Raw genomic sequence first — 144,179 nt, 5'->3', positions numbered from 1 at the left:
AGAGTGTTCTTCAATGGAAGCTTCTCTAACATCAGATATGAACGTGCGGTATTCCTCAGGGCAGTTGCCTTGGGCTGTTACCCTTCTCTATTTTTACAAATGATTTGCCTTGTCTTACAAGAAGCTAAAATGGCTATGTATGCTGATGATTGCACACTCTACACATCAGCACCTACAGCCAGTGACCTCACTGAGATGCTTAGTTACAGTCAGTGTCAGAATGGGCAATTGACACAAAACTGGTCTTCAATGCATCTAAAACCAAAAGCATGGTATTTGGTTCAAAGTATTCTCTTAGACCTAAACCTGAGAGTGTGACCATTGAACAAGTTGAAGAAGCTGAACTCCTAGGAGTAACATTGGATGGTCAGTTATCATGGTCAAGTCATATTGACAAAGTTGTTGTGAAGATGGGGAGCACACATAAAATGATAGTCTGTTATAACATTTACATTTACGTCATTTAGCAGACGCTCTTATTAAGAGCGACATACAGTTAGTGAGTTCATACATTATTTTTTTTAATATATTTTTTTCATACTGGCCCCCTGTGGGAATCGAACCCACAACCCTGGCGTTGCAAACGCAATGCTCTACCAACTGAGCCGGCCATTCCCTCCCCTACCCTGGACGACGCTGGGCCAATTGTGCGCCGTCACATGGGTCTCCCGGTCGCGGCCGGCTACGACAGAGTTCTGCATTTTTGACACAAAGATCAACTTTGATCTTGTCCCATCTTGACTACTGTCCGGTAAAATGGTCAGGTGCAGCAAAGAAAGACCTAGCAAAGCTGCAGCTGGCTCAAAACAAAGCAGCACGTTTTGCCCTTAACTGCTCACACATAAATAACATTAACAACATGCATGATATTCTTTCATGGTTGAGGAGAAATTGACTACTTCTCTTCTAGACCTTTTAAGAAATATTTGTGTGTTGAAAATGCCTAACCACTTGTATAATCTACTTGCATACACTTCAAATAGACATACAGTGGGGGGAAAAAGTATTTAGTCAGCCACCAATTGTGCAAGTTCTCCCACTTAAAAAGATGAGAGAGGCCTGTAATTTTCATCATAGGTACACGTCAACTATGACAGACAAATTTAGAAAAAAAATCCAGAAAATTACATTGTAGGATTTTTTATGAATTTATTTGCAAATTATGGTGGAAAATAAGTATTTGGTCACCTACAAACAAGCAAGATTTCTGGCTCTCACAGACCTGTAACTTCTTCTTTAAGAGGCTCCTCTGTCCTCCACTCGTTACCTGTATTAATGGCACCTGTTTGAACTTGTTATCAGTATAAAAGTCACCTGTCCACAACCTCAAACAGTCACACTCCAAACTCCACTATGGCCAAGACCAAAGAGCTGTCAAAGGACACCAGAAACAACATTGTAGACCTGCACCAGGCTGGGAAGACTGAATCTGCAATAGGTAAGCAGCTTGGTTTGAAGAAATCAACTGTGGGAGCAATTATTAGGAAATGGAAGACATACAATACCACTGATAATCTCCCTCGATCTGGGGCTCCACGCAAGATCTCACCCCGTGGGGTCAAAATGATCACAAGAGCGGTGAGCAAAAATCCTAGAACCACACAGGGGGACCTAGTGAATGACCTGCAGAGAGCTGGGACCAAAGTAACAAAGCCTACCATCAGTAACACACTACGCCGCCAGGGACTCAAATCCTGCATTGCCAGACATGTCCCCCTGCTTAAGCCAGTACATGTCCAGGCCCATCTGTAGTTTGCTAGAGTGCATTTGGATGATCCAGAAGAGGATTGGGAGAATGTCATATGGTCAGATGAAACCAAAACTCAACTCGTCGTGTTTGGAGGACAAAGAATGCTGAGTTGCATCCAAAGAACACCATACATACTGTGAAGCATGGGGGTGGAAACATCATGCTTTGGGGCTGTTTTTCTGCAAAGGGACCAGGTCGACTGATCCGTGTAAAGGAAAGAATGAATGGGGCCATGTATCGTGAGATTTTGAGTGAAAACCTCCTTCCATCAGCAAGGGCATTGAAGATGAAACGTGGCTGGGTCTTTCAGCATGACAATGATCCCAAACACACCGCCCGGGCAACGAAGAAGTGGCTTCGTAAGAAGCATTTCAAGGTCCTGGAGTAGCCTAGCCAGTCTCCAGATCTCAACCCCATAGAAACTCTTTGGAGGGAGTTGAAAGTCTGTGTTGCCCAGCGACAGCCCCAAAACATCACTGCTCTAGAGGAGATCTGCATGGAGGAATGGGCCAAAATACCAGCAACAGTGTGTGAAAACCTTGTGAAGACTTACAGAAAACGTTTGACCTGTGTCATTGCCAACAAAGGGTATAGAACAAAGTATTGAGAAACTTTTGTTATTGACCAAATACTTATTTTCCACCATAATTTGCAAATAAATTCATTAAAAATCCTACAATGTGATTTTCTGGATTTTTTTTTCTCATTTTGTCTGTCATAGTTGACGTGTTCCTATGATGAAAATTACAGGCCTCTCTCATCTTTTTAAGTGGGAGAACTTGCACAATTGGTGGCTGACTAAATACTTTTTTCCCCCACTGTACATACCCCACAAGACACCCCACTATGGGTTTCTTCACAGTACCCAAACAAAAAAAAGATTTCATGCGTCACTCAGTTATGTATAGAGCAACGTCATCATGGAATGCTCTGCCACCCGAGGTTACTCAGGCAAAAAGCATGTTTAGCTTTAGAAAACAGATTTTAAAAAACAGATTTGTATCACATCGCCTCTCTTCTTTCTAAAGATCTCATTTAACTGTACTGTATATGAATATGTACGTTACCAGTCAAAAGTTTGGACACACCTACTCATTCAAAGGATTTTCTTTATTTTTTTACTATTTTCTACATTGTAGTATAATAGTGAAGACATCAAAACTATGAAATAACACATATGGAATCATGTAGTAACCAAAAAAGTGTTAAACAAATCAAAATATATTATATATTTTAGATTAATTAAATAGCCACCCTTTGCCTTGATGACAGCTTTGCACACTCTTGGCATTATCTCAACCAGCTCATGAGGTAGTCACCTGGAATGCATTTCAATTAACAGGTGTGCCTTCTTAAAAGTTAATTTGTGGAATGTCTTTCCTTCTTAATGCGTTTGAGCCAATCAGTTGTGTTGTGACAAAGTAGGGGGGGTATACAGAAGATAGCCCTATTTGGTAAAAGTCCATATTATGGCAAGAACAGCTCAAATAAGCAAAGAGAAACGACAGTCCATCATTACTTTAAGACATGAAGGTCAGTCAATACGGAAAATGTAAAGAACTTTGAATGTTTCTTCAAGTGCAGTCGCAAAAACCATCAAGCGCTATGATGAAACTGGCTCTCAAGAGGACCGCCATAGGAATGGAAGACCCAGAGTTACCTCTGCTGCAGAGGATATGTTCATTAGAGTTACCAGCCCAAATAAAAGCAGTTCAAATAAATGCTTCACAGAGATCAAGTAACAAACACATCTCAACATCAACTGTTCAGAGGAGACTGTGTGAATCAGGCCTTCATGGTCGAATTGCTGCAAAGAAACCACTACTAAAGGACACCAATAATAAGAAGAGACTTGCTTGGGCCAAGAAACACGAGCAATGGACATTAGACCGGTGGAAATGTGTCCTTTGGTCTGGAGTCCAAATTTGAGATTTTTGGTTCCAACCGCCGTGTCTTTGTGAGACGCGGTGTGGGTGAATGGCTGATCTCCGCATGTGTATTTCCCACCGTAAAGCATGGAGGAGGAGGTGTTATGGTGTGGGGGTGCTTTACTGGTGATACTGTCTGTAATTTACAGTGGGGGAAAAAAGTATTTAGTCAACCACCAATTGTGCAAGTTCTCCCACTTAAAAAGATGAGAGAAGCCTGTAATTTTCATCATAGGTACACGTCAACTATGACAGACAAAATGAGGAAAAAAAATCCAGAAAATCACATTGTAGGATTTGTAATGAATTTATTTGCAAATTATGGTGGAAAATAAGTATTTGGTCAATAACAAAAGTTTCTCAATACTTTGTTATATACCCTTTGTTGGCAATGACACAGGTCAAACGTTTTCTGTAAGTCTTCACAAGGTTTTCACACACTGTTGCTGGTATTTTGGCCCATTCCTCCATGCAGATCTCCTCTAGAGCAGTGATGTTTTGGGTCTGTCGCTGGGCAACACGGACTTTCAACTCCCTCCAAAGATTTTCTATGGGGTTGAGATCTGGAGACTGGCTAGGCCACTCCAGGACCTTGAAATGCTTCTTACGAAGCCACTCCTTCGTTGCCCGGGCGGTGTGTTTGGGATCATTGTCATGCTGAAAGACCCAGCCACGTTTCATCTTCAATGCCCTTGCTGATGGAAGGAGGTTTTCACTCAAAATCTCACGATACATGGCCCCATTCATTCTTTCCTTTACACAGATCAGTCGTCCTGGTCCCTTTGCATAAAAACAGCCCCAAAGCATGATGTTTCCACCCCCATGCTTCACAGTAGGTATGGTGTTCTTTGGATGCAACTCAGTATTCTTTGTCCTCCAAACACGACGAGTTGAGTTTTTACCAAAAAGTTATATTTTGGTTTCATCTGACCATATGACATTCTCCCAATCCTCTTCTGGATCATCCAAATGCACTCTAGCAAACTTCAGACGGGCCTGGACATGTACTGGCTTAAGCAGGGGGACACGTCTAGCACTGCAGGATTTGAGTCCCTGGCGGCGTAGTGTGTTACTGATGGTAGGCTTTGTTACTTTGGTCCCAGCTCTCTGCAGGTCATTCACTAGGTCCCCCCGTGTGGTTCTGGGATTCTTGTGATCATTTTGACCCCACGGGGTGAGATCTTGCGTGGAGCCCCAGATCGAGGGAGATTATCAGTGGTCTTGTATGTCTTCCATTTCCTAATAATTGCTCCCACAGTTGATTTCTTCAAACCAAGCTGCTTACCTAATGCAGATTCAGTCTTCCCAGCCTGGTGCAGGTCTACAATTTTGTTTCTGGTGTCCTTTGACAGCTCTTTGGTCTTGGCCATAGTGGAGTTTGGAGTGTGACTGTTTGAGGTTGTGGACAGGTGTCTTTTATACTGATAACAAGTTCAAACAGGTGCCATTAATACAGGTAACGAGTGGAGGACAGAGGAGCCTCCTTAAAGAAGAAGTTACAGGTCTGTGAGAGCCAGAAATCTTGCTTGTTTGTAGGTGACCAAATACTTATTTTCCACCATAATTTGCAAATAAATTCATGAAAAATCCTACAATGTGATTTTCTGGATTTTTTTTCCTCCGTTTGTCTGTCATAGTTGACGTGTACCTATGATGAAAATTACAGGCCTCTCTCATCTTTTTAAGTGGGAGAACTTGCATAATTGGTGGCTGACTAAATACTTTTTTTCCCCACTGTATTTAGAATTACACTTAATCAACATGGCTACCACAGCATTCTGCAGCGATACACCATCCCATCTGGTTTGGGCTTAGTGGGACTATCATTTGTTTTTCAACAGGACAATGACCCAGCACACCTCCAGGCTGTGTAAGGGCTATTTTACCAAGGAGAGTGATGGAGTGCTGCATCAGATGACCTGGCCTCCACAATCCCCTGACTTCAACACAATTGAGATGATTTGGGATGAGTCGGACCACAGAGTGAAGGAAAAGCAGCCAACAAGTGCTCAGCATATGTGGGAACTCCTTCAAGACTGTTGGAAAAGCATTCTAGGTGAAGAAGGTTGAGAAAATGGCAAGAGTGTGCAAAGCTGTCATCAAGGCAAAGGGTGGCTACTTTGAAGAATCTCAAATATAAAATATATTTGGATTTGTTTAACACTTTTTTAGTTACTACATGATTCCATATCTGTTATTTTATAGTTTTGATGTCTTCACTATTATTGTACAATGTAGAAAATAGTAAAAATAACAAACAGGATATATCAAACAGGAATATATATTCAATTAAATGAATACAGCATTGTATTATTATTGATGCCTTTCTCTCTCCTTGCAGGGGATTAAACAGATGAACTGCAGTCACTAACACCTAATTCAACTAATTGTGGTCTAAATTGGATGGCATACCAGTCGAAGTATACCAAACCTTTTTTGATATACTAAGAGGACCGCTATTAGCATGTTTTAACCACTCATATGTAAATGGTAGATTATCTGACACTCAAGAAGAAGGTCTGATCTCATTATTACTGAAACAGGATACAAGTGGAAAATATAAAGATCCAGTCCATGTTGTGATGCAAAAATTCTAGCAAAATGTATAGCGCATTGAATTAAAAAGGTATTGTCGGATATTATTCATTCTAATCAGACAGGTTTTTTACAAAGAAGATACATTGTAGATAATATAATGCAAGTATTGGAAACAATAGAACATTATGGAAAATCGGAGAAACCAGGCCTGCTATTCATAGCAGACTTCGAAATGCATTTGATAAAGTACGACTGGGGTTTATATATAAATGCCTGGAGCATTTCAATTTTGGTGAATCTCTTATAAAATGGGTCAAAATCATGTATAGTAACCCTAGGTGTAAAATAGTAAATAATGGCTATTTCTCAGAAAGTTTTAAACTGTCAAGAGGAGTGAAACAAGGTTGTCCACTATCGGCATATCTATTTATTGTGGCCATCAAGATGTTAGCTATTAAAATCAGATCCAACTATAATATCAGGGGATTAGAAATCCAGGGCTTAAAAACAAAGGTGTCATTGTACGCTGATGATTCATGTTTTCTTTTAAATCCACAACTAGAATCACTCCACAGCCTCATAGAGAATCTAGATACATTTTCTAACCTCTCTGGATTACAACCAAATTATGACAAATGTACTATATTACGTATTGGATCACTAAAAAATACAATTTTTACATTGCCATGTAGTTTACCAATAAAATGGTCAGATGGTGATGTGGATATACTCGGAATACATATCCCAAAGGAAATAAATGATCTCACTTCAATAAATTATAATAGAAAGTTAGCAAAAATAGATAAGATCTTGCTACCATGGAAAGGTGGGTGCCTGTCAATTTGTGGAAAAATCACCCTGATTAACTCTTTAGTATTATCCCAGTTTACCTATTTGCTTATGGTCTTGCCTACGCCTAGCGAACAGGTTTTTAAATTATATGAGAAAAAAATATTCCATTTTATTTGGAACGGCAAGCCAGACAAAATTAAACGGGCCTATTTATATAATGAATATGAATTCGGAGGACAGAAATTATTAAATATTAAAGCATTAGACCTATCACTAAAAGCTTCAGTCATACAAAAGTCATACTTAAATCCGAACTGGTTCTCTAGCAAATTAGTAAGATTGCCTCACCCAATGTTCAAGAATGGCCTTTTTCCCTTTATTCAGATTACAACCACTCACTTTCAGTTATTTGAAAAGGAAATCATCTCCCAGATATCACTATTTCTAAAACAAGCCATAGAAAGATGGTTGCAATTTCAATTTAATCCTCCAGAAACGACAGAACAAATAATGAAACAAATATTGTGGTTAAACTCAAATATACTAATTGACAAAAAAACTTGTCAGAAAAAAACGCATGTCAAAAATGTTATAAATTGATTTGCATTTTAATGAGGGAAATAAGTATTTGACCCCTCTGCAAAACATGACTTAGTACTTGTGTTATGTGGGCAGCTTGTCTCTCCCTTTTCTGTTTCCCTTCCTCCTTGTTTTGTCCCCTCTTTTTCTGTTGTATCTGTATGTGTGTTTGTCCCCTTTATGTGGGTGTGTCTGGAGTGGAGCAGGGGGCGTGCTCAGGATCTGCCTCTCCTGTGCAGCTGCGGGTTGTTTCCAGTGATTCCTGCCTACGCAGCTGCATCCTATTCTCTCATCAACCTGCACTACTTATTCCTGGGCATGGCTCTCCACCGGCGCCAGATCGTTGTTCTTACCAGAGCGTTTCGGACATACCTCCCAACCTGCCTGCCTTCCTGCCTGTCGGTCTGCCTGCCTGCCTGCCTGCCTGCCTGCCTCAGCCTCTCCTTCCTCCGGAGCCGACTAGCCCACTCTGTTCCTTTACTTCAGTTGTTTTTGGACTAAGACAATTTTAACTTTTATTAAATATTTTTGTTTCTTCCACTCCTTTTGTCGTGTTTGTTTCTCTGAGTGCTGGGTTGAACCATAGCCTAACAACTTGGTGGCAAAACCCTTGTTGGCAATCACAGAGGTCAGACGTTTCTTGTAGTTGGCCACCAGGTTTGCACACATCTCAGGAGGGATTTTGTTCCACTCCTCTTTGCAGATCTTCTCCAAGTCATTAAGGTTTCGAGGCTGACGTTTGGCAGCTCGAACCTTCAGCTCCCTCCACAGATTTTCTATGGGATTAAGGTCTGGAGACTGGTTAGGCCACTCCAGGACCTTAATGTGCTTCTTCTTGAGCCACTCCTTTGTTGCCTTGGCCGTGTGTTTTGGGTCATTGTCATGCTGGAATACCCATCCACGACCCATTTTCAATGTCCTGGCTGAGGGAAGGAGGTTCTCACCCAAGATTTGATTGTACATGGCCCCGTCCATCGTCCCTTTGATGCAGTGAAGTTGTCCTGTCCCCTTAGCAGAAAAACACCCTCAAAGCATAATGTTTCCACCTCCATGTTTGACAGTGAGGATGGTGTTCTTGGGGTCATAAGCAGCATTCCTCCTCCTCCAAATACGGCGAGTTGAGTTGATGCCAAAGAGCTCGATTTTGGTCTCATCTGACCACAACACTTTCACCCAGTTCTCCTCTGAATCATTCAGATGTTCATTGGCAAACTTCAGACGGCCCTGTATATGTGCTTTCTTGAGCAGGGGGACCTTGCGGGCGTTGCAGGATTTCAGTCCTTCACGGCGTAATGAGCTACCAATTGTTTTCTTGGTGACTATGGTCCCAGCTGCCTTGAGATCCTCCTGTGTAGTTCTGGGCTGATTCCTCACTGTTCTCATGATCATTGCAACTCCACGAGGTGAGATCTTGCATGGAGCCCCAGGCTGAGGGAGATTGACAGTTCTTTTGTGTTTCTTCCATTTGCGAATAATCGCACCAACTGTTGTCACCTTCTCACCAAGCTGCTTGGCGATGGTCTTGTAGCCCATTCCAGCCTTGTGTAGGTCTACAATCTTGTCCCTGACATCCTTGGAGAGCTCTTTGGTCTTGGCCATGGTGGAGAGTTTGGAATCTGATTGATTGATTGCTTCTGTGGACAGGTGTCATTTATGCAGGTAACAAGCTGAGATTAGGAGCACTCCCTTTAAGAGTGTGCTCCTAATCTCAGCTCGTTACCTGTATAAAAGACACCTGGGAGCCAGAAATCTTTCTGATTGAGAGGGGGTCAAATACTTATTTCCCTCATTAAAATGCAAATCAATTTATAACATTTTTGACATGCGTTTTTCTGGATTTTTTTGTTGTTATTCTGTCTCTCACTGTTCAAATAAACCTACCATTCAAATTATAGACTGATCATTTCTTTGTCAGTGGGCAAACGTACAAAATCAGCAGGGGATCAAATACTTTTTTCCCTCACTGTATATATATATAAAACATGGGGGATAGGAAGCGATGCAGACAATTACATTGATGGAAGTTACAATCTATCTGCAATATTAAGCTGATCTAACTCCCCCCCCTCCCCCAAAAAAATAAATAAAAGAAAAAATAAATGGTGGTCTAAATTGAAGACTTGCTCACAGTTCAATCCCCTGGGACAGAAATCACGTAGGCATTTTAGAATGAGCTTTATAAATTATGTCCTGACAAAACTGCATGATAAACAATAACATCGGTAAATCTATATCTATCTAAATTGTGATGCTGCACACGCCTGAATAATATCCTGCGATATGGTGATTATCCTGGTAGCTGGGAGGTTCACAACAATCTATTTACATCTGCAGGGTGTTAGGGTGGCATGTCCTTCAACCTGGAACAAGCAGACGTGGCTAAAACTTTTGATACGGTAGACCATTCCATTCTTGTGGGTCGGCTAAGGAGTATTGGTGTCTCTGAGGGGTCTTTGGCCTGGTTTGCTAACTACATCTCTCAAAGAGTGCAATGTGTAAAGTCAGAACATCTGCTGTCTCAGCCACATTCTGTCACCAAGGGAGTACCCCAAGTCTCGATCCTAGGCCCCACACTCTTCTCAATTTACATCAACAACATAGCTCAGGCAGTAGGAAGCTCTCATCCATTTCTATGCAGATGATAGTCTTATACTAAGCCGTCCCTCTCCGGATTTTGTGTTAAACACTCTATAACAAAGCTTTCTTAGTGTCCAGCAAGCTTTCTCTACCCTTAGCCTTGTTCTGAACAGCTCCAAAACAAAGGTCATGTGGTTCGGTAAAAAGAAGAGAAAGAGAACTGCTAATTTTCAGCCACTCACCAAGCTCATTTGAATTTCCTGATGCATAAGGAACATTTTCACGACAACAGAGTAATCAAGTTAAGATCTGACATCTATATAATGTTCATTTTTAGGCTTTAGAACCATGAGGAAACCTGCAGAAAACGTAATGCTGAAGTACTGAAATTCCCACAGAAGAGCGTTGTTTCTTAATGTTCTCTGAACGCTCTGAGAACATGACTTTAAATACACTGAACAAAAATATAAACGCAACATGCAACAATTTCTAAAATGTTACTGAGTTACAGTTCTTATAAGGAAAGTAGTCAATTTAAATAAATAAATTAGGCCCTAATCACATGATTGGGAATACAGATATGCATCTGTTGATCTCAGTGGCCTGTGGAATGTTGTCCCACTCCTCTTCAATGGCTGTGCGAAGTTGCTGGATATTACCTAGAACTGGAACGCGCTGTCGTACACATCAATCCAGAGCATCCCAAACATGCTCAATGGGTGACATGTCTGGTGAGTATGCAGGCCATTGAAGAACTGGGACATTTTCAGCTTCCAGGAATTGTGTACAGATCATTGCGACATGGGGCTGTGCATTATCCTGCGTTAACATGAGGTAATGGGGTGAGATGAATTGCACGACAATGGGCCTCAGGATATCGCCACGGTATCTCTGTGCATTCAAATTGCAATTGTGTTCGTTGTCCGTAGTTTATGCCTGCCAATACCATAATCCCACCGCCACCATGGGGCACTCTGTTCACAACGCTGACATCAGCAAACCACTCGCCCACACGATGCCATACACATTGTCTGCCTTCTGCCCGGTACAGTTGAAACTGGGATTCATCCGTGAAGAGCACCCTTCTCCAGCGTTCCAGTGGCCATCGAAGGTGAGCATTTGCCCACTGAAGTCAGTTACGACGCCGAATTGCAGTCAGGTCAACATCCTGGTGAGGATGACGAGCGCGCATATGAGCTTCCCTGAGACAGTTTCTGACAGTTTGTGCAGAAATTATTTGGTTGTGTATACCCACAGTTTCATCAGCTGCCTGGGTGGCTGGTCTCAGATGATCCCGCAGGTGAAGAAGCCGGATGTGGATGTTCTGGGCTGGAGTGGTTACACGTGGTCTGCGGTTGTGAGGCCGGTTGGACGTACTGCCAAATTCTCTAAAACAACGTTGGAGGCGGCTTATGGTAGTGAAATTAACATTCAATTATCTGGCAACAGCTCTGGTGGACATTCCTGCAGTCAGCATGCCAATTGCACACTCCCTCAAAACTTGAGACATCTGTGGCATTGTGTTGTGTGACAAAACTGCACATTCTAGAGTGGCCTTTTATTGTCCCCAGCAAAAGGTGCACCTGTGTAATTATCATACTGTTTAATCAGCTTCTTGATATGCCACACCTGTCAGGTGGATGGATTATCTTGGCAAAGGAGAAACGCTCACTAACAGGGATGTAAACAAATTTGTGCACAACATTTGAGAGAAATAAGCTTTTTTTCTGGGATCTTTTATTTCAGCTCATGACACATGGGACCAACACTTTAGATTTTACACTTTTATATTTTTGTTCAGTATAAAACCATGAGGAAATCTGTAGAAAACAATACGCTGAAGTACTGAAATTCCCACAGAAGAAAGCTGTTTAATTTTTTTGTGACCAAATCTTTATTATATAAAAAGAAAATGGGGGGGGGGGGGGGGGGGCTACCGTACCCTGGTTGTTAAAACTCTGCTGTATGTGTGTACGGCTGAGGTCATCCACGTGCTGCCATTTAGAATTAGAATGATGGGGTCCGGACGCACATGCCCAGCTGGCCATACGTTTCCTGACATGCACAATACATCAATTCATATAATTTAATAGTTAGCTCGCTTCCACTCAAAAATAAGATATCTTTTTTTTAAAGGTACACAAATACAAAGCATTGATCACCATGATCAGAACACAGAGACAAAAAGTAACAATAAATGTAGTATGTAAAAATAGAAGAAAGAAAAAATGCAGACAACTACACCGAGCCAGAGAAGGTTTAACAGGTTTATTTACAAAGTTCAATTTGTCCAGGTTCCAATAATAGGGGAAGAGCAAGTCCAGGTTTACAGGGAGGGTAACAGATCCAGGTTCAGAGCAGATGTGGTACCGTAATGTCCTAGTGTCCGTGGTGAGTCCAAAAGGGAGGTCCGGTAGTGGAAAGCAGGATGGTGGTGGCAGGAGTGAAGCGGCAGGAGTGAAGCGGAGGCAGGAGTCAGGTTCCAATAATCTGTGGCACAGGAGAAAAGTAACTAGAACAGGCCAAAAACACAAAGGGCGAAAACAAGCAGGTTGAGTCAACAGCGAAACTAACATGGTCGTCTTGACTATGATCTGACGATGAGTGGCAAGTTTGACCGGGTCTTAAAGGCTGAGGTGATTATGGTGAATGAGCTGCAGCTGGAACCCTGACTCCTGCACACCAGACGTCACTCCTGCAATCAAGGACAGACAGAGGGGAGGGGGAGAGCAGAGAGAGAGCTACCTAGCAGCAGTAGGCCTAACAAAGTGAGCCTCCACCCCCAACCTCCCACCCCATTCCCCCAACCCATCCAACATGTCTCCCTCCCTTGTTTCTTAACGTTCTGGGAACTATTTGAGAACATTACTTTCTATAGAACCATGAGGAAACCTGTAGGAAACGTTATGCTGAAGTACTGAAATTCCCACCTAAGAAACATATAGTTCTCAGAACGGTATGTGCTAGCTGGATATCCTGCACCATTCCCAGAACGTTGTTGGAAGGTTGTATGCAAAATAAACATAGGACAACCCCGCTCTCACCAAGCTCTAAGAAACATATGGTTCTCAGAACGGTATGTGCTAGCTGGGTGGACAGAAGCAAAACACAAAGAGGGAGCGGGGATAGAGGAGGAGAGAGAGAGAGAGAGAGGCAGAGGGGAGAGGGAGGTAGGGAGGGGGGAGAAGGGAATGGAGGGAGGAAGGGAAAGAGGGAGAGAGCGGGATCGAGAGAGAGTGCTAGCAGCTAATTAAGTGTAAACTATATATTTTCTCACTAAAAAGAGGCTATCATTAGGTTTGTCGGTTATATAGGGGATTTGGTAATGCAGAAAATATGTGGGACCTTCTTAAATAGAGATAGTTAAAAACCTGTCCAAACCTAAATCATAGACCACCCTGGTGGTTGAGCCATAGGTGAGAGGTATGAGTGAGGAGGGGTTGGTGTTATACACCGGATCTATGCCTTTTTATAGTGGCACAATAGTGAGAGAATCCAAATAATCCAAATCCTAGTAAACCCACTCTTTCTTAATGAGAGAGAGGGGAGAGAGAGAGATGTGAAACTAAAGCAGCCACAGAAGGAAGAGGGTGAGTGGAAAAAAGTAGATGAGGTTAAATTATGTTAAAAAGGGAGCAACAGAGAGAGAAAGAAAGGCTCATGGGAGTTTTACTTACTCGTGGGAGTTTTACTTACTGAAACATATTCTCAGAGCAGAAAAGATTATGATTGGTTGCATCAGGCAACCAATGAAAATGGAGAGGAGGCGGAAGGAGGCAACCAAGAAGGCAGAGGGCATAAAGGTGTCACTTGATGGGTTTCAAGAATATTTGAGGGGAAACGTTAGGGAAGAAGAGGAAGAACAAAGGTATGTTGAATATAGCTAGCAAGTTCTTCATTTTGCACATTAATGTCCTGTTTCCAGCTAGTCTAAATAATTGATTAAATACTAAATGTGATCCAAGCTAAAGTTAGTTAGCTAAAAATGTGTTTTTCTAGCTAATGTTAGCTAGTCAAGTGTTGTGCTAGCTAGCTAGCAAGCTAATGGTTTTAGCCTTAGGTTACCAAGTTAGCTTGCTAGTAAACAATGGAAGCCTGCAGGCTAACTAGCTAGCCAGCTAAATATGTTGTTTTTCTAGTAGTAGCATGAATGAACAGTGATCGCTGCTGCTCTTGGAACAGAACTGTGTCAAGAAAAGTAGATATTGCTGCTCTGAGACCAGTTTGAGTCAACGGGGTCTTCTGCTGCTCAAAGAACAGAACTGTAATGTGTTATCTTATGTTACTGCTCTAGGAGCAGCTCAGGTAAACGACCAGTGCTGCTGCTCAACTAGACCTAGATTTTGTTTCTCTAAGAGCAGAACTGATGTTGCTGTTCTAGGTGGGTCATTTTTCACGTAATTTCCTCTTGAATCACTGAGGATCTGTACTTACCTATTTAATTATTATTATTGTTTTTTATATCAGATATTATGCATTTTACCAACATTTTCACAAAATTCTCATTACATTTACATCATTTAGCAGACGCTCTTATCCAGAGTGACTTACAAATTGGTGCATTCAACTTATGATAGATAGGGGGGGGGGGGGGGGTAGAAGGATTACTTTATACTATTCCAGGTATTCCTTAAAGAGGTAGGGTTTCAAGTGTCTCCGGAAGGTGGTCAGTGACTCCGCTGTCCTGGCGTCGTGGGGGAGCTTGTTCCACCATTAGGGTGCCAGAGCAGCAAATAGCTTTGACTGGGCTGAGCGGGAACTGTGCTTCCGTAGAGGTAGGGGAGCTAGCAGGCCAGAGATGGATGAACGTAGTGCCCTCGTTTGGGTGTAGGGTCTGATCAGAGCCTGAAGGTAAGGAGGTGCCGTTCCCCTCACAGCTCCGTAGGCAAGCACCATGGTCTTGTAGTAGATGCGAGCCTCAACTGGAAGCCAGTGGAGTGTGCGGAGGAGCGGGGTGACATGAGAGAACTTGGGAAGGTTGAACACCAGACGGGCTGCAGCGTTCTGGATAAGTTGTAGGGGTTTAATGGCACAGGCAGGGAGCCCAGCCAACAGCGAGTTGCAGTAATCCAGACGGGAGATGACAAGTGCCTGGATTAGGACCTGTGCCGCTTTCTGTGTAAGGTAGGGTCGTACTCTGCGAATGTTGTAGAGCATGAACCTGCAGGATCGGGTCACCGCTTTGATGTTAGCGGAGAACGACAGGGTGTTGTCCAGGGTCACGCCAAGGTTCTTTGCACTCTGGGAGGAGGACACAATGGAGTTGTCAACCGTGATGGCGAGATCATGGAGCGGGCAGTCCTTCCCCGGGAGGAAGAGCAGCTCCGTCTTGCCGAGGTTCAGCTTGAGTTGGTGATCCGACATCCACACTGATATGTCTGTAACAGTTTTGAGATTTAATGACATAAATATTAATTTTCACAAAGTCTGCTGGCTCAGTGTTTATGATGGCAATTTGCATATACTCCAGAATGTTATGAAGAGTGATCAGATGAATTGCAATTGATTGCAAAGTCCCTCTTTAACATGAAAATTAACTTAATCCACTCCATTTCAGCCCTGCCACAAAAGGACCAGCTGACATCATGTCAGTGATTCTCTCGTTAACACAGGTGAGAGTGTTGACGAGGACAAGGCTGGAGATCACTCTGTCATGCTGATTGAGTTAGAATAACAGACTGGAAGCTTTAAAAGAAGGGTGGTGCTTGAAATCATTGTTCTTCCTCTGTTAACCATGGTTACCTGCAAGGAAAAACGTGCCATCGTCATTGCTTTGCATAAAAAGGGCTTCACAGGCAGGGATATTGCTGCTAGTAAGATTGCACCTAAATCAACCATTTATTGGATCATCAAGAACTTCAAGGAGAGAGATTCAATTGTTGTGAAGAAGGCATGAGGGCGCCCAAGCAAGTCCAGCAAGCACCAGGACCGTCTCCTAAAGTTGATTCAGCTGCGGGATCGGGGCACCACCAGTGCAGAGCTTGCTCAGGAATGGCAGCAGGCAGGTGTGAGTGCATCTGCACGCACAGTGAGGCGAAGACTTTTGGAGGATGGCCTGGTGTTAAGAAGGGCAGCGAGGAAGCCACTTCTCTCCAGGAAAAACATCAGGGACAGACTGATATTCTGCAAAAGGTACAGGGATTGGACTCCTGAGGACTGGGGTAAAGTCATTTTCTCTGATGAATCCCCTTTCCGATTGTTTGGGGCATCCGGAAAAAAGCTTGTCCGGAGAAGACAAGGTGAGCGCTACCATCAGTCCTGTGTCATGCCAACAGTAAAGCATCCTGAGACCATTCATGTGTGGGGTTGCTTCTCAGCCAAGGGAGTGGGCTCACTCACAGTTTTGCCTAAGAACACAGCCATGAATAAAGAATGGTACCAACACATGCTCCGAGTGCAACTTCTCCCAACCATCCAAGAACAGTTTGGTGACGAACAATGCCTTTTCCAGCATAATGGAGCACCTTGCCATAAGGCAAAAGTGATAACTAAGTGGCTCGGGGAACAAAACATCGACATTTTGGGTCCATGGCCAGGAAACTCCCCAGGCCTTAATCCCATTGAGAACTTGTGGTCGATCCTCAAGAGGCGGGTGGACAAACAAAAACCCACAAATTCTGACAAACTCCTATTATTGATTATGCAAGAATTAGCTGCCATCAGTCAGGATGTTGCTCAGAAGTTAATTGACAGCATGCCAGGGCGGATTGCAGAGGTCTTGAAAAAGAAGGGTCAACACTGCAAATATTGACTCTTTGCATAAACTTAATGTAATTGTCAATATAAGCCTTTGACACTTATGAAATGCTTGTAATTATACTTCAGTATACCATAGTAACATCTGACAAAAATATCTCAACTTTTGACCACGACTGTACTAATCTCCTTGTCCCTGTGGCAGTGCACTCCTCCCCTGGTGGTGGCGGCCAACATCAATAAGAAGACCCTGAAGAGGGAGGGGTGTGTGCTGCCAGCCTACCTACTACCACGGGTGTGGTGGCAGGGATCCTGGTCCAAAATGTCTTCAAGTAAGATCTGAATTACGTTAGTTTGGATCTGAGCCCTGGGTTATATTCATTAGGCACCAAACTGAAGAACATTGACTAAAACAGGGAGACACTACCTGAACATGTCCAATAAGAAACACTTGTTTTTGTTTTTTGTTGAGAAATGTTTTGCTCTGGTTTGCTCTAATGAATACGACCCTGACCATAGCCCACCATTCACAAATACCAATAACAGGGTTTCCTATGAATTTATCCTACACTCTAAGAAAAAAAGGTGTTATCTAGAACCTAAAAGGGTTCTTCGGCTGTCCCCATAGGAGAACCCTTTGAATAACCCTTTTTGGTTCCAGGTAGAACCCATTTGATTCCAGGTAGAACCTTTTTGGGTTCCATGTAGAACCCTTTCCGCAGAGGGTTCTACATGGAACCCAAAAGGGTTCTAGCAGGAACCAAAATGTTCTCCTATGGGGACAGCCGAAGAACCCTTTTTTCTAAGAGTTGAAGTTTGGCACAGTCAGCCACTACCTGGGCTACAACGCTATGCAGGACTTCTTCCCCACTATGGCCAGGAAGGCCATCACCACGTGATGAGCACCACTGCAGGGAACAGCAGGACGACTATAAGGTAACCAAGGCTTTTTCATTCTCTCTCCTCTCTCTCTCTCTCTCTCTCTCTCTCTCTCTCTCTCTCTCTCTCTCTCTCTCTCTCTCTCTCTCTCTCTCTCTCTCTCTCTCTCTCTCTCTCTCTCTCTCTCTCTCTCTCTCTCTCTCTCTCTCCTCTCTCTCTCTCTCTCTCTCTCTCTCTCTCTCTCTCTGTCCTCTCTCTCTCTCTCTCTCTCTCTCTCTCTCTCTCTCCCTCCCTCCCTCCCGCTGGTGTACAGCAATCTTTAAGTCATACCACAGATTCTCAATTGGATTGAGGTCTGGCCTTTGACTAGGCCATTCCAAGACATTTAAATGTTTCCCCTTAAACCACTCGAGTGTTGCTTTAACAGTATGCTTAGGGTCATTGTCCTGCTGGAAGGTGAACCTCCGTCCCAGTCTCAAATGTCTGGAAGACTGAAACAGGTTTCCCTCAAGTATTTCCCTGTATTTAGCGCCATTCATCATTCCTTCAATTCTGACCAGTTTCCCAGTCCCTGCCGATGAAAAACATCCCCACAACAGTATTCCCCAAGGGTAGGAATTTACTAAGGGTAAGAGTTTGCTAGTGTAAGCTTGTTTAGTAGGATAGCGTATAGCTGTCGAAAGCTATAAATTAGAATTTCAGCATCAGAGCGCATAAAATGGAAACACCCTAATGTTAGCCTACTACCTAACCCTAAATCGTATGTAATTCTCTTAAATTAACTTAAACTTGATGTAATGGACCAGGTACATACAGATGTTAGCTGTATAATTCATATGATGCTTATGTGTCACATGTTGACCGAGAGGAAAGATTGTTGTAATACTCAGAATAGAATAAGTAATCAATCATTGCAGTTATGGATGCAGCCTCTGACCAATTACCACTACTATATAGATTGCTAATTTAAACTGGATTGTTAATGCTTTTTCCCCTTACTTCTAAAACATTTTGAATGATGGGGAATGAGCCCAACATAGCTTGAAGGCTCAAGCCGCACGGAGCGCCCTGGACCAGAGCTGCTTCATGTCATACTCTCAGCTGTTTAAACTGATATACCTGTAACTGAAACTTCCTCTGCTGAAACTGTACCGACTGACTCTGTACACACTTTGTTTCAATAAAGTATTTATTTGCCAGAATACAGAATACGTTTGATTATAGTTTATGGTATTCCCTTTTTACACTATGACATGAGAACACAGTATGACAATGCACTTGGAATATGATATGTTTGACACGTATAAAATCGCAGGGTTTTGGTGTGTTCCTTTTGGCTTCATGTAGATTCAAACAGACAATGAAGACTCAACCAGGATCATATTCATTAGTGCACATTGTAGCAAAATGTTTTGTGACGTAAAACTGTTTGCACCAAACAAAAGTTTCTATTTGGACAATTACAGGTAGTTCCTCCCTGTTTCGGTCGGTTTTCTTCTATCTTGTGTCTAGTGAATACACCCCAGTAAAATCATGTGGTGAGAGATCCAACGCTCAGTTCTGGTGAAAAACTGACAGCATGGGTTTGAACACCATTCTTTTACTTGCATAAATACTGTACGTGAGGTAAATACATTTGAAACACTGCTCAGTGATAAAAAATGGTTGATATGCACCATGGCATGAGATTGAGGTTCCATCTTGAAACAGGCATACGTCATAGTTTACATGAATGAAATACAATATGCATTCATATCTATTCCTGTACTGCATGGAGACTTGGGACTGATTGTATAATTGACACAGTAAAGTACCTGAGCTCAGTATTCTCTAACAATGCAGCTCCAATTCATTGTATTATATGAGCATGCATCCAATAGTTATGGATCCCTATAGGTGTTGAAATTCAATTTGAAATGCAAATTACAACGACATTGGTAATTTAGCAGACACTCTTATCCAGAGCGACTTACAAGTCGATGGTGATATTGGTGAGGTAGAATTATCATTATCCAATTAAAATTGAATTTTGACAGCTATAGGCTTCTATAGATAGTAACAGAGAGCCATGTTAATTTGGAAACGGTTGTGAATATGGAATAAAAAAAGTCATAACCTGAGTTTCAGGCCCTGACAATGGTGGTGTTGACGTTATTTCATAATAACACATGATTACATTAATAACATTTTTTTTACAAACAAAAAAACAATACAGCCATTGAACAGACATTATTAAATAAAGCATACTTCATATTTCCATGTAGACAGTTAGCTACAGTACACTTGACAGGCGACACCACTACAAGCAGTGTAGTGAACCAATCGCACTCCACACTGCCCTTTCCCACCTGGACAAAAGGAACACCTATGTGAGATTGCTGTTCATTGACTACAGCTCAGTGTTCAACACCATAGTGCCCACAAAGCTCATCACTAAGCTAAGGACCCTGGGACTAAACACCTCCCTCTGCAACTGGATCCTGGACTTCCTGACAGGCTGCCCCCAGGTGGTAAGGGTAGGCAAAAAAACACATCTGCCACGCTGATCCTCAACACGGGGGCCCCTCAGGGGATGAGACAGCCTATAGGGAGGAGGTCAGAGACCTGGCAGTGTGGTGCCAGGACAACAACCTCTACCTCAACGTGATCAAGACAAAGGAGCTGATCGTGGACTACAGGAAAAGGAGGGCCGAACACGCCCCCATTCACATCGACAGGGCTGTAGTGGAGCGGGGTAGAGAGCATCCTGACCGGTTGCATCACCGCCTGGTATGGCAACTGCTCGGCATCCGACCGTAAGGCGCTACAGAGGGTTGTGCGTACGGCCCAGTACATCACTTGGGCCAAGCTTCCTGCCATCCAGTACCTACATACTAGGCGGTGTCAGAGGAAGGCCCACATTTTTTTTTTAAACTCCAGTCACCCAAGTCATAGACTGTTCTCTCTGCTACCAGACGGAAAGCGGTACAGGAGCGCCAGGTCTAGGTCCAAAAGGCTCCTTAACAGCTTCTACTCCCAAGCCACAAAACTGCTGAACAATTAATCAAATGGCCACCCGGACTGTTTACATTGACCCCCCCCCCCCCCCCCCCATAGTCACTTTACCCCTACATACATGTACAAATTACCTTGACTAACCTGTTCCCCCCCACATTGACTCGGTACCGGTACCCCCTGTATATAGCCTCGTTATTGTTATTGTGTTACTTTTTATTTTATTTATTTAGTAAATATTTATTGAGCTGCATTGTTGGTTAAGGGCTTGTAAGTAAGCCTTTCACGGTAAGGTCTACACCTGTTGTATTCGGCGCATGTGACAAATAAAATTGATTTGATTTGAATGGACGTTGTTCTTCTCGGAAATACAATGGCTCAATTGTAATTCCTTGATTGTAATTCCTTGGTTCCTCATGTCCTCTCTCCTTTCCCCCTTCTCAAAATGGATCCAAGGTCCCTACCCTCAAACCTTCTCCACAAATGCATTTCTAGAAGGAGACAAGGAAATGGACACACAGGATCAAGGAAAGACAAAATGAGATCCACCACCTGTGTTCTTGGGATGGGTGATAGAGGGAGGGGTCACCTGGGGGCATGTGGGAGAGGGGTGGGCCCTCGTAGGCTAAACGTGTCCCTACTGGACGAATGTCGCCTCTTTGATCTCCATGGCTCGCTTGTAGCTGGGGAAAAGAGAGGGAGGAGGGAGGAGAAGAAGATTAACAGAGAAGAGAGAAAACAAGGTTCATAAAGATATATAGGGTTGATGACAATGATGATAAAACAAGTCGTTCAGCTCATAGTTTGTATTTATAATAACAATAAGATGGTGTGTGTGTGTCTGCCACTGTGTGGGTTCAATTTTAAACTGATTTTAGATGATGCACAGTACCTCCATGAAAGAGGCAATAAGCAGTTGAAACAATAACAAAGCGTATTCCCCGCCAATGTTTCGGTAAAAAGCTGAGGGATGGGGCTGGAGAAATGTAACCACTCAAATTCATAGGCAGAGATATGGATGCAAGGACTGACCATCATATCAAAATGAGTTTTACACATGATTTGAGGCTATACAGTGTTTGTTTATATTTACTTTGTTTACAAACATTGGAGTAAAACAAGCTTCTATTTTGGGTTCTTATCGGGTATGAAAGCTGAACTAAGTTCATGAGGCATTTATAAGATATATTCTTCAAGACAAAATGGGTAGGCCTACAGTCGTGGTGACACAAGTATTGGTCTTCACAAAGTTTGCTGCTTCAGTGTTTTTAGATATTTTTGTCAGATGCTACTATGGTATACTGAAGTATAATTACAAGCATTCCATAAGTGTCAAAGGCTTTTACTGACAATTACATTACATTTATGCAAAGAGTCAATATTTGCAGTGTTGACCCTTCTTTTTCAAGACCTCTGCAATCCGCCCTGGCATGCTGTCAATTAACTTCTGGGCCACATCCTGACTGATGGCAGCCCATTCTTGCATAATCAATGCTTGGAGTTTGTCCGAATTTGTGGGGTTTTGTTTGTCGACCCGCCTCTTGAGGATTGACCCAAAATGTCGATGTTTTGTTCCCCGAGCCACTTAGTTATCACTTTTGTCTTATGGCAAGGTGCTCCATCATGTTGGAAAAGGCATTGTTCGTCACCAAACTGTTCTTGGATGGTTGGGAGAAGTTGCTCTCGGAGCATGTGTTGGTACCATTCTTTATTCATGGCTGTGTTCTTAGGCAAAACTGTGAGTGAGCCCACTCCCTTGGCTGAGAAGCAACACCACACATGAATGGTCTCAGGATGCTTTACTGTTGGCATGACACAGGACTGATGGTAGCGCTCACCTTGTCTTCTCCGGACAAGCTTTTTTCCGGATGCCCCAAACAATCGGAAAGGGGATTCATCAGAGAAAATGACTTTACCCCAGTCCTCAGTAGTCCAATCCCTGTACCTTTTGCAGAATTATCAGTCTGTCACTGATGTTTTTCCTGGAGAGAAGTGGCTTCCTCGCTGCCCTTCTTGACACCATCCTCCAAAAGTATTTGCCTCACTGTGCATGCAGATGCACTCACACCTGCCTGCTCCCCTTCCTGAGCAAGCTCTGCACTGGTGGTGCCCCGATCCCGCAGCTGAATCAACTTTAGGAGACGGTCCTGGCGCTTGCTGGACTTGCTTGGGCGCCCTGACGCCTTCTTCACAACAATTGAATCTCTCTCCTTGAAGTTCTTGATGATCTGATAAATGGTTGATTTAGGTGCAATCTTACTAGCAGCAATATCCTTGCCTGTGAAGCCCTTTTTGTGCAAAGCAATGATGACGGCACGTTTTTCTTGCAGGTAACCATGGTTAACAGAGGAAGAACAATAATTTCAAGCACCACCCTCCCTTTAAAGCTTCCAGTCTGTTATTCTAACTCAATCAGCATGACAAAGTGATCTCCAGCCTTGTCCTCGTCAACACTCTCACCTGTGTTAACGAGAGAATCACTGACATGATGTCAGCTGGTCCTTTTATGGCAGGACTGAAATGCAGTGGATTAAGTTAATTTTCATGGCAAAGAGGGACTTTGCAATTACTTGCAATTAATCTGATCACTCTTCATAACATTCTGGAGTATATGCAAATTGCCATCATAAACACTGAGGCAGCAGACTTTGTGAAAATTAATATTTATGTCATTCTCAAAACTTTTGACCACGACTGTAGACCTCATAAGGTAAAGGGATCGCTACCTGGCCAATTTCAAAAGGACAAATCTTCAACAAGATTATGATGGTTATATTGACTGTAGAAACCAGGCAAGATAAAAAATGGATAAGGCCAAATCCCCAAAATACATTGATGCTATTAATGACAACTTACATCAGCCTCGTAAACTGTGGAACATTTTTTAAGGGCATTGGCTTAACAACTGCCCATAAGGTAAAACCCTGTAGTATTGGCCTAGAAATTGATTATGTTTTATGCTATGACCAGGCAAAGGTTGCAAATTACTTTAACACATTTTTTTTTACCACTATAGCCTCATCTCTGGTTATGAAGTTACCAACCTGCTCTGGACACTATGGCCAGTCATTCATTGAAAACTTTTACCATAGAAAAGGTAACACAAATGACTTGTTTGAGCTGTGCATGGTAATAGAGTACAACGTTTCCAATCTACTATGCTTAATGAGCACAAACAAAGCAACTGGGTTGGATAACCTTCCTGCAAGATTCATAAAGGATAGTGCTTGTGTCACTGCTAAAATGATAACGCATATTGTAAATCTTTCTATTAGTAGTGGTAAATTCCCCAATGATCTCAAAACAGCCCGGGTGGTTCCACTCCACAAGAAGAGCAGTAAAACAGATGTAGGAAACTACAGGCCTGTGTCGATCCTCAGCACCTTATCCAAAGTTGTTGAGAGATTAGTTTTTAATCAACTTGAGGGAAACCTTCTCAAGCACAAACTTTTTTATGAACTCCAATCCGTCTTTAGAACAGCTCATTCTACTGAAACTTGCCTTATCCACCTTTCTGACCACATCAAGCAGGAAAGTGAGAGAGGGAACTATACAGGTATGGTCATGTTAGACTTGCAGAACGCTTTTGACACTGTGGAACATGATATTCTCCTGATGAAACTGAAATGCATGGGTCTAAATGATGTAGCAGTGAATTGGTTTAGGTCTTATCTGACCAACAGAACACAAGTTTGTAATGTTGGTGATGTTCTGTCAGAGGCCAAAGAAATATCCTGTGGAGTACCGCAGGGATCCATTTTAGGGCCTCTCTTATTTCTTATATATGTCAATGATATGCTGGATACAGTAAAGTGCAAATTCCTGCTTCATGCTGATGACTCAGCCATACTGGTATCAGAGAAAGATTCCTTGATTAAGGAATTGCATTCAGATTGGTTGACTGACAACAAATTGTCGCTACATTTGGGAAAAACTGAATACATTTTATTTGGAACAAAACGTAGATTACTTAGGGCTAGAAAGATAAAGATAAACTGTGAAGGCAAGGAGATTGAATCTAAGACAAGTGTAACTTATCTTGGTGTGTCCCTAGATCAATCCCTTTCTGGAGAACAGATAGCTGCAAAATCCTTTCTAAAATGGCAAACAAACTGACATTTCTATATTGTAACACCAGATACTTTATCAAAGAAACTGCTTGTTTCAACCTTGATTCAGTGTCACTTTGATTACGCCTGCTCTGCCTGGTATAGTGGGCTATCAAAAAAGCTGAAAAGGAGAATGTAGGTCATGCAAAATAATGTTATCAGGTACATGCTGAATGTTCCCCTTAGGACCCACATAGGGGTACAGGAGTTCCGGGAGGTGGGCTTGTTGCCTTTGGAGTCCAGAGTGGACCAACTTAAACTCAATCATATGTTTGATATCTTTTTTTTTTTTTTATATACTTTGTTTATTGAATTTTCAGTACCAGCATTTAGTAAATAATTGCACTTGAAAGTTATTTGGTATGAATATGGAACAACAATTTGAAGACAACGATACAGCAAAACATGGAGAGACAGACATGAAAGAAAAAATAGACATTAAGTACATAAATAAGATAAAACACACAAAAAAAAAAAAAGGAAGAATATCTGTTTTGATCCAGTTGTTATAGGTCAGCTAGCACAGTTATTACCGTCCTTAACATCCGAGATGTCGTATATGCACATACCAGGCTTCTTACATCACCAATATATAAATATACATCACTCTGGAACTGCAGGGAAATGTATTCTTTTGACATAAGAAAAGAAGGGAGCCCACTTTGCATAAAATTTGTCTACAGACCCATTGAGTGTCTGTTTTATTTTCTCCAACTTTATGCAATTCAAAATAGATTTAATCCAAAGAGCATGAGAAGGGGCTGCAGAGGATTTCCATCTAAGTAAAATTAATCGTCTCGCTAACAACGTGACAAAGGCAATTACATCTTTATTCATTTTGGTCAATTGTATTGTGGGTAAGGAAACTCCAAATAATGCAATGAGAGGGTCTGGCTCGATCTGTGTGCCGCTTAATTCTGAGAGTGTGTTAAAGATGTCTTTCCAGAAACCAACAAGAGATGGGCAGCACCAAAACATGTGCACATGATTAGCAGGGGACTGGTTACATCGAACACAATTAGGGTTCACATCCTTGTAAATTTTTGATAGTCTTGCTTTGGTCCAGTGGGCCCTATGAATGAGTTTGCATTGGATGAGGCCGTGTCGAGCGCAAATAGAAGAGCTATGTACCCTTTTGAGTGCCCCTTCCCATAGTTCATCAGATATTTCCTCACCCAGTTCCTCCTCCCAAGAGGATTTGATATTGTTTAATGAGATGGCTTGTAGTGAGCAAATTTGACTATAGATTATTGACATTGTGCCTTTCTGATTAGGAAGTGGGGTGAGAAATGTGTCGAACTGTGTTCCACTAGAAAGGTTGGGGAATCCTGGATCTATGCTGCGGATGTAACTCCGGACTTGTAAGAATCTAAAAAAATGATGTCTGGGGAGACCAAATTTAGCTGATAGTTGTTGAAACGTACTAAATGTATTGTTAGTATACAGATCTCTGAATCTTTTAATACCGAGATTAGACCATGTTGAGAAAGCACCATCAATCATAGATGGGGGAAAAGCTGGGTTTGAGGCTACCGGAGCCAAGGAAGAGGTTGTTTGAAACCCAAAGTGGCGCCTAAATTGATTCCAGATCTTCAATGTTGTTTTGACACATGTATTATTGGTGAAGGAGGAGTAAGGGCCTGTAATAGAGGAGTGAGCGAGGGAAGACAGTGATGCCGGTGTAGACGAGGCAGCCTCCATCTCCAGCCAAGTTGGGGGTGGGAATATTACTCTGCTCTGCAACCAGTACTGAATGATCCTAAGGTTAGCGGCCCAATAATAGAATCTGAAATCTGGTAGAGCTAGACCGCCGTCTGGTTTGGGCCTCTGCAAGAGCTGTTTTCGCATCCTAGGAGGCTTTTTGTCCCATATAAAGGGTAGAATTAGGCCGTCGATCTTTTTGAAAAATGTATTGGGTAGAAATATTGGAAGGCACTGAGTGTTGTGATACCTTCAGATGAGTTTCTTGGAGAAAGATGATGTGAGCTTTCAAATGATGAAGATGGTGTAGCACCTTACTACGTTTAACTGGGTTATTTATGCCCCTGCAGTTCCAAGTAAGAAAATTAAAGCCATTCCCTCCAGCAGTATGGGCTACACTAGGCTGAGTCATATCTTAAGAGAGAGAGAGGATGTGTAAAGGACAAGGTACAATGTAAACTGAAGATCTTAGTTGAACCTAAAAGCGCAAATGTAAAAAACAAAGACAAACGAAGAGGCACAAAAAACATATACAAACTATATACAAATAGAGAGTGAACAAACCCTTCCCTCACACCCGCCCTTGCCGAAGCATCTCCCCAAATGAGATGCAAGCAAAACCCTAAATACGAAGAAAGTTTAGAGCTAAGCATGATAACTCTTACTCTGTGCTACCTAAGATTAGTGACCATTTAACTAGAGTAAGCCAAACATGAATAGAATGGTCCCCAATAGAGTCTAAGGAAAACTATCCTCGATTAAGAGAGGTTTAACCTCGACGCAGATGGTAAATGATCAGACTGAAACAGCCATGCAGACCCCCAGATATTGGCATTAGAGGCGGCAAACCTGGGCTGGAAATAAAGAGATAAAGAAGAGAATGACATTCATATGTCGATGAACCCAGCAGAGATGGCTTCGTTAGTCACCCATTCGGCCTGCTAACTAGCCTGCTAGGAAGACCAGCTAGCCAACCATTTGTTACAAACCATGCGGTACAACAGCCGCTTTCACGTTCTTGTTGATGAAATCTGCCGCTATAGCCGGGTCCTCGAATCTGTGCATGGAGCCGTCCGGTAAAGTCAGTCTCAAAACCGCAGGGTAGATGAGGCCGAACTTCACGCCCGGGCAGGTGTGTAGTTGGCGTTTCACAGCTCCAAAGCTAGCCCGCCTCTTAGCCACAGCTGTTGTGTAGTCCGCAAATATCGAGACTCTTTTACCCTTATGTAGAAGAGGGGATGCTTCTCCCGATCTTCTCAGTATGTCGTTGCGGACGTGAAAGAAATGCACCCTGATGACAAATGGTCGTGGGGGTTCTCCATCCCTGGGTCGGCTACGCAGAGTGCGGTGAGCCCGGTCTAGCAATGGCTTCTCCTCTAGCCCGAGCAGCTCCTGAAGTAGCTGGGCCATGTACTCCGTGGGTCTTGGGCCCTCCACTCCCTCCGGTATTCCCAGTAGACGAATGTTGTTCCTCCGCATTCTACTTTCCATATCTTCGCATCTATTATCGAGGAATGCCACCCTAGTTGTCAATGAGCCGACGTTAGCCTCTAGCTCGCTAATGCGAGTGCTGTGGTCTGTAGCCCCTCGCTCCAAATCCGATAAAGTCACCCCATGTGCGTCGAGCTTATTCTGTATACTCTCGATAGATTTTTTAAGCTCGTCTTTGATCGTTGATATCTCTGACCTGAGGTTGGTAGAGAGACAGTCAATTTTTCCGAAAATGTCGGCTTTGAGGGTGCCTATCACGGATTGTAGCATCTCCACAGTCAGTGTTTCCGTGGGGCCGGCATTGGTAGCGTTCGGTGGCGGGGGTGAGTCGGGAGAAGTTGCAGGCTTGTTGCGGCCTGCTCTTGCAGACTCTGTTTTTGGTCGGGTTGATGTCATTACGAATTTAAATTTATTAAACTTGAACTGAGTTGTTTATGGGTCTCTTCAGACGCCTGGGCAAACAGAAATGTATGCAGTTTTGCAAAGTTAAATATATAAATTTGGTCACTAACTCAGGAGCGATAGGGAGACGCGTGCTACATCCTTGGCTTCCAACAGCGCCCCCATATGTTTGATATCTTAAATGATCGTGCCCCAGGTTATGAAAAAAAAACACATTGATATGGTCTATAACCAGCACAGTTACAACACCAGAGCTAATGTTATTTCTTGTAAAATCCAAAGAGTATTTTTCTATGGAATAGTCTCCCCTTGGAGATCAAGCAAAGAAAAAGTAGAAATAGTTTTAAAAAGCAGGCAAAGGTTTTCATTTGGACAAGGTTGTCTAAGAAAAACTACTGCCTCCTCGTGCCCTCTACTGCTGGTCAGGTGTATTTATTTGAAAGATAGGGATTATGTGCAATAAATATATATTTTTCTAGGTTGGGATAATGTGCAATAAATAGGTTGTTTTTTAAGGTTAGGTAAATTTGCAATTAATGGGTTGTTTAAGGTTAGGGAAAAGTGTCAATATAAATGAATGTATTTATGGTTGTTTGTAATTTTGTCTTGCCTTTTAATCATTTTATGTGTTATTGTTTTTACCATCGAGGACCACTTTGGAAACAAGTGTTTTAATGAATAATTTAAAGTGCTATCCTCTGGATCCACATTGTACATTTGTTGTATATGTCTCTTACCTAAATAAATTCAATTCAATGAATGTACTGTGGTTAAAACAGTTCTGTTCCAAGAGCAGCAGTGCTCCCTGTTCATTCCTGCTACTACTAGAACAGCAACATACAGGGCCTTGCAAAAGTATTCATCCCCCTTGGCATGTTTCCTATTTTGTAGCATTACAACCTGTAATTTAAATTGATTTTTATTTGGATTTCATGTAATGGACATACACAAAATAGTCAAAATTGGTGAAGTGGAATGAAAAAAATAACTTGTTTCAAAAATTTCAAAAAAGGAAATAATGGAAAAGTTGTGCGTGCATATGTATTCACCCCCTTTGCTATTAAGTCCCTAAATAAGAGCTGGTGCAACCAATTACCTTCAGAAGTTACATAATTAGTTAAATAAAGTCCACCTGTGAGCTATCTAAGTGTCACATGATCTCAGTATATATACACCTGTTCTGAAAGGCCCCAGAGTCTGCAACATCACTAAGCAAGGGGCACCACCAAGCAAGCGGCACCATGAAGACCAAGGAGCTCTCCAAACAGGTCAGGCACAAAGTTGTGGAGAAGTACAGATCAGGTTTGGTTATAAAAAAATATCAGAAACTTTGAACATCCCACGGAGCACCATTAAATCCATTATAAAACAATTTAAAGAATATGACACCACAACAAAACTCACGGACCAGGCAAGGAGGGCATTAATCAGAGAGGCAACAAAGAGACCAAAGATAACCCTGAAGGAGCTGCAAAGCTCCACAGCGGAGATTGGACTATCTGTCCATAGGACCACTTTAAGCCGTACACTCCACAAGGCTGGGCTTTACGGAAGAGTGGGCAGAAAAAAGCCATTGCTTAAAGAAAAAAATAACGTTTGGTGTTTGCCAAAAGGCATGTGGGAGACTCCCCAAACATATGGAAGAAGGTACTCTGGTCAGATTAGACTAAAATTGAGCTTTTTGGCCATCAAGGAAAATGTCTGCCGCAAACCCAACACCTCTCATCACCCCGAGAACACCATTCCCACAGTGAAGCATGGTGGCGGCAGCGTCATGCTGTGGGGATATTTTTAATCGGCAGGGACTGGGAAACTGGTCAGAATTGAAGAAATGATGGATGGCGCTAAATACAGGGAAATTCTTGAGGGAAACCTGTTTCAGTCTTCCAGAGATTTGAGACTGGGACGGAGGTTCACCTTCCAGCAGGACAATGACCCTAAGCATACTGCTAAGGCAACACTCAAGTGGTTTAAGGGGAAACATTTAAATGTCTTGGAATGGCCTAGTCAAAGGACAGATCTCAATCCAATTGAGAATCTGTGGTATGACTTAAAGATTGCTGTACACCAGCGGAACCCATCCAACTTGAAGGAGCTGGAGCAGTTTTGCCTTGAAGAATGGGAAAAAATCCCAGTGGCTAGATGTGCCAAGCTTATAGAGACATACCCCAAGAGACTTGCAGCTGTAATTGCTGCAAAAGGTGGCTCTACAAAGTATTGACTTTGGGGGGGGGGGTGAATAGTTATGCACGCTCAAGTCTGTTTTTTTGTCTTATTTCTTGTTTGTTTCACAATAAAACATATTTTGCATCTGCAAAGTGGTAGGCATGTTGTGTAAATCAAATGATACAAACCCCCCAAAAATCTATTTTAATTCCAGGTTGTAAGGCAACAAAATAGGAAAAATGCCAAGGGTGGTGAATATTTTCGCAAGCCACTGTATTTAGCTGACTAGCTAGCCTGCAGGCTTAAATTGTTTACTAGCTAGCTAGCTTGGTAACTAAGGCTAAACTGTAACAGCTAACAGTTGGCTAGCTAACATTAGCTAGAAAAACACATTTTAGCTAACTTACACAGCTTGCATCACATTTAGTATTTAATCAATTATTTAAAACTAGCTGAAAACTGGACATTAATGTGCAAAATGAAAAACTTGTTAGCTATATTGAACTTATCTTGTTTTGCTTTCTTGTTGCTCACTCCTGCAGAACTTTGTTCTTCCTCCCTCACTTTTGTCTCTGAAATGTTTTCTAATCCCTGTTTGGTATTCCCGCCTCCTCTCCATTTTCATTGGTTGCCTAACCCAACCAATCATAATCCTTTCTGCTCTGAGAAAACGTTTGAGTAAGTAAAACTTCTATGAGCGAAAGAAAGTGGATGAGTGACAGAGAGAGCAATAGAGTGATAGAGGGGGGAAAGAGAGTGGGAGGAATGCTTTGAGGGTTTATTTTTAAAGGTTCTTCACCCCACTAAGCATCTGGATCTGGATACAATATGGCTACGGAGAAACAGCTAACTTCCTACAATTTTACACATTTTGCCATGAGGCTGAGAGAAAATGTTGCTGTTTTTAAAGGAAAATTGGGAGGGGGAGGGGTGACCATAGTTTGAATGGAATGTTGCCATATTAATTAAATAATATGAATTAAAAAAGATTCATGGAATCATTCCTCTAACACTGGCTGGCTAGCTAGCTAACAAACATACAGTGCAGATAATGAATTTCTAGAATTTATTTTACACAATATCTTATCATAGCACCGGAAAACCATGGCTGACCTTTAACCCATCATAAGAAGGCTCATGTCCATTCTAGTATTCAAATTCCTAATTCTATTGGGGCGATCTCCAGGGGGTGTGTGATACCCCAGTGGCTCCAATGCATTTTGCCTCGGAGGGGATTCCCCTTCTGTACCCAAGGAAAAAAATGTCTGCTGGTCTGGCCTGGTCAAAACACAGCCAGGTTTCCATACTGTATAATGTAAAAGTAAAGAGCAAATAGCGCAGAAAGAGCAAAACGTTTTGGCAGGTGATTCAGAGACTCTCGTTCCAACATCACAGATGCCCTTGCTGATCCAAACACCATTTGACTCAAACGAAGTACAAACCATTATGATTATCATTAGCGGTAATGGCGGTTGTTTTTCTCACCTGTTTTCTCCCTTTGGTGATGTCACAACGGAATGTGTTGCTATTCGGCCTCATCATAGTACTGGGCCGCTTCCAAGTTTCAGTGGCATGAGGTTCTTCCAGAGGTTCGATCTCTACCATTCACCATCACAGCTTTGAGTTTGACTGTTCCATCCATTGGCTGTTTGGTGCTGCCATGCTTGGTGTGATTGGTTGCTTTGTGGCGACTGTGGTTTGGTCTGGACTATTGGCGAGGAGAACATGGAAGCCCTCTGAAGAAGCTCTTCAATCCCGGGTCAGCATGGGTGAGAGGGAAGCCATTGTTCTTTTCCTTTCCCTCTTGCTTTATTCTCTCAATTTGAGTCAGTGCCCAGAGATCTCACGTTTGCTCATTCTTATCAGGTCAGTGTGTGTGTGTGTTTGATTCAGAGGCAAAACACTGTCAGAGCAGGCACTTTTCATTGAATCAGTCAGATCTGGCTTGTTTTATTTGTTTTCGATCTTCAGTTCAGTAAAACTTTTATTTTATGGACGCTGGGGGTCTCCTCTGACCATCGAAGGAGAGGATAAAGGAGTCAAGATCGACCTCGTTTAACTTTCTCCTCCTGTCTTTCAACCGCAGGGTAGAGGGCCAGGGGGCCTTCAGCCAAACAGGCACCTCAGTGGATAACTATTGAGTAGATGGAGGGGGAAACAATAGCATTTTAACACTTGATGATGTTTCATGTTGTGAGACAGGGATGGTTCACTTGCAGACAGGTTTAGGTTTTTAAAAACACACCAAAAAATATATATTCACCTAGAATGATTAATATATCATACAAGTGAACAGCTCTCAACTACCCAAGCTGTGCTTTTCACTCTGAATATGAGATAAGAGATTACTTGATTGCCTATAAAATAAAAGCCTCCCAAAAGTAGGTTATCGTCAAGAGTCCACTTTCTATTCAGTGCCATACCATCCTGCCCAGACTATAGGTGATGCATGGATGGATCCTCCTGACAAAGAATTGCTTACTCAGACAGGAAGTACAGTCCTCTCCATTTTTTCCTCCCCAAACAGTTCTCCCCCTTACATCCTGAGGTACGGGCCAGGGAGGATCTGCTGACTCTCGCCAAAGGGCCAGAGAAGGCAGCCAAATCCTGCTTGAAAAACCTCCTTTATCCTCTTGATTAAATCCAAGGGGATTATTTCTCAAGATCCAACAGGCTAAATTGCCAAAATGAATAATACAGAGAGAGGGGGGAGGGCTGCACCAGAGAGGAGGGCCAGGAAAGCGAGGAGTAGAGAGAGGGAGTGAAAGAGAGAAAAATAAACTCTGTCTCTTCTTCCTTGCAACAGATCTCTCTTTCACCTTGAGTGTTCAGGGATCTGACATCACACGCTGACCTTTCACTTCACAAGTAATAATCATTTTACCACTGATTTACACACCAGCACAATGTAAACTGATACAGAACCAATGTTTTATGTATGATTATAATCATAATACATTTATTTAATGGACAGAAGGATCCATGCAATACATGTCCTAACTAGAGTTGTTGGCACTGACGATTTGTATTTAATTTTTCTTCTTCTTTCCTTTCGATTATTTTTAAGGCTGACAAGGGAAAGAGGAGCCATTTGGACACAGGGGCATCAATTGGGTATGGCAGTCACCATACCCTAGTTCCACACCAACAATTTAAAATAGGCTACTAAAATCATTCCGATCCCAATTAAAAGGCAAATGCAGTTTAGTGGAATTAATTGGCCGACTTTAGGACCATGCGGACGCCTGGGAGCAGGAAGGAAGGCTGTTTGTTTGGCTGGCTAGCTTTATGGAGAGCACATCAACACAGCTGCAGGGAACTTCTCAAAACAGTGCAGAGGTAAAGATGGCTATAGTAGATGGCTTTGGCTAGGTAACTGCTATTTGACTTGACATGAAACTAAACTAGAGTTTTAATCCAGGTGCTGAGCTAGTGCTAGCAGCTAATTCTTGTATGACATGTCCCAGCTAGCACATAACGTTCAGAGAACCATATGTTGTTTAGAGCTTGGTGAGAGCGTGGTTGTCCTATGGTTATTTTGCATACAACCTTCCCACAACGTTCTAGGAATTGTGCAGGATAGTTGCTTGGCTTTAGAACATTCTCAGAACATTTAAGGAACTTGACAAAAAAAACAGTAGGGGACATTCTACAAACACCCCAGTAGTGCTATCTGCAGGGTTAGCTCCAGGTAAATATTGCAATCCTTTAGCCATTCCTGGACCTGTGTCCAAAAACAAGCTACAAATGAAAAAAGTATGAAAATGTATGTAAGTCGCTCTGGATAAGGGCGTCTGCTAAATGACGTAAATGTAAATGGACAGTACCAAAACAAATGATCTAATGATTCTGTCTCTTCGCAGCAAAATCTGCAGAGCTGGGAAGATTGTATCCCCCATATAAATAACATTATATTGGTAGCAGGAATTTTGTATAAATTCTAAGTTTTGAATCTGGCGTTGTTTTGCGTATCAGTTCATAAACACTATGCCATGGAATCGGTACGTCAAAAATCTCTTCCCAACTATTTTGCAATCTATATGGGATGGCTGTCAATCCTTTGGTCCTTAAATGAAACTGGTATACTTTTTATTTATCACAATTTTCTTTAACCAATTATGTTCTTTAATGCAGGGCCGACAGACAAGTTCCTTACTTTTTCCCCCTTCCACTTTCCTCATCCATTTTTGCGGTAATGCTGCAATTATTTGGTTGTAATTTTGGGTAGAGCAGACATTTCCATATGTTTTTGTTAGCTGCATGTGCAACATAACTCCACCAGTCCTACCTATGATATATTTTATGAAGGTTATACCTTTTTTAAAACATTTCTTCAAAAAATAATGTTTTTTTAATCAATTAGTATATTTGAGTTTAACCACAATATTTGTTGCATTATTTGTTCTGTTGTTTCTGGAGGATTAAATTGAAATTGCAACCAACATTCTATGGCTTGTTTTGGAAATAGTGATATTTGGGAGATTATTTCCTTTTCAAATAACTGAAAGTGAGAGGTTGTAATCTGAATAAAGGGAAAAAGGCCATTCTTGAACATTGGGTGAGACAATCTTACTAATTTGCTAGAGAACCAGTTCGGATTGAAGTATAACTTTTGTATGACAGAAGCTTTCAGTGATAGGTCTAATGCTTTAATATTTAATCATTTCTGTCCTCCGAATTCATATTCATTATATAAATAGGCCCGTTTAATTTTGTCTGGCTTGCCGTTCCACATAAAATGGAATCTTTTTTTCTCACATCATTTAAAAAACTGTTCGCTAGGCGTAGGCAAGACCATAAGCAAATAGGTAAACTGGGATAATACTAAAGAGTTAATCAGGGTGATTTTTCCACAAATTGACAGGTATTTACCTTTCCATGGTAGCAAGATCTTATCTATTTTTGCTAACTTTCTATTAAAATGAATTGGAGTGAGATCATTTTGTATTCCGAGTATATCCACATCACCATCAGACCATTTTATTGGTAAACTACATGGTAATGTATAAAATTTTATTTTTTAGTGATCCAATACGTGATATAGTACATTTATCATAATTTGGTTGTAATCCAGAGAGGTTAGAAAATGTATCTAGATCCTCTATGAGGCTGTGGAGGGATCCAAGTTGTGGATTTTAAAGAAAGCATGAATCATCAGCGTACAATGACACCTTTGTTTTTAATCCCTGGATTTCTAATCCCTTGATATTATTGTTGGATCTGATTTTAATAGCTAACATTTCGATGGCCATAATAAATATATATGCAAATAGTGGACAACCTTGTTTCACTCCTCTTGACAGTTTAAAACTTTTGGAGAAATAGCCATTATTTACTATTTTACACCTAGGGTTACTATACATGATTTTCCTGGGAGGTTTTATTAACTTTCTACGAACGGAAATTATAGGTTATTTCTAGGTTTTTCAATAACTTCCTTAAAACTTTAACTGAATGTTTCAAGACTTTTAATAACACTTTTAGTTTAGGTTAACTGTTTTGAACTCCAAGCATATATAGGACGCATGGAAATTAATTTGCTTAGGCATTAATCAAGCAAACACTTATTTTTTATTGTGGCACGCATCAGTGAGATTCGAAACTATGATCTTCGGTTCTCTATCCATGGAATTGGTTCACTGCACCACCAGGATGAAGCTAGCATGTCATGTTATTTTTTTTTACTCATACAAAGCTTTTAATTTTTGTCTATTCAAACAGACCCCATTTCAAAGGAAACAAGCTCTCATTAAGATCAGGTGTGGTCAATTAGTGGGCGTGGCCAACACACCTTAACAAGAGGGGATAGAGAGAGTTTTGTTGATGCTGAGAACGGAATGTATATGTTTTTCAATAACATTCTTAGAACATTCTTTGAACGTTACTAATGTTTTCTTAATGTTCTGAGAACATGACTTTAAATAGAACCATGAGGAAACCTGCAGAAAACGTTATGCTGAAGTATTGAAATTCCTACAGCAATGTTTCTTAAAGTTCTCTGAACTATTTGAAAACATTCTCAAGGTCAAACCAGTTGGAGAACGTTCCTAGAACATTACCAAAAATGATATTAAATGTAACCCTGTTTGAACTTTTATTAAACATTCTGTTAAAGTAATGAAATACCACGAAAATAACGTTATTAAGTTCCTTAAATGTGCTGAGAATGTTCCAAAGCCAAGCAACTATCACGCACCATTCCCAAAATGTTGTGGGAAGGTTCTATGCTAAATAACCATAGGAAAAACATGCTCTCGCCAAGCTCTAAAAAACATATGCACCATTCCCAGAAAATTGTGGGAAGGTTGTATGAAAAATAACTATAGGACAACCACTCTCACCAAGCTCTAAGAAACATATGTTTTTTAACGTTTTACAAACGTTCCTTGGAAGGGGGTGGGGTGTGGCTGAAATTACCCCTGTGTTTGGACACACCATTCAGGCTATTTCGAGTCATTGATTTCGGTGTGGATTTGTCAAGCTTGGACAGAACCCATGTAAACCCAAACGACCTCTGGGTTGCAGCAATTCATTATATTTCACTGCTGAAATGTCCACGATCATTACTATATAGGTTCTCTTTCAATTATTAGTTTCGATCTCATGTTGGGATGTGGCCAACTCCCGTATCGCAAAACATGCTCTCCTGAAATCAGGGTAGTCACAACATCAGCAACCCTCAGAGGTCCAAAAACTAAGGGAGTATGCACCGACAAGGCACATACAATCTAATTTTCATTAGATATGTCCCAAAAACAGTGCCCAAGAGGTAAACTCCTCTCTAGGAGAGGCCCCTCAGAAGGCAATCACCTTGCCATTATAAATCAATATAATAGCCCAATGATCCTGCAGGATATCATCGTAGAGATAAGAGGGTGGTAGCCCAATAAGCGAAGAGCTTGGCACCCTTGCCTCAGCTCTACTACAATCAAAGTACATGCACACTGCACATACTGGACAACGACACCCTTCTGGGGAAGGCGACAGGCAAAAAGCCAAAGGCTCCTAGGTGTGACAATGGGGAAAAAGTAGACCCGGGCCAAAGATGGAGATAGGTACATTAACCTGAAAATACTACATCTCCACGCTTTTCAACGTTTTTTTGTAGCTGCTGTGAAAAGACCTTAAGGACAATAGACCTGTCCAAGGACGAGCTGAAGGCTTAGAGACTGAGCGTAAACGACGTGCTCCCCTTAGAGACGACACAACAGTTATGGATAAACTACATCACTACCAGAGCCTTCGCAGGCCGATAAAGTGGCTGAAGGACCTTAAAGTGAAGGTTGCATGATATATTTACACAAATCTTACAACGCAGATTGATGATATTTCATCTAAAAAACGGTCTTTGTGCAAAAGCTTATTAGAAAAATAATAATTATACACTTTTGTTTCCGCAATTTGAACTAGAGTACATTTATTTTAAAAAGTATACCAACAATACACTGCGGCTTTGACGTCAAGAGAAGAACAGCCTTTTGGTGGCGGCAGTGCACCGTTTATCGGTAGGCATGTTTGGTTTGTTTCAGGGGAACCCTTGGCGCTTCAGTCTCACTTTGTCCCAAAGGATTATGATGGCTACCAACAATGGAAGAGTGGATTCACCATGAACCAGTCAATGTAGGCTCCAAGTCCATTGACACCACGACGGCAGGTGGCTTCGGTGACGGAGGCGAATCGGGTAAGTAGGTACAGTTATGTTGCTAGAAGATTATATAAATTAAGATAGCCAGCTACCTAAGTGCATCGGGCCATGCAAAACGAACTAGCCCACTTGGATCTAGCATGGTGTTTGGGGATGGAAGCAAGCAGAAATAAATAGTCAAATACCAATCGGATTAATGTCATTGTTTATTTCAAGGTATGTCTTTATTTTTGCTTAACTGCCTGATCTTTATTGGCCGATATCTTGCAGGATATCATGGTAGCCAATGTTTGTGTTAGCCATAATACCTGGATTTACTGTTACTTCTGCTGCTAGTAACGTTAGCACTCTGGTTAGCATGTGCTACCATCGGCCAACAACAAAGTTTTAGCAAGTTTGTTTATAGACGTTCAATGTCTACTATGATGGTAAAGATTTCTTGATTTTGTGTAACAGTACGAGAAATACAGATGTGCTGAACTGCTAATAAGTGATGTGATTCAAGGCTGTTAGTGGTTAGCTTGTAGGGGTAAACCTACAGGGTATAAAAGGGGCTATGCTAAAAGCCTGCGCGCTGTATATGTGATAAAAAATGTTTTAACTGATACAGAATAAAGAAATCACAGGATATGGTCAGATAAGTTGGCTTCATTCAGAGTGCAAAAATACATATTTTTAAACAAAGAGGACTCTGTATGATGTGGGTCTTTACCGTCTTAAATGTTATGTGGATAGTGGCTACACTCCTGTACTGTGTTCACTCATGTCAAAACCCATCCAGGGATTCGAATCTCACCTGATGCCTTGTCGCAATAAAAAATAAAATGTGTTTGCATGGTTAATGCCTGAGGAAAATAATTTCCATGTGTCCTATATGTGCTTCGAGTTCAATAAATGTACCCACAATAAGCTAGCAGTGTTTTTAAATGTCTTAATGAAACATTCAGTTACAGTTTAAATACGTTTTTCAAAAACCTCCAAATAACCTATAATTTTCATTCTCAGAGCATTAATAAAACCTCCCAGGAAAACTTTCAAGGAACCAGAGGAAAATGTTCTCAGAACCTCCCTGCAACCTAAAAAGTAACTTTCCCAGAACAGGCTCAATTTTCACTTCTGTTCTCAGAACGTTAAAAAAATAATTAGGTTTTACCGGTCAAGAAACGTATGGCTTCGTTCCCACAACCAATGTGAAACCAAAAACATACATTCCCACAACTTCCAAGGAACCAAATGTGCTGGCTGGGTAGTCACCTTGTCTGTCTTTCATTTATATGAACTTGACAATGACATAGTCAACCATTCTCCATGGAGAGGAAGGCATCTGTCTGGCCATGGTTTTACTTCGGTGGTCAGAGCCGAGGGAGGCTGGGATGGGTAGCCTAAGAGAAAATGGCATATAGGCAACTATAATATTACTTCTCACATTTGGTGCCTGTTGGATAGAACAGAATGTTACTCTGCTAAACACAGAAGTGCAAAATTGAGGGATGAACCAATTTCACTAGCATACATTACACACTGACACCCATCTCTCAACTTTGAAAGCAAGCTAGCTAAGTATAACATATGTTTTGTCCTTACAACTTTACCTGGACTGTAGTTTGCACGTTTTGATATTACTTTTGCACCATTTTGTATCACATTGGCCAGCAAGCACATTCCCTTTGACTTCTAGCTATGTTTATTACTGTAGAGAGCTAGTTAGTGACACATAGGCCTACTCTTTCTGCTGTACTGTAGTGCCACGATGCATTATAACATGTCTCCAGAAGCTGTGTTGACATTTCACCTTTCCACTTTTGAAATTCGCTACATCACTAGTTATCCAGCAAATGTTAGCTAGGTAACTATTAGCCCCTGACAAGTAGGCAAACATCAGTAGCTATGTTAGCCTGGCCAGGCTGGTTACTTCACACATTGGCTATCATGGCTATTTGGCTAAGTGAACGTCAGTAGCTCATCACAATGCTTGCTAGAATAGCATTTTAGTTTTTTTACCATTTCATTGTCAGCACAACAAGACCGGTCGAAGTGCATTGCAGACAGCAGTAAGCCAGTATCAACAGGTTGTAAACAGGAAGTAATGAGTCCACATGTGAAACATTGTAGGTGGTTTCAAATGAACTAAACCCAGCCCTGAAAAGAACAGTATGTGGACGTCATTTTATCCGGGAAACTCATGGCATTGACACAAATATCTGAAGTTCCCACGTCAAGCCCAAATGTATCATACTTTCACTAAAATGATAACTTATTCCCTTAAATTGTTTTTACTCACAGGCATTTGTAGGTCTCACCTCATTTGCCACTCTACCATCTGTCTCCAACAGACGCTTTTGATAGGTACTTCCGAGAGTAGGCGATCCTTAACGAATCTCCACGAGGTAACAAAATTAATAATTGAAATAACAGCCTGTTACATAACTAAGAAGAAGCGGTTTGCAGGCTTCTTTCTCTCTCTCTCTCTCCCTCATGCACACACATGCTTACTGAAGCTGGTTTTCCAGGTGTGAATATTGTCCATGGGGATCCAACAATAACACAACCACTAAAGACCAGACTTGGCTGTTAACAAGTGTGTCCTTTCCCCTCAGATCTCTGTGGACCTTCTCCTGTACTTACAGTTCTCAAAGGCCATGATAAATGAAACAACCCTCTTGGGCTAAGCAGCAAGAAGAGGCAGCTAGCCAGTCACCTAAGCCCAGCAGCAATCAAGCAGAAGCCCAACACCACCCTCAATACAATTCCCACTGTTCTCCCTGGTCCTTGGCTCGCCATACTAGGTTCCATACCCAGACAGGGAGCTCCATCTCTGGGCACTCAGTGCCAGGTGCGTGGCCCAAGCGGGTGCCCTGTCTTCAGCTCCACCCGACCACCCCTCTCCATGCCAGGAACACTGGAACTGCAGAGCTGGAAAGTCTTACCCTCCTCTTGTTGACAATCCAGTTTTAAAGGTGTTCCACTCAATCAGAGCTGATGGCAGCTTGTAGAGGACATGGTGAATGGGCACTCCATCTTTGGGACAAAGCTCAGGTCAGTAATGTGCTGACAAAGACAACACCATGGAAAGTATATGAGGGGTGTGTGTGTGTGATATATATACATACATACGTGTGCCAAGCTTGTAGCGTCATGCCAAAGGTTCTTCAACAAATTACTGAGTAAAGGGTCTCAATACTTATGTAAATGTGATCTTTTTTAAAATTTTTATTAATAAATGTGCAAACATTTCTAAAAACCAGTTTTTGCTTTGTCATTATAGGGTATGGTGTGTAGATTGATGAGAAAAAAACAACAATGTAATACATTTTAGAATAAGGTTGTAATATAACAACATTTTGAAAAAGTCAAGGTCTGAATACTTTCCGAATGCACTGTACTTTTGTGTGTGTGAGTACACACATCGTCCTACAGACGGTGAGTCACGTGGCTATATAAAGCAGGCAGATGGGTATTGAGGCATTCAGTTACTGTTCGATTTAACATTAGAATGGGCAAAATTAGTGACCTAAGAGACTTTGAGCGTGGTATGATCGTCGGTGCCAGGCGCTCCGGATCCAGTATCTCAGAAACGGCCATCCTCCTGGGCTTTTCACACATGACAGTTTACCGAGAATGGTGCAACAAACAAAAAACATCCAGTCAGGGCAGTCCTGTGGGCGAAAACAGCTCGTTGATGAGAGAAGTCGAAGGAGGAATTACATTTACATTTTAGTCATTTAGCAGACGCTCTTATCCAGAGCGACTTACAGTTAGTGAGTGCATAAATTTTTCATACTGGCCCCCCGTGGGAAACGAACCCACAACCCTGGCGTTGCAAGCGCCATGCTCTACCAACTGAGCTACAGGAGGCTTCTGCAAGAAACAAGAAATGGCAAGAATCGTGCAAGCTAACACACAAACACTGAATGTACAAAACATTAGGAACACCTTCCTAATATTGAGTTGCACACCCTTTTGCCCTCAGAACAGCTTCAATTCGGCGGGGCATTGACTCTACAAAGTGTCTCATTCCACAGGGATGCTGGCCCATGTTGACTCCAATGCTTCCCACAGTTGTCAAGTTGGCTGGATGTCCTTTGGGTGGTGGGCCATTCTTGATACACACAGGAAACTGTTGAGTGTGAAAAACCCAGCAGCTTTGCAGTTCTTGACACACTCAAACCGGTGCACCTAGCAACTACTACCATTCCCCGTTCAAAGGATTCACCTGGTTAGAGCCTTTGTTCCTAATGTTTTGTACAATCTGTGTGTGTGTGGTAAACTACAAGCACAAGTAAGGAAAATCCTCATCACAGATCATTGGTAACATCTTGATAATAAAACAAATGAATTATGATGAATTTAAATTATAAGTAGGCAGACACCCATACAAAAATTCATAAAAACAAGGGTTTGCTGACAATTCACAAAAACAAAGAGGTTGCTGTCCAGAGTCCCTGAATCCAACCCAACCCCAAAGAGAGAGACACTGTAAATTACACTGGTATTTCATTTCAGCAAGACTATTACCAATACCACAGGAAATTATTTTAGGGGTTGGTATGTTATTTTCCCTCTCTCAACCACCCCCAATACAACCTATCCAACCCATCTTCTTGACTCTCAACCCCACCCGTTCCATCATTAGAATGCGAAAATAATAATTGTTATGTAAAGAAAACAGTCAAACGACTGTCTACCGAATCCAAACCATAAATTGGAAACACTCTAGTACACAGCATGGGTTGGGCACGCACTACTTCGCTCATGTCTTGACAATGAAAATAACATTGTGAACCGAAGCCACGTGAGAATCACTGCACGCTGCCATGCATCCGCTTATAGCACACACCAAAAGTGGATGGATAAAGTAAAGCCTCAACAACTCCAAGACCAACAGGCTTTTCAATTCTCTTATTTTCACCGCTAGCCTAGTGGATGTCGGAAGCACCAAGCAGAGGAAAACGGATCCATCCTAATTATGATCCAATGAGAGTGAATGTTAAGATATATCACACAATCCTTCCATTACAGGGTTTACTTTGGATGAGGACGATCTAAAACAGTTACAGTACACAATTATATGAACACTTATTGGATGGTCGACTTCCATTATAATTCAGAAAAGATGCAGAGTAGAGTGATACAGGTGCAATCGAGAATAGTTAGTGGAGTGGATATGGATTTTACAACTAATAATATATATGACAGATTGTACTGTGCAGAGGAGAGCGTGTGTGTGTGTGTTTTTTGTTAGGATGAGCATGGTGGTGCCCATGGTGAGACCGTCTATCTTTTCTCTCTTGGATAAGCTCACATCCAGGTCAGATGTTCTCTCCACAAAGGCCTTTAAGTTTAAACCCCGACTCACTGAAAGAGAAAGAGAGAGCTAGCAAACTGAGACAGATGTGGGGAGGGATAGAGGTTAATGGCTGAGATACTGCATATCCCTTCTCTCCATATAGAAGTTGTAGAAACCTGTGTCTTGACTGAGTCCCGCTCTTCTTTACGAGTTGTGGTAGAAATAAACTATTTTTGGCGCACCCCAAATTTAACTGGGGGAAAAACTAGGCCACACCAAAACATGTCTGCCATCATTTTATACTGGAGAGAGACTACTGTGAAATGTTTTTTTTAAAGGATTGGATGGAAAAAACACCACACATTCATCCCCAGCTCAACGGGTCCAAGCCTGCGCTTTCCCTGAAAGAAGTGATGAGGATTGTATAGCGACAGAGAACATGTCAGAGTCTACTCTAAGTGCCTAAAATAAGTGTCCCATTGGACCTGTCAACCGTTCTCTTGTAGACAAGTTGACATGCATGTCCTATATATGACACTCACACTCAGTGGTTGATATACAGTTGAAGTTGGAAGTTCACATACACCTTAGCCAAATACATTTAAATTCAGTTTTTCACAATTCCTGACATTTAATCCTAGTAAAAATGCCCTGTTTTAGGTCAGTTAGAATCACAACTTTATTTTAAGAATGTGAAATGCCAGAATAATAGTAGGGAGAATTATTTATTTCAGCTTCAGTAATTTTTCCAACAATTGTTGACAGACAGATTATTTCACTTATAATTCACTGTATCACAATTCCAGTGGGTCAGAAGTTTACATACACTAAGTTGACTGTGCCTTTAAACAGTTTGGAAAATTCCAGAAAATGATGTCATGGCTTTAGAAGCTTCTGATAGGCTAATTGACATCATTTGAGTCAATTGGAGGTGTACCTGTGGATGTATCTCAAGGCCTACCTTCAAACTCAGTGCCTCTTTGCTTGACATCATGGGAAAATCAAAAGAAATCAGTCAAAAAATTGTAGACCTCCACAAGTCTGGTTCATCCTTGGGAGCAATTTCCAAACGCCTGAGGGTACCACGTTCATCTGTACAAACAATAATAATAATAATAATATGCCATTTAGCAGACGCTTTTATCCAAAGCGATTTACAGTCATGCGTGCATACATTTTTACGTATGGGTGGTCCCGGGGATCGAACCCACTACCCTGGCGTTACAAGCGCCATGCTCTACCAATTGAGCTACAGAGGACCACAATAGTACGCAAGTATAAACACCATGGGACCACGCAGCCGTCATACCGCTCAGGAAGGAGACGCGTTCTGTCTCCTAGAGATGAACAGACTTTGGTGCGAAAAGTGCAAATCAATCCCAGAACAACAGCAAAGGACCTTGTGAAGATGCTGGAGGAAAAAGGTACAAAAGTATCTATAGCCACAGTAAAACGAGTCCAATATCGTCATAACCTGAAAGGCCGCTAAGCAAGGAAGAAGCCACTGCTCCAAAACCGCATTAAAATGCCAGACTACGGTTTGCAACTGCACATGGGGACAAAGATCATACTTTTTGGAGAAATGTCCTCTTGTCTGATTAAACAAAAATAGAACTGTTTGGCCATAATGACCATCGTTATGTTTGGAGGAAAAAGGGGGTAGCTTGCAAGCCGAAGAACACCATCCCAACCGTGAAGCACGGGGGTGGCAGCATCATGCTGTGGGGGGTGCTTTGCTGCAGGAGGGACTGGTGCACTTCACAAAATAGATGGCATCATGAGGAAGGAAAATTGTGGATATATTGAAGCAACATCTCAAGACATCAGTCAGGAAGTTAAAGCTTGGTCGCAAAAGGGTCTTCCAAATGGACAATGACCCCAAGCATACTTCCAAAGTTGTGGCAAAATGGCTTAAGGACAACAAAGTCAAGGTATTGGAGTGGCCATCACAAAGCCCTGACCTCAACCCTATAGAAAATGCGTGGGCTGAACTGAAAAGGCGTGTGCGAGCGAGGCCTACAAACCTGACTCAGTTACACCAGCTCTGTCAGGAGGAATGGGCCAAAATTCACCCAACTTATTGTGGGAAGCTTGTGGAAGGCTACCCAAAACATTTGACCCAAGTTAAACAATTTAAAGGCAATGCTACCAAATACAAATTGAGTGTATGTAAACTTCTGACCCACTGGGAATGTGATGAAATAAATAAAAGCTGAAATAAATCATTCTCTCTACTATTATTCTGACATTTCACATTCTTAAAATAAAGTGGTGATCCTAACTGACCTAAGACAGGGCATTCTTACTAGGATTAAATGTCAGGAATTGTGAAAAACTGAGTTTAAACGTATTTGGCTAAGGTGTATGTAAACTTCCGACTTCAACTGTAGATACTTCTGTACCTGTTTCCTCCAGCATCTTCACAAGGTCCTTTGCTGTTGTTCTGGGATTGATTTGCACTTTTCGCACCAAAGTACGTTAATCTCTAGGATACAGAACCCGTCTCCTTCCTGAGCGGTATGACTGCTGCGTGGTCCCATGGTGTTTATACTTGTGTACTGTTGTTTGTACAGATCAACATGGTACCGTCAGGCGTTTGGAAATTGGATGAACCAGACTTTTTCTGAGGTCTTGGCTGATTTCTTTTGATTTTCCCATGATGTCAAGCAAAAAGGCACTGAGTTTGAAGGTAGGCCTTGAAATACATCCACAGGTACACCTCAAATTGACTCAAATTATGTCAATTAGCCTATCAGAAGCTTCTAAAGCCATGACATCATTTTCTGGAATTTTCCAAACTGTTTAAAGGCAGTCAACTTAGTGTATGTAAACTTCTGACCCACTGGAATTGTGATACAGTGAATTATAAGTGAAATAATCTGTCTGTAAACAATTGTTGGAAAAATGACTTGTCATGCACAAAGTAGATGTCCTAACCGACTTGCCAAAACTATAGTTTGTTAACAAGACATTTTTGGAGTGGTTGAAAAACAAGTTTTAATGACTCCAACCTAAGTGTATGTAAACTTCCAACTTCAACTGTATGTAAGAAAGAGCACGTGTATGAGCAGATCTGGAACTCTCCAAACTCATCATTGAGAAGGAAGCTACAGAAGCTCAAATATGTTTCACCTCAAGTATAACGTTTTATTAGTCATATGTACAGGATACCCATGGTGTCCAACGAAATGCTTACTTGCAGGTTCCTTCTTGACAATGCAACAACAATAAGAAACTAGATGGTAACTTTACAAGTAAAGTTATTGGGCTTGCTTTAGCTCTTTAAGTATTTTTGTGTTAGTGGAAGAAGTTGAAAGCGTTTTGCTCAAGCTGACGTCATGACAAACAAGTGCCCTCATGCAAAGAAGACGAGAAAGACTGTTTGTCTACACTCTGATTAAAGTGATACGAGAACTGTTTGGTTTTAATCTTGTGTAGAGTAATGATATACGGGCAACTGCTGAGGAAGAATTGAGTTACATAACCACTGTTTGTCTACAGTACATGTACTTATAGCTTCAATGCATTTTTCCGCAAAAGGTGGGTAAACTGCGTTTGCATTTACCCTCCACTATACCACTGCTCTTGATGTGTTCATATAAGAAACAGGAATTCCGGATCATTTGTTTTGAAATGTCTCTCAGGTTTATGAGAGAATGGCCAGACTGATGTTATTGATACACTAAAAAAGGTACATTTTCAAGAAAGTATATATTTCCATCTGTCTAGTAGGACTATTTCTCATCAATTTTTCACCTAATGCTGCCCACACATGTTGTTTGAAAATGGACTTTCATATCATCAAGAGCGGTCAGTAGTTGTGTGGTCAGTAATTGTGTGGTTGTGGTCAGTAGTTGTGGTCAGTTGTGTGGTTGCGGTCAGTAGTTGTGGACAGTAGTTGTGTGGTTGTGGTCAGTAGTTGTGGTCAGTTGTGTGGTTGTGGTCAGTAGTTGTGGTCCAGTAGTTGTGTGGTCAGTAGTTGTGTGGTTGTGGTTAGGGCTGTGGCGGTCACGAAATTTCATCAGCCGGTGATTGTCAAGCAAATAACTGGTCGGTCTCACGGTAATTGAACATTAATTAACACATTTAGCATCTCCTGGCTTCCACACATAGCCTACAAGCCACTGACGCAGACCTTTGGAACATCTACATGTTATTGATCCATCTGTCTAGTAGGACTATTTCTCATCAATTTTTCACCTAATGCTGCCCGCACATGTTGTTTGAAACTTTACTTTCATATCATCGAGAGTGGTCAATAGTTTTGGTCAGTAGTTGTGTGGTTGTGTTCAGTAATTGTGTGGTTGTGGTCAGGTTGTGGTCAGTAGTTGTGTGGTTGTGGTCCAGTAATTGTGTGGTTGTGGTCCAGTAGTTGTGTGGCTGTGGTCAGTAGTTGTGTGGTTGTGGTCCAGTAATTGTGTGGATGTGGTCCAGTAGTTGTGTGGTTGTGGTCCAGTAATTGTGTGGTTGTGGTCCAGTAGTTGTGTGGTTGTGGTCCAGTAGTTGTGTGGTTGTGGTCCAGTAGTTGTGGTCCAGTAGTTGTGTGGTTGTGGTCAGTAGTTGTGTGGTTGTGGTCAGTAGTTGTGTGGTTGTGGTCCAGTAGTTGTGTGGTTGTGGTCAGTAGGTTAGGTCAGTAGTTGTGTGTTCAGTAATTGTGTGGTTGTGGTCAGGTTGTGGTCACTAGTTGTGTGGTTGTGGTCAGTAGTTGTGGTCACTAGTTGTGTGGTTGTGGTCAGTAGTTGTGTGGTGACTAGTTGTGTGGTTCAGTAGTTGTGTGGTCACTAGTTGTGTGGTTGTGGTTAGGGCTGTGGCGGTCTCACAGTAATTTACCGTTAATTAACAAACACATTTAGCATCTCCTGGCTTCCACACATAGCCTCCAAGCCACTGATGCAGAACTTTGGAACATCTACATTTAAAAAAGTCTAATAAATCCATGTAATATAGCCTACACCTAAACAATAAATCCATTATTTATTTTAGACAGGTCTAAAGAAGCATGATATGAAGAAAATAATAGCATACTCTGAGTTGTCCTTATGTTACAGTGAGGGAAAAAAGTATTTGATCCCCTGCTGATTTTGTACGTTTGCCCACTGACAAAGAAATGATTAGTCTATCATTTTAATGGTAGGTTTATTTGAACAGTGAGAGAGAGAATAACAACAACAAAAATCCAGAAAGACGCATGTCAAAAATGTTATAAATTGATTTGCATTTTAATGAGGGAAATAAGTATTTGACCCCCTCTCAATCAGAAAGATTTCTGGCTCCCAGGTGTCTTTTATTTTATACAGGTAACGAGCTGAGATTAGGAGCACACTCTTAAAGGGAGCGCTCCTAATCTCAGCTTGTTACCTGTATAAAGACACCTGTCCACAGAAGCAATCAATCAATCAGATTCCAAACTCTCCACCATGGCCAAGACCAAAGAGCTCTCCAAGGATGTCAGGGACAAGATTGTAGACCTACACAAGGCTGGAATGGGCTACAAGACCATCACCAAGCAGCTTGGTGAGAAGGTGACAACAGTTGGTGCGATTATTTGCAAATGGAAGAAACACAAAATAACTGTCAATCTCCCTCGGCCTGGGGCTCCATGCAAGATCTCACCTCGTGGAGTTGCAATGATCATGAGAACGGTGAGGAATCAGCCCAGAACTACACGGGAGGATCTTGTCAATGATCTCAAGGCAGCTGGGACCATAGTCACCAAGAAAACAATTGGTAACACACTACGCCGTGAAGGACTGAAATCCTGCAGCGCCCGCAAGGTCCCCCTGCTCAAGAAAGCACATAAACAGATTCAGAGGAGAACTGGGTGAAAGTGTTGTGGTCAGATGAGACCAAACTGGAGCTCTTTGGCATCAACTCAACTCGCCGTGTTTGGAGGAGGAGGAATGCTGCCTATGACCCCAAGAACACCATCCCCACCGTCAAACATGGAGGTGGAAACATTATGCTTTGGGGGTGTTTTTCTGCTAAGGGGACAGAACAACTTCACTGCATCAAAGGTATACTGTGAACCATCAGATCCTCCTCTCCACCCTCTCCGAGTTGGGCATCTCCGGCGCGGCTCACTCTTGGATTTCGTCCTACCTCACAGGTCGCTCCTACCAGGTGGCGTGGCGAGAATCTGTCTCCGCACCACGTGCTCTCACCACTGGTGTCCCCCAAGGCTCAGTTCTAGGCCCTCTCCTATTCTCTCTATACACCAAGTCACTTGGCTCTGTCATATCCTCACATGGTCTCTCCTATCATTGCTATGCAGACGACACACAATTAATCTTCTCCTTTCCCCCTTCTGATAACCAGGTGGCGAATCGCATCTCTGCATGTCTGGCAGACATATCAGTGTTGATGACGGATCACCACCTCAAGCTGAACCTCGGCAAGACGGAGCTGCTCTTCCTCCCGGGGAAGGACTGCCCGCTCCATGATCTTGCCATCAATGTTGACAACTCCGTTGTGTCCTCCTCCCAGAGTGCAAAGAACATTGGCGTGACCCTGGAAAACACCCTGTCGTTCTCCGCTAACATCAAAGCGGTGACCCGATCCTGTAGGTTCATGCTCTACAACATTCGCAGAGTACGACCCTACCTTACACAGGAAGCGGCACAGGTCCTAATCCAGGCACTTGTCATCTCCCTGGACAACACCCTGTCGTTCTCCGCTAACATCAAAGCGGTGACCCGATCCTGTAGGTTCATGCTCTACAACATTCGCAGAGTACGACCCTACCTTATACAGGAAGCGGCACAGGTCCTAATCCAGGCACTTGTCATCTCCCATCTTGATTACTGCAACTCGCTGTTGGCTGGGCTCCCTGCCTGTGCCATTAAACCCCTACAACTCATCTAGAATGCTGCAGCCTGTCTGGTGTTCAACCTTCCCAAGTTCTCTCACGTCACCCTGCTCCTCCGCACACTCCACTGGCTTCCAGTTGAAGCCCGCATCTGCTACAAGACCTACGGAGCTGTGAGGGGAACGGCACCTCCGTACCTTCAGGCTCTGATCAGTCCCTACACCCAAACGAGGGCATTGCGTTCATCCACCTCTGGCCTGCTGGCCCCCCTACCTCTGCGGAAGCACAGTTCCCGCTCAGCCCAGTCAAAACTGTTCGCTGCTCTGGCACCCCAATGGTGGAACAAGCTCCCTCACGACGCCAGGACAGCGGAGTCACTCACCACCTTCCAGAGACACTTGAAACCCCACCTCTTTAAGGAATACCTGGGATAGGATAAAAGTAATCCTTCTACCCTCCCCCTACCCCACCCAAAGATTATATTGTAAAGTGGTTGTCCCACTGGCTATCATAAGGTGAATGCACCAATTTGTAAGTCACTATGGACAAGAGCGTCTGCTAAATGACAAAAATGTAAATGTAAAGGGACAATGGACGGCGCCATGTACCGTCAAATCTTGGGTGAGAACCTCCTTCCCTCAGCCAGGGCATTGAAAATGGGTCGTGGATGGGTATTCCAGCATGACAATGACCCAAAACACACAGCCAAGGCAACAAAGGAGTGGCTCAAGAAGAAGCACATTAAGGTCCTGGAGTGGCCTAGCCAGTCTCCAGACCTTAATCCCATAGAAAATCTGTGGAGGGAGCTGAGGGTTCGAGTTGCCAAACGTCAGCCTTGAAACCGTCTGACCTCTGTGATTGCCAACAAGGGTTTTGCCACCAAGTACTAAGTCATGTTTTGCAGAGGGGTCAAATACTTATTTCCCTCATTAAAATGCAAATCAATTTATAACATTTTTGACATGTGTTTTTCTGGATTTTTTTGTTGTTATTCTGTCTCTCACTGTTCAAATAAACCTACCATTAAAAATATAGACTGATCATGTCTTTGTCAGTGGTCAAACGTACAAAATCAGCAGGGGATCAAATACTGTTTTCCCTCACTGTAGGTCCTGATGTAGCTATGCCAAATGGCTGTGGGCTACACTAGTTCATTTAGCAGACAAGATTTGCTTAGAATTCCATAGCATTATTTTATAGTATGAAGAATACAACTGAACAAAGCTGAATAAAATAAATATTTTCTCCAAACGATTTGAGGGAGTGCGCACATGTGGCTATTCTGTGTTGAGCAGTTAACAAAGAAATAGCTACTCCTATATGCTTAATTTAGAGTTATTAATGTAACTTTAGTTGTTCTACAAACGTTGGGCTTTATGTTTAGATTTTTTATACATTGTAAGGCTGTGTGATGTGACTAATGATTTGAAAAAAGTTGCTTGAAAGGCATGAGCTCTGCTTTGTTTTTTGTACAAGGCTGTACACACTTCATTAGCCTCTCATTCACAATTTGACAAGCACTTGATAATGCCTCAAACTTCACGGCGGCATCCACTTTGTGGCCGCAACGCACCCTAAAAAAATCCATGCCTTTTGCGGCCAGTGGTCATTGCGCAATCTGAAGTGCCTCTCACTCATAAGGCTATCCATCACATGATCGGGTCTTTCTCACAGGCTACAAGTGAAGCCAGACACATCGGGATGTGGTGCAATTCCGAGGTGCATATTGAAGATATTGGAAGAACTGTCCAAATGTACTTTTCGTCAGCCAACAAGATGAGTAGGCCTAACGAACAGCAAACGCACTAGCCTATGTCAATCTATTATCCCCCATAGTACAAAGGTCGACCTATTCTATTCTGTGAGATAAATAAATATTCCAAACATAGTCTGGGACAGTTGTGGGGTGCAATAGATCCCAAATTAATACAACTACTAGCATTTTAAAAAACTTTTTTACGCAATGTGGCTGACGAAACAGATCAGAACATTTAGCTTAAAATGTTGATAAACTATTAGGCTATAAGCGCGAATGTTCCATTAGCGGAAAACACCATTATCAAAAGTGACCGGAAATGCGATTATGCATGTTTGCTTTTATCATAAAGGTGCATTTTTATGGTGAAGATTATCTTCCCCAAAATTGAAACTCACGCGCTGCTTATGTATGCCAGTTAGGCTCTAAACCCCTTGTAAAGCGGATTATTGTGCTTCATTTGAAGTTATTTGGCCACTTTAGTTGTGATACAAACCTTATCAAAACATATAGGCCTATGTGCTAGGCTACATGAGGTGTGTGACTATGAATAGAAAAGTCAAGAAAAGAAAAGGCAGTTTCTTATGCTGGGCATCATTCACAAGTGATAATATGTAATTCACAAGTTATAGGCTAATATTGTCACCCATCAGACTATTCTTGATTTAATCTTGTCTTTACATACTAAATATGTGTGAAATTTGTTTAGAATGGACCATTATCATGCACCAGTCACGAAACAGGGGCAGTGGGAACAAATGCATGTCATCTCTGCACTTAAATAGCGAATGGAGAACACTTTTCCTGTGGATCATTTTCATGCCAGCCTATACTCCTGTTGTAAAGAAACAATGTGCTTAATATTAGGAAAGTTGAGAAATAAATATAGTAGACCTAGCCTATAGAAAGCTGATGGGATCCTCTTCTTTTTAGTAGAGGCCATCACTCTGTTTTCACGCACAATTGCATAGCCTATAGAAATGTTGTGCAACATGAGCTCATGGGCTCTCATGAAGTGTTTGATTAGATTTCCAATGACATTTGCATTGATGTCAGAGTGATTAGAGGGACAATAGAGTGCTGAGTACCAGGCAGTTAGCAAGTTTGGTAGGCTACTAATGACTATCAGCAGCATCAGAGCTTGGAGAAGCCTAATTACCGTGACTAAATTTGACTGCCTTCATGACTCGTGACCGCAGGTGTGGCGGTAATACGGTCACTGCAACAGCCCTAGTTGTGGTCAGTAGTTGTGTGGTTGTGGTCAGTAGTTGTGTGGTTGTGCGGTCAGTAGTTGTATGGTTGTTGTCCGTAGTTGTGTGGTTGTGGTCAGCAGTTGAGGTCAGTAGTTGTGTGGTTCAGTAGTTGTGGTCACTAGTTGTGGTCACTAGTTGTGTGGTTGTGGTCAGTAATTGTGGGGTTCAGTAGTTGTGGTCAGTGATTGTGTGGTTCAGTGATTGTGGTCACTAGTTGTGTTGTGTGGTTCAGTAATTGTGTGGTTGTGGTCAGTAGCTGTGGTCAGTAGTTGTGGTGTTGTGGTCCGTAGTTGTGGTGTTGTGGTCCGTAGGTGTGTGGTTGTGGTCCGTAGTTGTGTGGTTGTGGTCAGCAGTTGAGGTCAGTAGTTGTGTGGTTCAGTAGTTGTGGTCACTAGTTGTGTGGTTGTGGTCAGTAGTTGTCGTCCTTAGTTGTGTGGTTGTGGTCCATAGTTGTGGTCAGCAGTTGAGGTCAGGAGTTGTGTGGTTCAGTAGTTGTGGTCACTAGTTGTGTGGTTGTGGTCAGTAGCTGTGTGGTCCGTAGTTGTGGTGTTGTGGTCCATAGTTGTGGTCAGTAGTTGTGGTGTTGTGGTCCGTAGTTGTGGTTGTGGTCCGTAGTTGTGTGGTTGTGGTCAGCAGTTGAGGTCAGTAGTTGTGTGGTTCAGTAGTTGTGGTCACTAGTTGTGTGGTTGTGGTCAGTAGCTGTGTGGTCAGTAGTTGTGGTTGTGGTCTGTGGTTGTGGTCCGTGGTTGTGGTCAGCAGTTGTGGTCCGTAGTTGTCAGCAGTAGTTGTGTGGTTCAGTAGTTGTGGTCACTAGTTGTCGTCAGTAGTTGTGTGGTTCAGTGATTGTGGTCACTAGTTGTGTGGTTCAGTGATTGTGGTCACTAGTTGTGTGGTCCGTAGTTGTGTGGTTCAGTAGTTGTGTGGTTGTGGTCCGAAGTGGTGGTCAGCAGTTGAGGTCAGTAGTTGTGTGGTTCAGTAGTTGTGTGGTCAGTAGCTGTCTGGTCAGTAGTTGTGTGGTTGTGGTCAGTGATTGTGGTCAGTAGTTGTGTGGTTTTGGTCCATAGTTGTGTGGTCAGTAGTTGTGTGGTTCAGTAGTTGTGGTCACTAGTTGTGTGGTTGTGGTCAGTGATCGTGGTCACTAGTTGTAGTCAGTAGTTGTCGTCAGTAGGTGTGTGGTTTTGGTCAGTAGGTGTGTGGTTGTGGTCAGTAGGTGTGTGGTTGTGGTTAGTGTCTAAACTACAGTTGTTGCGTGTGAAAACTGAAAGAAGTGCGATGAGAAGTGATCGGGTGAAATATGAAGCGAGTGAACGGAGACAGCGTCCAATCAGAGCAGCAGGATCAACATACAGCCCGCCCTTCTCTTTACAGACAGGCAAACAAGCCAGTTGGGTTATTTAGAGCACAGGGCACGATCCTGAGAAGGAAGACGAAGCTAGTAAGCATTAGAAATATTATATGTATTGTTCCAGGTCGTCCAGACTGGGGAAGCATTCGAAATCTTAGCACTAGCTGTTCAGTCCGAAACATTCACAAATCATGGGAATTTGTCACGCTATGAAGAGATTGTCTCACTCAGAGGCACGTGTTGCTAGGTAAAAGTTGCCTTGGCAGGCCTGGGCCCAGATTCACAAAACACTTCTTAGGCAAAAACTTAAGCATCTTAAGTTAAAGTTTAAGAAGTTAATAAGTGCAATTCCTCAACAATATCTTAAGATTTAATGATTTTCTTACGAACTTCTTAAATATCTTCTTACAAATCTTCTTAAGATGTTTGTTGCTAGGCAACCATTTTAGCTAGCTATCTAGCTAGCAATGGTGATCATGTTAGCATATTTCTTACTGAGATTGCAGTTATAAAACATGTTCTTCGGTTTAAAACAATCAATACTGAAACTTTCAGATTAAGTTTGTGTGAATTAAACATGTTCAATTGCTTTTATTAGCTTTTTCTCTCACTGCCCTGAGTTTAAGACAAGGTTTTAGCTATCTTGGAATTAAGATCATTTCCAATAACTGTATTTTCAAGAATCTAATATCTTAACGTTTTGCTTCAGGAGAAACATAAGAAATAGCGCAAGAAAATGTCCAAGAAGGAATAGCAACCTTTGAGGAATAGCAACTTTGCTTAACTTTCTTCTTAAATCTATAGTTAAGGAAAGAATGGTAGTTAAGAAGACATTTCTTATTAAGGTTTTGTGAATCTGGGCCCTGCTCCCGCCATGGCTAAAGCCAGTGTGAGAAACATGCTTACAAACGTTAGTGCTATTAAACTAAATAAATATTGCACTCTGACCCACAAAACTTATTTGCTCGATTCATGATAGTGTTGTTAGACAAAGCAAGGAAAGTGAACATCAAAACGTGATGTAGTTTTATTAGGATTTGCACCGGTTGTTGGTAAGTAATGAATCTGCTAGCTTCTGACATGACTTACTGTATCTTTAATGAAAGCAGTCGATGGATTACTAATAAAGCTCTACCTTTTGATTGGTAAGAAGTTATTCCTGTTCCACTTTCAGATTTGAAGAGAAGTAGAGGAAGATTTCATACGCTCTAGGTTTGTCTGACTTATTGGGGGAGTGGACAAAAAGGCAGTTGTTTGGATAACGTTTTGGGGGAAAATGTTAATGCAGTTACTTAAACAGCTGTATCGTTAGATCCGTAGCACATATTTGTTCTTACAACAGATTTGAATAGCAGAGAAGTAGATGATGTCATACCCTCAAACTTTGTTGTCTAACTTGTTGGGAAAGTGGTCAACATTTTAGTTGTTTATAAAAAATTTGAGGACATGACAATACCAACGAGGAAGAAGGGGCAGGGTCTCCATTGAGTGGACGGAGCTCTTGGAACTGACGTCTCTATTGGCCAGCTGGGTCCTAATCGTTATCATAGGGGAGGATTGGCTGACAGAAGTCAAAACAGCTGGGAGAAATTGTCAGACACCGTAAACTTCTCCTTAATAGATTTCTTTCCCCCCCAAATCAGAATTTATTTCCTTCTTGAATACACACGCACACTCATGCATGCATACACACCAGCTATATTACCACAGATGGATACTTTGCTAAGCTCTCCAAGAAAATATAAAAGATAGCGGTTGACATGATCAAAGCACCTTGTATATCTCACTTCAATGGAATCCACTGTGCTTTGATGGAATAAATGGTTACGGTGCAGAAGCTAGGCAAACAGGGGATTGTAAAACAAAGGCAGCTCGCCCATGCAGAAAATGGAGGAACATTGGCCCTATGTAATCTGTACAGAGATGGGAGCCACTCAAAGGGCAGCATGGAGTTTCCTACTGCACACAGTGCACTACACAGATGTCAAGAAGAGAAGCATCTTCTGGAGTCATGCTCAAGAGGCATTGTGAGAGCAATGAGAGGAAATTAAGCGTAACAGGTGTGGCCTTTAAAAAAAAGGACTTAAAAGTGAATGTGGCATCCAATTTTAGACAAGGGCTGTCTAACTAAAACTTAAATTAGAAGCAGGGTTAAAGTCAAATCAAAGCTACAGCAAAGATATGCAGCCAGCTCAGCCCAACTTCATAAATCATGACACATTTTCAAGAACCAAGCCTCTAATCTCTAATTCACTGAAAATACACTTTAGTTCTCATATTCCTTAGAAAGACAATATAAAAAGAGGAAACAGAACAAATAGTGCCACCTATTGGTGAAAATGTTAAATGACAGTGGGCATGATCGTGATCATGTATTGATCTTTTTCAGTTAGTCAAGAATGACAAGTTCAGACAAACTGTCCTTTGAAAACAAGCCAGTCCTATATGACATCTTCTAGGTCACCTTTTCAAAGTATAGCACTGACTGTACAGGTGAACTTAGCTGACTACTGTTATGGTGACAGACCAGAGAGTTATCAAATGAGGAAATTATGGATTCAATATTTTATGATTAATAAAAAGTTAAATTGTATCCATATGGCTTGGATAGGCTCTCCTTCAGTATAATATAAAAACAGTTTCAGAGCGTGCTTTCTTAAGAATTATTATAAATCACTGTGAAGGAATTTTCAGAAGACGAGTCGTTTCTCCAAACCTGCTGTGTGGATGTCGGAGTTTAAATTAAAACAATTAGCATCTCCACCACACTGACCATTAGTTATACTCTATAGCGCTCCGTATTCTTTTATAAATTGTATTCATTTGCGGCTCTTTTTTGCTTTTCTCTCTCATGCCTTTGAACCTCAGGACAGTGTAGCCATCTTGTGAAATATGTGTATGCAGACATACAAACAGCTTGGTAGAAACATTGTGTATGCTGATTAATTACGTTGCTCTTACACTCTGCATTTACATGAGTGACACTGACCTTTAACCATCAGTCTAAGCTGGCGTGTGTGGGGGGGCCCTTGATGTATCAAAAAAATATCTTTGTTTTGGCCTTACTGCTATTAGCCCATACGAAAGCAACGAAGAACAGATTCACTACATGGAACAACAGTCCCCCCAAAACAATCGAAAGGAAGTTTGTTTTGAAGTGTCTGTCCTATATGAGAGGTATAAGAAAGATCAGGAAACATTTGTTAGTTTTTTTTTTAAACATGTATTTAACCCCATATTTTTGGCATTAAACAGTCTCCATTACACTTCCATTCATTTTTTCAGCTGGTACCGGGGGACCTTCAGACGAGTACGTCTCAACTTTCCATAGAGGAGTCATAATAGTTTGTAGGCCAAACTGTTCGGACACTACAGACGATTTTGTGAGAAGACCGATTTTTGGGATGTCTCATGGTCTGACAAACACCGCTCTAGCTCTGTCACCTTTCACCGCAGATGCGGAAGTGTGACATAGGCAGATGCGGTGGATTTCGATGGGGATTTTTTATTATTATGCTTATTAGATGTCCGCGGGGCGCGGACGTCAACCTTAGGGGGTTAATTAAACAAAAACCCAAAACAACAAAGCAGATACAATTCAAATTAAATATATTTTATTATATCACAAAAACATTTGCCTCATCACATTTTCCTGATATTTGTGCATCTCTAACCAGGTTTCCATCCAACCTTTTCATGCGTGTAAAGTACATGTCGGATAAAACAATGTCATGACAGGCCTGATGGAAACAGAATATTGTTTAAAAAAACACTTGTGAGAAATGTCGGTGGAAACACTTAGGAGCAAACATTGATATAATAACAATCATATCGAAGTAAACTTTGAGTCACACGATGACGTGTGGTCATCTCACTACGACTCGTCGGGAAAGCATGCAGTTTATTAGGCTACAGATTAAATAAATTATGATGACTTCACACGGTGGTGATAGTGCAAGATGAGGAGCTTGATGCTCCTTTCCAAGAAAAATGGAGGGTCTTATTCTGGTGACATGATCATCGATGCTTGTCTGCCGTTTGACAAATAAAAATTCTCGCTCTTTTGTCCATAATAATCTCATAATGTGAGATATACGTGCGCTCACAGCGCTAGAGGACATGTGCCAATACAAGACTGGGCACACTTGGTATATAATGCACTTTTTTTGTGAGAAAACAATCATTAGAGTTAAATGCGATGGAAACCCATTTAACTTGTATTTTTTTATTCAGTACATGGGAATTTAACCGCATAAGGTATTTCTGTGTACTGTCATCACGCACAGCCTTTCATCTGCAACAAGTCGATTTGAAGGAAACATCTCTAGTGGGAAAATGCACATCGTTTTTATGCAGATTTTAGAATATTTGGATGAAAATCTGTCGACAATTGGATGGAAACCTAGCTACAGTGGATATAAAAAGTCTACACACCCCTGTTAAAATGCCAGGTTTTTGTGATGTAAAAGAATGAGACAAAGATAAATCATGTCAGAACTTTTTCCACCTTTAATGTGACCTATAACGTGAACAATTCAATTGACAAACAAACTAAAATCTTTGAGGGGGAAAAATTAAAAATAGAAAACTCAATAACCTGGTTGCATAAGTGTGCACACCCTTATTTTATTACAGCACTCAGTATTCTGGGGTAGTAGTCTATTAGCATGGCACATCTTGACGTGGCAATATTTGCCCACTCTTCTTTGCAAAAGCGCTCCAAATCTGTCAGATTGCGAGGACATCTCCTGTGCACAGCCCTCTTTAGATCACCCCAGAGATGTTCAATTGGATTCAGGTCTGAGCTCTGGCTGGGCCATTCCAAAACGTTAATCTTCTTCTGGTGAAGCCATGCTTTTGTGGATTTGGATGTGTGCTTTGGGTCGTTGTCGTGCTTAAAGGTGAACTTCCTCTTCAGCTTTCTAACGGACGCATGAAGGTTGTGTGCCAAAATTGCCTAGTATTTGGAACTGTTCATAATTCCCTCCACCCTGATTAAGGCCCCGGTTCCAGCTGAAGAAAAACAGCCCCAAAGCATGATGCTGCCACCTCCATGCTTCACTGTGGGTATGGTGTTCTTTGGGTGATGTGCAGTGTTGTTTTTGCGCCAAACATACCTTTAGGAATTATGGCCAAAAAGTTCAACCTTGGTTTCATCAGACCATAACACATTTTCCCACGTGCTTTTGGGGGACTTTGTTTGTTTTTGCAAACTTCAGCCGGGCTTGGATGTTTTTCTTTGTAAGAAAAGGCTTCCGCTTGCCACCCTACCCCATTCATATGAAGAATACGGGAGATTGTTGTCACATGTAGCACACAGCCAGTACTTGCCAGAAATTCCTGCAGTTCCTTTAATGTTGCTGTAGGCCTCTTGGAAGCCTCCCTGACCAGGTTTCTTCTCGTCTTTTCATAGATTTTGGAGGGACGTCCAGTTCTTGGTAATGTCTCTGTTGTGCCATATTTTCTCCACTTGATGATGACTGTCTTCACTGTGTTCCATGGTATATGTAATGCTTTGGAAATTATTTTGTACCCTTCTCCTGACTGATATCTTTCAACAATGAGATCCCTCTGCGGACCATGGATTTTGCTCTGAGATGCAACTAAGAAAATGCCAGGAAAATCCTACTAGAACAGCTGAACTTTATTTGTGATTAATCAGTCACTTTAAATGATGGCAGGTGTGTAATGACTTCTATTTAACATGAGTTTGAATGTGATTGGTTAATTCTGAACACAGCCACATCCCCAGTTATAAGAGGGTGTGCACACTTATGCAACCAGGTTATTGTAAGGTTTTTATTTTTCATTTTCCCCCCTCAAAGATTTGTTTGTTTTTCAATTGAATTGTTCACATTATAGGTCACATTAACAGTGGAAAAAGTTCTGACATGATTTATCTTTGTCTCATTCTTTTACATCACAAAAACCTGGCATTTTAACAGGGGTGTGTAGACTTTTTATTTCCACTGTATATTTCGGACAAACAAACGGCTTTACAGACTGAATATTCTCTCTAGAAACCTACATGGTACAGTTTACGGCAGCCATCTTCATTTGGGTTATGAGGGTATTTTGTGCGCTCTTAAGGGAGTAAGGTCTGCAGGGGTAAGGTTTGGGGCAGGAAGGAAGAGCATGTGTGTGTGTTCTGAGGGGGAATAGTCTACTTTTTGGCGGCCTGGAGGCGCTCGCTCACGTTCTCCCAGTTGATGACATTCCAGATGGCTTTGACGTAGTCTGGTCGGACATTCTTGTACTGGAGATAGTAGGCGTGCTCCCACACATCAATACCAAGCAGGGGGACCAGACCTGGGGGAAAAATACAAAATAATTAAGTAAAATAATTCAACAGTAACATAACTGGGCATACAGTGCCTTCAGAAAGTATTCATACCCCTTGACTTTTTCCACATTTTGTTGTGTTACAAACTGAATTCAAAATTGATTAAATTGATTTTTATTCTCACCTATCCACACACACACACACCCCATAATAACAAAGGGAAATCATGCCTATGTTGAAAATGAAAAATATATAAATATCTAATTTAAATAAGTATTCACACCCCTGAGTCAATACTTTGTAGAAGCACCTTTGGCAGCGATTACAGCTGTGTCTTTCTGGGTAAGTCTCCTAAGAGCTTTCCACACCTGGATTGTGCAACATTTGCCCATTATTCTTTTAAAAAAATCTTCAAGCTCTGTCAAATTGATCATTGCTACACAAACATTTTCAGGTCTTGCCATTGATTTTAAAGTAGATTTAAGTCAAAACTGTAACTCAGCCACTCAGGAACTTTCACCATATTTTTGGTAAGCAACTCCAGTGTAGATTTGGCCTTGTGTTTTAGGTTATATTCCTGCTGAAAGGTGAATTCATTTCCCAGTGTCTGGTAGAAAGCAGACTGAACCAGGTTTTCCTCTAGGATTTTGTCTGTGCTTAATAGCTGTATTCCATTTATTTTTTATCCTGAAAGTCCCCAGTCTTTAACAATTACAAGCATACCCATAACATGATGCAGCCACCACTATGCTTGAAAATATGGAGTATGGTACTCAGTAATGTGTTGTATTGGATTTGGCCCAAACATAACACTTTGTATTCAGGACAAAAAATGAATTGCTTTGCCACATTCTTTGCACTGTTGCCTTAGTGCCTTGTTGCAAACAGGATGCATGTTTTGGAATATTTTTTATTCTGTACAGGCTTCCTTCTTTTGACTCTGTCAATTAGGTTAGTATTGTGAAGTAACTACAATGTTGTTGATCCATCCTCAGTTCTCCTATCACAGCCATTCAACTCTGTAACTGTTTTAAAGTCATGATTGGCCTCTTGGTGAAATCCCTGAGCGGTTTCCTTCCTCTCCGACAACTGAGTTAGGAAGGACAGCTGTATCGTTGTAGTTAAATTTTGATATATATATATATATATATATTTTTTTACTTTAGTTCATTTAGTAAATATTTATTGAAATGCATTGTTGGTTAAGGGCTTGTAAGTAAGCATTTCACGGTAAGGTGAATACCTGTTGTATTCAGCGCATGTGACAAATAACATTTGATTTGATTTGACTGGGTGTATTGATACACCATCCAAAGTGTAATTAATAACTTCACCATGCTCAAAGAGATATTCAATGTCTGCTTTTTATTTAAAAAAAATGTCATCTACCAATAGGTGTCCTTCTTTGCGAGGCATTGGAAAACCTCCCTGGTCTTTGTGGTTGAATCTGTGTTTAAAATTCACTGCTCGACTGAGGGACCTTACAGATAATTGTATGTGTGGGGTACAGAGATAAGGTAGTCATTTCAAAATCATGTAAACACTATTACTGCACACAGAGTCCAAGCTACTTATTATGTGACTTGTTAAGTACATTTTTACTCCTCAACTTATTTAGGCTTGCCATAACAAAGGGGCTGAATACTTATTGACTCATGACATTTCAGCTTTTAATTTTGTATTAATTTGTTTTAAAAAATCAGGCCTTAACACAACAAAATGTGGAAAAAGTCAAGGGGTGTGAATACTTTCTGAAGGCACTGTATGTCATTCACTGGCACTGTACCCTTGTTTGGGCCCCAGGCAGACATTGACAAGATAACAAATTACAGTACTGGGACCTAGCCAGTAGCCACTGACCTGTGGTTCCCTGCAGTGGGTCTTGATTAGGGCAGGCTGTGATACGGAGCTTCCCGCTTTCCTTGTCGAAGCCCAGCCAGCCCCAGCCTGAGCCCTGGACCGCCACAGTGGCGGCAGACATCTTGTCTTTCAATGCCTGGAAGGAGCCAAAGTCACGCTTGATGGCTGCTGCCAACTCACCTGTGACAGGATGGACAAACAAAGAATGGTCAGACTGATGAATTACATTCAAGTTTCCAATGGGTTGCACATATGAACAATTTAGCAAATTCAGGAAAGAGTGAAATGAAAATGCAAGTGGAACATATAGGCTATCGTTGCTACTTTCCCACAAATTATATAAACCTGTGATAGTTCCAAATGATTGAGGCTTTCGAACAACGTGAGAGATGCCTGGTGTCCGTGGCTACTCACCCTGTGGTTCTCCACCCCCGTTTGGGGAGAGGTTTGTCCAGAAGATGGTGTGGTTGATGTGGCCTCCTCCATTAAACCTCAGAGCAGGCTGGAGAGAAACCTGTGCTGTCACATCTCCTGAAATGCATCACAGGTACACATGCAGGTAAGGGATTGGCTACATACTACAAGTGTAAATACTGGACAGGTATGCATTTATGACTCAATTAAATGTTCAAAAAGGAACCTCATCCAGGAACTATACAATCCCTTAACCAGCCAAGAATGGGATGTAATACAGACTCCAAGGCACTCCTAGGCTGGGACATTAAGACAGTGACAAGAAACACATGGTGGTCCTCTAGGTCTCTGCCATTATTGTGAATCTGTCTGAGATAACAGTCTGTCATAATATCACCACTTTTTTTGTAAATTACTAAGGCCTAAGCAGCAGGCTTTCCTCTCACCCTTGGCCAGTGCCTCCTGGTACTTTTCCTCTGTGACGTTGAGGTTGTTAACGTAGGTGGCGTGGTGCTTGCTGTGGTGGAGCTGCATGATCTCTGCGTTGATGTGGGGCTCCAGTGCTCCATAGTCATAGGTCAGGTCAGGGAGCGAGTGCTTCTGTCTGGCTGCCACCGTGCCCAGTGCTGGGCTCAGGGTGGCAGCACACCTAAAACCCCAGGAAATAGTGATATGTCAATGTCATCAGTCATTCCCATCCATGGGAAATGTTATCAAGCATAAGCAGTAAAACTGTTTCCAGCTCATCAAGTAATGGTTGCTGCATGCCAGCTTCAATTTAGAAGCAGCTCATGGCCCCAGCTGACAGCCTGAGAAGAGGTTGGATTAGTTGGGAAGGGAGTTCACACAGGGTCAAATTATCTCTGATTCAGAGTCTTGCACAATTGACCTGAATTTCTGGGGGTCTACTGTATCATTCACAACTTAGCTACATTTGTCTAAGATTAACAAGCTACTTGTGTTGAGAATAGATAGAAATTTACTCTAGTCCTGGCAGCTGAGATAAAAAGAACGTTAGCTATGTTATGAAGTTCAGAAGTTTTCTGTTGCGGCCTGAGCTGAGTGTTCAGTTGTCAAGCCAAGGGGGCAAGGCCTGCCTCATGATGCTGTCTATTACAAAACAAGGCAAACACAGGTGTCAAAATAATGCCAGGGTATCGCTAATAGACAACTTTTACAAGTATAAAACATACTTGTTAGCCAGCCAAACGCACATATAAGCAAATTTCAGCTTATCAACTTGTAGAAACGGCTTGTTAAACTAAGAGATTTTACTGTCAGTAATTTCTGAATTGCCAGTAACAAGCTGGGTAATGCCACTCACTACATTATCGTTATATGGGAGTAGCTAACGTTACGATCTAGCTAGCTACTAGTAGCTATTAAAGGTAACTAAACGTTACTAAACACAAACTAGCTAGACATCTATAACTAGCAATCCTCACGTGAAGCTAACAACAGTAAACGTAACAATAGCAACATCTCTCTATGTTATCGCCCTTCTTCGTGTATAAATCATAGCTTTGTACTGGCTTGTTACCGAATGGATAACTTCATTGCATTTTGTGGTTTTACCTGCGCAATTGACCCACTCTGCTTAGCATGCTCATGTTTCTTCACACCGTATGGGCAGCTCACCTTTCAGAATAGAAGTAGAACTGCCCTTGAAATTCAACATCACTGTTAGAAGATACCATTATCAGTACGTGGGTGTGGCGGCAGAGACGTATTTACTTATGCACGCACATTTCACTACAAACCGTATACAAGGCAAAAAATATGTGTGCTGTATAATTACAATAACGTTTAGGGCAAAAGGGATTAGCTACGTTGGGCAAAATAAAAACATTTGGACAGTTAGATCACCTTCACCCCCGTTCCATATCAGTTCCACCATCCCATTTTGCTTCCGGATGGCCTTGACTTTTTTTTTACCCAAGCTGCATTTCTCATTTTTAGCGAACTTGACAGGTGAACTCTTGTGGCAATGACTGGTTGACATTTTAAAACAATATCGTCTAATGTTTCTTTAATGGCAGCTTTCAACTGATGACACTTCAACACATCTAACTTTCCAGCTAGCCAACTAATGACAGGCACATACAGCAAAAAAGTTGAGCGATGCATGTTGTGCATCCCGTTGTTTGGCATTTTCTGAAGATGTTGAACAACTGTTTATCTGGCTAGTTCAAAACATGTTTTCTCTAAATGGTTTGGATGGATAGTAATTTAAAATGATGTGATTCTGTAGTGACAAACTTAGCTAGCCTAACATTTCTGATAGCATCATGTGAACTCAGCCCGCCCCTTCAGCACTATAGGGTGGCAAGCAGAGAGCTTTGATGCGCAGCAGCGGTTGCCATCGCCTCTCGGATGATGGCGGCGACACCGAATCTCTGTGGTGACGAATTCGAATAACAATAATTAAGTTAACAAACTATTAAAATCGGATTGTAAAGTTGCATATTGGTACTAAGGCGTTCAACACATACTGGTTTCGAATATTGAAGGAAACGGGTCCGGTAAGTGTTCATTTGCGGCAGGTTTTTGAAAACACGAGTCCACGAAAGGAAGAGGAACGCTAATTTGTGCAAGGGGAGAGTCTGGAGTCTCTTCCTTCTCCGCCATTTTGTGACAACAAGAAGCAGAAAACACGAGAACCGAAAGGTAGCTAACGTTAGCAGCACATCTTTGGTAAAACATCATTTAAGACGATGCACATGTAGACATTTTATTTGAAATCATAATTAAAAGTAGGTAACACTTCGTTAGACTGAATTCAAAAGTAGCTCGTAAGTCTGACGTGGGTCAATGTGAGGTGTTAGTTATTTTGTTTTCTTGTCGAGACAAGACATGCTAGCTAATGTAACAGTTGGATGGCCATTGCGTATTATCCTGCTAATAAATGCTTTAAAATGAAACAAATACATATTAATGGAATTGCTACCACGTTTATCGAGTATAACCTAAATAATCAGAGTTGTAATAGTCTGGTTTTAACTAGCTAACACTCAACATGGAGATGCATGAGGACTAGCTAGCTAATGTTGGAACTAAAGCAAACAAAGAAAATAGATCAGACTGGCATATGTCAATTCAAATATTTGAATACTTCAAGCTTACTAGCAACTGCAGCTAGTAGGTGTATTGTGGTAACAATAGCAATTTAGCTAGCTAGTTAACGTAATCCTTTTAGAGATTCCCTAAAAACACGCCACTTCAATACAGCTACGACCGGACGTGAGTTTTTCGCAGTAGGTTAAAACTAGCTTAAGGTCATGGTTAGCGAACATTTTCTCCTAACAGTTCTTTTATACCTCAATGCTCCAACCCTGCTACGAAAAGTCACTTTTATAATATTTGCATGATCTGCTGTAGCAGCTCAAGTATCATTATTGAACGGCTTGCTCTTGAAACTTCCACTCAATTAATTGGTACTTCTTTTACTTCCCTTTCAGAGCTCAGAATGACAAATGAGGAACCTCTTCCAAAGAAGGTGAGAGCCCGCCTCTATTTGTATACCAAGATTCCAGTATTGATAGTTTTATGTAGCTAAAGCCTTTTACTTTCTGACTCTTTCCCATTTTCTTCATTCAGGTTCGCCTCAGTGAATCTGACATGAAGACCCTGACCCGAGAGGAACTGTGTGTGAGGTAAATAGATAACACTACGGTAGATGGAAGAGGGTGGGATGATTGTTTCTGTTTGGATGTGAGAACAAGTGTGTTCATGTTTATTATTGGTCCTTTAGGTGGAACCAACATGAAGCCTATGTCCAGATCCTGGAGGCAAAATATGCTGATCTGAATTGTAAGTGCTCCACACAATGTAGGCCTACTCCCAACATTTTACCAAGTCATCATTCAGTAGAATAAGAGTGAAGAGTGTCAGCTGTTGATAGGGAAGGATTATCCTATGTTTCTAGTGGTAGGCTTTGGGTATCAGTTTCAAATTTTAGAAGTACAAATACTCACACTCAACACCTTTTGAAGTTTTTATTTTCGTTTAGGTGTTGATGACTTTTCAGTTGACACATGATAGTGAGGTTAACTGTGCGTTGTTTTTCTCCACTCACCGTCTCAGCGAACGATGTGACTGGGTTGAAGGAGTCTGAGGAGAAGCTGAAGCAGCAGCAGCAGGAGGCGTCACGCAGGGAGAACATCCTGGTCATGCGGCTCGCCACCAAGGAGCAGGAAATGCAAGAGTGTACAGTACGTATCCCACTGCAATACTTCCTGCTGTTTTTCTAAATGAGGGGACTGGGGGATATGTAGGCCTAGTTTTAGCTTTAAAGAGGAACTATTGACATTTTCTCGTTTGGTTTTCAATGGCACATCTAACCATTACATACATTTTGTCTTCAATGGTAATCGCTCTGATGTTGCAAGGCGTCACAATTCTGGCATAAAAATAGATTCGCAAACAGGTTCATTGTGTCTTATTCATGCACCTTTTATTTTAGTAACAAAATGTTAGTCACGCGGTAGACCTCAACATTCTGGATACAAGTGTAGATATTGAACTTAGTCTAAATCCTATTCCCAAGCTGTGCTGGGAAAGGGGGGTACAGTACAGCATAGTTTCCACCTTATCGATGGTTCGTCAATAGTTTACTCCTCCCTGCTCACCCCAAGTCTTTAGTGTCACACTCCTGATGGAAACAAAATAACACTAGAGCTCACATTAACATAAACACTGGTGACTAGGGCTGGGAATTGCCAGGGACCTCACGATACAATATTATCACGATACTTAGGTGCGGATACGATTTGTATTGCAATTCCATACTCTGATTTTTATTGCGATTCGATGTTCAAAACATATTGATCACCATATGTCTGCTGCAGAGAGACAAGAGTTTTGATCAGTCATGGAAATAAAAGTGCTGAAAACACATTGGCTCCCTATTTAAAAAGATGATGGAGAACAAGCTATGAAGGAACTGTAGTTTTAGTGCAGGTATAGCCAAGAAGCGCAAAATAGTATTGCGATATTGTCAAACCGATACAATATATCGTTTTTTTTTAATGATATCCCTAATATGTAACTATCGATCCACCTCCCCTTCACTACTGGCGACACACTGGTGCTGGGTAAGTCTCAGGTAGAAATTCAGTATATGGACAATATGAAGCCTTGCTTGTCAGAGCTCTCACTTTCTGAATGACAGCATATTGGCTCACCCAACAGCAAATGCCATTCATTCTGTCGGGCAACTGAGGTCAATCAAACTGACTCGGATAGTTGGGTGCATAAAATGTTACCCTGAGTTATGGTGTATAACATGAGTCCAGTCCCACACTTGGACTCTGTAGTTGAACAAGAATGTGTCTTTTGAAGGCAATAACTTATTTTTCAATAATGATTTACAAAGTTAAATGAATGTGTAAGCATGACTTTGTGTTCAGCTACAGTAATGGTGACTGTGATTTTATAGTTCTGTTATTAGCCACATCCATTGCCTCTTGTGTAAATTAAGTCAAGTCAATGTATTTTTATTGTTAACTTTCAGAAGCCTAAGGAGGGATTTTCTAAGTTGAGTTTATGTGCTTGTGCATTTATTGACACTTGTCTCTTTCAACCTGCAGACCCAGATCCAGTACCTCAAGCAAGTCCAACAACCCAGTGCCGCCCAACTGCGGTCGTCCATGGTAGACCCGGCCATCAACTTATTTTTCCTCAAAATGAAGGGTGAACTGGAACAGACTAAAGACAAACTGGAGCAGGCCCAAAATGAACTGAGTGCCTGGAAATTTACACCAGATAGGTAAAGACAATCAAAATAACTCCCCCTCCTCCCACCCCCCCCAAAAAAAGTCAAGACATCCTCACACCCCCCACCCCCACTGCAGGCATGCAGAAATCATGGTGGGGGGGATGGCTGAGAAATACTGTACTCACCACAAGACTCAGACTTTACCAAAAAACCAAACACAAAAAAACAAACTGCCATCCATGTTTTGTGTGCTCTTGTACTGTCCCCCAGCTACATATCACATAATCTAAACTGAATGAAAAAAACAGTATGGTCAGGTGACACTTGTGTTTCAGCTCTCTCATCCCCCCTCACCGTCCAGGGGCCCTGAAGGAGTCGGGACTGTTCCTGAAGAGGTGGTCACGTCCGACACGGATATGCCCCCCCTCCCTCCTCTCTCAGCCCAAGCCAGACAGTTGCCTTATTAAATGGGGGTGGGGGGGGTTATGGTGGAGATTGAGGCAGTCTTGGGCAAACTGCCGGAGCAGGGAGAGCACCCCTAGCCTAAATCACCAATTGAACATTTAAAGACAATGCCCCGCTAGCTAAAGACATTTAACAGTGGAAAACACCACACCCATACCCGCTAGTGCTCCTGAGACTCTAAGACTCTCGGACAGATTGTAGAATACAATGAAAATACTGTGGGAAAGGTTCTAGGATAAGCTGTAAGACTTTGGAGGGAGGAGCCAGTAGAATGTTTAAGACTGGGGGAGGAGCCAGACCCTCAGTCCAGAAGTTGAGGCGTGAGTGAGCGAGGGTCCGATCGCCTGTGTCTTTGCGCATGGGCCCACATACGGATTGAGTGTATTTACATGTTTTATTTTGTGAGTTGCCTCTTATGTTGCTGTTTCATTTACTTTCCTCTTTTTGGTTCTCTGAAATACTCTTGCACTGCAGTGTGTCAACAGAGACATTTGCTCTGTTCGATTTGATGATCTTGAAAAAAAGAACATCTGGTAGGCTACAGTATTTTGATGGTTGATGTTTCCAAATTATTATTTGTAAAACGTACACACTGCAGTTGGTGCTTGAGTTTTATTTTCTCATAATGACTACAAATGTGTGAAACAAGTAATGTTACAACTTCATGAGAATGTATTTATCCAGTGCAATATGATATTGTTCTTTGTGTATTCATGTTGTTGACCTCACACCCCACCCCAGCAACCTTAAACCTTTTTTTGTTGGGGGGTCAATTCCAGTTGACATTTTAACGGATGAAATTAATTGGACTATTTATGGGCATAGTAATTTATGAGAAATATGCAAATCATTGATTGATTTTCAATTTAAACAACGCAACTAGGTAAACAGCCTATATCCAGCCTTGGATATCTGGCCATCAATATAGTTACAACACTCGTGGTGGGAACAACCCGTAAAATTACTATTATGCTGTACTCACCACAAGACTCCGGTTCTGAGGTGTTGTCTGCTAAAGCAATGATGGGTATGATCCATTGGAAGTAGTTTTCTTAAAAGAAGCAACATTTTACATTGCTGATGGCAAGCAAAAATAGTTGATAGCCCTTGACCTTTTCAGGTAGCAACCAAAGTAACAAGATTGTGTGTTCTAATCCTTTAGATTTAAAATCCACTATCAGCTGCTCATCCAGTTTCTCCTAAGAGTGTCTGGTGTTTTATTTTTCTAATACTTGGCTAACGTCATTTTATTCATGGTCAAAATACTTGTTTCGATGTGGTAAAGCTGAATGAAACATCCTTGTCAGACATGCATTGTTGCCAAGTATTACGAAATGTAATCAAAGGTCAAATCTCATTGGTTGACTCTCACAGTTCATTTTCAATAGGATGGTTTTCACAAATGCTTCTGGAACCAGTGTCCGTCCAAGCTGCTGTGTTTTTAGGAAGTATCTGTAGTCTGTTGTGACATGCAGTGTTCCTAGGTTTCAAGGGAAGTGGTGACTATTCTGAAGTTGAGATTTCCCTGGCTGCCATGGTTCCTCTGAAATGTCAATGCAATTTAAGCATGCGTTTTCCTTGTTTTAAAAGAGTCAGCAGAGAAGGATGTTTTGTTGTGGTTAGTGCATTATTACCTCAGGTGACCTTGTCCAAGGTGCTGACTGAGTAATAATACTCACGCCTGTAGAAGCTGGTCGGTTGTGACAGACTAAGATTTTTTAAGTGTGATTTGCTGTTGAAGTACAATTGGGTGTGTAGAAACCAAAAGTATGGTTGCTGAAATTGGATACTTTAACTTGGTCCTTATCCTGTTGAGCTGTGTAGGCCCACTTGTAGTAGTAAAATGTGCATAGGGGTACTCAAAGTAAAGGTACTGCTGCTGCATAAGATTGTTGCTGTTTTATCGGAATGTGCGTCTATGCTATTGTTGCTGGTATCCTTTGCCTAGGCCAAACTGTCTCCGGTATTTATCTACAACTGTACTACTTTGGAAAATGGAAACTTGCTGTCTGGATGGACCAGATTCATAGTGTTCGTGGATGGGTGGGGACGGTGGTGTTACAGGTCCCTTTTTTTTTTTGCTGTCGTGCTGCACATATCAGAAGATCTCAATGTGGTACCTGCAAGGTTAAACACCTCTCCAAGCAATGTGAGATGATCTGATAATCTACAGAGCGTGACTGCATAAATTATAACCTGGAACACCACCATAGTGACCACCTGGTTAGGTCACTGGACTGATTGGGCTGTCCTTGCCTGTGGGTGGCATTTGGCTGTGCCTCTGGTTCATTGTGTGATGTGAGGCCTGTCTCCCTTGCAGCCAGACGGGGAAGAAGCTAATGGCCAAGTGCCGGATGCTGATCCAGGAGAACCAGGAGCTGGGGAGGCAGCTGTCCCAGGGACGTATCGCCCAGCTGGAGGCAGAGCTGGCCCTGCAGAAGAAGTACAGCGAGGAGCTCAAGAGCAGCCAGGACGGTGAGAACACAACAGCTCACCTCCATCTACTCAGACCTGTGTTCAAATAGTATCAGCATTCATGTTTTTCCATAAAATAAATTACGCTTTAAATGTTACATTTCAGCACAGCGAAGACCCATGTGTGCTTTGTAGCGCCCCTGGTTATTAATCTGTGCTACAGTAAAGTGTGGTCTGTAACCTCTGCATTGGAGGAGCTATATTCTCCTCCGCATGTATTCAGCAGACCTGTACATTCAGATGCAGGAGCTTTTGCTAAGGCATTAGTTAGACATATTTCTAATATTCAGTGTATTTTCCTGCTGGCTGAAAAAAAAAATAAAAATGTTTGCCTTAATTTACCTGGGGCGGTCTCTCTTTTTCTTGAACCTGACTGCGTTCATTATCCCTGTATTCTGACCGGTGGCTTTGTCTGTTTTTGTCCCTCCCAGAGTTGAACGATTTCATCATCCAGCTGGATGAGGAAGTGGAGGGCATGCAGAGCACCATCCTGGTCCTCCAGCAGCAGCTCAGGGAGACTCGTCAGCAGCTCTCCCAGAACCCAGCTCAGGCTGCCTCTTCTGGGGCAGGGCCCAGCAGGACTTCACCCTCCAACGAGCCCCCCAGCCAGCCCGAGCAGCCCTCCACCCCCTCCTCCGCCCAGGCAGGGAAAGACTGCGGAAGGGTCTCCAACGGACCAAGCAACGGCAGCTCGTCCTCCCAGAGGAGTGCGGCGGCCACCCCCAGCCTGTACCGCGAGGTCAGCAGCGCAGAGGAAGACTTTCCCCCGTCCTCCATGGTCTCCAGCCCCGGCGAAGGCGAGACGAAACTCTCCAACCACTCAGAGGAGGCGGCGGGGGGCCAGACTGGTGGCGGTGCAGGGGGCGCAGGAGCAGGGGGGTTCGGGAGCCAGCTGAGCGCAGGGTATGAGAGCGTGGACTCCCCAACGGGCAGCGAGACGTCCCTGACGCAGCACTCGAACGACACAGACTCCAACACCGACCCCCATGAGGACAAGGCTGCCCCGGTCATCAAGGGCAACAGGACTGCGGGGTCGCGGCAGGCTCAGAACGGCCTGAGCGCGAGCGGTGGCACAGTTTTGTAATGTACTTTATAATAACACGTAATTTGTCTTTTTCTTTTTATACGAGACACAAACAAAAACAAACACATAGTTGGTAACACAGTACTGCTGTCCAGAACTTTTTCTCCTCTCTCCTTTGCCTATCGTGATACCTCTTCCACAAGATAAAGAAAATAATTTCGTTGCTAAACAGGAACATTACGTGAAATTAATTAATGTATGTAGATATGAATTGAGTTTTGTATGATTCAAGCTAGATCTTTTTTTCTTTGGTCTTTTGGTTATTTGAACATGTGGATCCATAACATTCTTGTTTGAACTCTTGACAAACTCAAATTATCAAGCATCTGGTGTTGTAGTCATGCTCAATAAAAGTCAATAAACCACAGTTCACTTTAGTAGCTTTGCAATGTTGAAGGATGTTATCTTTTAGATGTTGACTTTTATTTTTTTTATCCTTGGCAAAATAATACGTTTCTGTTTGACAATGTGTGTGGTTTCTACGCGATGTACCTTGTTGAATTCATTATTCTGACTTCCATCCTTTTCATGTACTGACCAAATATCAATAAAGACTTTTAATATGACTGTGACTTGGATTTTTCTTCTCCCTCTGAACAAATGTAAAGCCTTTCTCAAATTAAATTTAAATATATTTACTATATTCTAATTAAGTAGATTATCACGTTTGTTTATTAGTGCCTTCAAAGTATTCTGACCTTTCACTTTTTCCACATTTTGTTACAATACAGCCTTATTCTAAAATGAATTAAATAAATAAAAAATCTCAATCTACACACAATACCCCATAATGACGAAGTGAAAACAGGTTTTAGAATGTTTTAGCAAATGTATATATTAAAAAGAAAAGCGTATTCAGACCCTTTGCTGTGAGACTCGAAATTGAGCTCAGGTGCAACCTGTTTCCATTGATCATCCTTGATGTTTTTACAACTTGATTGGAGTCCACCTGTGGTAAATGCAATTGATTGGACCTGATTTGGAAAGGCACACACCTGTCTATATAAGGTCCCACAGTTGACACTGTACGTCAGAGCAAAAACCAAGCCATGAGGTCAAAGGAATTGTCCCCAGAGCGCCGAGACAGGATTGTGTCAAGGCACAGATCTGGGGAAGGGTACCAAAAAATGTCCCCAAGAACACAGTGGCCGCCATCATTCTTAAAGAAGTTTCGAACCTGCTATTGCTGCCCGCCCGGCCAAACTGAGCAATCGGGGGAGAAGGGCCTTAGTCAGGGAGGTGACCAAGAACCCGATGGTCACTCTGACAGAGCTCCAGAGTTCCTCTGTGGAGATGGGAGAACCTTCCAGAAGGACAACCATCTCTGCAGCACTCCACCAATCAGGTATTTATGGTAGAGTGGCCAGACGGAAGCCACTCCTCAGTAAAAGGCACATGACAGCCCGCTTGGAGTTTGCCAAAAGGCACCTAAAGGACTCTCACACCTCTGTAGCTCAATTGGTAGAGCATGGCGCTTGTAACGCCAGGGTAGTGGGTTCGATCCCCGGGACCACCCATACGTAAAAACTTATGCACACATGACTGTAAGTCGCTTTGGATAAAAGCGTCTGCTAAATGGCATATTATTATTATTATTATTATTATATTATTATTATGAGAAACAAGATTATGTGGTCTGATGAAACCAAGATTGAACTCTTTGGCCTGAATGCCAAGCGTCACGTCTGGAGGAAACCAGCTACCGCTCATCACCTGGCCAATACCATCCCTACGGTGAAGCATGGTGGTGGCAGCATCATGCTGTGGGGATGTTTTTCAGCGGCAGGGACTGGGAAACTAGTCAGGATCGAGGGAAAGATGAACGGCGCAAAGTACAGAAAGATCCTTGATGAAAACCTGCTCCAGAGCGCTCAGGACCTCAGACTGGAGCGAATGTTCACCTTCCAACAGGACAATGACCCTAAGCACACAGCCAAGACAACGCAGGAGTGGCTTTAGGACAAGTCTCTGAATGTCCTTGAGTGGCCCAGCCAGAGCCCGGATTTGAACCCCATCGAACATCTCTGGAGAGACCTGAAAATCGCTGTGCAGCGATGCGCCCCATCCAACCTGACAGAGCTTGAGAGGATCTGCAGAGAAGAATGAGAGAAACTCCCCAAATACAGGTGTGCCAAGCTTGTAGCGTCATACCCAAGAAGACGCAAGGCTGTAATGCTGCCAAAGGTGCTTCAACAAAGTACTGAGTAAAGGGTCTGAACACTTGTGTAAATGTGATAATTCATTTATTTTTATTTTATGTCTAAAAACCTGTGTTTGCGTTGTCATTATGGGGTATTGTGTGTAGATTTATGGGGGGGGATTTAATCCATTTTAGAATAAGGATGTAACATAACAAAATGTGCAAAAAGTGAAGGGGTCTGAATACTTTCCGAATGCACTGTATATTCAACCACAAGGGTGTACTAATGAGCTATTCGAGATAGAAGAAAATGAATCATAATAGAGCACTAATGAAATTTCAGTGTAGATAAGGGAAGGGCACCTTAAAATAAAAACATGCCAGCCAGACAAGCCGGTGTATGAATTGCAGACGACGACGGCGACAACACTTTTTGGCTGGGGGACATTATTTGGCATTACAGGCCCCGCAAGGTCGGCGTTCGAATGTGTCAGCCAGAAAGCCACTAACAAAGTAGACTACCGATCGCTGTTCATGGTTCTGAAATTGCAACATGACTATACATGTTAGGCTTTCTACGTTGCCAAGGCATAGCTTTGAGTTAGCTAATGGATAAATCTTTATTGGTAGGCCTATTTCTCAGGTTAAGCCTAACATTTCACAAAGATATACATGGTGTCGCAATGCCATTTTACGACTGCTGGCTGGTGGCATAATGTAATTACTTTTTCAGTAATTAAAGTTGGAAATTGAAACATTGCAGGTTGTCAAATACATTTGAGATAGAACAGAATAACAGCTACCAATTGATTTTTTTTTTATATATATATATACAGCTGACCTGTATTAGGCTACCTGAACCTACGTGAGCTGTCCTTGCGCTTTCTCCCAGCTTGGATAGACATTTGTTGTGTGTAAAGCCTATCTATTAATTCCAAATAATACATTCAGTCCACCCTCAAGACACTAGCGTGGGCTACTAGGGACTGTTTGATTATGCAGTGAACTACCTATAGCTTTATTCCCATTTTTTAGCTGCGATTTAGGTTTTCTAACAATGAGGAAAAAAGTAGTAGGCTTGAGGATAAATATTATTTATTGTTGAACTCAGCAGGTTTTGTCTGGCAAATAGCCTACACAAATGGGCTGCAATATTCAAGGTACATTAAATTTGGCCTAAATCAAATAAAATCCGATTTGAGAGACTCCCCGGTCTCCTCCTTTTTTTCACCATGGCCTGTAGGTCCAGGTTGGACCTGTTTTCATATTGAGCATTGCCAACCCAGACAGTCTTTCCTGAGACATTGTGCATTATATGTCCATTGCGCTGCACACAATTTTAACTTAGTCTTGAATGATGCATGCCAAGATATACCAGAGATAAGGGACTGTTGATATTGCAACCACACAACTCAAACGCCGGTTCACCAGTATGAATGAAAATCGCAAACCGCTTTTTTTGTTCAAGCCCTCAAGAACTGTTGTCTACTAAATATGATAATCTGTTTACGTCTGCCAATGTATTGGCTGTCCAGTGTCCAAACGACCTGTCTTCAGAGCTTCCTACAGTTACTCTTTCCGCAACGTGATGACGCCGGCAATTAAGGAGGATGAGAGGTGCAATTAAAGATGTTGTAGAACTGCTGTATTTGAAGCACTCCTACATTCTGCCCAGTTTCGGTCTAATATGAGCTTTTGAACACCTGAGTAAGCTCCACTCATTGCACTGGCGCCATCGTAGCCTTGACCACGGCATTTGTTCCCCGACATCCCCCTTGTACTTTCAAACAGTTTACTTTTTTCTTTTTGAAGCCCTGCAGCACTTTTTCTGTCACATTCCTGAAGCCCAAGAAATAAACACTTAGCTTCCTAGTACATATATAAATTAAAAAGGTTAAGGAATTAATGAGTTTTTGGAGCGTTACTTTTGTCTTTTGTTAAATATTAGTGTACCCCCCCCCCCTCAGATAGAAAGTGAATCATCTCACATCTTAGAAAAGATTTGTAATGTTGACACGGAAGTTCAAGGCCGACCGCGGTAATGCAGGCATCGTTATAGGGAATGGAAAAATTGCAAAGTTCGTGGTCAATGTTCATTTAAATAAAACATTTTTTTAGAAGATGGTACCAATAATTGCTTCTAATACACCAGATGTATGTCCTTGAGCCGATTATTTTAAAATCGAAGTCGGCTAGGCGAACTGAATGAGGATGCTGGCATGCTCCCTTAAAAAAGATGCCGTAGCCAGTATACGCTTCCTCAAAATAGTCTGAATAAATCTAAAATAACTCAAGAAATCTGTCATTCATTTATACGTTTTTATCAAGGTCTTAGTCGCGCAATTTTACATCTAACTAGCTAAGATGTTTTGGTGCATTATTTCTCAATGAAAAAATGTGCATGAAAACGAGTCGTCTCTCGTTGAATGACAAAATACTTTACTTAAGAATCGCTACTGCTGACCAATCACCGACTAAGGGGCGTAGACTTCAGCGACCGAATTCGTCTTGCCTCACCCAAAAAAATTGTGTGTTAAATCTTAACCAACTTCATTTGGCTTCAATCAGAGGTATGGATATAATTAGAAGATGCTTAGGCATTCTACCTAACAACGGGACTCATTGTCCACAGAGTGGAACGGCCTCCCACCTATTTCTCTCTTTGGATTGGTGGATACATCACGTTATTTGAAAAATATACACTGCTCAAAAAAATTAAGGGAACACTGCAGCCCAACACCGTGCAGGACGTTTGGCATTTGCCAGAGAACACCAAAATTGGCAAATTCGCCACTAGCGCCCTGTGCTCTTCACAGATGAAAGCAGGTTCACACTGAGCACATGTGACAGACGTGACAGAGTCTGGAGACGCCGTGGAGAACGTTCTGCTGCCTGCAACATCCACCAGCATGACCGGTCTGGGGTCAGTCATGGTGTGGGGTGGCATTTCTTTGGGGGGCCGCACAGCCCTCCATGTGCTCGCCAGAGGTAGCCTGACTGCCATTAGGTACCGAGATGAGATCCTCAGACCCCTTGTGAGACCATATGCTGGTGCGGTTGGCCCTGGGTTCCTCCTAATGCAAGACAATGCTAGACCTCATGTGGCTGGAGTGTGTCAGCAGTTCCTGCAAGAGGAAGGCATTGATGCTATGGACTGGCCCGCCCGTTCCCCAGACCTGAATCCAATTGAGCACATCTGGGACATCATGTCTCGCTCCATCCACCAACGCCACGTTGCACCACAGACTGTCCAGGAGTTGGCGGATGCTTTAGTCCAGGTCTGGGAGGAGATCCCTCAGGAGACCATCCGCCACCTCATCAGGAGCATGCCCAGGCGTTGTAGGGAGGTCATACAGGCACGTGGAGGCCACACACACACACTACTGAGCCTCATTTTGACTTGTTTTAAGGACATTACGTCAAAGTTGGATCAGCCTGTATTCTGGTTTTCCACTTTAATTTTGAGGGTGACTCCAAATCCAGACCTCCATGGGTTGATAAATTTGATTTCCATTGATAATTTTTGTGTGATTTTGTTGTCTGCATATTCAACTATGTAAAGAAAAAAGTATTTAATAAGATTATTTCATTCATTCAGATCTAGGATGTGTTATTTTAAGTGTTCCCTTTATTTTTTTGAGCAGTGTATACCAATATAAAGTGTTTTTTCTCAAAGTTGCCAGGATGTTACGTGCATCACACTTATAACAATACACACTTAAAATCAAATCAAATTGTATTGGCCACATGCGCCGAATACAACAGGTGCAGACATTACAGTGAAATGCTTACTTACAGCCCTTAACCAACAGTGCATTTATTTTTAATAAAAAAGTAAAATAAAACAACAACAAAAAAGATGTCGAGAAAAAAAGAGCAAAAGTAAAATTAAAATAACAGTAGGGAGGCTATATATACAGGGGATACCGGTGCAGAGTCAATGTGCGGGGGCACCGGCTAGTTGAGGTAGTTGAAGTAATATGTACATGTGGGTAGAGTTAAAGTGACTGCATAAATAATTAACAGAGTAGAAGCAGCGTAAAAAGATGGGGTGGGGGGGCAGTGCAAATAGTCCGGGTAGCCATGATTAGCTGTTCAGGAGTCTTATGGCTTGGGGGTAGAAGCTGTTGAAAAGTATTTTGGACCTAGACTTGGCACTCCGGTACCGCTTGCCGTGCGGTAGCAGAGAGAACAGTCTATGCCTAAGGTGGCTGGAGTCTTTGACAATTTTGAGGGCCTTCCTCTGACAACGCCTGGTATAGAGGTCCTGGATGGCAGGAAGCTTGGCCCCAGTGATGTACTGGGCCGTACGCACTACCCTCTGTAGTGCCTTGCGGTCAGAGGCCAAGCAGTTGCCATACCAGGCGGTGATGCAACCAGTCAGGATGCTCTCGATGGTGCAGCTGTAGAATTTTTTGAGGATCTGAGGACCCATGCCAAATCTTTTCAGTCTCCTGAGGGAGAATAGGCTTTGTTGTGCCCTCTTCACGACTGTCTTGGTGTGTTTGGACCATGATAGTTCGTTGGTGATGTGGACACCAAGGAACTTGAAGCTCTCAACCTGTTCCACTACAGCCCCGTCGATGAGAATGGGGGCGTGCTCAGTCCTCTTTTTTTTCCCTGTAGTCCACAATCATCTCCTTTGTCTTGGTCACGTTGAGGGAGAGGTTGTTATCCTGGCACCACACGGCCAGGTCTCTGACCTCCTCCCTATAGGCTGTCTCATCGTTGTCGGTGATCAGGCCTACCACTGTTGTGTTGTCAGCAAACTTAATGATGGTGTTGGAGTCGTGCCTGGCCATGCAGTCATGGGTGAACAGGGAGTACGGGAGGGGACTGAGCACGCACCCCTGAGGGGCCCCCTTGTTGACGATCAGTGTGGCAGATATGTTGGTACCTACCCTTACCACCTGGGGGCGGCCCGTCAGGAAGTCTAGGATCCAGTTGCAGAGGGAGGTGTTTAGTCCCAGGATCCTTAGCTTAGTGATGAGCTTTGAGGGCACTATGGTGTTGAATGCTGAGCTGTAGTCAATGAATAGCATTCTCACATATTGTTTTTTTAATATTTTTTTTATTTAACCTTTATTTAACCAGGTAAGCCAGTTGAGAACATTATCTCATTTACAACTGCGACCTGGCCAAGATAAAGCAAAGCAGTGCGATAAAAACAACAACACAGAGTTACAATATGGGGATGAGGTAGTTGGGTGGGCTAATTTCAGAAAGCCTGTGTACAGGTGCAGTGATGGGTAAGCTGCTCTGAGGAGTTGGCAACACTGCAGCTACCCATCCAAGATGTACTTTTGAGGAGATGGTAAACTCCATTGGAATCCTATTAACGCCCATTGTGCACGTTGCCCGTGCATCGTGGGCCGCGCGATGCATTCTGGGAGGTTTTTTGGACAAAGAGAGAACTCCTTCAACGAGTTTTAATTGGCCGCCAGCTCAAAAAACAAACATTACATATATTTTCTGAGGTGTGAGATAATTAACTTGTTCTCTGTAGTATATTGCGTTGGAATCGTGACATTATGTACTTTCCAGGAAAATAGCCAGGTTTCTCGATTTATGGTGCTTTCAAGGCAACTGGAAACTCTGAAAAAAACGAGGCCAAATCATCATGTCAGTGATCTTCAGGTCGGAAAGTCAGAGTTCTAGAAAGATTCCTGAGTTTCCAATTCAGAATTCAGAGTTGGATGACCATTCAAAACGATTTCCCCAGTAAGAGCTACTTTTCCCCCCCAGTTCCTACTTGTATTGAACACACTGATGTCGGAAGTACAAGATTTCCGAGTTCCCAGTTGTTTTGAACGTGGCATCATACCCTAAATTTGAGAAGCGATTGCGTGATGATTATTTCAGCAACCATGTGATGCAGCATGACAATGTGAACGCGATTGGTCGACCGTCTGCTGGGTAGGACGTTAAACGATCCTCCATTAATTGCCCACTGGGATTCGCATCTCCTCCTTTCTCTAATATCAATTCAATTCAAGGGGCATTATTGTCATGGGAAACATATGTTTACATTGCTGCAAGTGAAATGGATAAACCAAAGTGAAATAAACAATAAAAAGTGAACAGTAAATATTACACTCACAAGTTCCAAAATAATAGACATTTCAAATGTCATTATGTCTATATAAAGTGTTGTAACGATGTGCAAATAGTTAAAGTACAAAAGGGAAAATAAACATAAATATGGGTTGTATTTACAATGGTGTTTGTTCTTCACTGGTTGCCCTTTTCTTGTGGCAACAGGTCACAAATCTTGCTGCTGTGATTGCACACTGTGGTATTTCACCCAACAGATATGGGAGTTTATCCAAATTGGATTTGTTTTCAAATTCTTTGTGGGTCTGTGTAATCTGAGGGAAATATGTGTCTCTAATAGGGTCATACATTTGGCAGGAGGTTAGGAAGTGCAGCTCAATTTCCACTTCATTTTGTGGGCAGTGTGCACATAGCCTGTCTTCTCTTGAGAGCCAGGTCTGCCTACGGTGGCCACTCTCAATAACAACGCTATGCTCACTGAGTCTGTACATAGTCAAAGCTTTCCTTAATTTTGGGTCAGTCAGAGTGGTCAGGTATTCTGCCACTGTGTACTCTCTGTTTAGGGCCAAATAGCATTCTAGTTTGCTCTGTTTTTTTTGTTAATTCTTTCCAATATGTCAAGTAATTATGTTTGTATTTTCTCATGATTTGGTTGGGTCTAATTGTGTTGCTGTCCTGGGGCTCTGTGGGGTCTGTTTGTGTTTGTGAACAGAGCCCCCGTACCAACTGGTAGAGGGGACTCTTCTCCAGGTTCATCTCTCTTTAGGTGAGGGCTTTGTTATGGAAGGTTTGGGAATCGCTTCCTTTTAGCTGGTTGTAGAATTTAAAGGCTATTTTCTGGATTTTGATCTAGTGGGTATCGGCCTAATTCTGCTCTGCATGTATTATTTGGTGTTTTATGTTGTACACTGAGGATATTTTTGCAGAATTCTGCATGCAGTCTCAATTTGATGTTTGTACCATTTTGTGAATTCTTGGTTGGTGAGCGGACCCCAGACCTCAAAACCATAAAGGGCAATGGGTTCTATAACTGATTCAAGTATTTTTAGCCAGATCCTAATTGGTATGTCAAATGTTATGTTCCTTTTGATGGCATAGAAGGCCCTTCTTGCCTTGTCTCTCAGATCGTTCACAGCATTGTGGAAGTTACCTGTGGCGCTGATGTTTAGGCCGAGGTATGTATAGTTTTTTGTGTGCTCTAGGGCAACGGTATCTAGATGATTCACCATAGTGAAGGCGTAGACTCAGGTTTTCTGTGTCTCTATGTTTGTGGTTGGAAAGGTTTCTCAATTTCTTTCTTAGGTTTTTGCATTCTTCATTAAACCAGTTGTCACTGTTGTTAATTTTCTTAGGTTGTCTGCTTGACATTTTTTGATTTGATAGGGAAGCTGAAAGGTCAAATATACTGTTTAGGGTTTCTACTGCCAAGTTTACACCTTAACTATTACAGTGAAAAGTTTTGTCCAGGAAGTTGTCTAAAAGGGATTGAATTTGTTGTTGCCTAATTGTTTTTTGGTAGGTTTCTACACTACTTTCCTTCCATCTATAGCATTTCTTAATATTGTGCAGTTCCTTTGGCTTTGATGCCTCATGATTGAGTATTGCTCTGTTCAGGTAGACTGTGATTTTGCTGTGATCTGATAGGGGTGTTAGTGGGCTGACTAGGAAACGCTCTGAAAGACTCTGGGTTGAGGTCAGTGATAAAGTAATCTACAGTACTACTGCCAAGGGATGAGCTGTAGGTGTAGCTACCATAGGAGTCTCCTCGAAGCCTACCATTGACTATACTTGATGTAGTGCTATCTGAGATCTGTATATAATGATGAGATGCTCATTCCAACTCGGAAACTCAGGCCCCTTTCTAGAGCTCCCACTTTCTGACATGAAGATCACTGACGTCATGATTTGACCTCATATTGTTCCGAGTTCCCATTTGTTTTGAACGCGCCATTAGGTCCAAAATAAACCCATAGAAACGCTTTGGCCTTATTTTGGACAGATTTTGCCTAGAGTGTTATCTCTCGTGGACAGTAAATGACAAACTTTCGCGAGTGAATTTTACTTCTAAAAACCGAGATTAGCGAGAGTAAAACCACAGAGTTTCATACTGTACCGTTTTTGGTGAAACCAAATATGTTTTATAAACGAACCCAAGATCGACCAGAGCCTGTTGTTTCCAATGGGAGGCTCTGTCGTAGCCGGCCGCGACCGGGAGACCCATGGGGCGGCGCACAATTGGCCCAGCGTCGTCCAGGGTAGGGGAGGGAATGGCCGGCAGGGATGTAGCTCAGTTGGTAGAGCATGGCGTTTGCAACGCCAGGGTTGTGGGTTCGATTCCCACGGGGGGTATGAAAAAAAAAAATATATGTATGCACTCACTAACTGTAAGTCGCTCTGGATAAGAGCGTCTGCTAAATGACTAAAATGTAAATGTAAATGTTAATCATAGTGGGCAGAACAAGAAAGGAGGTGGGCAGAGCCAAGCACGAGCTAGTGAGATCCTATTGGCGCGTTCTAGCAGTGTTTTGCATATTTCCGTTAGGGAACGCCTACTTTGTGAAGTGGGAGTGTGCAATAACTTAAATTGCCCTGCACTCCTTCTAAACAACGCAATTTTTTGAAACTTTGGTAAAGAGTAAAGTCTACAGAACGCAGTCCACTTTGTTTGTTACAGATTTTAGTTTTGGAAACAGAAAACTGTATGGAGATGAAATGTTTAATCGATGACAAAATTAGCAGAATGTTGGCCAAAATCTATCTCGCTCCATCTTCTCCCACTAACGGCAACGGGATACTTCACATTTATATCTGTCTCATTATTCTATCTGTGGTGAAACCTCTCGCTCTTCACATTCGATTGAATGGTGTCACGTGATCGATGGTTTTGTCAATTCATATACTGTCATTGCGCTAGCGGGCCACTACACTAAATCTTTGTATAACTAACCCTGTGACTACACTACCAGAGAGGAAGAGGAGAAGCGAGAGGGTTTACTCAGCCCAATATCTGTCCACGAAAATAAGACCCCGAAGTAAGGAATATTTGTATGGAGGTCAATGATTGAGTGTCGAATTTGGTCAATGGTTAGGAATATACCGATATGAAAGCATGTGGATCATATTGGGACACTCTTTTCACACCACTTCGACACAAAATGATTTTCGTAGCATGTTAGCAGAGCATTTTCGCTAACCTTAACCGTACCCTCAGTCCCCGAACCTGCTACGTTAATTATCCTAACCTACGACGAAAAAGTCACTTCGGTATCGAAGTGGTGTGAAAATAGTGTTTTCCCTTCAACCTCCTGCCTGCCTTCCATGTTTGAGGACATTTATTTCCATTGTTAGAGCGGTCACTCGACTATCTTGTCAATATAATAGAACATCGTTGACACCACGCCACTGACGACATACAAGACGAAACCGAGCAGCACACAGCGAAATCTGAAGGATTGCAAACTAGCTATAGCTGTCATCATGAACACCGAATCTGTTGTCATCGTTTCTGCTGCAAGGACCCCTATTGGTAAATACATCTATTGAATCTGTCTGATTCCACACTAGTTGTATTGGCAATCATTTGCAACACAGCTAGCTACGGCTGTATGTTTATTTGTTACATTTCCTTATCACACAAGATTTGAATTGTAACGCTGTTTTACCGATCTTGCAAATTGTCCAGTCCTGGTTTTGTGTGTAGTGTAATGAAAATTGTCTTATTTGTTAAACATGTTTAAATGTAACTGAACCACGGGAAAATTTGCAATGGGATTCGCTTTTTCGGAACCTTGATTGGTCGCCTCACCTTCTGCCCAGATCCTCGAGACAGCGATTGGCTGTTGGTCATAGTACCATGGACCAGCGGCTATTTACGATAGGCTGGAGATGAAACCATGAATGGGGTTGGGCGTGTTTTAGTTGGATGGTGTCTTTGTAAGAAATGTTGGAATATTGCAACCTAATTGACACCTTTGTTAATAACATGTATTCTCTTGTTGTTTGAGACTCTGATGTAATGCAATGGGAGAGTGCTGTCACACCATGGAAGCAATCATATTAATGGCCAAGTGCATTTCTCAAAACCCAGCTAGGCCTTTTTGAACCCATGATATCATACAATCAATGCCCTGCTCTTTTTGTGGGTACTGTATATAGTCTCAATTATATTCGCTCGTTTCACAGGCTCTTTCAATGGTGCTTTATCCAGTGTGCCCCTCCAAGACCTGTGCTCGGTGGTGATCAAGGATGTTCTGAAGAGAGTCAACCTGAAGCCTGAGGAGGTGTCTGAAGTCATCATGGGGCACGTGCTGACTGCGGGTAAAGGCTTAGACCGGAACAGACTACTGTCCTTTTATCAGAGCTGACTTACTACTTAATTAGTGTGAAAGGGTTTTCATTACTATAGTGCTGTGTCATGTGAACTAGTGTACTTAGTTGCTTTAACCCGCCTCATCCTATCTTACCTCTCTCTCTTTTCTCCCTTCCCTCTCTCTCTCTTCTCCTCTCCCCTGCTCTCTCCTTCCCAGGTCATGGGCAGAACCCAGCCCGACAGGCCAGTGTTGCTGCGGGCATCCCCTACCCGGTGCCTGCCTGGAGCTGCCAGATGGTGTGTGGATCTGGGCTGAAGGCTGTGTGTCTGGGGTTTCAGTCCATCCAGACTGGAGAGTCAACCGTGGTGGTAGCAGGAGGCATGGAGAGCATGAGCCGGGTAAAACTGAGATAAATGGGGGGAGAGAGATGGTGGAGTGCGAGAGAGAAAGATGGGGTGAAATGTATACCATTCTACCAGAGGAGAAGCCACGGCAGGGCCTGGCCCACCCAATCAAAAATAAATAAACTTCATTTGTTGGTTGTATTGTCTCCTGACTAATCGGAAATGTTGAAAATGCAGTAGGAGTTTCCTGGGATGTAATTGGTTTATCGCAATCACATCCTTAAATCACAAGCGCATAGCCTACAGTTGGGAAGCCTGCCATTTGGGCAGCGTGAGTGCGGCAAGTATCAAATAGCTGATTTTCGAGTTGTGGCTGTTAGTGAGAAGCATTTAAAATAGGTCTAGGACTATCGCAATATTTCAAAATTCAATTGTGAGAAAAACACAAATGTCACATATATTCCGAATTATCCTTTCAAATGATTTAAGTGTGAAGTGTAGGGTAGTTATTTCCCATTAGTAGCCTACACCAGGATAATTAATCTCTTGACTCTAGTGGAGAGCATTGGCCATATCCCCTGCGAGTGTGAATATTCACTGTCTTTATCATTGGGTGAGTCAGCGCCACGGGAAAGTTTAGGACAATAATTTCCTCCTCCAGTCTGAAAGTGTGCAAAGAAAGGAAAATAAACGCTTTTTTGAGAACAGTAACCAGGTTTCCATCCAACCATTTCATGCGGATGGATGAATGACCTAATGAATGAAAAAAGTCACGACCGGGCTGATGGAAACAGGATATGCCGGTACAATTTTATAAATGCAGACAGAAAATTGTCACGCGATGATATACTGAACAAAAATATAAACACAACAATTTCAAAGATTTTGCTGAGTTACAGTTCATATAAGGAAATCAGTCAATTGAAATAAATAAATTAGGCCCTAATCTATGGATTTCACTTGACTGGGCAGGGGCCCAGCCAATCAGAATGAGTTTTTCTCTACAAAAAGGCAGAAATATTCCTCAGCATGCAGTTTATTAGGGTACGGCAGGTAGCTTAGTGGTTAAGAGCGTTGTGCCAGTAACCGAAAGGTCGCTGGTTCTAATCCCCGAGCCGACTAGGTGAAAAATCTGTCAATGTGCCCTTGAGCAAGGCACTTAATCCTAATTGCTCCTGTAAGTCGCTCTGGATAAGAGCGTCTGCTAAATGACTAAAATGTAATAAATTCTGAACTTCACAGGGTGGTGAAACATTCATGGCCATTTTGCTAGCTAGCTTGCTGTTGCTAGCTAATTTGTCCTGGGATATAAACATTGGGTTATTTTACCTGAAATGCACAAGTTCAGCTTTCAATCACCCACGTGGATATATGCTCTTAAAAACCAATGAGGAGATGGGAGAGGTGGGACTTGCAGCGGGTCATGCATCAAAAATAGAACCAAGTTCTATTTTAGCGCCTGGCTACGCAGACGCTCGCGAGCAGTTTGGATGAAATGATTGAATGTATGTGTACATTTATTTTGCAACGCTCATAGGCGGTGGTCAGCATGACATTCTGGTGACGTGATGATCGATGCTTGGCTGCCGTTTGACATAAAAATAATATCGCGCTTATCCATAATAATCTCAATGTAGGTAGCCTACCCACACTGTATCTGCGAGTTGTTGGCTAGATCGAAATTGCCAAGACCACATTTTTTGTGACAAAACCATCAGTAGAGTTAAATGCGAGCACAGACTTTTATCCGCAATAAGTCAGAAACATCTCTGGTGGAAAGATTTTTGAATATTCGCATGAAAATCTGTTGCAAATTGGATAGAAACCTAGCTAGTGAGTGATTTATATTATTAGCCTAATTTATGACTATCCAATCTAGCGGTTGTGTAGTTACGCTGCATACTTGCCAATTCTAATGGGCTTGTTTGCCAAGGGAAATGTGTGGTGTTTCTTGGTAACGTTTAACTTGTGTTGTCTTAAATGATGCAATGCGATTGCACTAATTTTCACTTAAATGTGTCATGGTATTTTTCCAGGAAAATGTAGGCCCAGTCACTTTTACTTAGGCCCAGCCACAAGGCAATTTCTGCCAAATGCCCCTATTAATCTGCAATAACTGTTTATCCTTTGACCCCCCAGGCTCCCCACACAGTGCAGATGCGGGCCGGAGTAAAGATGGGCGATGCCACCATGCAGGATTCTATCATCTCTGACGGACTGTCCGATGCCTTCCAGTGCTACCACATGGGCATCACAGGTCAGGCGACCAGAGTCACATTGTTATTGAATTCAATGCAACTGATATTTTTCAGTACAACAAGGAGGAACATTGGAGTGTCGCAAACCAGTAGGCTAATGTTGTCTTTCTGTACGTAGCTGAGAATGTGGCTAAGCAGTGGGGCGTGAGTCGCGAGGCTCAGGACCAGTTTGCTGCCCAATCCCAGAACAGGACCGAGGCTGCCCAGAAAGCAGGACATTTTGATCAGGAGATCGTTCCGGTCATGGTGCCGTCCAGAAAAGGCAAGGATTCTGTTGTGCTGGTTTGTGAACCCCCTGAGACCTCCCACCTCTCCCATCTCCTCATTGGTTTTTAAGAGCATATATCCACGTGGTTGATTGAAAGCTGAACTTGTGCATTTCAGGTAAAATAACAACCCAATGTTTATATCCCAGGACAAATTAGCTAGCAACAGCAAGCTAGCTAGCGAAATGTCCATGAATGTTTCACCACCCTGTGAAGTTCAGAATTTATTACATTTTAGTCATTTAGCAGACGCTCTTATCCAGAGCGACTTACAGGAGCAAGTGCCTTGCTCAAGTCGCTTTGGATAAAAGCGTCTGCTAAATGGCATATTATTATTATTATTACCTCAAGTGTGCTCAAATCATTGTTTCTTATATGTCTAACCACCATTCCTTATAAATGAGTTAGACCAGTGTTTCCCAACTCCAGTCCTTGAGTATCCCCAACAGCACCCATTTTGTTGTAGCCCCGGACAAGCATACCTGATTTAATTTGTAAACTAATCATCAAGCCCTCAATGAGTTGAATCAGGTGAGTTTGTCCTGGACTACAACAGAAATGTGTGCTGTTGGGGGTACTCAAGGACTGGAGTTGGGACACACTGAGGGCTCTTCAATCAGATCCGCTTTAGCCGACATACGCATAGCGGTGGTTTTGGCGGTGTCGGAGGTGGAACTGCGTTAGAGCTGTCAATTCCACAAGCGGCTCCTGGCATTACACCTAAAGCGGACATTGCCATTGGCTGCAATGAGTCGCTTTAAGAGAAATCCCATGCAGCCTTGTTTGAACACTGGAATGTGAGATGTTATCTACACCTCGATTAGGGTGATAGAAATCCTAATTATTTTGTTGAATGATTTTCAATTTGAGCATCATTATTTTTATATAGCACTTTATATACACTTTCTCGTTCTGAACTTCTAATGCGAGTGGGACAGGTGTGGCTTCGTGACAATGATCAAGAGCAGCTGCTCACCGATTTGACAGCTCCAGCAGTTACACTTCCGGCACCGCCAAAACATCTGCTTTGTGGGTGTCGGCTATCGCCGGTTAACACTTGATCTGATTGAATCTAGGCACAAGTTAGACAACCAACATCTATATTTCTCTGCTTAATTACATGATTGTAGATTGGTTAAGTGTAATGTAACATTCCTATCTCTCCTCAGGCCCAGTGGAGGTGAAAGCAGATGAGTTTCCTCGCCATGGCAGCAACATGGACGCCATGTCCAAACTGAGGCCCTGCTTCTTGAAGGACGGCAGCGGCACCGTCACCCCCGGCAACGCCTCAGGTACGAAGGGGGCACTCATCCTTGACGCACGGTGATGATGTCAGTGAGATCCCTCAACTCAAATGTCCTTTGGCAGCTTTCCAGTTGACCACTCCAGTTACATTACTCTTCACCGTTTCTCCTTGCATAGTGATCTAGATTGTAATGACCTTAAAATGTTTCAGGGATATACAACAGGGTTTCATCCCGTTAAACTCACGTTGTGTTCTATTCATTTCTATGCATTCCCTCAGGTATAAATGATGGCGCCGCAGCAACTGTTCTCATGAGCCAATCAGAAGCTCAGAATAGAGGCCTCAAGCCAATGGCCAAAATCACCTCCTGGGCACAAGCCGGCCTCGACCCAGCAATCATGGGAACTGGGCCTATCCCAGCCATCAGGAAAGCGGTGAGAACCAATCAGAAACCAGCTAGGAATGTTCAGACGTGCACAACTATAGCATTGCTGTAGGGCAGGCAACCCTGGTCCTGGAGTGCCGCAGGCACTTTCTTTATTTAACCGACCAGGAAGACCACGTATGTTGAATTTAGGCAATCACTGAACTGATCAATTAACTAAGTATCTCAGTGTGGTGCCTAGTAGGGTATAATCCTGCTCATTCTAAAGGTAGTTTTCATTGATTCTTTACCAGGTTGAGAAGGCTGGTTGGCAGCTGGATCAGGTGGACCTGTTTGAGATAAACGAAGCGTTCGCTGCCCAGTCCATCGCTGTGGTGAAAGAGCTTGGACTCAACCCAGATAAGGTAACTACTCTAATTTAATGTACCATTAATTCCACACTATTGCTTAGGGCAAACAGTTACCCCATATCTTTGCTCTCTATCCCTGCGCAGGTGAATGTGAGTGGGGGTGCCATCTCCCTGGGACACCCCATAGGCATGTCTGGCTGCCGGGTTCTGGTAACCCTTCTGCATGCGCTTCAGAGGACTGGGGGTCAGAGAGGCGTGGCTTCTCTCTGCATCGGGGGAGGGATGGGTATTGCCATGTGTGTAGAGAGGGTGTGAAAACAATACATATACACTGATTCTGCATTCAAGATCACAACATTGGCAATCTTATTGGGCCTAAAGGGAAAGTTCGAAATGCTTTATTACATGGTTTCAGACGTTTTCTGTGGAGTGGTGTGAATGGCGGTTATATTAGTACAGACTATTGATCATTAATTTCTCTCCGTCACTGCACTGAAAATGAAGCAATATTGATGTACTGTTGTGATTCCTGAATGCAATCTAGGGGCTCTATTCAATCCGTTTCTTGGAAGTTCAGCGTTACTTAAATTTAAAGGCAATGTTCCTGCGTTAGCAGACTGCATTCACGGTAAACGGTGCATATGTCGGCTTATATCGGAAATTACCTTAATTTCGATGATGAATTGAGCCCTTGGTGATGAAAACGGCAAAGGTCTGTTTAAATCGACAGCTGTATTGTGCACTGTGATACTGTCAATTGTATACCATCCAATATTGGTATTTATTTCCATAGGATGCGAAAGGCTTTTCCTGTGTTAAACTAGTCTCAATGGGCAACACTTGCTAGTAGTCTTCATTATCTCATCGGAAATATCAACTCAACTGATGACAAATGGTTTACATTTCTTGCGTGCCAAAGGAACGAGAGACATTGAAGCCCATGAGGACTTGCTCACATGACTTAATACCCAACCTTTAGAGTAAAGAATTCAGCCAGCCAACATTCCTAATTTTCCTGTTCCTTCTCATGGAATGCTAGCCATGTACCTTACTGCGCCGAACTGTAGGAGAACGTGTAGTGTAGACTGCACCTGCAGCCTTCCTTAAATGTGCCCTGAGGCAGAGTAATCTAGCCTGCTGTAGGTAGGTAGCCTGTTGTAGGAATTAATGTACTTATTACCTCTCCACTAACGCAATTATGGGAAAATGTTTTACCTAGGTATCCAATTGTATGACTTATCAATACAGAAAATAATTAACTGAACTGGTTGTGCTTTTTCAAAATGTTCATGTATAATATCGCTGACAATGTTACAAATATACAAACCAGACAAAATGAGTTAAATCAGTAATCTACAACCATCAGGTTTATTTGTGAGTGTCCAAAAGAATCAGTTACAGTTCCCACGGTAACAGGTTGCCCCATGGGAATACAGGAAAGTAAACAAGCTAAGTGCACAGTCTATGACAGACACTGACGGAACAGCCAAGAAAATGTATAAATAGATAAAGCCAAGCGGACCAGAACCACAGTTGGGATCGAAGAAACATTCCGATAATAGATTTCGGAACCTTTATCCATCCATCTGTCCCGATGCGACGGCATCCTGGTACGAAGGCCCGCCTTCCTTCTGGTCTGGGAACAACTTGATGAGGTCATCGATACGGAGGATGGTGATGGCGGCCTCGGTGGCGAACTTGAGGCTCTTGGTCTTAACCATAGTGGGTTCGTACACTCCCGCCTGCTTGTTGTCACGGGGCTTACCGTTCACCAGGTCCAGACCAATCCTTTATGGGAGAGGAGAGGTTTAGAGATGAGAAACAGATCCAACATCAATGTAGAGTTACTACATTGGAAACTGCAGGCACTGCTACAACTGCAGCTCAATGGGTTCACAACCATGTATTAAAGGGATATTGCGAGGTTCTGGCATTCAGATAAACTTAAAGATACCATTTTGTTTCTGCATGCATTATGAAGGACGTTAGCGGTAGTTTCGCGAGCCAATGCTAACAAGCGTTAGCGCAATGACGAAGTCTACAGGTACGGTAGCATTGCTCGCAGTATCCCTTTAAGCCGTGATGAACTGATACCAACACAGAAGGAACACACACCATTGCGCCATTCAATGTTGTCCAGCCCAGAGTAGTGGCACTACAGCTCAGGGAAAAGCTGCAGTCTTTACTCTGGGCCAGCATGCTTTGTACTACACTTATCACTGCATACACCACTGAGCAAGTCTAGCAGCAAATTTAAAATGGGAATGTCACATCCTTGTGGCAAAACTTGATCAACCTTATCTCAAGCTTAAAGAAATAAGCCGGACTTTGGCTACTAAGTATTTTTTAAACTTCCCACGTTGGGCTGGATGTGTCAGTGTGGTTCATACATGTATAATCTATGGCTGTGTCTACACTTGACACATGCTACTTTATCAGAATACAGAAAATTGCGTTAAAAAGACAGGTCTAGATGCACAAAAGTCCCATTGTGTTCAAATTTGGCTGACCACTTCAGGTGGGTCAGGGACACATTGTGTGCGGATTTCTCAGTCTGGACGCAAATCAGGCTACCAAAAGCACCAAAAGCGCATACAGTGGGCGACGTAATCAGCACTCAGCCCACAAGTCTCCAGAAAACATATTTTCGGAGTGAGGGGCACCTTTTTTCATTAACGGAGGAAATAAGTTCCTAGCCTGGCTTCAAATGCTTGCCAGCTAGCTTATTTAGAAAAAAAAAAAATGTTGGGCTCAAGTTATGCTAACCTGTTTGCAATCCCTTTAGCTTTGCTAGTTAGCTACTGCCATCAAGTTGTGATTTCCATGATCAAAACTATGATCAGAATACAAAAGCTGCATGAATTGCCAGTCTGTAAATCTGCGTCTAGTCTTACCTCAATTAGCCACGAAATCCCTAGTTTGAAAGCAACTTTTTCTGGAAGCTGTGCTGTCCATTTTCCCCCATGTGGGCCATCCCCCTAGCAACCAATGAGCTTCAGCCCCCTAGCCATTTGAGTGACAACTAGCAAAATGCACATCATACACACAGCAGAGCGAGAGAGCACAATGACGTGGTGCACGTATGTGACATAGTACACAATTTTCAGGAACCACTTTTGGCTCGTGAGCACTACTTTCAGAACTACTGGCTAAAAAGTATACAAAAGTACCAGAGAATCTAATGGAATCTTCTAAAATTAAGACTGCAAGTGACCTCAACTTGACAGGGATCAACACAAACATATGTTGAAATTCAAAGCTAGTGATGTGTGGCACACTAACCATTTAAGGTTCTTGCGTTCGGGGTTGACCTGGGCCTCATTGTGGAAGGCTCTGAGCTTGGCGACCAGGTCGGTGGAGTCCTGAGCTGCGTTCACAGCGAGGGTCTTGGGGATGACCAGGAGGGAGCGGGCAAACTCTGCTATGGCCAGCTGCTCACGGGAACCCTGGGAACAGACAAGACATTTACAGATTAACAATTGAATATCACGCTAAACAATATTTTTAAGACTGGCCACCTGTGACCAAAGTGAAAAACCTAGTCATTAAACTAATTTAAAAGATTAACTAGTGTATCAAGTGGTTTCTTCCGACAGGATCCGCAGAGAGGTTTTAGTCTTCACTACAGATTTATGAGAGAACTGCTCTACCCCCATGTTGGTCATTTAGGACAATCCACATCTTAATTTTTTGAAAAAAGGGGTTTTCCAGATGAAAAAAATTACTTGAGTGGGTTCCAAAAGCCCACTGATCCCATCTAGATGCTCTCAGGAAAGAGAGATGAGGAAGCAGTGATTCCTAGGTCCATTTCCTTACCATGCTAGTGGCATAGTTCTCCAGGTAGATGGACAGGGCTGCCTCCACAGCACCACCCCCTGGTACAACTGACTTGGACTCCAGCACCCTTTTGACCACACACAGAGCATCATGCAGGGACCGCTCCATCTCGTCACACATAAAGTCATTGGCCCCACGCAGGATGATAGAGGCGCAGGTACGGGCCTTGGTACTGAGAGAGGAACGGAGGGAAGAGGGAGAGTGAAGGGAAAGATGGGGACAAGAATAGCAACAAGGAGAGAAAGCCAAAAAGAGGAAGAAAATAAACAACAAAATAGTACAGATAAGTAATGTGCTAAAGCAAAACATTTTCAAAGATATGTAATAAGGTTTTGGATAAGCACCACATCACTGTAAATAAGAATAAGATGACTTCAGCTCCTGTTCTTACTTTTTGACCAGGATGAGCTCGTCGTCACACACACGCTCCTGCACCACCTCCTCACAGTGGCCCAACATGGTAGTCTCAAAAGTCTCCTCTCCCTCCAGGTTAGAAAGTGATGGGCAGATGGTGGCTGAGGAACAACAGAACAAAAACTACTAAATACTGGGTCACAAGTTAACTGAAAAACATTGCTGCTTTCGGAAAATAGTATCGATCACTCATTGAGGAAAAAAAAGGAGCATTAACCGAGGCCAGTTTCAGAACTTGACCTGATAACAATTGACACATTTATCAAAAAGTAAATGTGTGTGGCTTACCTCCCGTTGCCTTGGCGATGCGTTTGAGGTCCCTCTTGAGGACCCTCCTGATCGCCATGGCACCCACATCCACAAAGTACTTGAGGCACATGTCATCGATGCCCCCGGTTGTCAGGATGACATTAGCACCCGATGCCAGAATCTTCTGGATCCTCTCCTTGGTGATGTCAGACTCCCTGGAACAGCAAAATCAACATGAAGACCTGTCATTGTGTAATAGCGGACATGCATAAAGATGGCGGGCCCCCATTTACTTACCACAAATGACTCATTTGCTAAGTTCGCTGTAACGTAAATTGCTCTCCGTTACACTTTTTTTGTATCGTCATTAGCATTGCAAAAGTATTGAACCCCCTTGGCGTTTTTCCTATTTTGTTGCATTACAACCTGTAATTTAAATGGATTTTTATTTGGATTTCATGCAATGGACATACAAAGTAGTCCAAATTGGTAAAGTGAAATGAAAAAAAACTTGTTTCAAATTCTAAAAAAATAAATAATGGAAAAGTGGTGATGCATGTATTCACCCCCTTTTGCTATGAAGCCCCTAAATAAGATCTGGTGCAACCAATTACCTCCAGAAGTCACATAATTAGTTAAATAATGTCCACCTGTGTGCAATCTAAGTGTCACATGATCTCAGTATATATACACGTTCTGAAAGGCCCCAGAGTCTGCAACACCACTAAGCAAGGGGCACCACCAAGCAAGCTGCACCATGAAGACCAAGGAGCTCTCCAAACAGGTCAGGGACAAAGTTGTGAAGAAGTACAGATCAGGGTTGGGTTATAAAAAAATATCAGAAACTTTGAACATCCCACGGAGCATCATTAAATCCATAATTAAAAAATTGAAAGAATATGGCACCACAACAAACCTGCCAAGAGAGGGCCGCCCACCAAAACTCACAGACCAGGCAAGAAGGGCATTAATCAGAGAGGCAAAGAGACCAAAGATAACCCTGAAGGAACTGCAAAGCTCCACAGCGGAGATTGGAGTATCTGTCCATAGGACCACTTTAAGCTGTACACTCCACAGAGCTGGGCTTTACGGAAGAGTGGCCAGAAAAAAGCCATTGCTTAAAGAAAAAAATAAGCAAACACATTTGGTGTTCGCCAAAAGGCATGTGGGAGACTCCCCAAACATATGGAAGAAGGTACTCTAGTTAGATGCGACTACAATTGAGCTTTTTGGCCATCAAGGAAAACGCTATATCTGGTGCAAACCCAACACCTCTCATCACCCCGAGAACACCATCCCCCACAGTGAAGCATGGTGGTGGCAGCATCATGCTGTGGGTATGTTTTTCCCATCGGCAGGGACTGGAAACTGGTCAGAATTGAAGGAATGATGGATGGCACTAAATACAGGGAAATTCTTGAGAAACCTGTTTCAGTCTTCCAGAGATTTGAGACTGGGACAGAGGTTCACCTTCCAGCAGGACAATGACCCTAAGCATACTGCTAAAGCAACACTTGAGTGGTTTAAGGGGAAACATTTAAACGTTTTGGAATGGCCTATTCAAAGCACAGACCTCAATCCAATTGAGAATCTGTGGTATGACTTAAAGATTGCTGTACACCAGTGGAACCATCCAACTTGAAGGAGCTGGAGCAGTTTTGCCTTGAAGAACGGGCAAAAGTCCCAGGGGCTAGACAATAAAAAATATTTTGCATCTTCAAAGTGGTAGGCATGTTGTATAAATCAAATGATACAAACCCCCCAAAAATCCATTTTAATTCCTGGTTGTAAGGCAACAAAATAGGAAAAATGGCAAGGGGAGTGAATACTTTCGCAAGCCATCTAGCTCCAAGATGGTAGCAATTTGAAAATACGAAAAAGTAGATTGTGCTGATTTACTGGCACATTCAACCATGATGCGTGCCGTAGTTTAAGAACTGGGGGTAGTGCTAAAAGAACGTCATTTCTGAATTACTCCATCTTTATGCACTTTTGCCATTCTGTGTGTGGGTAAGACCATTAGTCAAATTCCACGTAACCGTTTCGTCACGGTAACTAGGCTTCTCCAAAACTGCGCTCTAATGCTGCCGACGGTCATTAATAGCCTACCAAACTTGATAACTGCCAGTCGATAATGGCCTGGTACTCAGCGCTCCATTGTCCCTCTAAATCAACTAGAGATCCTGGTTCGAATCCAGGCTCTGTCGCAGCCGGCCGCGACCGGGAGACTCATGGGCGGCGCACAATTGGCCCAGCGTCGTCCAGGGTAGGGGAGGGAATGGCCGGCAGGGATGTAGCTCAGTTGATAGAGCATGGCGTTTGCAACGCCAGGGTTGTGGGTTCGATTCCCACGGGGGGCCAGTATAAAAAAAAATATGTATTCACTAACTGTAAGTCGCTCTGGATAAGAGCGTCTGCTAAATGACTAAAATGTAAAAAAAAAAAATGTAAAAATCACTCGGACAAATGCCAATGCAATCAAAAATGAAATCAAACACTTAATGAGCAACATCTCTATAGGCTATGCAATTGCGTGAGAACAGTCGACAGCCTCTTAAAAAGAGGATCCCATCAGCTTTCTATAGGCTAGGCCTACTATATTTATTTATCAACTTTCCTAATATTAAGCACATTGCTTCGCTTTACAACAGGAATATAGCCTACCTGGCTGGCATGAAAATGAACCACGGTAAAAGCGTCTGCCATTCGCTATTTAAGTGCATAGATGACATGCATTTTTCCCCATGCCCCTGTTCCGACAGGTGCATGATAATGGTCCATTATAAATCAAAACTAAATTTTACACATTATTTAGTATATGTAAAGACAATATTAAATTGAGAATAGTCTGATAGATGACAATATTATCACTTGTGAATGATGCCCAGTGTGTGCAGTCTAAGGCTGGTTTACAGTCCGTCTATCAACATGTCTGTAGACAATTGTCGTAGAAACATTGACATTTGTTGTCCGACATCAAACGCGTATACACAAAATGAAAGACTGCATGACATCAGCAGCCCGGTGCTCCAAATAACACTATTTTAACACCAATAAAGCCGTCCGTTTAAAAATGAATTAAGTAAATGTCAACCTAGCAAGCCAGGCAACACACAATTCCCCATAATGACAAAGCGAACAGGTGAAAAAAATTAAAATAAGTGTATTTACATAAGTATTCAGACCTTTTGCTTTGAGACTCGAAATTGAGCTCAGGTGCATCCTGTTCCCATTGATCATCCTAGATGTTTCTACAACTTGGAGTCCACCTGTAGTAAATTCAATTGATTGGACATGATGCCGAGACCACCCATACACAAAAATCTATGCACGCATGACTGTAAGTCGCTTTGGATAAAAGCGTCTGCTAAATGGCATATTATTATTATTTATTATTTGAAAAAGGCACACACCGGTCTATATAAGGTCCCACAGTTGACCGTGCATGTCAGAGCAGAAACCAAGCCATGAGGTCGAAATAATTGTTTGTAGAGCTCCGAGACAGGATTGTGTCGAGGCACAGATCTGGGGAAGGGCCTCCATCATTCTTAAATGGAAGAAGTTTGGAACCACCAAGACTCTTCCTAGAGCTGGCCGCCCAGCCAAACTGAGCAATCGAGGGAGAACGGCCTTGCTCAGGGAGGTGACCAAGAACCCGATGGTCACTGACAGAGCTCCAGAGTTCCTCTGTGAAGATGGGAGAACCTTTCAGAAGGACAACCACCTCTGCAGCACTACACCAATCAGGCCTTTATGGTAGAGTGGCCAGACAGAAGCCACTCCTCAGTAAAAGGCACATAACAGCCCGCCTGGAGTTTGCCAAAGGGCACCTGAAGGACTCAGACCAGGAGAAAGATTCTCTGGTCTGATGAAACGAAGATTTGGCCTGAATGCCAAGCGTCACATCTGAAGGAAACCAGGCACCGCTCATCACCTGGCCAATACCATCCCTACGGTGAAGCATGGTGGTGGCAGCATCATGCTGTGGGGATTTTTTCAGCAGCAGGGACTGGGAGACTAGTCAGGATTGAGGGAAAGATAAACGGAGCAAAGTACAGAGAGATCCTTGATGAAAACCTGCTCCAGAGCGCTCAGGACCTCAGACTGGGGTGAAGGGTCACCTTCCAACAGGACAACGACACTAAGAACACAGCCAAGACAACGCAGGAGAGGCTTCGGGACAAGCCTCTCAATGTCCTTGAGTGGCCCAGCCAGAGCCCGGACTTTAACCCGATCGAACATCTCTAGAGACCTGAAACAGCTTGAGAGGATCTGTAGAGAGGAATGGGATAAACTCCCCAAATACAGCCTTGCGTCATACCCAAGATGACGCAAGGCTGTAATCACTGCCAAAAGGTGCTTCAACAAAGTACTGAGTAAAGGGTCTGAATAATTATGTAAATGAAACTTCAGTTATTTTATTTTTTACAAATTTGCATAAGTTTATCAATAGAAAACTGTTTGCTTAGTCATTATGGGGTATTGTGTGTAGATTGATGAGGATAAAAAAAAATCAATTTTAGAATAAGGCTGTAACAAAATGTGGAAAGTCAAGGGGTCTGAATATTTACCCAATGCACTGTAGGCCTAGGACCCCTGGAACACAGTTGGAGAGCACATAGTCTACAGAGCCCAGTGAAACGTGTTCTTATAAGCCCAGTCATTGCACAATCATGTGTGAAAACAGAGTTTTGACTGGCCACCATTTAAAAGAGGATCCCAGCTTTCTTGTGCTGCTACATTTATTGCTCAATTCTTAAAATGAAGCACATTAAATCAACTTTACAACCGTTGTAGCCTACTGGTCATACAAGTTTCAAGTTTGGGGAAGCAAATTTGCAGACTATGTAAAATAGCCTATTTGTAATGTGATGAGTAGATTGGATAGTCATAATTTAGGCTAATAATATAACTCAATCACTGTTTGTGAAAAATACCGTTCAACGTATGGCTGAGCGCATATAGCAGGCCTAGGCTATATCAGATTAGTTTCTTCTTTCTTTGCATGGGAAAAATGTGGCCTTTTATAAACACATTTCATGCAATTCTACTACACTTTATATGACTGCAGAATATTTTTGAATAAGACAAATGACAGGGTAGCTTACTCTGCTAACACTGACAAACAGATCAATAAAAACAAATGACGTTGTCCATATAATAGGCCTACGAGAAGGGGAGACAAATGGAATATGACGTACATCTAAACTGGAGGAGGAAATTGTCCAAAAACAAACTTAAGTAGAACTGAACCCAACAATGATGAATAGTAAATATACGCACAGTGCAAAATCACCGGGGATATTGTGGATGCTCTCCGCTGGTGCCAATAAGATAGGCTATACTGTTGTTCCCTCAATTAAGTTTAGAATTTAGATAACTAAAACAGATTAGTATTTTCATTGTCTTCCCTTTACAAAAATAACCATTGGCTTTCCAAACTGTGTTTAACACCAATTGTATTTTGAAATATTGCGATATGCCTGGCTGGGCCTCTACTTTTTACAGACTGTCGCAACTCAACAATAATCTGCCCAAATTGTGGGGCTGCCTTTCCTTCCGACTGTAGGCAATGGGATTTGAAACAACAACAAATTTTTTTATTAAAAAGCTACATGATCCTGTGGCCAAACCATGCTTTAGCAGCCTATTTTAAATGATTTTATTTGTTTCTGTATAGACGGGAATAGACTAATTAGGCTGTATAATTTTGGCAATTTCATTCAATTTACTTTAGGGGAAGCTTCCCCTAGCCTTATGGACACGCCGCCTATGCTTGCATATTAACGTAACCGCAAGTAATCTCCATTTGCCATTAGCTACGGATTACTTTTTGTAGGCCATTCTAAATCAAAAATAATTTCACACATTAGTAGGCTATATGCAAAGACCAGAATAAATTGAGAATAGTCTGATGGGTGAGAATATTTCCAAGTGCTTGTCAAATCAAATTGTGAATGACAGTGATGAAATGTGTGCAGCCTACACAAGACCAGATCAGGACTCATGCAACTTTTTTCATTAGTCGCATCATCGCAGCCTTAGCATGTATAAACAATCTAAACATATCGGCTAACGTTTGGATCACAACTAAAGTTGGATAAATAAACTAAATTAAGCATATAGGAGGACCCGTTTCTTTGTTAACCACTCAACACAAAAGCCGAATAAGCTCACTCCCTTGGAAATTGTTTGGGGAAAATATACTTCCTATTTTATTCAGCTATGTTCAATTGGATTGTAATCCTCACTATAAAAATAATGCCACGGAATTCTAAGCAATTCTTGTCTGCTAAATTAACTAGCATAGCCCACAGCCATATGGCACAGCCAGATCAGGGCCTAACATAACTCAGAATATGCTATTCTTCTGAAATAGGCACACAAAAAAATATCCCATATGTTTCTTTAGACTGGTCTAAAATAATGGATTTATTGTGATTGTGTAGGCTATATTAAAATTGATTTATTAAACTTATAAAATGTAGATGTTGCAAAGGTCTGCATCAGTGGCTTGTAGGCTATGAGTAGAAGCCGGGAGATGCTTAACGTGTTTGTTAATTAGCGTGAGACCGTAAGTTAATTGCATGGCAATCACGGGCTGACAAAATGTCATGACCGCCATAGCCCTGTGTGTGGGTCTTGTTGTACAAACCCTGTGTAAATGTGTCTCAAGCTGTGATGAAGACTATTTATTTAACTAGGCAAGCCAGTTAAGAAAAAAATATTATTTACAATGATGGCCTACCCTGGCCTCCCCTAACCCGAATGACACTGGGCCAATTGAGCGCCGCCCAAGATGCCACAGAGTGCATGAACAAAGTCTATGAAAATAACTTGTCCAGCCAATAGGAGTTGTTTTACAGCTCAGGGAAGAGCTGTAGCCTCAACTCTGGGCCAGCATGCTTTCTCCCACGCGTATCACTGCTTACACCACTGAGCAAGTATAGCAGCAAATTTAAAATGGGCATAGTCTTACATTGTCATGCATGTGGCAAGGCTATCTTAAACAGTAGGTCTCATACAAATAGCCTCAGACACTGTGGTGTGATGTGCGCGCACTAGTGCCAGAGTCCAACACACCTCTGTCTGATCTGGTCTAGTTTCTCAGGGTCATTTATGAGGACCTGGACTCCCATCTTCATCTTGGTCTTCTGCAGGCTGAAGTCCAGACAGGCCACCTTGGCGTTGACCAAACGCTTCACCATTCCTACAAGGGGACCAGACCCAGTAATCACACCACTAGACAAGACCGACACTTATCCATGGTCAAGGTAAACCTATCCCACGCAATTACTCCATCTTCATATTTAGTTATTTTTTCATACAATATATATATTTTTTACTCCCACCCACCCAGCAATGTGATAGCATATGTAACATAAATCAGGAAAAACACATTACATTGTAGATCTACTGAACAATACATTATATAGCGTCGGAAATATTTATATATTATAGCGACGCATTCATGGATGTCTGTTGCATAAAAATTCAGAAATGTCGGCCGCTGCTTACACAAACGTACCTTGAGACCCTACGGTGCAGTTGAGTGCGTATCCGTTGACCAGATAGCTCTCCTTCTGGCTGCGTCCGTGGGCTTTAAGCACATTGACCGAGTTGATGGGGTACCTCGCCACACCCTTCTGATCCACAAACTTCACTGCCAGAGTAGCATCCACCACCATGTTGGCAAAGAAGTTTGCGTCACTGAAGGATCACAGGTCAAGGATTCAAGCTTTTCTATGGGACAGAAGTAGTATTTCACAGCTTTTGGTCGTGTTCCTGCCCAACTACATTGCAGACGCATGCCAGACCTTACAACACCTGGATAGGTATTTAACAGATCAGCTAACCACATGATAGAACAATCTGATGCCCGACTATACAGTAGATTACATGGCACGCAACTATTGTGCAACGTCTGCGGATCGAGCAGAAACTCAACCAAAGCTACCAGGAGAATACCTTTCTTACTTGTTGTGTGATCCTTTATAGCAAAATCACAGATCGATATGCATTGGAAGGAGAGGTTTCAGGCTAGTCAGTTAGCAGGAAGAAAGGATACACTCCGATGATCTTGGAGGACATGGAGGTCTTGGCTGCGTTGACCAGACACTCCCTGCCCAGGTCGTCTGTTGCAATGGTCAGGTTCTCATTGATGTAGCGCACTGCCTCCCTGGTGGGAAAGATCTGTTAGGAGCTCTGTGTTACAGAATGAGGGATTTCACAGTTCAGCCTGGTTCGGCCTTGCTGTGGAGAACCAGCAGAAGATTCCCCTCTAGCCAAAGACACAGCATTTGTGCTTTTTCTTCATATACAAAAACATCCACTCAAAATACAAATCAAAGCTGACAGACAAGTCAGATCGTAAATAAACATTCACTCCCCCAACTGGTTGCTTTATGAATTAACACAGATCAGTTAACGTTATTAATGCCAACAAATTCTCCTACATTCACAGAAACACAGCTCTAATTAAATCCCAATTTGTTTTCACATTAGTTCTATAAATTGCTAGCTACAGTTGTGTGTTCTTGCAAATGTTCTCACTGAAAGGAATCAGTGGTGACTCCTTCCAAAGACAACCACAAGAGAGATGTATACACAGTGCATTCGGAAAGTATTCAGACCGCTTGACCTCACATTGTTACGTTACAGCCTTATTCTAAAATGGATTAAAGTTATTTGCCCAATCTACACACAATACCCCATAATGACAAAGCAAAAACAGGGGTAGAATGTTTTGCTAATTTATTTAAAATAAAACATTGAAATATTACATTTACATAAAGTATTCAGACACTTTACTCAGTACTTTGTTGAAGCACCTTTTGGCAGCGATTATAGAAGAGTCTTCTTGGGTATGACGCTACAAGCTTGGCACACCTGTATTTGTGGAGTTTCTCCCATTTTTCCTCTGCAGATCCTCTCAAATTGTCAGGTTGGATAGAGAGCGTCGCAGCACAGCTATTTTCAGTTGTCTCCAGAGATGTTCGATCGGGTTCAAGTCCGGGCTCTGGCTGGGCCACTCAAGGACATTCAGAGACTTCCCAAAGCCACTCCTGTGTTGGCTGTGTGCTTAGGGTTGTTGTCCTGTTGGAAGGTGAACATTCACCCCAGTCAGGGGTCCTGAGCGCTCTGGAGCAGGCTTTCATCAAGGATCTCTGTACTTTGCGCCGTTCATCTTTCCCTCGATCCTGACTACTCTCCCAGTCCCCGAATAACATCCCCACAGCATGATGCTGCCACCACCACCATGCTTCACCGTAGGGACGGTTCCTGGTTTCCTCCAGACTTGACATTCAGGCCAAAGAGTTCAATCTTGGTTTCATCAGACCAGAGAATCTTGTTTCTCATGGTCAGTCCTTTCCTACGGACAATTCCTTCGAACTCATGGCTTGGTTTTTGATCTGACATGTACTGTCAACTGTGGGACCTTATACAGACAGGTGTGTGCCTTTCCAAATCATGTCCAATCAATTGAATTTACCACAGGTGGACTCCAATCAAGTTGTAGAAACATCTCAAGGATGATCAATGGAAACAGGATGCACCTGAGCTCAATTTCAAGTCTCATAGCAAAGGGTCTGAATACTTATGGAAATAAGGTATCCCTGTTTTTATTATTTATAAATTAGCACAAACAAGTATCTAAAAACATGTTTTCGCTTTGTCATTGAGTATTGTGTATATTCATGAGGAACATTTTTATTTAATCAATTTTAGAATATGGCTGTAATGTAACAAAAGGGGTCTGAATATTTCCAAATGCACTGTATGCCTTGATTGCCACCTCATTCACTCTGGAGACAGGCAACACAAAGGCAAACAACCCTGTACTTCTAAACCAGGAGTGTGGAGGGAAAAATGATCTCAAAAGGCTGACCATCCATAAATGTCATGTTCATAACATTGGGGAAAACGGACAGATTTAGATTCTTACTTGCAGGCCAGACGGTATCCACTGATGACTGACGTGGGGTGGATCTTCTGCTTCACCAGTTCATCTGCGCTCTTCAGCAACTCTGCTGCAATGATCACCTATAAAACAACAAAAGGAAAGAAAGTTATGAACAAGCCAGGGAAGATGATTTATGAAAAAGACACCCAAATATTTTGTTATAAAAAAGCAGTCATTTCATATGGAGGCTGTCCAACCCCTTTAGACAATGACGGGCAGTCTCTCTATCCTGCTAGCATAGCCGAACATCTGTGGAGGAGGAAGATAGGCTAATGTGCACTAATACCAGGAACCAGGTCATTTGAACCACTAGTGTGAATAAGCAGGTTCAGTCCAACCTTTACCTAATGATGATTGCTTGATCGTCTTGCATTGAGGAAATTGAAATCTAACATTTTGTAGGTGGTCTTTCAGCTAGGACTAATTCAGAAGCTGTAACATTGTCAGTGGCCATAGCTCCTTTCCCTTGACCTGAGCAGCTGTTGGTAGTAATCACCTAGGGCTGTTACGGTGAACGTATTACCACCAAAAAGTTGTGACTTTTTCAAATCATAGTCCCACACCTCATGTAGCCTAGCCCATAGGCCTATATGTTTTGATAAGGTTTGTATCACAACTTCAGTGGCCAAATAACTTCTTAAAATTAAGCACATTAATCCGCTTTACAACCGGTGTAGAGTCTAACTGGCATATATAGGCGGCTTGCGAGTTTCAACTTTGGGTAAATACATTTTCACCATAAAAATGCACCTTTATAATAAAGCATTACATGCATAATCGCATGTGGTCACTTTTGAGAATTGTGTTCTCCCACTAATTGATTGCATTTTGGAACATTTACGCTTATAGCCTACTGTCATGTGCGCCTTGCTGTGCTTAGAATGTGAATAAATAGCCTAATAATTGATCAACATTTTAAGCTAAGTGTTCTTATCTGTTGCATCAGCCTCACTGCTTTTAAAAGGTTTTTTGATGCGAGTGGTTGTATTCATTTGGGATCTATAGTATCCCACAACTGTCCCAGACTATGTTTGGATTATTACTTTCTCGCACAGAAGGACAAGTTGACCAATAGAATAGGTCAATTTTTGTACTATGGGGGATAGTAGATTGACATAGGCTAGTGCTTTTGCTGTTCGTTAGACCTACTCAGCTTGTTGGCTGAAGAAAAGTCAAATGGGGACAGTTCTAACATCTTCTAAAGTGCGACTCGGAATTCGATAAGGACGTGCGCAGTTGCGTCCCCGATGTGTCGGTCTTCACTTGTAGCCTACTTCGTAGCTGAGATCGGGTCCTTCTCACAGGCATCTATCACCTTACAGGCATTGGCTAATAATAATAATTGAGATATCTGAGAGCCATGTGAGTGAGAGGTGCTTTGGAACACGCAGCCGGGAGAAGGGAATTATAATTATTATATTCAGCCCAAGGGCACAACGGCCACAAAAGGAATGGATTTTTTTTAGGGGGCATTACGGCCACACTAGGGGGATGCCGCCCAGAAATTCAAGGCATTATAAAGTGCTTGTCAAATTGTGAATGAGAGACTGATGCCGTGTGTGCAGCCTGCGCAAGAAACAAAGCAAAGCTCATGCCTTTCAAGCAACTTTTTTCAAATCATTAGGAGTTGCATCATGCAGCCTTAGAATGTATTAAATATCAAAACATACAGCCCAACGTTTGCATCACAACTAAAGTTTCATAAAAAAAAACTAAATTAAGCATATAGGAGGACCTGTTAATTTGTTAACCGCTCAACACAGAATAGCCGCATGTGCGCACTCCCTCAGAAATCGTATGGAGAAAACATCCTTTATGTTCAATTGCATTCTTCATACTATAAAATAATGCCACGGAATTCTAAGCAAATCTTGTCTGCTAAATTAATTAGCATAGCCCACAGCCATATGTCATAGCCAGATCAGGGCCTTACATAACGACAACTCAGAATATGCTATTCTGTTCTTTAGACTGGTCTAATGTTTCTTTAGACTGGTCTAAAAATAAATAATGGATTTATTAGACTTTTTCAAATGTAGATGTTCAAAAAGTCTGCACCAGTGGCTTGTAGACTATGAGTCGAAGCCAGAAGATGCTAAATGTGTTCATATTAATTAATGGTAAATTACAGTGAGACCGGCAGTTATTTGCTTGACAATCACAGGTTGACAAAATGTCATGACCGCCACAGCCCTATACTCACCACCGAGGTGGTCCCATCCCCGACCTCCTTGTCCTGCAGCTCAGCCAGTTCACACAACACCTTGGCTGCAGGGTGCTCCACCTCCAGCAGCTTCAGGATGGTAGCCCCATCGTTGGTGATGGTCACGTCCTAAACATGACAGCGCGTTAGTAAGCACTTCTTCCGTCAATAATCAGAATGGTACATGGGCCATACACTAACACAGACTAAGGACAGTGACAATAAATCAGGCACAAGTACTTACCCCGATGTCATCCACCAACATTTTGTCCAGCCCAACAGGGCCAAGGGAGCTCTTGACTATGTTGGCAATGGATGATGCGGCAATGACTGCAGAAGAGACACAGGAACACAATCAAAGCAGATTCCCTTGCCACTAGGGCCGCCGGAAAACGTGTTTAATAAAAATATATCAATGCAAAGCATTAAAAGAGTGGCAAAGTAGGTTTGGGCGGTATCCAGAATGTCATACCAACCTTGTGCCATACTGGAATATTCGGTACTACTGGCACTGAACACAAGGAGCTGTTTTCAAACCTCACTGACTCTGTACTCCAAAGGTTAGCAATGCTAACAAGTACATGTAAAATCCTATAGAGAATGCTAACTAAATGCGAACGAGCGCATTGCAAACATTTTGTACAGTTTCTGATCTAAACTATTGATATTACGTCTTTTAAACAGGATTAGTTCATGTTTGATATTGTGAGCTGCATAAGGATTTGAAGGATGAGGACATCCCATGTATTTATTTCTGTCAAGGTGGGTGCCAGAAGGTATGCGTGCCAAGATAGCTTGGGGCCACTGGTGCTAATCTTAGGAGTACGTGATGGAATATACTGACTAGGGTGCAACACGATACCATATAGGGTGATGCTATTGTAGGTGAGGAGTGACACTCAATAATGGTTGGCAACTGTTGGATAGAATTAGCTCGGAAAGCATTATATAAACTGAGAGGTTTTGTATGTAAGTCATTCAAATGACAATAGGCTACTCACGTCCCGCTTGTCATGTGAATCCGGTACTGTAATATTAAATACTTTGTACCAACTCTCCATCTAAAGTGTTTAACTCTTCTCTTGCACCCTGAATTACTTGATACCGAAGAAACTCAACATTACAACAAAAAAATAATAATATGCTACTCACAGTTTGCTGCACGCACAAAACAAATATTAGCCAGCAAGGCTCTTGAACTAGGAGGGGATTCTAGACTCTGCTGTTACCAAGCAACTGCTTGATTTTGGAAGAAGCTAACCACTTAGCTAGATAGCTAATTAGCTAGTAAATTAGCAAACCAAAAATGCACAACCGCAGAGCATTTAGCACATTTTAGACAGTTAACTTAATAGCTATGAGATACCTAGCTGGTAAACATCTAGTTGTGAATTCCATACTTTAATTAAAATCACCTGGCACATGATGCACAACAGTGAGTGACTCACAAGGCTCCTGTCTCATTGTTGTGTGCTTGTAAACAAACACCACGTGACATGACTGGGGACTACCATAAGCTTCATAATAATGTGACAGGTGAAATGAAGAACGCAATGTTCTGAATCTCCTAACGCAGGGGTTCCCAAAAAATTTAACTCGCGCCCCTCTTCCAGCATTGGGGAACATACCGCACGCGCCACTCCTATTTTTTTTATGGGCACAATCACTGTTCAGGAGAAAGTTCACACCCATCTTGTTGGTGGAGACAATTTTGCAGTTTTAAAGCTTATTTCATTTTGTCATGGGGTGCAAAGAAAATGTTGCAGAATTAAAGTTAATTTTCTTGCAATTCTATAAATGTTTCCATGTCTAACGTGTATTTGTGATATTTGGGTGACAAAACAAATTACAACAATATCTATGGGCTAAAAACCTTAAAAAAAACAGCCGACATTGACTAGTTGATCTGGACATTTATGACAAGTTATAAATAGCTCTAAGGTATGCAATGAACATGACAAGAGGAACTGATGATGCACTACCCAATTTCGAAATTGCACCTCATGCATTCTACTATTACAACTTTCAAGAGTAAGTTTAAAGCCGGACTGAGTTCCTTTAATAAAAAATTAAGGAAAGGGGGATGGGACCCCCACGACCCCCCTGCTGACCCCTAGTGCACCACAGTTCTAACATACTGCACAAGTTGACTGCAGGTATTTACTTAAAAACCCACTACAAATATTTTATTCTTTATAAATTTAACTTCAAATAAATAGTTTCAACGGTATTGAAAAACCATCCATTGGCTTTTTCCAAATACCCGGTAAATGGTATATACAGTATACTGCCCAAGCCTAGGGTTAAAGTCTATTTTTTATACTGATTTGCCTCATGATTTGTAACTCAAGCAGAATTTCTCTTGTCTTCACACCAGAGTGCTGCTGCAGACTCTTTGCTCGTCTTCACCAATCAGATTCACTGGATTATCACAGGTCGTCCGGGCCAGACAACGCACAAAGTGCGCTCCCCACTTTCCTCCTGTATTTATTTAGCAAGAGTGATATCACTCCAGACAGACAAGCAAAAACTCTTACATAATGTAGCAGCCTATACTCCTAAACATTAGCAATCTGACATGCTGTATTACATGGAAACAATACTATTTTTCAGTCTGATCAACTGTAAGCTACTAACAGCAGCTGTAGTCTAGCCTACCATGCATGCACTGTCCCTCTGGCCAGGATAAATTATGCAGTAACATTGTGTATTTATAGCCCATTTGTTTGTGAGAAAATGTGAATGGGATCAAATTTGGTTTATATTCAAACTTGGGCTTACTACCTAGACTTTTTCAATCAAAAATGATTAACTGGAATTGTTCAATAAACACAATAACTGACAGTTCATTTTTAAATTAGGCCTACAGTTGCATGGGGCTGGACTACACAATGCAAACCTGCATAAAGCAAGCTCAGCCCTGTGAGTTTTATTGTCCAATCATGTTGCTTTCTGTGTCTGTATAGGAAACCTTCATAGTCCTTCTTTTAAATATTATTCATATGAGAAAGTACAAGGTTGCTGCAATTTGACAAGGTTTTCATCCTCCCTAAAGCCAGGAGATAAAAAAAACTCTGGTCCCATCATAGCCCATATTAAACCTTTTTACAACAGATTAATCACGTCACACCATATAAGGTCCGGAGTTTTACCTGGTAAGGTTACCGAATAAGGAAAAACGACAGGCCCCAGAATGTTTTTTTCGCCACACCACACTGACTCTAGGACCTGTGGTGCCGCCAATTATGTTACAAACAGGGACATCTAAACTACAGTATTAGCTAGCTATTGCAAGTACTGTAACTATCAACATGTCGAAGTTAACCAATCCAGAAACAATAATTCAGAAACTGTTCAAAGTAAAATAAATTGTTCTGTCAGTTCTATTAGGAGGGGTGGACAACGCCAGCCCCTCCTTCAGACGATGACATTGTTCTCTCTTTCCCATTAGCATAGCCGTTCATTCGGGGATGGATGAATGAACGGTACTAAAACGGGAAACGCTTAGTGTTTTTGCACAACCATGCTGCTATTGAAAATACATGAAAAGTTAACTGATTGAGGCTTAACTTTGATTGGGGGCAAGCACTTCCATTCAAGCATAAACAACTTTTAACACAGTGATAGCTAGCTAGCTAGCTACGTTAGCAAGTTATTTAGCGACACTCCCTAACGACAGATGCGTATTAGTTAGCCAACGTTAGCGGTACCAAGCCTTGTTAGCACGAATTAGTAATGTAAGATTTATTTATTAGACAACTGAAATCACCAGGGTCCTGCATTTTATATGAATGTGAACAAATTATACTTAGTTGATTAACGTTACCGTTCGATATCTTGCAAGAAAAAGGAAGATGCGAAACGATGCATCTTATTTTTCAGCACGTGGTGCGGAGTGCTAAGTAACCATAAATCCCGCCTGCAAAGCGCCCTCCAAGACCGATAAGCACACAAATAGCATAAACTGCAACAACAAAATAGCTCACCATTTTGAGAACGAACGGACTCGCCAGTTGTTCTCGTGCCGAACACGTTCAATGCGCCATCCATTAACGACATCTTGGACAAGCTAAAGTAACGGAAGAAAGAAACAGAAGTAATGAACTATGGGAAAACCGGTGGGGCGCGTGGGCTTCTGGGTAAAGATTAATGCGAGAAGAGACGGGAATGTTCCAGAATTAAATTAAACTTTAAAACAATAAAGACATCGAAACAAACATGTTTTTCATTACGAACCCAATATATACGTAAGACTGTATATGGCGATATATATATGTATCACTTTTTATTCAACTGCTATATGATGAAATACATTTCCCAGCATTCAAAGATCATTGTTTGTTTTTTGGGTGTGTCTTGCTCATGTTCGGCAGGTGCCCCCCACTGGTTGGCTGTGCATATGACACCTTGGACCACCAATAACATAGATCTCCAGGACAACAGAGAACCGTCAACTCCCATTGTAAGAACTGTGAGGGAGAGCTTGTTAAATTTTCCATTCCGCCAAGTTCTTCACAGTGCACTTTATAGTGTTGGTGGCGATTGATGTGTAATTGTTCTTATACAGTGAAATAAGTAGAATAGTCAGGAGTGTTGCATTAATTAGCTTTGTAATCATTAGCCTAGAACATCGGCTCCCAAACTTTTCAGTTCCCGGAGTAACAGAATTCATCCACTTTGAATTAATCCTAAAACCCTCATGAGGCAGTAGGCCCAATATAACCTGTTGTAATTTGAACAATCTGTACTTCTTTCAGCCAACTAGCCTTTCATTATTATTACTTATCCATTTTTTACTTAACATTTATTTTTCTTAAAACTGCATTGTTGGTTAAGGGCTTGTAAGTAAGCATTTCACTGTAAGGTCTACACCTGTTGTATTCATCGCATGTGGGAAATCCATTTTGATTTGGACCCTACCATGGCTCTGCATAGCCTATAGCATATTTATTTTACGCTAATAAGGTGAATTTATTGACTTATAAAAGGCCTAGCCAACATATAGACCCATTTGTTAACCAGAAGAGCAACTTGGCTGATAAACATTTTTGTCACTCAGGTCCAATTGGGTCTGGTCTAGATCCGGACCTGTTAGGGTACGGGTTGGGTCTAGGTCGAGTTGTCCTCAGGTCCATTCGGGTTCAGGTCTGATTGTTCTCGGCTCCGTTTGGGTCCGGGTCCCCATTAAAAAATATATATTGGGTCCATTCGGGTCAGTCTGATTGACCTTGGGTCCGTTCAGGGCCAGGTCCAACCTCTACTCTGAATAGCTCTCATGCAATCTTGTGTATGAATTTATCCATCATGTTTTTCAGTCATGGGTAGCTTACAAGTCAGTGATCAGTGATCAACAAACAAGTCACAAACCCCCCAAAACATTTTTAAGTATCTATTTTCTTTATTGCCTCAAATACATTTGTTTTCTTGAGGAATGGCAACTAGGCAGTTAAACAAATTACAGTACACTTAACTTAAACACTAAAGCATTATAAAGCATACAAGAATAACTTTCCTAAAATGTACATCTTTACAAAGTGTTCACAAATCAAATGTTAAAAAAAGAAAGAAAAAGTGCAAGAGTAAATTCAATTTCAATTAAGGTTGACAGTCCCCACCAGTGAAACACAAGAAACAAAATATACCATGAACAAAATAATCATACTTCATATTTTTAAGTTGTTTTGGATACATTAACGTTGCTATGAACAGTAGGCCATGATATTGTGCATTCCAACTTTTCATTTATGATTTTGATAAGAAAATATCATCAAACAGTGTATAAAGAAAAGCTAAAAAAATTTGTAACATTCACAGTAAACAAATTAACCAAATTTGATCCAAAGTCTCTCAAAATTAATCAAGAAGACAACGTTTTAATAAATACATTTTATTCTAATTTACAAACTGGGGTCAAGAATAGGGATTTTTTGTAGATAAGATATTGTAAGTGGGAGACATTGATGAGGTCAAACATGTATCCTCACTACTGAAACTGTGAAATGATGTCAGGTCAAAACAACAAATCAAGTTAATGTATGTGACAATCTATTAAAGAATCAGGATTATTGAATGATTAGGGGGGGGGGGGGGGGGGGGGATTTACATCAAATACAGTACTGCACTCATTTAACAAGCGCTCACCCTAACGCTGTCCTCCATGGTCCCTCTTAAAAACAATGTTTTTTTAATTGAATAAGATAAAATACCATTTTAGGTTCTTGAGATGAATTACGCCACTCAACCTACATAGTGTACGCAAAGGACTAATATATACTTATTAACATTTTCAGACACACAGATTCAAAATAAATAGATAACTCCTATCGCTGTTTATTGAAAATCTTTGAAATATCAACATACTTTTCTTTTTATTTGAAGATTATTCTGTTTAAAGAATGATCCCCTAGTTATGACAAAGCAGGTTGAGAAAACCCAATCATTATAGAAATACTGGTATAGGCTATCTACTGCTTGACGTCACCAAATCCAACGTAAAATATAGGTCGACTCATCTTAATGAACAGTATGTGTGGAGGCTCCATGCTTAAAAATGCATGTGGATCCTATTTTTTTTTTAAAAGTATTATTGCTGATAACCTGTCCATACCTAGCCTGTAATCCTGAGCTAATTGCTAATTCTTCAAGATGCTTGTACAGATTGTTAAATGAGTTGATACTGTATTGTACACAGTTAAAACACTACCACTGATGTTTAGTCACATAGGATCATCCCTTTGATAACGGGTAAGCTCAGCTATAGGAAGTTAAATAAACAAAACAACTTTTAAAAAGGAAGAGCTTTTCCGATACTCAAAGGTTGAAAACCTTGATAAGGGGGTTGTTTACTAGAATTAACTGGTGTTTAAAACAGCATATTACAGCAACATAACCCCAGCCAATGCCATTTCCTCATCAAGAGATGCTAGCAGTCTACAGCAGTCTACCAAATTACATTTTTGGGATGTCAGTGTTTTTGTTGAAGGGGGAAAGGGTTAGAATGAATGGATCTGTACAGTATATGGCATCATCATCATGTCACCGTGTAGCTCAGTTGGTAGAGCATGGCGCTTGCAATGCCAGGGTTGTGGGTTTGATTCCCACGGGGGGCCAGTATGAAAATAAAATAAAAAATTATGCACTCGCTCTGGATAAGAGCGTCTGCTAAATGACTAAAATGTAAAATCATTTCCAACATCTCTAAAAGATAACCTGTATGCTTCCCTTTGAACCTTAAGCCCATGCACTCTGAGCCCCTTGCCACACCCTGATGGACTCAGCAATATCATCCACAGTTTGCTAGAATGATAACTTTGACCGTTTCATAGTTCTTTTTCAACTTATCTAAAATATATATGGACGTCAATTTACTTGACATGGAAGGCTGTAAGGAAGTGCTGTGGTGGTGGAGTGCCTCTGTAGTACTAGTATGCTCCTGTACATGTATGATACCATGACTACTCAGATGCAGTATTTGGCATGTTGTTTTGTGATATGTTGAAATTTGAACATGTGACTTTGGCGAAGGTGCAGTATTGCACGTTGTGTGTGAAATGTAACTGTGAGCCAGGCAAAGATGCATATGACTATTTCATGTTGTCCTGAAGACTCTGACAAAGCTACAGACCTTTGTTGTGTGTAGTGTGTAATGTGTGTGTACAGTAGTGTGCTGAATTTAGCATTTAGTGTGTCATTCCTTGTTATAATAACTCTAGACGTGTTGTGTGTAGAAGGAAATCATGTCCTTTGTTGTCTTTTGTGTATACTGGACTGTTATTTGTTGTCATGATGAGACAGGCAAAGCTACAGAACTGCTTGCGCTACATACACTAGTATGTTCACATGGTGGTGTGTTAAGGGTAGTCAAGGCGACTCAGGCAAAGCTACTGGAGCTGAGGCATTGGAACTTCTCTCTGAGTGATTGGACAATGTTGGACTGGTTCTGCTGCGTCTGCTGCTCCGCCCACAGGTACTCCTGCAGACACTCCCGGTCCATCAGCCCACAGGAGGACCTCACCGGAGTGCAGGGCAGACTCTGGGTCTGGCTCTGGGCTGGTCCCCTGGAAATACCACCACCACCACCGCTGTTACGCTGCCTGGAGCAGTCCTGATCCTGCTTGCTCTCGTTCTCAGAGCGGATCTCTACGTAATCATCGTCGTCATCGTCGCCATTGTCCTTGAAGTTGGCCATGTAGTTCTGGGTGGCTGTGAGCACGCTCAGTGCGGAGGCGCGGTTCAGGACCACCACCTGCTGACTGTCCTGCAGGGTGAGGTCAGAGTGACCGTGACCGAAACTGGACCGCTCCGGGAGGCTGCTCTGCCGACCGGCCCGGACCAGACTGCTGGGGCCATGGAGTCTCTCTGAGGATCTCTGGACAGCAGTCGGACCACGCTTGGACCCAGCACGGTCATTCTCCTTCTCCTGCAGGTCGCCCAGTGAGCAGATAGACTGGCAGCGGCTGTAAGGAGGTGGTTTAGAGGAGGAGGAGGAAGATGAGGGGGAGTTAAAGGAGGTGTGTCGTTTAATATAACTGTACACATGCTCCTCTTTCTCGCTGGGGGCGGAGACACAAGAGCTCCACCGCTGGGTGGGTGGGGTCTCCGGAGAGGGAGGTAGGGTCTTTAGGGCGGGGATGGAGCAGGCAGGGGTGAACTTGCTCTTGGGGGTGGAGGATCGCATCTCTGACACAAAGCTGGTCAGCTCCCTGTTGCTGTAGGTTGAGTGGAGCCAGTCGTCTTCCAGCCCCAGGGAGGAGCAGGTCTCAGGCAGGGATTGGGAAGAGGGTAGCCCTGGGTGGGCATAGTGGGAGCCAGGAGGGCCCAGGTTGCTGGAGCCCTGACCTGGAGGGTCTTTAAACATCACCTGGTCATACAGCTGGGAGTACTCAGCTATCCTCGCGCCTGAAAGAGAGAGAGAGAGAGAGAGAAGGAGAGAGAAGGAGAGAGAGAAGGAGAGAGAGAAGGAGAGGGAGAAGGAGAGAGAGAGAAGGAGAGAGAGAAGGAGACGGAGAAGGAGAGGGAGAAGGAGAGAGAGAAGGAGAGGGAGAAGGAGAGAGAGAAGGAGAGGGAGAAGGAGAGGGAGAAGGAGAGAGAGAAGGAGAGGGAGAAAGAGAGGGAGAAGGAGAAGGAGAGGGAGAAGGAGAGGGAGAATGAGAGAGAGAAGGAGAGGGAGAAGGAGACAAAGAGGAAGAAGGGGACAATGAATGACAAAAAAAACACACTAGAATTGTTCAGTTATTTTATTCACAAAAAAATAGTTAGCTGTACATATCATAACTGTAAGGTATAAGCAACTACTGATTTTGTTTATGTTACCTATGGCAGCACCACCTTGCTTCTTCTCCTCCAAAATGGCTGCCAGGTCATTCTGCTTCTTTTCCAGGTCTTTCTGCTGCTTCTTCTCCTCTCTGTTACGTCCTCCTGACATGTCGCTGAGGTCCATGCTCTTCATGCGGAGCAGCTGGTTGGCCTTCTTGATCTTCTGGCTGTACTGGCGAGCCATCAGGAACACACGGTTCTTGGTCTTGTCCATGAGCTCCTGGGAGAAGCTGTCCACTGAGTCACCCAGAAGGAGAGAGGAGGAAGCCAAGGGGGAGTCCAAACCCAGCTCCCCAGGGAACAGGCTGTGGAGGTCCCTCTGGCTGAGTTCCCTTTGGGGCAGCTCCCCCAGCTCATCATCATCCTCCAGACGGAAGCTCCCACTGCTGAGGCGGGCCAGTTTGTTACGGATGCTCTTGACTGTCCCGGGAGGGGCGGGGTCTGGGATTGCCGGCAGGGGGAGGGACGGGGGAGTGAGGGGAGAGTGAGAGGGGTAATGTTCCTCGTCTTCAAAGGTACCCTCTCTGAGCAGCTCTGGGATGTTGAGGATGGGGATGGTGAATTGGTGAGGGGGGGTCACAGTGGGAGGGTTGGGATGGCGGGCTATGGGTCTCTTGGTAGGGGGGCTGCGTGTTTGGGGGCTGCGTGTTTGGGGGCTGGCTGTATGTGGGTTGTTCTTTTTGGGGCTACTCTTGACAGATGAGGTCTTGGAGGCCTCGCTGGTGCTCACGGGAAACGCAGCGGGAAGGCGTTCCACTTTCTTCTCATTCTTCTTGATGTAGTTTTCCAAATCGTTCCAGATCTCGTCCACCTGCTCCGACATCTGGTCGCCGGTGTGGGAACGTTGGGAGAATGTTTTCGAGGCAGATGAGGAGGAGTAGTGCGGTTCGGAGGTGCCGTGGACAGGATGAGAGTTATCCTCCATCCCTTCATCCTCTCCAAAATGGAGGCTTTCCTCGGACATGAAGCCCCCAAGTCCCTCACAGCCCATCAGGTCAGTCTCAGAGGCAGACTGCAACAGACTGTCCTTCTCCTGTGCCTTTTTGTCCCCGTCCCTGTCACCCTTCGCTGGGGGCTCCCTGAAGCAGATAGTGTCATATATGTTCTCCTCTTCCATGATCTTCAGCTCACACGTCCCAAATGGCGCCCCTTCCTGGGCGGTGGAGGAGCGGTTACTGTCAGACAAGCTGTCTGGCTCGATGAGAGGCTCTGTAATACCCCCTGTCACCCCGGTGTTTAGGGCCCCAGGAACCTGTGTGTCTCTAGGGGCCTCTCTCTGGGCCCCCCAACCCTCCTGCTCCCTCCTGATCAGCCCCATGCTCTTCAGGTCCTCATAGCTGATGTTATCGTAAACATTCTCAATGTCGTCTATCGTCAGCTGCTCGGCCGACGACGAAGCCGAGATGTCGTTGCTGGAGGATTCGGTGTGGATCATCCCTTCCTGGTTGTCATCCTGATCAGGGGGGCTCTGTCGGGCGCCAGTCTGTTTCTCCCCCACGCTGCTGGCTCTCCGCAGCACTCTGCTGTCCTCGGTGGATGGGGGGTCGATCTGCACTAAGGGCACCTGCTCCACATGCCAGCTGCACGGTCGCCCCTGGGTCCTGCTGGGAGATGACGTGACCTCTGACCTAACAGGAGGTGGTTCTGGCCCGCCGGGCTCGGTGGGGACAAACATCTGGTAGATGTCCTCGTCCTCCTCGTCGGGGTTCATGGTGCACTGGCGTGTGGGGAACATGGCTCTGCGGACGCGGTGGTCCGCCCAGATGTTCCCCACCGTCTGGGGGTCACTGTCTGGGACCAGCATGGAGGGGACGTGGGGTTCCGGAGGTTCCTCTGTCACACAGGGCGTCCTGAGGAGAGGAGGGTGGTGACCTTCCTTAGCCCTCTGGGTAGAAGGAGATTAGATTATTTTGTAAATGTGCAAATGTAGATATACTAGCTTGCACTGCTAACCAACGAGTGTGGTGAAAGTATTTTTTTGGGAACAAACACAGAACTTTATTAAATTACAGTTACAAGTCCTGTACACAATTATTCCTACTAGTCATTCTCATCACACTGTTAGGGTCAGTCACCTGTAGGTCTGAGGTGCTCATGTTGAAGGTCTTCCATTGGTTGAAGCTGCTGTCTATAGACGCCTGTTGGTTCAACCTCTTCCTGCTAGACTTCCCTGGGACTCGCAGTCTCTTTCCCCCACCCTGCAACACACAGTTAGAAAATCATGTAATGAATATGCCTTTATCGATCAAATCCCTTTATACCCGCAAAGGGGCTAGGGCAATGGGCTAGGGATGGAAATCAAATTTGGCAACTCTGATAAAAGTCAGTGCAGAGAAAGAGGTTCAATGGTTAAACTGGTGCATTGTGGGTAGGTAGGAGGGACTCACCAGGCCGCTGTCGTCCTCATCGTCGGCGTCCTGCTGATGTGGCTCCTCCCCATCCTCCCTGTCGCTATGGTCAAAATGGTCGCCTGGGTCCAGGGACTTCTGTGATTGGTTGACCAGGCTGTGGCTGCGGCCAATAGTGCCCAGAGCCAACTGGGACACAGGTGAGAGCAGGGTGGCACCCAGACTCATCCGCTACAGAGTGAGATTGATAAGCCAGGGAGTGTTAAATGTGTCCTTGAGTGAGAGTTAGGTGAGGGGTTTAGGATCCATTGCAAATATCACCTCAAACTATCTGAAACTATTATGGAGATATAACACTGTTTCTAACTGTAGCATTGCGTCACCATTCATATAAATGACTGAATTGTGGGATTAAGCTCACCTTTGAGCCATCTTCCTTGGCACCATGTTTAGCGTTCTTTAGTAACTTGGACAGAGGCTCTGAGGAGAGACAGATTGGACAGGACATCTCAGTCATAGAGGCAGAGAAACAGGCCCAGTCCATTGGCATCAGCACCGATAATTTACAGCACCTTGTTCCTGTCCCTGTCCCTGTACTTCCTATGTTCCTTACCTGACTTCCTGTGGACCCGTCGAGGGGAGGGGCCCTCCATGGTGTGGGGGCTCCTCTTGTCCCCGTCGGGACTGTAGTGGAACCCTGGGTGGTCTGGAGAGGACAGGAAAGAGGGAATGTTACAGACACTCAAATAAACACCCATAAACTTAATGATCTTATAATAGTCACAAGAGGCTTCAATCAATATCAAATGGATACTTACGCATAGCATCCATCTCCAAAATGGCCTGCTTGGCCTGAAAATCAAGAGAAAAAAACAAACAACAACCATTAAAGCAGGGTTCCCCAACTGGCGGCCCACGTGCCAAATTTGGCACGCGGGTGGTTTTATTTGGACCTCCAAGTTTTCTGAGCCAAATATTATTATTTTTTATGAAAAATCTAAAAATCATTGTTGGACTTAAAAGACTGTAAAAACACCAGGAAATCAGCTCCAAATGATTTTCATTTTGGAAATCTGCACTGAAATATTCCCACGCATAATAAAGAGACACGTAATCAAATACAAACGTAAGCAAGGTTTGAGCTAATTATGTTTTAGTCAAATATTATATCTGTTTTGGCTTCTTGCGATCAATTTGCAGTCTACACATTTTTTGTAGTTATATTCTGGCACCTGATGGGGAATATATGATCTATTATGCGCATTTGCTTACATTATTAAAAACTATGGAGGCCTTGACAACAGAAAGTTCCCAGAACCCTGCAACCACAATTGCCACATTGTCTTTAGACATGTCTCGTTTTATTGTCTGACACCTCACCCCCTGATACTGAGTTCGTGGGAAGACAGGATTAGGAAGAATACTTTGTTGTTGTTAGGGCAAGTTCAGGGTCAGGGGTAAACATCACACTATGGGAAGGGAGTGCTAGTATAAAACGCAGAGATTGTTTTAGACACTTTGCAAAACTTTTGAAGAGCTACATTTTGCTGTTGTCTTTGTATTGACTTCTGTCTGCAATTGCATTACTAAAGGTTTTTACATATATTTGGAAGTCGTTGTCTGTGTCATTTTCTTATCTAAAGTCTGTTTTAATAACAAGAATCAGCACTGTGCAAAGAATCATCAACATTTTGGCGAGCTTGCCAGGAGTGAGTGTCGACCCACTGTGCCACCAATTAATTACTTAAAAGTAAGAAGACGCCTCTTATATAACTAAAGTCTGTAATTTGAACAAAGCACTGTGTGGTTGATGACTCATTCTGACACGTAAGTGGCACCTCACTCACAGTACGCTGTTCATTTAAGAGACGAAACCTACATTGTGGTATATATTGATTTATTACAGAATGATTAATGGACGAACCTGTTGGAAACGGACACAGACCACCTGGGTGATAGTTAGAAATTCCTAGGTGTGGATATGATTTGTTGACTTGGTGATAGGATTTAAGGCAAATCCAAGTATAAAGCCAATGGTTATATGATTGAAGGCCTGTAATTGTGTACTCCGGAGTGATAGGACGGTAAACGAGAAGTTTGTCCTGGTTATTGATTGTGGGATGGTAAATGAGAAGTTTGTCCTGGTTATTGATTGTGGGACGGTAAACGAGAAGTTTGTCCTGGTTATTGATTGTGGGACGGTAAACGAGAAGTTTGTCCTGGTTATTGATTGAGGGACGGTAAACGAGAAGTTTGTCCCTGTGTAATACTTATTGAATGTATTGTGTTATCCTTTAACATGACTATTGATTAATGGCTGGATGGTGGGCTGAAAACTCTGGGTTATCTAGACACCTGTTTGAAGAAAGGGCATTTTCATTTGTGGAGTGGACTTTTAGTAACAATGGACACCAGGCTAGGTGTGCCGCATTAGATCTTGATTTATATGCTAAAACTGTTATAGAAACGAACGACTTTAGATATAGGTTGTCCTTGTCTGTTTTGAGTGGAACCTCTTTTGAAACTGTTTTAGGGCCATTTCCAAACGAGAATTTGCCTGAAGAAGTTAGAATAATAATTCAGACTAAACCTATAACTTCCCTAGTTCCTGTGTTTGTTGAGCCTTTTACCTTAGCCTGGTTGGCTAACGGCTGTAATAATGTTAAAATCTGTTCGCTTAGACTGCATTCAGTTTAAAATAATTTATCACCCTGTTTGTATAGGGATGGTGAGACATAAAACATAAAGCATTATACTGGTGTATACACTGTATTTCCACCTCACTGTTATCTTACCCCAAACTATTAATAGAGGTAGTACTAGGTAGATAGCGTTAGGCACCCACTGATATAGGAAATACATTTGCATATTAGCCCACATTACACGTAGGACGACCCCAATAAAAACTAGTAATCATGGCAGACAACTCAAAAGTTCCCTGTCACATGCCCTCGGGGCCAACCCCAATGAAGCCTGTTACCCCTGTTGAATATTTAACCAAACAATATCCAGCCCTCCAGAAAGATACTTTATGGATATTTAAGAAATGGAATGACTGGACAATTGCCCACGGGGAGTTTCAGTTCCCTAAAGATGGGTCTTTCGATAAAAATTGATTTAATGAAATGACAGTCCATCATTACTTTAAGACATGAAGGTCAGTCAATTTGGAACATTTCAAGAACTTTGAAAGTTTCTTCAAGTGCAGTCGCAAAAAACATTAAGCGCTATGATGAAACTGACTCTAATGAGGACTACCACAAGAATGGAAGACCCAGAGTTACCTCTGCTGCAGAGGATACGTTTATTAGAGTTACCAGCATCAGAAATTGCAGCCCAAATAAATGCTTCACATAGTTCAAGTGACACAAATCCCAACATCAACTGTTCAGAGGGGACTGTGTGAATCAGGCCTTCATGGTCAAATTGCTGCAAAGAAATCACTACTAAATGACACCAATAATAAGAAGAGACCTGTTTGGGCCAAGAAACACGAACAATGGACATTAGACTGGTGTAAATGTGTCCTTTGGGCTGGAATCCAAATTGGAGATTTTTGGTTCCAACTGCTGTGTCATTGTGGGACGCGGTGTGGGTGAACAGATGATCTCCTCATGTGTAGTTCCCACCGTAAAGCATGGAGGAGGAGGTGTTATGGTGTGGGGGTGCTTTGCTGGTGACACTGTCTGTGATTTATTTAGAATTCAAGGCACACTTAACCAGCATGGCTACCAGAGCATTCTGCAGTGATACTCCATCCCATCTGGTTTGGGCTTAGTGGGACTATCATTTGTTTTTCAACAGGACAATGACCCAACATACCTTCAGGCTTTGTAAGGGCTATTTGACCAAGAAGGAGAGTGATGGAGTGCTGCATCAGATGACCTGGCCTCCACAATCCCTTTGACCTCAACCCAATTGAGATGGTTTGGGATGAGTCGGACCGCAGAGTGAAGGAAAAGCAGCCAACAAGTGCTAAGCATATGTGGGAACTCCTTCAAGACTGTTGGAAAAGCATTCCAGGTGAAGCTGGTTGAGAGAATGCCAAGAGTGTGTAAAGCTATGATCAAGGCAAAGGGTGGCTATTTGAAGAATCTCAAATATAAAATATATTTTGATTTGTTTAACACTTTTTTGGTTACTACATGAATCCATATCTGTTATTTCATGGTTTTGATGTCTTCACTATTATTCTACAATGTAGAAAATATTAAAAATAAAGAAAAACCTTTGAATGAGTAGGTGTGTCCAAACTTTTGACTGGTACTGTATAAACGTGCAATTTTCACATATTATGATGTTGGGGTGGTGCTGGAGATGATGAATATAAAGTTGAATATTTTTTAAATGTTAATTTAAAGTGAACTCCATATTATGGAGTTCAGTAAGGCTATAATTGAGGTTGATATATGGGGCTTCCAGACACTAGATGGCGCCAGACAGTAGTCTTCACCAAACAGAACAGGACTACTTTACAAACATCAAGTTTAACAAGAGATCCCTTCAGTGGCGGCTCCTGAAAAAATTCTCAGGAGGGGCAATTTTTCTGATGATTTAGGTGACCTACACACATTTTAAAAAAGATATGTCCAGCAACAACATGAAGACAGGGGCAGCATATAAGTCAATACCAGAAGCATTTATTGACTGATCTGGGGAGATGGATTCCAGTTTCTGTGACAGATTATAAATAATCTCTGATGCCTTTGTTATATTAGCTTTTGGTTGAATGTACTGTCGTAGTAAATATATAATGTTATAGCTTGGTCTGACTAAAATCTTGTGCATGACCCATTTTGTGTTGGGCCTTTGTATTCAATACAATGAACAAGAGTCCTATCTTGTCAGCCTTGTCAGTAGGTGGCTAAGGATAACACCCACGCCATAGGTCTCTCAGTTCTTCCAACTCACGAGTTCTTGCCCTGAGGACACACACACACACACCCACACACACACACACACACACACACACACATCATCACTGATAAACACACACACACACACACACACACACACACACACACACATCATCACTGATAACAAACACACACACACACACACACACACACACTGATAACAAACACACACACACACACACACAAATCCTCTTCTCTTAGGCTGAACATCTGAAGACAGAGAACCCGACTCAGAGCCAATGCAACAGTGACACTAGCCTGGAGGTGACCTCGCCCAACTCATCAGGACCAATCAGAAGATCAGAACTACTACATTCAACCTACTTCATTTTATTGTATAAAATGTCAGCACACAATGTTTAGGGGCTCTTCTGATAAACTCCCTACGAGTTTGACGAACGGGTCCGTGCACGCGATTCCAGATATCTTTACCTCTGAATAAACTGCCTTATATTATACAATTATCCACCTTGTCCAAAAGTCTCTACTTGGTCTCCGTTCTCCAGTAAACTTGTTTTATCAACAATAGTAAGGTTCAATGACACAGAAAGCAGTTCAATGTCGGGGTACAGAGTCGCTCTCTTACCAGGATCGCGGTCCGCTCTGACCAGGGTGAAGCCGGCCGGCTCCACCTCTCTGTCCGGGACTCTGTCATCCAGCCAAGTCTCCCAGCTGTATTGGGATTCCGCTGCCAGCAGCGTTTTCATTATTTAGTCCGTTCGTAGCGGGTATGTACACGATCAACAAGATCAGTCCAAAACCGAAGATCAGTCCAAAGCAGAATGTTTGCAGAATGTTTGTAAACTAAGTCTACAAATTAAAAACATAAAATAACGCCACACTGCAGGTCGCAACATAGACGCTGCTAGCCGCCATTGTCTTAGTTACGTTCAACGTTACGTCACGTATGACGAAAGCGCGTAAGTGCATGCCCACAGACACCCATAGAGAATGTATTGAAAGCTTTGAAATGTGAAAAAAATAGATTTTACATGACAGGCTATGAGAGACTTCTGGGCGATTTTCAACCTGACTGAAATCGCCCAAAAAACGGGCGGGGCCATTTGAAGCACGACTTTAGCCTGATTTGACATTTAGTGGCTGGCAGATCAGACGTGAACACTGATAACTGCTGTTGCCGTGATATAATTGATTAGAAAAAAAATCCCTTCCTTTTCCCGTTTGGCAGTGCGTCGCCCATATCGCCCTATTGAACAAGCCGTCCCTGGATCCCTTTATTGTAATTACAATGAACACTCTCAGCGATTTCCTCCGGACAAAAGCATCATTTTCCATTTGCACCAGAGCCAAGAGGGAAGAGAGGGTGAGAGAGAGATAGAGAGGGAGGAGGAGGAGGAGATGAAGAAAGCGAGAGAGGGGTGATCGAGAAAGAAAGAGGGAGAGAGACCATTCTATTTCCTCCACTCATTGTTGTGTTTATGTTGTTAGTGAGCACACACATTGCTTGCTCCGTGTCTCACCTTGGCTGGGATTTTAGCCGGGTGGTTTTCAAGTATGAGTTTCTTCAGATGCAGGATCCACATGCGTTTGTCCTGCTGGGATTTGGCCTGGGGGCGGAGCACAACACAACAGAGAGGAGAGAAGAAGAGTGTCAGATTAAGGGAGAGACTTTAAACGGCATATAAGACTATTATCACAAACCCATAACAACAGTGGGATATGACCTTCTACTCATCTATGTGTTTGTTACATAAGACAGATTATGGCATTGTTTGAAGTCCGTTTCCAAAACACTCATGTTGAGAAACGACAAGCCCTCCTCATCCACCCTAAACAATTGAACATGTCTGGGCACTTAGGAGGTGGGCTTGGCAGGGCACAGGTATGATAATACAAGTTACTTGTACTCTATGCTGTACAATCGCCTGTGCAATGTGCTGTAGTTGGGGTTTGTGGGGTGTAGTTTTGCGTTACCTGTACGGTGTGCTGTAGTTTGGGGTTCTTGTAGTGGAACACACTGAAGCTGAGTGGCTCTTTTGGAATGACTTCCACCAACATCAGGTTACAACACTATAATGACATAGAGACATGGTTAGTATGATGTATGTCTCTCTTAGGGTAGAAGTATTATGGTACACCTTTTGGGAGATAGTTTTGGGAGATATTTTCTTCTGTCATATATTTTAGCGTTAGTGTTGTGACTGACCAGGATGTGGGCCTTGTAGGTGTAGGCCTCCTCACGTTTCTTGGTGACCAGCAGCAGTTTGTCGAACAGGAAGAGCGTGCGCTCGTTCTTGGCTCGTTGCAGACGGAACGTCCCCTCCAGAACCAGCTCCCCGTAGCCAATCAGATCAGGCCCCTTCCAGTTGGTCAGCAGACTCTGGATTTCCTGAGAGAGGGAGCGGGATATGGGGTGGAGGAGGAGAGGGGTTAGAGTGAATGAAAGCGAGAGGGAGAGGGATAGAGAGGGAGGAGGAGGAGAGGGGGAGCGTGAGTAAGAGAGGGATAGAGAGAGAGGAATAGGATGAGAGTGAGGTAAGTGAAACAGGTAAGAAAACAAGATTAGGACGGGAAAGGACAGAAGAGAAGGAGGAGAGAAGAGCCGAACGAGAGAAGAGAGGAAGGAGAGGAGCGAGAGAAAAAAGGACAGAGAGATTTAGACAGGTCAACTAAGCACTCTTTACCAGATCCTGAGTAAATACTTCCACACACATTCTTTCACTGACCATCTGCCGCAGCCAAAGGTGTGCTGTTTTTACTGCGACCATCTGATCATCCTCCCTCCCCATAGCTACACATTCCCTTTTTTCTGCCTGCTGTGTTATGCAAGGCCATCCTTAGCCCTGGAAATCAATGTATTGCATAACTTAGCGGAGACTGAGACCGATGCCGTCTCCCAAATGGCACGCTATTCCCTATATAGTGCACTACTTTTGACTGGGACCCATAGGGCTCTGACGAAAAGTAGTGCAATATGTAGGGAATAGGTGGCCATTTGGGAGGCAGCCTAGACTGGCGAAAGCGATGGGACACGATGGGAGGATCTGAGGACAAAACCCGAGTCCTGTATGTGGGCTCACACACACCTGTAATCTGACTGCATATGCAGGTGTGTGAGCATGTGTGCCTATGTGCATGTTTACATGTTTCAGCGTGTTAATTTGGAAGTGTTCATTTACCTGCAGCCTGACGGCGTGTTCATGTTTCCTTTTCATGTCGTTGATGTGCCAGGCCACTCTCTGCATGGTGTCTATGGCCTCCTGCACCACCTCATACGTCTCTGTATCCTTCTCCAGGTGGTTGGCTATCTCCTACAGGGGACAGGAAATACACCCGGGGTTAGAGTGGGTAATGTTATCGGCTAGATGCACGTTAGACTGGGTACCATCTGTTTCTGCAATAGCCAGCAATGTTGGCCTGGTCTTTCTTGGCAATAGGGTTAGCTAGTTCAAAAATAAACTGGTGGCTAACTGTACATACAGTACATTAGAACTAACTGTACACACACAAATGCAAGTTTTGGATGCAGTTCTGTGTGGGTTGAGTGTTAGGCTTACAGTGCATTCAGAAAGTATTCAGACCCCTTGACTTTTTCCACATTTTGTTACGTTACAGCCTTATTCTAAAATGGATAAAATGTTTTTTTCCCCCCTCATCAATCTACACACACTACCCCATAATGACGAAGCAAAAACTGTTTTGTATACATTTTTGCAAATGTACAAAAAATAAATAAAAATAAATATCACATTTACATTAGTATTCAATCTCAGTACTTTGTTGAAGTACCTTTGGCAGCGATTACAGCCTGGAGTCTTCTTGGGTATGACGCTACAAGCTTGGCACACCTGTATTTGGGGAGTTTCTCCCATTCTTCTCTGCAGATCCTCTCAAGCTCAGTCAGGTTGGATGGGGAGCGTCGCTGCACAGCGATTTTCAGGTCTCTCCAGAGATGTTAGATCGGGTTCAAGTCTGGGCTCTGGCAGGGCCACTCAAGGACATTCAGAGACTTGTCCCGAAGCCATTCCTATGTTGTCTTGGCTGTGTGCTTAGGGTCGTTGTCCTGTTGGAAGGTGAACCTTCGCCCCAGTCTGAGGTCCTGAGCTCTCTAGAGCAGGTTTTCATCAAGGATCTTTCTGTACTTTGCTCTGTTCAGCTTTCCCTCAATCCTGACTAGTCTCCCAGTCCCTACCGCTGAAAAACATCCCCACAGCATGATGCTGCCACCACCATGCTTCACCGTAGGGATGGTGCCAGGTTTCCTCCTGACGTGACGCTTGGCATTCAGGCCAAAGAGTTCAATCTTGGTTTCTCAGGGTTTGAGAGTCCTTTAGGTGCCTTTTGGCAAACTCCAAGCGGGCTGTCACGTGCCTTTTACTGAGGAGTGGCTCCCGTCTGGCCACTCTACCATAAAGGCCTGACTGGCGGAGTGCTGCAGAGATGCTTGTCCTTCTAGAAGGTTCTCCCATCTCCACAGAGGAACTCTGGAGCTCTGTCAGAGTGACCATCAGGTTCTTGGTCACCTCCCTGACCATGGCCCTTCTCCCCCGATTGCTCAATTTGGCCAGGAGGCCAGCTCTAGGAAAAGTCTTGGTGGTTCCAAACTTCTTCCATTTAAAAATGGTAGAGGCCACTGTGTTCTTGGGGACCTTCAATGCCGCAGAAATGTTTTGGTACCCTTCCCCAGATCTCTGTCTCGACACAAACCTGTCTCGGAGCTCTAGGGACAATTCCTTTGACCTCATGTCTTGGTTTTTGCTCTGACATGCACTGTCAACTGTGGGACCTTATATAGACAGGTGTGTGCCTTTCCAAATCATGTCCAATCAATTGAATTTACCACAGGTGGACTCCAATCAAGTTGTTGAAACATCTCAAGAATGATCAATGGAAACAGGATGCACCTGAGCTCAATTTCGAGTCTCATAGCAAAGGGTCTGAATACTTATGTAAACAAGGTATTTCTGTATTTTATTCGTAATACAATTGCTAAAATGTCTATAAACCTGTTTTCGCTTTGACATTATGGGGTATTGTGTGTGAAATTGAAAAAAATCTATTTTAGAATAAGGCTGACACGTTACAAAATGTGGAAAAAGTCAAGGGGTCTGAATATTTTTTGAATGCACTGTATGTGGGGCTTTGCTAGTGTGATGTAGGTGTCAGTGTGTGTGTGTAGGTATAGATGTGTTACTGACGTGTAACAGTAGGTGGTACTTGAGGATCCTCTGCACTGGCTTGAGCAGGTAGGAGCCCAGAGGCAGGGAGTGTCTCAAAGATTCCTGACGCTCCCGGAAAAACTTGGCCAATGCCTTATTCCTCATACACTCAGTCAACACAGCCACCGACCTGCAGAGGGAGAGAGGGAGGGAGAGAAGGAAAATCTGATATTAATCCTAGGAAACAATGACAGATATTGAAGCCCAATTAAAAGACAGAGTGACTGATCACGTAAGCACGCACACACACACGCACACACGTACGTACACACACACGCACACACAGTCCTTTCTGAGAGGACGGAGCAAGGTCAGGTCAAGGCCCATGTTAGACCAGAGTGTTTGTAAGTAGATGGACTTTCTATGCTGTGACCTACAGAAAAAGGAAAGGCCATATAGGAATAGATTTGAGTGTGTGTGTGTGTTTATATGAATGGGCTCTTGTAAGGACTTTTGAGACCCTCAACCACCCCCTCACACAGCTGGTGACCCTAGCCAAGGTCACACACAACTGACACATACGACCGACACACACAACCGACACACACACACACACACACACACACACACACACACACACACACACACACACACACACACACTTAGAATAGGAACCAAGGCTGCAGATGTATCTCAGTCATTCTGAGCTCTCAGTTCGGGTTTCACAGAGAGAACAATGTGAGGCCCGTGTAGAGCTGCACTATAATGTGGACACACACACACACACATACACAATATCTGTAACTACTCTATTAATCATCATTGATAATTTAATTAAACTAAATAATCTCTCCTCAGTAGCATGTAATGTGTGTGATTTATCACACTGCTGAAACAAAACACTTTAGACATGCCGCAGCCAAAGGTGTGCCGTTTTAACTGCGTCACAACCATTGTGAAACACTGCCTTCATTAGGTTTCATTGTGAAGAATTGCCTAATGTTTTTGGCCCCCAGACACACACACACACACACACACACACACACACACACACACACACACACACACACACACACACACACACACACACACACACACACACACACACACACACACACACACACACACACACACACACACACACACATACACACACACACACACACACACAGTGTCCTATAACAACAGGTCGTTCACACAAGGTGAAATAAAATATTAAAGTCGCTGAGTATGATAAGGTGATGGGGTATAATACCCATCTGTCAGAGTAGGGGCTGTAACTCTGTCAATAGGCTCCATATAAAATAAAAAAGGTAGTGGAAAGCGAGAGAGAGACCCTGGGGCATTAACTGGCAGTGAGGCATACAGTTAGACTCCTGTTGGCTGTATACCAAGGCTACACAGAGAGAGAGAGGCTGAGGTACTGTAGCTCTATACAGACAATACAGAGCTATATGACACTCTGGGAATCAAGAATGTGAAGGTGAGATTCACCTGTATGCAAACCCAGATCACATAAGGTAACAATGAGGATGCTTTTACATACGTTCGTACTACACAATAGACTTTCAAACACGCATGAACGTACACGCACAAAGATACAATGAAAGTGGGGCAAACTATTCGTGTTTAATGCAGCCATAGTTGGGGTTGCTTACCTTGGGTAATTGGTGCAATACTGAGTGTAAATGTGGAACTCTTCACTCTGGAAAAGAAAGATAAAAGAATTACATTCATGTTACATTAGCATTAGTCCTTGCAAGCATTCATACCAGTAGCAGAGAAACTATCATCTCTTGAACCAACCAAAATTCCTCTTTTGACTAGAGAATTTTAAAGACCTTGTAAAATGTGTGTGAACGGGAAAGAGTGAGAGTGAGTTTACATTTACAGTAAATGGATTAGTGTGTGTCTGTATCAAGGGGAAGGGGGGAGGTCACTTTGGGTGAGTCAGTGGTCAAGCGTTCCTGAGCAATGCTTACTGATCTAGAAACAGGGAATAAGGAGGCCTCTCTCCTCAGTTTTAAGGTAGAGAATGAAAGTGAACCTTGTGATTATGATTACCAGTATCTATGTCTTAAAGGCTCTGTTGAGCGCTATGGTGTATTTAGGGCTCTCCAACCCTCTTCCTGGAGAGTTACCCTCCTGTAGGTTTTCACTCCAACCACAGTTGTAACTAACCTGGTGGAGCTTAACAACCAGCTAATTAATAGAATCAGGTGCGCTAGATTAGGGTTGGAGCGAAAACCTACAGGACGGTTGCTCTCCAGGAACAGGGTTGGAGAGCCCTGCTGTAGGCGCTGTGATTAAAAGCCCCCCTGTTCCATCCCTGCCCCTTTAATCTATCAGTTTCCACCTCTCTTACCTCCCTGAAATACAAAGACAGAGGCAGCATGACTTTTCAAAGCTGGAATGAACCTCGCTCTCCTCCTCCCTTACTCTCACTCTATCCCATTTTCTCTACCTCCATCTCACTGACTGTCTCTCAGTCTCTTCTGTTCCCTGTCTTTCGCTCACAGTCTCTCACTTCTTAGACATTTACATCTCTCCTAGCATTTTCCCATACCTCCTTCTCTCACCTTCTGTCACTAGCCCTCTAGCTTTCTTATCTCTCTCCCCACCCCTGTCCATCTCTCCATACCCTTCTTCCTTTCTCATCCCCCTCTCCTTTCTGCCGAGGCAAACACATCAAATAAAATACAATGATTTGGAGTTGCGTAACTGATAATAGCTCTGGTCCTGATTGTGTTCATAATGTGTCTATAAATACTCTGGGTTAGGCCAGAGACAGGATGTGGACAGTTATAACAGGAAACAGCATCATAAACAGACGGGAAAGATGATGGGGAGCTGTCCTGTTCTGTAGCTCTGCACACTCATACTGTACAAACATACACATGTACTGTACACACTCTACGACAAAAACATGTGATGCCATCAACACACACGGGCATGTGACACACAGGGACAAAGAAAGTACAAATATAGAAATATAGCACACACACTTCCATTCATACCTAAAAATACCTCACATGCACACATCATACCATACATACATACTGTATGTGTGTTTGTGCGAACACACACACACGCACACACACACACACACACACACACACACACACACACACACACACACACACACACACACACACACACACAGCTTGGAGGTTCTCCGTGGGAAAAGCTGTAAATTCAAATACAGGGTTTTCTAATCAAATCAAATCAAGCTTTATTTATACAGCACATTTCAGACATGGAATGCAACCCAATGTGCTTTACAGGAAAAAACAATGAAAAACAAAGAAAATAAAAACATAAATATTTACTACACAACAAACATAAGAGGATAAAAAACTAAAGAATAACAATAAAAACTGAACGACTAAAAAAAGACCCTAAGGAAAAGCAAAGCTAAAAATGTCCATAGTTTCGGCCCCCCTCAGGTTCTCTGGCAGGCTGTTCCAGAGGCTTGGGGCATAGTAACTAAAGGCTGTCTCTCCATGCCTCTTGGTCCTAGGCTTTGGGATAGTTAAAGGCCCAGTGCCAGAGGACCTGAGGGACCTACTAGGTTCATAACTTAAAAGCATGTCTGACATGTATTGGGGTGCACAATCGTGAATTGATTTAAAACCAATATAAGTTTTTTAAATAAATTCTAAAACTCACAAGCAGCCAGTGCAGAGACCTTAAAAACAGTGTAATGTGTGCTCTCCGTCTGGTCTTGGTCAGTACCCGTGCTGCAGCTGTATGTTTTGCAGTTGACCAATGGCTTTCTTGGGTAGGCCAAATAAGAGAGCATTACAGTAGTCAAGCCTGCTTGTAATAAAAGCATGGATGAGTCTCTTTGTATCAGCCTGAGAAAGAAACGGCTGCACCTTGGCAATGTTCCTAAAGTGGTAAAAAACTATTTTGGTCAAATTCCTAATGTGTGATTCGATATTGAGTTCAGAATCTAAAATAACACCTATGTTTTTTACCTGATGTTTTATCTTTATTGCCCGTTTAAATACTTGTATGGCCAGATTCTCTCTCTGTGCTTTGGCTCCAACAATAAGTGCCTCGTTCTTGTCTTGATTTAGCTGGAGGAAGTTGTGAGCCATCCAAGTATTTAAATCACTAATACAGTCTAAGAATGTATCTGTGGAGCTAAAATCCTCTGGTGACACAAAAATGTAAAGTTGTTTAGAAGTAAAAATCAATGCTGTGCTTTCTGATAACGCTGCCAATGGGTAACATATATATAAACTGTTTCCAGCAGTCTCCCACCAAAGACTCAGCTAAACACAATACACACTCACCACCAATACACACACACACACACACCAATACCCAAACCGTAACACACGCACGCACACACTCTGTCATAACATACATTCTGTGACCCAAACAAGCAAACCAAAGTTTGATCTATAAAATATTGCCCTTGTAATAATATATGAACTCCTCCACTAAACAGTATGTACAGTACCATCCAAAGAATATCCAGTTCATTGGGTCCTCCTGATTGAGTCCTAAACTATAACTGCTTTCCACACACAGTAGAAACCCTTGAATCATCTCAGTACAGCAAGGCAGATATTGGATCTTTGGATTTCTGCTGAGCTTTGTTCAGTGAGGAGATTTTCTAAATTATATAGATCAATCCCTCCTGATGTAACATAGATATAGACTAATAGTGAAGTTCAGATCATCCCTGGACAGCAAGGCCTGAGCAAGTGGACCCGAGGATTTCTGCTGAGCTACCATAGATGTAGATTTATAGACAGTACATCTCCATACTGTGCTACTCATCATCATTATGATAGGACTAACATTATGGGATATTTTACAAGAATTGGTTTTCATTCTGTATCGACCGGCTGGCAGGCTGAGAGGGCTACACTGGCATTTCTTTCTACCAGATGATAAAACATTATTATGTTGTTTTATTGTGCATCAATGCTGCAGTCAGCATGTAGGGACGCATAAAGACTACGCTGCTTACTCAACACATTTCACTTACAGCAGGGTAAGGACAGATAGCCAAGAGAACAGGGGTGGGGGGTGGGGGGGGGGAGATTTATGGTCTCTTACTTTTTTCTCTCCTTCAAACGCTTTGTCGAGTTGTGACTGTTTAGCAGTGTGTGTGTGTGTGTGTGTGTGTGTGTGTGTGTGTGTGTGTGTGTGTGTGTGTGTGTGTGTGTGTGGTGGCATGTACTGTATCCAAGAAACAAGGATTTTGGTGGGTTATGACCAAAAGAGATTAACATAGACCTAACGTTAAATACCTTCAATAAACACACACATTTGCTTCTTGGGCAGTATCAATCAGTCTTGTAGGGTGTGTGTGGGAGGGGGGAACAATAATCAGGGAACAATTCTAATCACGCGCAACCTACATCTTATGGTCATGTAACAGGCACAGCACACTACTTTGGATAACTGCAATCAGTGCAGAATTGAAATTGTACCAAGTATGTATCAAGTCAACACACGTTTAAAATATACGTGTTAAGTGGCTGTGTGATAAGGTCACCTACAAACCACGGAGGTCCATGATTCATTACTAGTGTAAAATATTACATCCACCACCACAGCCTACTATAATTTACCACAGGTCATCATCAGGACCTCACATACAGCAGGCTAGATTAGCTAAGTGGCCACTCAGTCATTCAGTCAACACAGCCACTGATAGGCTTGGAACAGGCTAATGCTTTTTACCTGAGTTTCCAGCCACTGAGTTCCTCTCTCTGACCTTCTGTGGAAAGTCTTTAACCTGGGATTTTAGTGGTCTAAACGATGTCTAGGGTTTGTTTTGACTATGTCTTGACATGGGGTGCTATGATGGTAACTGTATTTTGCGCATGTTTAAACAATAGCTACTGTATGTGGTAGTGTCGTAAACTCTTGCACAGTTATATGACTTGTGTTTGTTTTTGTTCATAGCCAGACAGTTAACTATAAAACGTGTGTATTTTAACAAGAGCAACTAGGCATATGTGGTACACACTGGCACAGACCATGGTGAAATGACTAGTGTGCTTGTGCATCTCCAGACTGATAAACTCTTGTTAGCGACAGATTATACTGTGTGATTATTGTAGTATTGGTAGAGATAAGTGTTTTGAGGAAGTGTTGGAATGCAGTTATCATGACATTGAATGATTTAATGGGGAACGGATGGGGAGCCACAGGAATGGAAAGAAAACCTAACGCAGTCATAGACAGACACACACACACACACACACAGAGAGAGAGAGAGAGAGAGAGAGAGAGAGAGAGAGAGAGAGAGAGAGAGAGAGAGAGAGAGAGAGAGAGAGAGAGAGAGAGAGAGAGAGAGAGAGAGAGAGAGAGAGAGAGAGAAGAGCTGCGAGAGGAGCAGAGTTTTTTGCTCAGTTGTTGTTATTGAAGCACTACCATTAGCTCTCACCAGCAGAGGGTGATTATACATTTGGCTGGCCCTTAAAATTCCTAAGAAATTCTCCTCTGCTGCACTTGAGACCTACATTCCTATTGTGTGTGAACACCCATCTTTCCTGGACACACACACAGTGCAGAACAGACCAACATGAAGAGCGTCAAGATAAGTAGTCAGTATGATTAAGTTTGATTTAGAGTTTGGCTAGTTGGTTTGGTTTTAGGCTGACTTTGGGTTTAGTAGCTTCCTAACTTCCAAAAATCTCCTAACCCAAATAATGTCGTGTGTGAGTGTGAGAGACAGTGGCCGTGACCGATTACCCATACTAGCATACTAAATAGTATGCGAAAAAAGAACGTTTTATAGTAGGTGAAATTTTGAATGCGTCATCTAATGCATGATTGTGGTCCTCTGTAGCTCAGCTGGTAGAGCACGGCGCTTGTAACGCCAAGGTAGTGGGTTCGATCCCCGGGACCACACATACACAAAAATGTATGCACGCATGACTGTAAGTCGCTTTGGATAAAAGCGTCTGCTAAATGGCATATTATTATTATGACTCCCGCCATTAATTCATTTTGGTACTGCGCATCAATTTCTGGGATCTTTTATTTCAGCTCATGAAACATGGGACCAACACTTTACATGTTGCGTTTATATTCTTGTTCAGCATAGATCAAACGCCGAAATGAGTATGCAGTTTAAGTATGTAGTACACTAGTATGGGCATTCGGACACGGCCAGTGTGTGTAAGTGCATGCTTGGAGTGTTTATTGGTTGCCAACCAGCTGTTCAGACAGGCTTCAACAAGAAGGTGTGTGAGAGATAGAGAGAAAGAGAGAGGAATAGAGAGAGAGAGTCTCTTACCTTTGATACGAAGCACTCTGCGATGGCCACAGGGTCTGAATTACACTTCTCCAGGTCATGTAGCAGATCTCTGAAAAACAAAATCACTTCAGGATATTAGTACTTTAACCACACACACACACACACATGCACACGCACACGCACACACACACACACACACACACACACACACACACACACACACACACACACACACACACACACACACACACATACACACACACACTCACACCTAATTAAATCATATAAATACAAACTGCTCCTCATTGCTCTTTGTTCCAAACAACAAACATTTTCAGGAACAAATGTAATTTAGGACAAAATATTAGGTACTAGGGTACTGTGCTCAGAACAAAAAGTCACTTCCATGAATTGAAATAGGTTCCCTCTCTCTCTGTGTGTGTGAGTGTGTCCCTTATTCTTCTTGGTTGATGTAAAAATTGTCAACTGGTATAGCTATTGTTACATGACTAGGGCATGATGTCATTGTGACGGTTTTTTTAAGGAGTTTGTGTCAAACCAAACTCCCTCACTGTGGGCATTCTCTCTCTCCCTGTGTTGCTGTGTGTCTTTATGTGGCAGCTAACAGTCTGAGTGGGTAGGCTCGCAGCAGGCCTGGTGGTCCTGAACACACACACACACACACACACACACACACACACACACACACACACACCTCTCAGTCTGACTCTGAACACACACACTGCTCAGAGCGGAGCCGGTGAGTGTAGATGCAGACAAAGAAAAAACAACATGCACACACATACACTACATGACCAAAAGTATGTGGACACCTTCTCGTCAAACATCTCATTCCAAAATCATGGGCATTAATATGGAGTTGGTCCTATGACGGTGCCACGTTGAAAGTCACTGAGCTCTTCAGTATGGGCCATTCTACTACCAATGTTTGTCTATGGAGATTGCATGGCTGTATGCTCAATTGTATACACCTGTCAGCAACGGGTGTGGCTGAAATAGCTGAATCAACTAATTTGAAGGGCTATCCACATACATTTGGCCATGTAGTGTATATAGATACAGCTTACCGCCCACCCCCCCTCCCACCCTCCCCCCCTCATATCGACAGGTGACACAAACCATCCTCATTCTGTAGATTCTTTGGAGACTGCATTCTATATTTGTTTTAGGGGTGTGTCTGTATGTGTGTTTACCTCTCTGAAGTTGTACAGTAGGTGATTGTGTGTTTACCTGTTGAAGTGGTAGATGTCGCGGATGTTCCCGAATAGAGAGCCTCTCTCCTCTGAGCTCAGTGCCAGACAAGACTGGTTACTGATACACTCGAGGTAATCCTACAGAGAGAGAGAGAAAAACAATGTTTTTTGAGAAACAATGTACAGTATGTGAATTTATGCAATTGTATTTTTTACTTCTAAAGGTATGGTTTTTGGAATACAATTACAGAATATATTTCATTCCAATAAGGCATGTTTAATTGAATTGAGAAAAAGCGAGAGAGAGAGAGAGAAAGAGAAAGAAACAAAGAAAGAGAGAGAGCGAGAGAGAGAGAGAAAGAAAGAGAAGAGATGGGGGAGAGAGGTCAGTTATCGCATCCACATCAAAGTGTTTCGAAGGATATCCCATCACCAGTCATGTGAGAAGGACAGTATGCCTGACATGCTCCCTGGCATCACCACCAACACACACTTTGAACACACACACACACACACACACAGACGAAAACACACTCGCCACTCATAAATACCCACAACATTGAGACCACATACACTTCACTTATTCAGCATTGAACCGAGTTTCTGTCTAGTAAAACAACTGGGCCCACAGCCCCACTTCTCCCTGACTTCTCCAGTCTTAATCCGCCTACAGACTCTTCAGTGGGTAATCCAGATGGCTGTTTGACCAGCACAGCAAAATGTCAAATGGTCCTACAGTATTCACATATGGACAGTGTCTAAAGCCAATAGGATAGGATACACTGGTGAGAGGCTTGTAGAGCAGTGTTTAACGAACTGATACTGTGTCTGTTCAGATGGAGACAGACGGTCATGAGGTGTTCAGATACCAATGGTGATTGTACACCTGAGCTTTCTCTCCACACGGTCACACACACACACACACACACACACACACACACACACACACACACACACACACACACACACACACACACACACACACACACACACACACACACACACACACACACACACACACACACACACACACACACACACACACACACACACACACACACACACACACACACACACACTTTCCAGCCCAGCATCTACACAGCTGTCCTAACCACAAACAGGTAGGACCAGCCATGTTGAAATGGGGTAGAGTGAAAAGGGATCTTTATGGAGGTGGAACGACTTTTAAAACCAGACTTAGACTGTGTTGGCGCAAGACATTATTACATTACAGCAGAGAAAATAACTAGGCTGTCCACCCACACACAGGACACACACACACCCTCATCTGCTGATGTGCATGGTTTCTAATCCTGGCCTGGTTATTATGACTGTAAAGACCACACCCTGGCCAGTAGATTAGATTGTTTGGTGTTTGGTGAAGTCATCCTCTCCTCTCCTGGGCAGTGACAGACACAACCAACTAGAATCAACCAGAGGGGAACTCAGACGGAACCATTGTGTAACAGAGCAGGGGTGAAGGTTCGTTTGGAGGATTTAAGGGTGAAAGGGCAGATATGGGGGTTTCATGGCAATGGTTTAGGGTCAGGTTTGGAGGAAAGAGTTGGGTTAGAGTTTTGGCTTGCAGCTAGGATAATGGTGGTTGGTGGAGTCATGGTCGGGATCAAAGATCATGTTTATGGTTGGGTTAGGGTTGGGTTCGGGTCGTTGGCCATGGTTAAGGTGTAAGATGGGACTTTATTAACCACAGATGTGACCTGTCCTGACCCAGTCAATCAACACAGCCTAGTCTGGGACTGATCACACACAAACACAGTGTTAAAACCCCACAACATGCTAAACACACATACCTCAGACACACAAGCAGCTATACACAAACACACACACACTCCCAGCTAAGCTTATTAGACAAAATATAAACACTAAGGATCATACTAATGATCATTTAGCTATTTTATTTTACATTTTAAGACCCCTTGAAGTATAAAAACATTTATATATAAAAAAACGAAACAATTTGTGTCCTTACTGCTATTAGCAAATACAAACGTATTGAATTAACAGATTCACTACATGGAACAACAGATAGTCCCAAAATAATTATTAAAAGAAAGTTTGTTCTGAGGTGTCTCTCCTATATCTGAGAGATATAAGAAAGATCAGGAAGACCATTATTCCTCCTCCACCAAACCTTACAGTTGGCACTATGCATTTGGGCAGGTAGCGTTCGCCTGGCGTCCGCCAAACCCAGATTCGTCTGTTGGACTGCCAGATGGTGAAGCGTGATTCATCACTGCAGAGAACACGTTTCCACTGCTCCAGAGTCCAATGGCGGCGAGCTTTACACCACTACAGCCGACGCTTGGCATTGCGCATGGTGATCTTAGGCTTGTGTGCGGCTGCTCGGCCATGGAAACCCATTTCATGAAGCTCCCGACGAACAGTTCATGTGCTGACGTTGCTTCCAGAGGCAGTTTGGAACTTGGTAGTAAGTGTTGCAACCGAGGACAAACAATTTGTATGCGCTACTCGCTTCAGCGCTCTGTGAGCTTGTGTGGCCTACCACTTCACGGCTGAGCTGTTGTTGCTCCTAGACGTTTCCACTTCACAATAATAGCACTTACAGTTGACCGGGGCAGCTCTAGCAGGGCAGAAATTTGACGAACTGACGTGATGGAAAGGTGGCATCCTATGACGGTGTCATGTTGAAAGTCACTGAGCTCCTCAGTAAGGCCATTCTACTGCCAATGTATGTCTATGGAGATTGCATGGCTGTGTGCTCGATTTAGCCGAATCCACTAATTTGAAGGAGTGTCCACATAGTTTTGTATATATAGTGTATCTCTAGCTTAAACTGACAGATCTTTATGGTGATTTTTTATTATGCTAATTAGATAAGTGATAAGTCAAAAACTGTAAAAGACTTGCAAGTCATGTGCTCCGGTTCTTGTATACACTATAACAAGTACATAGAAGATTTGTAAAAAACCTAGGTGTTATTTTAGATTCTGAACACAATTTCGAATCACATATTAGGAATGTGACCAAAATAGCTTTTTACCACCTGAGGAACATTGCCAAGGTGCGGCCGTTTCTCTCTCAGGCTGAAATAGAGAGACTTATCCATGATTTTATTACAAGCAGCCTTGACTACTGTAATGCTCTCCTGTCTGGTCTACCCAAGAAAGCCATTGGTCAACTGCAAAACATACAGAATGCTGCAGCACGGGTACTGACCAAGACCAGACGGCGAGCACACATTACACTAGTTTTAAGGTCTCTGCACTGGCTGCCTGTGAGTTTTAGAATTTATTTTAAAAACTTCTATTGGTTTTTAAATCAATCCCGATTGTGCACCCCAATACATGTCAGACATGCTTTTAAGTTATGAACCTAGTAGGTCCCTCAGGTCCTCTGGCACTGGGCCGTTAACTATCCCAAAGCCTAGGACCAAGAGGCATGGAGAGGCAGCCTTTAGTTATAATGCCCCAAGCCTCTGGAATAGCCTGCCAGAGAACCTGAGGGGGGCCGAAACTGTGGACATATTTAAAATAGATCTTAAAACACACCTTTTAGCTTTGCTTTTTCTTAGGGTGTTTTAGTCGTTCTGTTTTTATTGTTATTCTTTAGTTTTTTATCCTCTTATGTTTGTTGTGTAGTAAATATTTATTTTAATTGTTTTTATTCATTTTTTTCCTGTGAAGCACATTGTGTTGCATTCCATGTCTGAAATGTGCTGTGTAAATAAAGCTTGCTTTGACTTGATCGAAGATTTGTAATATGCTAAAAAGTGGCCAAACTAAGTTCATATTTTTCATGCAATGGGCGCAGCCATCTTTGACTTTGACTTTGTTTATTTGCATCTTATATTGAATGGCATTCTGGGATTAGGCAGTTTTCACAAACATAAACAAACATGGCTGCCATCATAAAGAATTTAGCTGCTGTTAGCTTAGCTGACACGCATCTCTTTTCTAAACAATATTACATTTCTCGACTAAAATGTAATGTAAATGTTGTGCTCACCAGAGATGTGGTACATTGTAAACAAGTCTAGCTGTTAGGTCGCTAACTTATGTTTAGTTTTTTTGTCAGCACAACCTGTTATTTAGACTGGTTTATGGAATGGGTTTGGCTGTGGAATGTGTTCCGTGTGATGCTTGGATGATGAGGTTCGTATTTATCTTTTACAATAAAAAGTGAAATTGAGGAATAAAGTTGTTAAGACCTTTATTTCCCATCAGTACAAAACATTGTTTAGATGCTTTTCAGACAACAATGCTGTTTAGACGCGTTTGTTGCATCATAGGTTCTGTTGCTACTGTTCCAATCAGATATTTGCGATGGTACGCTGCAGGGACCACTCAACAATGATCACAAATATGTGATTGTACTCGTCAAAGGATTAATAGCAGTAAGCATTGGGAGGCTTGACAAAGATTTAAATTAAGGGGTAAATTATGGTCCTTTCTAAAAGTGTCTAAAAATGTAGTGGAAGAGTGGGTGTCCTGACCCATAGATCTGATAAGGGGGTCTTGTTGAGTAGTTAAGTAAGGGCTCCAGGTCTTAGTAAGGGAAGTATACGTCTTTAAAGTGGTGCTCTTCAGCTCTGCTCAATGTTTAGCTAACCTACTTTAAACATTGTTATCACAGCTCTAAATCCCTCTTCCTACAGCACCGCTCTCTCCCCCTTTCCTCTTCTCTTCACCCTGAACGAAGGGAGGAGGGATGGGGGGGAGGAAGCAGACTTTTCCTTCAAACAAACTCTCACTCTCCTTCCTCACCCCTCCCCTCCCTTCCATCCCTCTCTTTCTGAAAGGACCAGCGTTTCCTGCTGGTTGGGACCTCTTATAGACGACAACCCTTCCACCTACGGAGAGGAAGAGTCACTTAGAAGGAAAGGGGCAATGGGGAGAGAAAACTCAGCCCATATTACTGTGTCACACGTTTCATCTGTTCACTGTCATATTGGATCAACAAACTGGGCCCGATATCAATCTTCTTTAATGCCAATGTTTGCCCTATTCTCACATGCACATGAACAGGGACAGTCACGCACTAAATTATATTGTGTCTCAGAACCCTTCCTGAGACATCATCAAATTTAATACACGCATGCACTCCCCTCCTCTTTACTCCAACCATACATTTAATTTAACACAGAGACAGAAACACATTTAAAGGCACCGGACGGGTGTATATCAGTAGGAATGTGTATTTGCAGTTCAAAGCTAGTCGTTGTCAGCAGTGTGTGTGTGTGTGTGTGTGTGTGTATGTAAAACAGTTGGACAAAGGCAGCGTGTCGGGTTACCCTGCGTAACCCCACCTGTACACACAAGTGACCCTGTTAAGAGCTACAGAGGGAGAGAAAGAGGAACGCCAGGCCGGCAACAAGGTGTTTGTGTCACGTGTGGCAGGAAATCCCTGCAGGAGAAAAACTAGGAGAGGTCTGAAAGTACCTGCGTACAGGACCTGACTGTCAACTCCAAACTAGTAATTGAAATCCTCCCATTGTTATGTCCCCCCTGAACTAGTAACCTGATTCAACTACTCCTGTGTACCGGGATATGGGTGTTGTCTATGGACCTCACACTCACTCATCTTGACTCATGTTCTTTCTTACACAGGTCCTGACTAGTATGATAGTAATGATGTTCTGTAATATGTTTCCTTACTATACTATCTGTACCATGCCAGTTAGTCTTATACTACATGTGCTATCCTACTGAGATAGCTGGTGTATCTTTCCAGTGGTTGTGTGGTACCATGTTCCTCACCTGTACAATGCTGCGCAGGTCCTGTACATAGGTACTTTCAGTGTCCAGTATCTCCTGAACCACCCTGTCCACATACTGCACCCTGGGCCCCGGGGTGCTCCTCTCCCCAGCCTCTGTGTCTGACTGTGGGGTCTGGGCAGACCCCTGTTTAACCATCCCCCTCCCTGTCTCTGTCCCTCCATCCTTCCTCTCCTCCTCATCCCCACATCCCAGCTGCCTGGCTGGAACCAGCTCCAACCGGATCGCCCCGGAGTCCAGGTCACGGTCCGAAGCGGGATGACAGTGAGGGGAGGGACTTAAGGTGGAGCGGCTGCCCAGTGAGCAGTGGCTGTCCCGGGAGGAGGCAGAGGAAGAGGTGGAGCCATAGCTGATTGGACGCTCGCCGCTGTCGGGGGAGGAGTCCATGCTGTGGGCAGAGCAGTAGCGTAGGGGGGCGTGGCGGATGTCGGAGTGGCGGAAGCGACCTGGAACGCCCACGGAGCTCAGGACTGAGTCGGCGTCCGGAATCTCCGGCAGAGGAGGGAGGGCATCCGTGTAATCGTCTGAAGAGAGGAAGAGAGAAAGGGAGAGAAAAGGAAACAGGATGAGAACTGAGACCTTTATCATGTCATCTCATCGAGTACAGAGCAATGAATGTTAATACTCACAGAACAGAAAAATGCTTAAAGGCCTCAAGTGGCCAGTTAGGCTATGACCCTCCTTTATGTTCCCACAGTGCCCCTATCTGGATTCCAAGTGGCAAGCTTGCCAGGCCACAACCTAACTGGCCACTGGAAATCTCTCTCTCTCTCTCTCTCTCTCTCTCTCTCTCTCTCTCTCTCTCTCTCTCTCTCTCTCTCTCTCTCCTCTCTCTCTCTCTCTCTCTCTCTCTCTCTCTCTCTCTCTCTCTCTCAGCAAAAAGGCTAGTGACTGTGGAGCCATGTCCTTAACTCTACCGGCCAAAGCAGAAAACACACACCTTGTTCATGTCCCGTACAGTGGTGATCTGTTCAGGATTCCAACTGAAAAACCAGGCCAGACCACAGGCGTAAGAGTGTGGCGTACAGCCTCTCTGAAACGGACTCCATGTCCTCCACTCACACCATGGCCAGTTAAGAAGACACCATGGCCAGTTAAGAAGGCTTTGAACATGCACAAAAAGAAGCACTCTGCCAAGCCATGATGATCACAACCCGAGGTCATTTACCCAAGAGAGAGGAAAGAGAGAGGGAGACCACATAGAGATCGACAAAAATAGAGAGAGATAGAGAGTGAGTGAAAAAGAGGAAGAGTGTAAGAGCCAGCCCA

The 144,179-nt window shown here is 42.7% G+C and overlaps 5 protein-coding genes across 8 annotated transcripts; 2 read left to right on the top strand and 3 right to left on the bottom strand.

Moving 5' to 3' along the window:
- Positions 1–60,316: 60,316 nt before the first annotated feature.
- Positions 60,317–64,932, bottom strand: LOC311114672 (superoxide dismutase [Mn], mitochondrial). Its single transcript, XM_084189911.1, has 5 exons — positions 64,826–64,932; positions 63,697–63,899; positions 63,251–63,367; positions 62,837–63,016; positions 60,317–61,002 (listed from the first exon to the last, which is right to left on the bottom strand). Exons 1-5 carry the CDS (start codon positions 64,858–64,860, stop codon positions 60,857–60,859), a joined length of 681 nt encoding a protein of 226 aa, XP_084046037.1. The 5' UTR covers positions 64,861–64,932; the 3' UTR covers positions 60,317–60,856.
- A 650-nt stretch (positions 64,933–65,582) lies between these two features.
- LOC311114673 (pre-mRNA-splicing regulator WTAP-like) lies at positions 65,583–73,556 on the top strand. 4 transcript variants are annotated; one of them, XM_084189912.1, is made up of 8 exons: positions 65,583–65,917; positions 66,709–66,746; positions 66,848–66,903; positions 67,002–67,060; positions 67,334–67,461; positions 68,839–69,017; positions 71,752–71,906; positions 72,338–73,556. In XM_084189912.1, exons 2-8 carry the CDS (start codon positions 66,717–66,719, stop codon positions 72,988–72,990), a joined length of 1,260 nt encoding a protein of 419 aa, XP_084046038.1. In that variant the 5' UTR covers positions 65,583–65,917; positions 66,709–66,716; the 3' UTR covers positions 72,991–73,556. The 4 variants fall into 4 exon arrangements, 3 of the variants coding, with proteins under 3 accessions (XP_084046038.1, XP_084046039.1, XP_084046040.1); XM_084189913.1 differs by having other exon boundaries at positions 65,597–65,772; XM_084189914.1 differs by having other exon boundaries at positions 65,605–65,917; positions 68,839–69,832.
- A 10,584-nt stretch (positions 73,557–84,140) lies between these two features.
- Positions 84,141–91,607, top strand: LOC311114676 (acetyl-CoA acetyltransferase, cytosolic-like). Its single transcript, XM_084189916.1, has 9 exons — positions 84,141–84,710; positions 85,367–85,501; positions 85,711–85,892; positions 87,978–88,095; positions 88,215–88,358; positions 89,532–89,654; positions 89,888–90,042; positions 90,287–90,397; positions 90,488–91,607. Exons 1-9 carry the CDS (start codon positions 84,662–84,664, stop codon positions 90,656–90,658), a joined length of 1,188 nt encoding a protein of 395 aa, XP_084046042.1. The 5' UTR covers positions 84,141–84,661; the 3' UTR covers positions 90,659–91,607.
- Positions 91,608–91,683: 76 nt separating this feature from the next.
- On the bottom strand, positions 91,684–111,271 carry LOC311114675 (T-complex protein 1 subunit alpha-like). The gene is made up of 12 exons (XM_084189915.1): positions 110,997–111,271; positions 107,255–107,340; positions 107,011–107,139; positions 104,790–104,887; positions 102,912–103,022; positions 102,372–102,553; positions 101,927–102,053; positions 94,883–95,058; positions 94,572–94,695; positions 94,160–94,352; positions 93,626–93,789; positions 91,684–92,131 (listed from the first exon to the last, which is right to left on the bottom strand). Exons 1-12 carry the CDS (start codon positions 111,067–111,069, stop codon positions 91,918–91,920), a joined length of 1,677 nt encoding a protein of 558 aa, XP_084046041.1. The 5' UTR covers positions 111,070–111,271; the 3' UTR covers positions 91,684–91,917.
- A 1,128-nt stretch (positions 111,272–112,399) lies between these two features.
- On the bottom strand, positions 112,400–143,434 carry LOC311114677 (pleckstrin homology domain-containing family G member 1-like; the record flags this gene model as incomplete). The annotated part of the gene is made up of 16 exons (XM_084189917.1): positions 112,400–115,908; positions 116,323–118,210; positions 118,401–118,523; positions 118,713–118,904; positions 119,095–119,153; positions 119,287–119,379; positions 119,492–119,525; positions 125,071–125,157; positions 125,525–125,620; positions 125,757–125,939; positions 126,730–126,861; positions 128,749–128,899; positions 130,368–130,414; positions 135,980–136,049; positions 137,192–137,292; positions 142,893–143,434. Coding segments are annotated over 16 exons (4,826 nt in total), but the record flags the coding sequence as incomplete, so codon positions are not given.
- Positions 143,435–144,179: the final 745 nt, after the last annotated feature.

This window comes from Coregonus lavaretus (assembly GCF_964263955.1).
Source record: "Coregonus lavaretus genome assembly, contig: HAP1_SCAFFOLD_950, whole genome shotgun sequence".
In the NCBI taxonomy this organism is placed as follows: domain Eukaryota; kingdom Metazoa; phylum Chordata; class Actinopteri; order Salmoniformes; family Salmonidae; genus Coregonus; species Coregonus lavaretus.
Note: the sequence above shows the minus strand (reverse complement) of the source record. Positions and strands in the feature narration are given on the sequence as shown.

What these genes read in the sequence shown, in the direction of transcription:
- LOC311114672 (XM_084189911.1), bottom strand. Translation starts at nt 64,860, where the DNA reads ATGAGCATGCTAAGCAGAGTGGGTCAATTGCGCAG. An exon ending in CGGGGGTGGAGAACCACAGG is followed by an intron (nt 63,017 to 63,250) that starts GTGAGTAGCCAC and finishes ATCCTGTCACAG; the next exon opens with GTGAGTTGGCAGCAGCCATC. An exon ending in CCCACTGCAGGGAACCACAG is followed by an intron (nt 61,003 to 62,836) that starts GTCAGTGGCTAC and finishes TTTTTCCCCCAG; the next exon opens with GTCTGGTCCCCCTGCTTGGT.
- LOC311114673 (XM_084189912.1), top strand. Translation starts at nt 66,717, where the DNA reads ATGACAAATGAGGAACCTCTTCCAAAGAAG. An exon ending in CGAGAGGAACTGTGTGTGAG is followed by an intron (nt 66,904 to 67,001) that starts GTAAATAGATAA and finishes TTGGTCCTTTAG; the next exon opens with GTGGAACCAACATGAAGCCT. An exon ending in GCTCAAGAGCAGCCAGGACG is followed by an intron (nt 71,907 to 72,337) that starts GTGAGAACACAA and finishes TGTCCCTCCCAG; the next exon opens with AGTTGAACGATTTCATCATC.
- LOC311114676 (XM_084189916.1), top strand. Translation starts at nt 84,662, where the DNA reads ATGAACACCGAATCTGTTGTCATCGTTTCTGCTGCAAGGACCCCTATT. An exon ending in CATGGTGCCGTCCAGAAAAG is followed by an intron (nt 88,359 to 89,531) that starts GCAAGGATTCTG and finishes ATCTCTCCTCAG; the next exon opens with GCCCAGTGGAGGTGAAAGCA. An exon ending in CACCCCCGGCAACGCCTCAG is followed by an intron (nt 89,655 to 89,887) that starts GTACGAAGGGGG and finishes GCATTCCCTCAG; the next exon opens with GTATAAATGATGGCGCCGCA.
- LOC311114675 (XM_084189915.1), bottom strand. Translation starts at nt 111,069, where the DNA reads ATGTCGTTAATGGATGGCGCATTGAACGTGTTCGGCACGAGAACAACT. An exon ending in GAGCTCATCCTGGTCAAAAA is followed by an intron (nt 94,353 to 94,571) that starts GTAAGAACAGGA and finishes TTCCTCTCTCAG; the next exon opens with TACCAAGGCCCGTACCTGCG. An exon ending in GAACGCAAGAACCTTAAATG is followed by an intron (nt 92,132 to 93,625) that starts GTTAGTGTGCCA and finishes TCTCCCATAAAG; the next exon opens with GATTGGTCTGGACCTGGTGA.